This window comes from Thamnophis elegans, chromosome Z, assembly GCF_009769535.1.
Source record: "Thamnophis elegans isolate rThaEle1 chromosome Z, rThaEle1.pri, whole genome shotgun sequence".
Taxonomy (NCBI): Eukaryota; Metazoa; Chordata; class Lepidosauria; order Squamata; family Colubridae; genus Thamnophis; species Thamnophis elegans.
The window spans coordinates 94,868,175-95,012,353 of record NC_045558.1 but is presented as its reverse complement, the minus strand read 5'-3'; the positions used below and the strand labels follow the sequence as shown (position 1 = coordinate 95,012,353).

At 40.0% G+C, this 144,179-nt stretch overlaps 3 protein-coding genes across 3 annotated transcripts in view; 2 read left to right on the top strand and 1 right to left on the bottom strand.

Annotated features, from left to right (window-relative positions):
- The window catches only part of STAC2 (SH3 and cysteine rich domain 2), a 48,777-nt gene extending 4,955 nt beyond the window's left edge, over positions 1–43,822 (top strand). Inside the window, exons 2-11 of the mRNA XM_032234905.1 lie at positions 17,982–18,273; positions 19,985–20,082; positions 24,166–24,259; positions 24,970–25,082; positions 25,397–25,478; positions 26,573–26,634; positions 27,906–28,003; positions 31,181–31,232; positions 34,790–34,927; positions 39,059–43,822. Coding sequence (XP_032090796.1) covers positions 17,982–18,273; positions 19,985–20,082; positions 24,166–24,259; positions 24,970–25,082; positions 25,397–25,478; positions 26,573–26,634; positions 27,906–28,003; positions 31,181–31,232; positions 34,790–34,927; positions 39,059–39,163 — 1,134 coding nt within the window. The 3' untranslated portion in view covers positions 39,164–43,822. The remainder of the gene's footprint in view (positions 1–17,981; positions 18,274–19,984; positions 20,083–24,165; positions 24,260–24,969; positions 25,083–25,396; positions 25,479–26,572; positions 26,635–27,905; positions 28,004–31,180; positions 31,233–34,789; positions 34,928–39,058) is intronic.
- A 28,076-nt stretch (positions 43,823–71,898) lies between these two features.
- Positions 71,899–77,062, bottom strand: RPL19 (ribosomal protein L19). The gene is made up of 6 exons (XM_032235492.1): positions 76,957–77,062; positions 74,393–74,499; positions 73,666–73,788; positions 73,313–73,433; positions 72,886–72,996; positions 71,899–72,086 (listed from the first exon to the last, which is right to left on the bottom strand). Exons 1-6 carry the CDS (start codon positions 76,959–76,961, stop codon positions 71,963–71,965), a joined length of 591 nt encoding a protein of 196 aa, XP_032091383.1. The 5' UTR covers positions 76,962–77,062; the 3' UTR covers positions 71,899–71,962.
- Positions 77,063–88,151: 11,089 nt separating this feature from the next.
- CACNB1 (calcium voltage-gated channel auxiliary subunit beta 1) lies at positions 88,152–141,810 on the top strand. Its single transcript, XM_032238271.1, has 14 exons — positions 88,152–88,238; positions 92,266–92,352; positions 109,649–109,768; positions 119,754–119,876; positions 120,631–120,767; positions 124,972–125,048; positions 127,700–127,719; positions 128,300–128,380; positions 129,953–130,011; positions 130,464–130,573; positions 132,605–132,756; positions 134,047–134,142; positions 134,935–135,120; positions 137,854–141,810. Exons 1-14 carry the CDS (start codon positions 88,152–88,154, stop codon positions 138,358–138,360), a joined length of 1,842 nt encoding a protein of 613 aa, XP_032094162.1. The 3' UTR covers positions 138,361–141,810.
- The last annotated feature ends 2,369 nt before the right edge of the window (positions 141,811–144,179 follow it).

Sequence of the window (144,179 nt, the reverse complement as noted above, 5' to 3'; positions counted from 1 at the left end):
CCTTCCTGGAGTAAAATTGATTTATTTCTGACACTAGTCCAGTTTATTGGAAACCACTAAAACTGGCACTTCCCTTTGAACTGCTATTTCTCTGCAAATCTCATAGAAAATCTTTTTTCCGTTTGCCAAGAGGACCCTGACTGCAGGGTATAAACTGCCATCATGGTTAGGGTCTTATTCCTGAAGCTTTCCCCCCTGCTCATTGCCTCCCCCACCATAGAAGTGGTGAATTTTCAGCAGTAAAAACTTGGGGGATGGAATCACTCAACAGGTTCCTCCTAAGTGTTTGTTCTGAGAATGTAGATTTGATCTTGGCAGGGTATTGCCTGTTATCTTGATGCAGCACCATTAAAGATTTTAAAATGATAATCAGCATTTTGAATCGGATCTGGAAACTGACCAATAGCCAATGTAAGATGTATATAATCCTATTCTGATGGGTTGTCTTGTCAGGAGCCTAGCCACTTCACTGTGAATTAGCTATAGCAATTGAGATCTCTCCAAAAGCAGCACCACATAAAGTGCATTACAATAGTCTTAACAATGAGTCATCATTGCCAAAACATTGGTTAAAGTAGGATTGTAACAAGTGCTGCAGCCAAGGCTGAGCAAAGCATCCCCTGGCTATGGATTCCAGCTCCTATTTCAGCAGAATCCATACAGCTATTCCTTGCTTATCAACTATTGTTCAGTGGCCATTGGAAATTACAGTGGTGCTGAAAAAATAATTTTATTGCCCGTTTAGGACCTTTGAGGCATCCTTCTATCATGTGATTGCTATTGCGATCAGTCAGTGCACACAGTCCTATGCCCAGTCTGTGTTTTTCTTCCCCCTTCTTGCAGAGCAGAGAAATTGCAGAAAAAGGGATTGCAAGAAAGTAATCTGTTAACTTCAACACACCAAAAGTAATGTGATTGTACTAATACCCTCGGCTCAGAGCCATGGGACATTATGCAAACAGTTTACATCATGCTCTTGAAATCCCTTCTTCAATCTCTCTGCTGTGAGGCAGCCTGGGGTGGGAGAGAAAAAGAGCAAGTGATTATAGGCACACTCTCCTTTTTCTGCCCTCTTGTCTCTGTTCCCCTCTCCCTCCTCCAAAAGAGAGACTGGAAAGGGATTTCAAGAGAATAAGCTGTTTGTTCTGCTAGGTTTGAAAGCAATACAATCACACCAGCAATGGAAAAGGATCAAAGAAGAGATTGTTTTCAGAAATTTTTCTCCCTCCGTCCTATCCCCCAGAGAGATTGGAGAGAAAGGGATTTCAAAAAAGTAAGCTGTTCATATAGTATGCCTGTGACACCCAGCCCTGGGCTGCAGCATGATCATACTGCTTTTGATGCGTACAAGACAGCATGCAGGCACTCGGGCATTCCAAAGAGTGGTGGAACAGTTAGGAAATAAATGAAAGCCAAGAGTGTAAAGCAAAGTAGTTTGTATGTTTCCAGCCAGAAACAAGTTATGGTCAAGTGATTTTTCCTTAGTGACCACTTCACTTAGAAGTGGAATTGCATATCCCAATCCAGTCACTAAGCAAGGACCATCTGTAAAAACTCCAGTTCATGCACCAAGTCTTTGAAAAGGAGCACTACCCTGTCTCGAGAACCTACCAGTTTTTGTAAAAAATGCCATGATGATTGCTGGCAGCAAACATCTCAGTCTTGGCAGGGTTTTGTCTGAGTTTTTTTAATTCCTTTCAGATCCTGTCCAAGCACCAATTCAGGGTTTCCATATGTGCTTGTGCAATGTCAGAAAACCATTTGTCCCTAAGTCCACAACTGTCCTTGATAACTTTTCAGGTATGAATGAAAAGCCTGATTAATCCTGTTTTTATTAATCTGGAGAGACAGAGAGACAAGGTATTGTTATCTTCAGCCTAAAACCCATATCACCGAATCCTGGAAAATATTTACCTAATGCATCTCTGATTATTTATTCAGAAGATATTCTAATCATCATCTCTGATGAGATCAGATTTAATTTACGTTTGAATGTTAAAATGCTTTCATGAAAGATTTAGATCCCTTAACAACAAGATGTGAGAAGAATTTTATTGATCAAGGACTACCTTTGATCATCTTTTTCCAGCCAAGGGCTGCATTCAGACTGGAACCAAAGCCAGGAGGTAATTGTGGGAAGGGCATAAAAGTAATGGAGCTGAATCATTTGTGATAAATATATTCCTTACAAGCTTTACCCATCAGTGTTTGCTTGCAAAGGAGGATTTTTTTGTGAGTAATATGCCAAATTCTCTGGAGAACTTTGTGTGTAATTGCAGATCATGAGTTGTCCAGTTTGCTTAAAAGCAATTGGAGGTTAAATATGCAGCTTGGAAAATGAGAAAATGTGTGTTTGGTCCTCTTCTGTTCATGGTATTGGGGGGTGATGTTAACAAAAATTAGGATTGTATGGTGATATTTAAAAGAACTTGAATGGAAACAACAGGAGTATCTGCCTTAGTCTGTTGCAGTTAGTTGTGTTTCCCTCTCCAGCTTTTTCTTATTATCTTCTATGAATGGGCCATTTCATGAAGTGGAACTAGAAATTAAAACTACTGGCAGAAGAGAGAGAAGAACTAAAGTTAGAGATTTTGATCTTGTTAAGAGCAGATAGCGGAACTGTAGGAGGTGCTGCAATCAAACATATCTATTAATCTAAATTGCTTTAAAAAGGTTTGGACAAATGTGTGCAGGATCAGGCAGTTGGTTCATAATAATTATTTACAATCCCAGGACCATATCTTAATACAAGGTGACCACAGGGCTATTGAACACTTGCCCATGTTAGCTTTTTGAATGCCCCCAGTTGGCCATTACACGGCACAAAACTGAACTAGAGACCTGAATCAACAGAATCTTTTCTTATAGTTTTGTCAGCAAAAAGAAATGAGAGGGAGCTTGGAAAAGATGGCAGATCTTAAAGCAGCTCTCGGTGCCAAGGAGGCTCCTATAGAATCTTATATCTCAGGAACATTTATTATACCAAGAGACTTAAAGCCAGTAAACCGGACTGTTGATGCTCTGTGTTTAAAAGCCCAGGCTATTGCTAAAGACATTGAAATCACTTAAGTCAGTTCTCAAAGAGCTTGGGGCACAATCACAAGAAAAATGGCAGTCTGAATATTGGTAGCCTTCACTGAGTGGTTGGCACTGAACAGGACCATGGCCAAGATCCAGATTCCAAGCTGTCTTCCAGAATCTTTTTGCTTGCAGTAGGGATGAACTTATTCTTTGCCAAGGCAAAGCATCCAGGATTCAGTTCTCTTCCTTTTACATTCCAAAATGGCTCTTATTGCTCTTTTTTTCTGCAAGGGGTCATTGCTAGATATTCAGGTGGAAACTGCCTGTCTACTCCAGCTAACTAGAGCAGGCTGGTCTTCCCTTGTGAGGTTGTTTTAACCATTGTTTTTCAAAAGTACAAGTGACACTGTTCAGGCTGACAGGAGAAGAAAAGCAGGCCAGGACGCAGCATGGTGTTCCCATAAAGAAGACCAGGAAGAGCTAGCTTTGCTCTTTGTTTTCAGAGCCATCCTTTCCCAGTATATCACCTTCCTTATTGTAGAGGACGAATTGTGAATAGATACAGGAATCTGGAATTGGGGCAAAGTCAAGCTGAGGCTTCTGGACATTATGGATTGGAGCATACCACGAGCATTTAAAATTTTATGTGATGCAAGAATTAAGGTCCAAAGTCTCCTTGCCTCCATCCTCATTTGGACAAAATCAATTTGGTGGGATTTGCTTCAGTGGCATACAATCTCAATGGTCTCTGTCATGCCATCTTAAGAAAGGAACAAGCTTTTAACTTTTATTATGAGAAAGGAGAAAATTAAAAGATATACATAAAGGTTCCGGTATCTCTCTCACCTACATATTGTAGTTGTCATATGTATAAGAACTTGTGTAAATGTTTTCTTTTAATTGTTCATTCTGTTTTAGATAACATCTGCAGCTTGTTTATGAAAGCCAAGGGATTCTGTTGTTTAAAGCCCATTACTTATTTATTTGTTTGTTTATCGAATTTGCACGGCTGCCCAACTTCATAATGTCTCAGGGCTGCATCTCACATTAAGAAACTTTGGAGGGATAAAAACCAGAAAAGAGCAATGAACATCCAGGAAGAGCAAAACAAGCACATCCCTTTAGCATAAAACATCTCTACTACCCACCCCGGCCCAAGGCCTGGGGAAAATCTAGGTTTAAATGAGGTCAGAGTAGGGATTATATTGATCTCAGGGATGGGAAAGAAGTGCTGCTTCAAAGACCACATAGTGCAACAAAGAAGGGCTGTGTCTTGGATTAAGCTCATTTTATGAAAGTTCCTGGTTCCGCATAATCCAAATACCCTCAGGCACTTGATGTTCTAGTGTTGAGTCTGAGCCTGTTCTGTCCCAATCCAGACCCTAGTCAATGTCAAGACCCTGACAGCATGATTTCCTTGGGCAGCGATTCAGATACACAATCAGGTATGATCTGCATATTGATGACACCTGACCCCAAACTGGTGGATGATCTCACCCAATAAGTCTCTCATAGATATTGAAAAGGAAGGCAAGAGTGCTGAGCATATCAGAGGCTTTGCACTCAGCTATATTGTTTCACTACTTTGTCCTGTCTCTACCAAAAGGTGTCAACAGCTGTGTGACCAAGGCTTTCTCAATACCATGTCCCAGTTTGAAACTGGATAAAAATTTCCTAGATAATCCAAGGCCTGCTGAACAGGCGGGCTGGACCAAAGTGTCTAGAAATGTGATGGGGAATCTATGGCACAAATGCCAGAGGTGGCACACAGAGCCCTCTCTTTGGGCACACATGCCATCTACAGCTGTTCTTCTGTTTTTGGCCTGAAAACAGCCTCAAAAATAGCAATAAACGACCAAAAAACAGGCATGCACACACTGGCCAGCTGGTCTTTGTGTTTTTCGGTGCTCTGGGGCGCATGCGTTCCACTTTGGGCACTTGTGCCAAAAAGGTTCACCATCACTGGCCTAGTTTGTTGGCTCAGGCAATAGCTTCTTAAAAGGGAGGTGTATCATTATTTCCTTCAAGGCAGGTGGAACCATATCTCTTTCAATGTGGCTTTCAATTCTACCAAGAATTGAACCGAGGTGGCGCAGTGGTTAGAGTGCAGTACTGCAGGCTACTTCAGCTGACTGCTAGCTGCAGTTCAGCAGTTAAGATCTCACCGGCTCAAGTTGACCCAGCCTTCCATCCTTCTGAGGTGGGTAAAAGATTGTTGGGGGCAATAGGCTGACTCTGTAAACCGCTTAGAGAGGCCTGTAAAAGCACTATGAAGTGGTATATAAATCTAAGTATTGTTGCTAAGTGCTAAGAACTATAGCATGTACTGAGGTTCAATGCTTAAGAAGAGAATTTACCATTAGGAAGAGGAAAAGGGAGAAGTTGAGTGAGGGTAGCCCCAAAGAAAGGCTATTACCTCATATAGTTAGTGTGTGATGCTGTCTGTAAGGTGGAGGGAAAAAAGAAAGAGTGTTTTACTGAATTTAATCCAAGCTTGAATCAGAAAGCCCTTTAAATAGAAATGTCTTCCAAAATAAGCTAGTTCTCTGTAAAGGAGTATTTTGGCATCTTTAAGGATTGTGAAGAAAAAGAGGGGTGGATGTGAATAAGTCAGGGACAAAAGCTTATCTTCATTGAATCTTCCTTACTGCCTCATTTACAGACTTTTGGCTAATGAGCCAGGGTGTATGTTCTCTGAGCATGTATAACACATGCCTATTTCAAGCACCTTATCTTGTAGATCTCAGTGGTAGTAATGGAAGGAAACATGGCTTTATTTTCAGTGTTCTTAGCTACCAAAAATAGACCCAGCACCCTCTCTAAACTGGTCTGATGTCTTGTAAGATCAAATTAAATTGGACGTCTGAGATGCTTCATTATATCTTCCTTCTCTCTTCATTTCTTGTAAGATCAGTCAAGTGGGGAAGCAAATTTGATCAGGACCGCAGTATCAGAGAAGACTATTTTAGTTGTTCCCACTATTCCAGCTTCTTCCCACCTGATAACCTCTAAAGAAAAGGTGCCAAAGTGTCGACCCCCACCTTTTTAATGAAATACTTCAGGTAATTCAGGAAGAAGCAAAACATGGTGGTGAGTTAGGGCCTTAACCAAGTGACTTAACATCTCATGCTTGGACTATTGCACTGTACTTTACCCAACACTGCACTGGTTACCAACAGGTTTCCAGATAAAATTCAAAAGGATGATTTTGACCTATAAAGTTCTATGTTGCTTGGCTTAAGGTAGCTTCAGAATTGTGATTATGCCATAAAGAAGTGAGCGCTTCCCATCCCTCTCATCTAAAAGATGGCTGGGAAAGAATGGAGGTGGAATTTTTAAGTATGGGAATAGTCTCCTCCAGAGAATTAAATGGCCCCAAACTTGCTAGCATTCAGAGAGCAACTTAAATTGTTCTGTTCTGCAACATGTTTGCATTGCGACTGATATTTCAGTGATAAGGATTCTAACTGGTTGTTATGTAGGTGTACAGGTAACTTTTAAAGCATTTTATTTTTTATGGTATAACTGTAGAAATATTGTTTTGTGGTTTTGTTTATACAGAAAGTGCAATGTACAGTGATACAGCATGTAGAATGACAACGAGGAATGCATAACAGCAAATAATATGACTGGACTGTTTTTTTGCGGGGGGGTGGAGTGCCATTACTTACTTAAAACTGGCCAAAGATGCAGCCAGGAAAAACAATTTTGAGAGAATTCCCAATTTTGGGCATCTCAGCTGGAAAGACTCTTATCTCAAATTCTGTGTTTGCTTGCAATATTTCTAACACGATAGTCCCAAAACAAGTTTTGATAAATAGATAAGGTTCCTATTCTGGCTCACATACAGAAGATGACTCCTGGCTTATCTTGATCCCAAGGCATTTAAACTAGAGATTCACAATCTAAGAATTCGGTTATGTATCCTCCTCCCTCAAATACAGACCCTTCATGGATTGGCAATGAATTATACTTTAGAATATCACAGAAAAGAATATTTATTATGTGCAAGGAACATAATGTTTAACTTTAAATTAAATGTAGAATTTACCTAGCTCTAAAACATATTTGTTCTGGCTTCCCCCACAGCCCCTGGCATATTAATCAAAATCTTGATGAAGCTTTTAGTCATGGATTTCACCAGAAATAATCCAATTTGCACACCAGTTTTGAATAGGGAAGTGCAATCCATTCTGGGCTAAAGATGGAAAGTCTCCAGTCCAAATAATCATAACTACTTGCTTTTGATCCTGAGTCTGTCCTTCCCTTTGCACACACACCTTCAAAGTCCTCATTTATGCTTTTTCCAAAATGGTCTCCTTGGATTGAGTTTGAATTGAAGTTGGCATTCAGCACAATGATACAATCAGCTAAATATCAGGCTGGCTGAATTCGTTCTACTCAGCCCAACAGGGAGCTGTGATTGGTACCAATTTAAATTTCTCCAAGCTAGCTTCAAACCTAGTCATTGAGAATGCAATATAATAATTCAACCTGAAGATGACAACATGAATGGCCAAACCATTTCAGGTTTTTTTCCTACTGCTGCTGTATTGGAGCAAATTCTAACAGAAATAATTGTAAACTGCAAGCACCCACTTTCCAAACTCTGACTCCCCTACCTCCCCTCAACTAATGAAGTTTCCTCTCTGAATAAAACTGCGGTTCACTTACCTTCATCCAAAGCACTCATAAGATAGCAGTCCTGAACTTCCATTATTTCCATGATTTGGTTAAATGAAAATTGGAATTAATGGCTGAGCATTATCTGTGTAAAATCCATTCCATTCTTTAGCAGAAAGCAGGTGCAGATTCAAGTGTGATGTGCATTCTGAACACATTACTAGGTTGGCACATTTCACTAAACCACACTGTGATTTGCTTGCTATTATCTAAATGTACGTCAACCTTGCCACTATGATTTGCAACTGGTGGTCTGTGCCATACTGTGATATGTAATCCTACCAACACAATAGGTTGTGGCAACCATGAATATCGATGGAGAAGGAAAGAGAGTTAAAGATATCCCCAGAGTTGTGAACTTGTGAAATGGTGCTTGAAACCTCTGGAGGATATGCAGTGTTAGGGGTAGTGAGCGCGGCTGAAAGTTAAACATTGCACATCATTAATATGGGGGAAGGAGAGTTTTTGAAAAGGTTGGGAGCTGAGTCGCCAATGAGACTTATATTTGCCAAGCTGTTTTCACAGCAGCTACGTTAAAAATAGCTTGCAGGGGTTGGAGCTGCATGTCAAGAAATATTAGCCTTTTTTATATAATGTCTTGGTAGGTTCCTTGAATGTTGCAGAGGGTGAAAAACTGAGAAATGGCAGTTTGAGCAGGAACCTGGATCTGCTCTTTTGAACATCTGTTTAAAAGAGGATAATAGAGAGCCTTGGTAAAGGGAAAGACCTCAGCTTCCCTTGGCATAATCCCTCCCCCTGGGTGCTCTGCAACGTGTGGGGGCCACAATTCCTATAACACCAAATTTCCATGCTGGTTGGAAGTTATGGTCACAACAGGTTATAGTTGGAGGGCAACAAGGAGGGAAGACTCCCTTAGGGCAGTGATGGTGAACCTTTTGGGCTTACTTGTTTCTGCTGGCATATCACCCCACCCAAAGAAAACAAAACAATTATTTGCATATTCATCTATTTTTTTAAAAAAAATGAAGTCCGTGTGTGATCCACAGGATTTGCTGTGCGCCCCTTACCTTCAGGTGCTGTTATTTTGCTGTCGATAGGCTCCTGTGGCCTATCTTTGGAGCCCTCATTCTTGAAGCAGCTTCAGAGAATGCTCTTCCATAAACTGGATGAAAGCATGTCTATTCTTCCACAACTTCTGGAAGCTCTGGAGGCTTCCTAGAGCATACTTCAATCTTATGCAGCCTTCTCAGCTTCCAAAAATCATGTGGGGGAAAAGGCATACTTTTGACAATAAGTGTCAGGGGAACTCTGATGTCATTCAAAATGTGATGGTTGTCTGCTTTGACATTCAGGTTCACCATTACTACCTGATGGCGTGGGAGGGAGTCAGTTTGTCATATTATTTCCCAACAAACCTCCTGTTTTATGCAAACATTTTCCTAATAGTTCTATGATGCTTTTAGAAAGTCACAACTGTTTTCTAGTTCATCTGTCCCATATTCCAAGCCATGGTTCACACCTTGTGCTAAGCCATACGCTTTGTTTTCTTTTATTTTGTTTTAGGGTTTCTGTTATGTTGTGCTTCACAAATAGCTGAGGGCTTATCATATTTTTGCCAAGATTTTGTAGATTATTTAGCAAACTCGTGTTAATTCAAAGGAGTGATTGAGTTCAGAATATTCTTCAATCCCATTCCATTATTCCTATGCCAAATTTATTGCTTATTTATATCTCTTCTCTTGATGCCATGTTTTTAGGAAAAAAATCAATGAACATTTTTAATTAAATAATAACAATAATAATTACTGTTGTTGTTATCATCAGTATCACTAGTACTGGTGTTTTCTTTAAGCAGTATAAATTTGAGAGCTTTCTTTGCAGAATTCTCCCGATTAAAGGCAGGAAACAGGATTGAAGCCAGACTATACTCTGCAATTAATTTTCAATCTAAGCATACGATATATGTTGTGCAGCAGTTTTTCACAACAGACTGACTGGATGCTCAGTGTTAATACTAAGCTTCAAACCACAAAGTTTAGGTTTACCCATGTATTGATTTAGCATGTGGTCTGAACCTAACCACTATGGTTCATAAACCATAATTTATCATATAGTATGTTGTGAAAATTCAACCATTGTATTCATCCAAATATGATTTAAAAATCTAGTGTAACATGTGAACCCATCCATTATGATGTATCAGAAATCATAGTTAAAATAAACGAGTGTTTAGTGTAATGTGGTGAATAAGAATGTATCTCCAGTAATGTTTATTTTTAAAATGATAAATTTTCATAAAGGGCAGAAACCTTTTATGTAGCCTTAAATGTAAGATGCGTTCTAGGACAGTTGGTACAGTGCTCACGTGCTTTATGATATTTTTCTGTCTTTATAACTGCTATGTTACAAGAAAGGTGCATCTCTTCATCAGTTTTAAACTTCTAATCCTTTACATTTTAGTGGCTTTCACTTTTCCACTCTAATAAAACTTTCAGATATTGAATAGCCAAATAACACAAAAAGTGCCTTCTTGGGTTCTACAAATTACAAGGTGCCAAAATGATCAGACACATTTCATGATGTCATTCTGAAAATGACAGAGTTACTGTATTTTTCGGAGTATAAGACGTACCAAGGTTTTGAAGAGGCAAATTAAAAAAAAAAGTTTTTGCACTCTTCAAACCTCCCCAAAACAGCCTATTTTTCACAAAAACTGGCCCGTTTCCCCCCCCCCCCAAAAAAGGAATGAATAGTGCTTAGGAGGCATGTAGAGTGCTCCTGGGGGAGGGGCAAAAATGATCAAAAACAGCCCATTTTTTGCTCATTTCTGCCCTCTCTGAAAGCCTTCTAAAAGCTGTGCACAGCCATTTTGGTGAAGGGGGCGGGGTTTCAGGAGGCGAAAAGTGCTGTATTCAGTGTATAAGATGCACCCAGATTTTCAGCCTCTTTTTTGAGGGAAAAGGGTGCATTTTATACTCTGAAAAATACGGTATGTTATTTGTGGTGCATGTGCCATTTGTCCTGCATGGCTTTTTTTTTTTTTTACAGATACCAAATCTGCCTGAATAACTTTTAACTCCTTACACTCACCCATTCCAGTCACAAGAACTTCTCCCCCTCCCCCCCCAAAAAAAAATATCTTGAAAAAAGTACCCAGGAACAATTAAGGCAAAATAAAGAAACAGTTCTGGGAATGGAGAAGATGTTAGAAAAAAAATCTGCCTTGAGTTGGTTTGATATGAGTGGGTGGCAGTGTGAAGCTTTCGAGATTCTGTTGTTATATCCTACAACATTAGTAGAATTTTTTGAATCCTTGCTCTGTTTGTTTCCTTACTTAGCCTGCCTCAAAGGATTGGTATACTCAAGGTTACCTGGGATCAGCCTTCTGTTTGTTCCATTCTTTTTTTTTAATTGATCCAGTTTGTTTTGTATTATTATATGACATTGCAATGACTGAAACACATTTAATAAATGAAAGTTTCTGCATTCCATGCTTGAAAAGACTTATTTACTCCATTTCCGTATAATAGACTGTTATTGCAAATATAAGAGCAATGATGTTTATCAAAAGAGGAAAGGAAAGGAAGAAAAATTGACTACAGGTAGTCCTTGAATTACGAACACGACTAGAACCAGAATTTCCATCACAAAACGATGGTCATTAAGTGAATCACGTTTGTTATGTGAATCCAGCTCCCCCCCCCATTGACTTTCCTTGTTAAAACCCACTGAGATGGTCATGAAGGGCCATCATGTGACCTCAGGCCCTGCAACCATCCTAAATACACACTGGTTGCCAAGCACCCAAATTTTGATCACATGACCACAAGGACACTGCATCACCATACCATCTGGGGGTGTCTAGGTTCACATATGCTCATATACATGCATGAATAATTTTAAGAAGTCGTTCTGCAGTGTGATAGTTAATTAAAAAAAAAAACCTTTAGGCACAAAGTAGGCTCCGTACTTTTCAGTTTTACTATGGTTTTATCAGCTGCTTAGCAGAAATGACTTTATTTTTCAAGGTTATATATAGAATTTGATCCACAGATGGAGATAGTGATATTTTATTTTTTTTGTAATATGCCTCAAGGGAAATAAATGGATGGCTTGGAATTTGTAGTCCATCCGTAGACGGACAAACACTTGAGCCCAATTCAGGCGCCAGGTGGGTCTCAACCATCTTTTTACAAAAACGTCTTGAGCTAAAATAGATCTTGTGCTCCTGAATTGTGTGAAATGAAGCAGCCTCTATTAGCACACTAGATTTGGAAGCCCAGTGGTATTTCTTTCGCTCCAAAGGTCCCATCTCATCAGTAGTTAGTGGAGCTGAAACCTTTTAAGCTCAGTCTGCAGAGACAGCTGGGTTCCTCCCCCCCCCCAACCATACAGCAAAAAAGCCACAGCCAGTGAGGGTTTCTCCACATGCACATTTCCACTCTCTCACCTCTCTCACCTAGAGCTCTCTTCTCTATACTTCATGTTCTTTTGCTATCCCCCCCCCAATTTTCTCTAACAAAGCTGAATTAATTTCACCCCTTAGCCTATTTTAAAAGCCAGGCCTGGTTTATGCAAACTCATGGTAAATGGTAGTTCTATAAGGTTTTCTAGAATATTGTTTCTTCACGGGTGTCCCCAGAATTAGGAAACAGAATATACAGACCAGAATAATGCATTGCCCCAGGCCAATGTTTCTCAACTTTAAGAGGTGTGGACTTCTGACTCTCAGAATTCCTCACCCAGCATGCATTACTGTATTGATGATGCCTGCCCTTGTGATTTCTAAACTATAAGGCTTAGTCTCAGGTGTGAACCCAAATATTGGCAAATTTAAAATAAATAATTATTTGAGTACAAAGGGAAAGCTTTTCAGGAAAGAGGACGACAAGGCAAAATCTGGTACTGGTTGCAGAATCTAACTTACGATTTGTAATATAATAACAAGCAGATATGGTGGAAGCAACTAAGGCTAGAGCAGCTGCTGATCCTACATTCTCCAATGTTATTTTATTTTCTCTCCATTTAACTTTGCTCCAAGCTTTTTCTGCTCCATCTCTGTCAGATAGACTAGCTTTTCCAAGCTGGGATGGGTGATAAAACCGGAGGTTAACAAGTAGGGACCAGCCAACATTCACACTGCAAGCTTCATGGTTGAGTGAAAATTTTAACCCAGCCAGCTGTAGTCAGTGTGCCCAAATAGGCCTAGTTATACTTTGCAGATTTCTAGAAGCAGGTTTGGATCTAGTTACAGTATGGATCAAAAACCGCTAGGAAGTAGGTTAGACTGAGAAGTTTAACAAAAATCAAATTGGGTGCTCAATACTATCCCTGTCAGCCTTGCCTTTGTGAGACTCAGGTACATCCAAAGCACCTAAGAACACCCTGTATGCAACAATAAAAATGTACAAACGCATCAATGTATTTGGAAATAATGGTGGAGCTAGTTCTGCACAATGTAGTATATTGGGGAGCAATTGAGGGCAACATATCCTGTCCCCTAGTTTAAAGTGCAAGTATCAGAAGGTGGGCAGTCATTTGAAAATTGATGCAGAAAATCTGACAAGGATTTTTTGTCAATGACAAAAAATGCAATTAAATAAATAGCCAGTCATTTGCAATATCCTTGTAATAGGCTTGATTTGAATCCAAACTGTGTAGATTTTTCATAGTGTCATAAATGCTCTTTTCTCCTTGAAGTCATTTCTAATAAAAATGATGTGTATGTGTTAATAATGTAACTATACAGTTTTTGCTGCAGCACTGAAGCTGGTCCTTACCTGAAGACCTGAAATCTCCATCATATTTCTTAAGCAAAAATCTCTTCCAAATTTTATTCCCGTTGATCTTATTGTCACTGTTTCTGTTCACAGGGAGAAATGCAAAATGTCCTTTGTCTCCTTTTCCAGTAAAAAACAAAACTCTTCCAGTTACCAGCCAATACAACACCTTTCCTTCCTTGTTTTCAGAACCAAATATTGAGAGGAATTGTATTATACAATAGTCCTTGCACTGAATGACCATACAGACAACTATCAAGTTTATACTGATACAAGAATAATGTGATACATCAGCAAATACTTAAATCGGTGTAAATAGTTTGCCCCACCACCATCTTCCTGTAGTCCTGAGAAACTTGCTTAGAGAATATAGTTCATAGTTTGAAATCTAGGGCAAGTTAAACCCCAAACTTACTCAACAATCCTAGTTATTTTGCCAAAGTTTTACAGCAGATTCCTCTCCCATCTTCTCAATTCTTTTTCCACCACACACATTATTGACCTCAATTCAAATTCAGGTGGACTGTCCATTGCTCCTCCCACCATGATCTGCTTTCTCAACTGTTCTACCACCTTGGGCACTTCTTCGGCTCTTGGTTTCAATCCTTTCTCCCAGTGGCATATGGGTTGATTTATATTAAGAGACACAGTAGGGCCTTGCTGCCTATTCTGCTTTCCTGGAAATGAAGGTACACGCAAGGATAATAAGAAATGAGAGAGATCTATCTACCTACCTACTATCACCACCAACTCCAATAGAAACTGGCAAAAAGGATCAGAAAATTCATAAATGAATGTGTATGTGTGTGTGTGTGTGTGTGTGTGTGTGTGTGTGTGTGTGTGTGTGTCAAATATCACTCACTCATCATGAAATCTTCAGAACTGTAATGCCATAAACTTGAAATTTGGCACATCTGCTCCTCTTGGCTTCTAGATGCTTGCTAAGAAAGGATTTTTTTGAAATCACCATCAGATCATTAGTATTTTTTATACAGTAATTAACACGCTCTGATGCTAAGGAGTTAGATCTTATTCCCCCCTGCCCCACCTGAAAAGAACTCTGTTCCCACTCCCATTCAGTTACCTCAGTTCCAACTGGCAGACGTTTCACTCCTTCACTCAGAAGCGGTCTGGGGCTCCTTACAGTACTCAATGTCAGTACCTCACCAAAATGTCTATGCCTTCCACCTATGGTTCTGCTTCCACACTCAAGGCGGTGGGAGCGATATTCCCTTATGTGTTTCAAGTACCAACCACCACTGAGCCAATAGTTTGTGAACCGAATTTCTCCTGTATAGCCTGATTGCATAGGTTCATCGTGGAGCATGTGTATCCAGCTAGTAAAATATAAAACCACACAATAGTAAATACTAAAATAATCTTAAAGGCAACGCAGATGAAAACATAGCACTCCCGCCACTCCTCCCATACAGTAAAGCATTAAGCTCAGCCCTGGGACTAAACCAAAGCCAGGTTTTAAAAGCTTCCCGGAACCCAAGGGAGAGGGCATTTTTCAGGTGGAAGGGTGGCACTGTGACCGAAAAGGCCAACTTCCTTAATCCTATAACATGTTTATTAGAGTGGACCTGAAGCACAACCAGAAGCAGAAACAATTAGACACTTATCTCAGGAAAACTGGTATATCTCATCATTGTAAAACTAATTCCTTTTTTCTTTTTTCAGGTTGCTAAATTGATCTAGCCAGTTCCTTCCCTCCCTCTCCATTTCCTAGCCATTTCTTTCAGCCTTGCTCTGTTGTCAGCTCAAGCCTTGTTTGTATTGTTGAAAGAAATGTCCTTCTGGGTTCAGCTCCAAGTGGGGAAGAAGACACTGGAGCCATGGAGGCTGCTTGGAAAGATGGTTTATTGTTGGACAGGGCCACATGGCTTGAGCCCTGAACAGAAAAGGTGGTCACATGTTTCAATGTAGGTGAAGAAGAAGAGAAGGGCTGAGGAAGGGGCTTGCTAGGCTTTTTATACCCTGTTTAGTCCCACCTCTCTGTTTCCCGTTCCTATGTAAGAAATGTATTCTGATTGGTTGTCAGACTTCCATGGTGCCATGCAGGGGGCTACTCTCTAGGCTGTTTTGAATCCATAGCTGAGTTCTCAGAAGCCATGTGGAGAGTTGAGTAATATCCCTTCCCCCTACAGCTGCAGTGGAGAAGTCTTTATTATGTAAAGTGGGCTAGCCTGGCCTTCTCAATGGCCTATTGACAAAGTGTGGATGGGCAGGAAGCTAAAGGAAACTATTCTGTCTTTTAAAGCATGTTTGTTTCTTTTCACATCCAGAGAAATATTCTGCCTTTTCAATATTTCCTAGGATATTTCATTTTTCTGGGAGAGGGCTGGATGATAACTTCCCACAGTATCTAGAAGAATCCCTGTATCTGTAGGTCCCCAGCTTTCCACTCTCTGAAGTGACCTTTCCCTCGCACCAGAAAGTCACATTTCATACATTCTTGCACTTTGTCTTCCAAAATGCTCTGAATCTCATCCAATGATCCCAATACCTTATTTTCCCTTTCTTCCTCTTTCCACCCTTATTCCTCTGTTCTGCATCCACCCATCCAATTACAAAGTTATTACTTCCAGCATTTTGCTCTGTCTTCATTCATTTGTTTCACTTTATCGCAACCTCCTGAATCCTAATAATATGTGCTGTTGGCTATATTTATCTTGGGTGTTCAGATGGTATCCTTGAGCACTTCTAATTCTTAGCAGTTTAAATGATTTTGCATTTATTTGTTTAAAAATTGTTTCAAGATTAGTTTCCCCCATAGTATAACTTTAGTCATGGCTTTTCCCTAATTACAGACCCAATACTTTCACATGGTGGTTGGGGATGATGGAAAGATTATGCCGCATTGCTGGTGCTTGTTATGGGTGCCACTAATATCAGTCCTTTTACTGCAGTAACTGGCTGGAATTGTGTAGCAAAGCAAAACTGGCATTATATAAGGAGAGTGGAAAAGGTATTAGTAAACAAATTTCACAGAAAAGTTAATGTGAGCCAGATTATAATAAGCATAGTTGGAACCGAAAAGTAAGAGGCCAAATTGCTAAGTTATTATAAAACAAAGTAGGGTTGGTGTATTCAACTACTAAAATTGTTAGATATACTATAAATTATTCATGAAGCATTCTCATTCTCTTACGTTGGCCATCCTTGGTGCAAGTATAGCTGCTTCAACAGCAAAATGGATTCAGCTCTCACTCGCCAGAAAGAGATAATGAAAAGAACAATGAAATGGGGTTGTGGGCTAGCCAGCTATAAGCTAACTCATTTCCAGACATGCCTAGAGATTGGAGCATCTGTAGTAGTCCCCTAGGCCCACATGTTAGCCAATGGGTTGTTGTTACATTGAGCAGTTTTTCCTCCAAGCCTAGATGCTGTACCTTGAATGCAGTTAGTCATGGCCTCTGCTCTGTATGTCCTATTCTCACAACAGCAGGTCAGTGGAAAATTTTCCTAACAATATGTTAACTAACTTGTTCCACTGTTGACAGCCCCCTTTTCCCCAGTAAAACAGTAAAGAGAGGATGGTTTTTCTAGCACACAAATGGCCTGCAGCCTTAAACAATCTCTTCTTTGCCCTTTTTTCCTCTCTCCCTCCCTACCCCCATAGCAGCCTGTCTTCCAAATCAGATTAAAGTACTTTTTGCTTGCTTTTTAAAATAGAAACCTTTTCTTGACTCCCATGAGCCCTCCTCTAGATTATTTATTTAAGGCTTCTCTGATAAATGTGGAATGAGGCTGAAGCTTTCCTCTTCTGTGAGGTCCTTGATACACTCTGAGCTTGGTTGTTTCCTTGCAGATGTTTCATTACCAGGCTAGGTAACATCATCAGGAATGGGGAGAAGGAGAAATGGGTTAAGTTTTTGTTTTGACTATTCCTCCAAAGCATTCCCTTCAGTTCTTTTTGAGAATTCAGCAGCAATGTTGATTGAAGGGAAAAGCAAAAAATGAAGGTCTGTTTGATGTAGTAGTTAAGGCACCAGCTAGAAAACAGGAGATTGTGGTTCTAGTCCCATGTTAATCACAAAGCCAACTGGGTAATTTCATCCATCATTTTCTCTCAGCCCTAGGAAGAAGCCAAGGACAAACCATTTCCCAAAAACTTGACAAAGAAAACTGTACAGACTAATCCAAGCGATTGTTAGGAGTCAACACTAGAGGCATGGTAGTGCAGTGGTTATAATGTAGTATTGCAGGCTAACTCTGATCACATCCATGAGTTCGATCCTGACTGACTCAAGGTTGACTCAGTCCTCAATCCTTTTGAGGTTGGTAAAGTGAGGACCCAAATTGTTGCGGGGAAATATGCCAATGTTGTAAACCACTCAGAGAGTGCTATAAAGCACTATGGAGCGATATACAAGTGTTATTGCTATTTGAAAGCACAAAATCCATTAATTATATTGAATATTTTATCACTTCCAGTGGATACTGAGCAAAGTTTGTGATGCTAATACAATATCCCCTCCTCCCCATTGACTGCTGTTATTTCTTCCCTTTTTCTTTCCCCTTGTCTGCTAGTTACAAAGGTTCAAACGTTCTCTGTCACTCAAGACCATCCTGCGCAGCAAGAGCGTGGAGAACTTTTTTCTGCGCTCTGGTAATGAGTTCAAGCTGCCCTCCGATGTCCTGCTCAGCCCTCCTGATTCTGTGCCACCCCCTTCTCCACCCCCAGCTCCCTCTGAAGTAGAATCCTCCCCCAGAGTCCTTCACAAGTCCCTGGGGACCCTCAAACCCATGAAGACTCACAGCTTCCAGGAACACATCTTCAAGAAACACAATCCTTGTGAAATTTGCCATCAGCTGATTGTAGGTAAGCAACTGAACGCCTTGTCCCCCACCTTCTTGAGTATGTTTGCCGGTTGTTGCTATGAACATTCAGGAGCTGAATTCTGGTCATTCTTTTTCTGTCCATGTCTGGATTACCCTAAATTCTGAATTACTATGTTTCCCTGAAAATAAGACAGGATCTTATATTCGTTTGATCCCAGAAATAAGCACTTGGCCTTATTTTTGGGGAGGTCTTATTATTTTTGAGGTGCAAGAGGCGGAGAGTGTGGTCACTTCATGGCTGCTGCTGTGTTACAGCCCATAAAGGAGCAAGGAGATGCCCACAGACCTGATAATTCTTTTTCTTTTAAGCAGGCTAGCAACAAGAGATTGGAGGTGGGAGCCATATTTGCTAGCATGTGAGCCATCAGCTCTGGTGCGCATGCGTGCACTGGCCAGCTGATTTTTGGTCTTCCGGAGGGCCGGGGGAAGGGCGTTTTCACCCTTCCCAGGCTTCAGTAAAGCCTCCGGAGCCCGGGGAGGGTACCAAACAGGCCCAATGGGCCAACCAGAAGTTCATTTCTGAACTTTTTTTGCCCTCCCCAGTTTCAGGAAACCCTCCAGAGCCTGGTGGTGAAAAACGAGCCCAACAGGCCAACCGGAAATTCAGCAACAATCCGTTTCCGGATTCCGGAGGGCCTCCGGGGGGAGACAGTTTTCATCCTCTCCAGGCTTCAGGAAAGCTTCTGGAGCCTTGGGGGGGGTGATGTGCACAAGCACGGAGGGGTCACACGGACATGTGCAGGTGGGTGAGGTGCACTGTATTGCAGGTGTGGATACGCGCGCACACAATTTTGGTATGCCAAAAAAGGTTTGCCATCACTGCCTTATAGGCTGTGTAGTTTGCTTTCTTTTGCTGGCCAGTATTGTTTGTTTCGGTTGGAAGTTGTGATGGCTGTTAAGTGAAGCAGCCATATGTTCGTCTCATGTATGACACCCCACATCCCTCTTCTTCCTGATGCAGTCATTAAATGAATCTGTGGGTTGTTGATTGGAGCATAGGATCCCTCAGAGTTGCCAGAGAAGCCCCAACACACCCACTGAGGCACTTCAGGCTTTCCCCATGCCCCTCAAGAGTCCCTATAGGGCTTGGGTCTATTTTTCATTCCACCAGGCCCCATATCCTTCTCCTTGTCCCACATCACCCACAATGCCCATCACACACATCCTTAACCCAAGCTCTGGAGCTCTTTGAAAGGTGTGATGAGTGACGCAGGGTGAGGAGGAGGAAGAGGAGGAGGAGGAGGGTATCGAGCTGGGTGTGGGGAATGCAAAGGGAGGTGGGAGGGCACTACAGCATCCCTGTGTCTAACATAAGAATGAACAATCATAGGGGCAGTGCAGTGATTGTAACTTCAAGACCAGGTTGTAAATAGCTTTGGAGGTAGTGGTGGTGGTAAAGTGACCAGTTGTAAGCGCAAAGGGAAAAGTAACCCTGAAAATAAGGATTTGGGGAGTGGGAAATCATGGTGATTGGATCGTAATAAACCACCCAGCAGATACATTGAATAGGGAGGATGGGAATCTTATCTGCCTCACTTGAGAAAAGTATGTAGCCTGTCCCTTGCTATCAGGCATATATTTCTGATTTTCATTCTCTCTTGTTCTGCCCCTCAATATTGTTCCCACCAACACACATCTATTCTCTTAGCAAAACACCTTCTAGCTCCCTTGTGTCTTGGCTTCACTTTTAGGAAACTCCAAGCAAGGCCTACGATGCAAGACATGCAAAGCGAGTGTGCATCTGTGGTGTTCAGAAGAAGTTTCCCATCAGCAGTGCCTGGGCAAGACAGTAAGTAGCTAAGCAAAGCTGTGCATGGTTAGGATAGAAAGATCCATAGAGGGAGAGGACAGACTCTATTCTACAGTTTACACAGGGTTCATGTAATACAAATAGGCCTCACTTAACATCCAATTATTGAACAACTGTTTGACATTACAATGGTGCTGAATGAAGGAGTTCACGTGCAGCCTAGAGGTTCCAGCCGTTGATTGCAGTGCCCCCTCAGTCATGTGAATTTGGTCCCATTGGGGCCTACCTGCATTTTGTTTTGCCATCCACCAACATCAACACCCCAGCTGTTGCCACACTGCATACCATTGCTGTATTGGGCTGGATTTGTTTCACGCTGCTTTCTTTCAAGCTGCTGTAGCCAGGCCCTCGGTTTGCATGCCAGCCAAATTCTCCACTGATATGCCTGTCAGGGCCTCTTTTCTCAGGCCAGCCAGGCCTTCTTTCACAAAAGGAGACCCCCAACCAGTCTGAGGTCCTATCTGTGCTGGAACAAAAAAAAAGCCTCGGCTAGCAAAATCCATATTTCAGGCACTGGCTTTCTTTCATTGGCCTTGTTTCGGGGCGGGGGGGGGGAGGTTTCTGGCCAGTGCAGATATGGCACTCCTGGTTGGGACTCAAAACAGAAGCAAGAGACGCCCTGATTGCACTACTGTGAAAGCAGGTGTCATAAAAGAAGGCTCCAACTAGTATAGTAGTGGCATTAAAGGCTAAAGGTTCCCCTTGCACATATGTGCTAGTTGTTCCCAACTCTAGGGGGCGGTGCTCAACTCCATTTCAAAACCGAAGAGCCAGCACTGTCTGAAGACGTCTCTGTGGTCATGTGGCCGGCATGGCTAAACAACGAAGGGGCACAGAGCACTGTTACCTTCCTACCAAAGGTGGCCCATATTTTTTCTACTTCCATTTTTACATGCTTCCAAACTGCTAGGTTGGCAGAAGCTGAGTCAAGTAATGGGAGTTCACTCCGTTACGCGGTGCTAGGGATTTGAACCGCTGAACTGCTGACCTTTTTGATCAACAAGCTCAGCGTCTTAGCCACTGAGCCACTGCGTCTTCACAGTGGTTGGCATGCAGTGTAGCAATACAAAAGGCTGGGCAGTGTGTGCAGCAGATAAGCGGGCAGGCAAAGGGGCAGAGAGGGGGGAGATAGGCGGGTAGGGGAAGTTGAAGCGGAGATGGTCCCTACCTTTTTCCATGAATGGCCCTTGCAAACAATCGTGTGGGATTCGTGCAGTCGCATTGCTGGAATTGCCATTGCTAAGCAGTTATGTGATATTTCACTTGATGACTACATCACTTAACGATGGAATTGCTGTTCCCAATTAGGGCCATTAAGTGAAAATTAATTGGGTGACTTTGGGCCAGTCACTGTCAGCCCAACCCACCTCACAGGATTGCTGCTGTGGGGAAAATAGAAGGAGGAAGGTGTGTTGGATATGCTCACTGTCTTGAGTTATTTGACTAAAAATAATAAAGGCAAGCTATAAATGAATGAATGAATGAATGAATGAATGAATGAATGAATGAATGAATGAATGAATGACCAGTGCCGTAGACTAGTATACACATTCTGCAAGAGAAGGGTTGGCAGTGATATGAAGAAAAAAGAAACAGGAGGGTAGATTCTGCCTACAAAGTGTGCATTTTGGATGAAATCCTATATTAAAAGGACTAAGACTAGGATTGTTTAACACTGACTTATTCTTGCAAACAAATCATTTTTGTGTTGTTTTAAAAAGCCCTGTTGTTGTGAAATGTCTAAAAGGATCTCTCATAACTGTGTGAATGGTCATTCGAATGACAAATATTCAGTTTAAGTAAGTGTAAAGTGATGTACCTTAAGGCAACACAGAACCCTCTCCAAATTTCAGATATTGATTGATATGAATTGCTTATCAGGCAAAAGGTATTCAGGTTTTTCTGAATAGATATCTGTCATAGCAGCTTTGCAAAAGGCATATTCTATGATAGGAGTGAGAATATAGGGAATTGAAAATAAAACAGCCAGCATTATAATGTCTAGAATATCTATATCTGGTATATTCTATACAATTAGGACCTTGAAGAAGTGCAGGGCAAGGCAGATCAAGATAATCAGTTGTCTTTAACATTTTCCATACAAAGAAAGGCTGTAAAATCTAAGACACTTAGCTTAGAAAAAAATGACTCATAAGGATATTACTGAGCTTATATAAAATTAAGCATGACATGGAGAAAATAGACAATATATTTTCCCTTTCTCAAAACACTAAGAGAAAAGGTCATCCAATAAAGCAATCTTGAGGAAATTTAAAATAGGCAAATGAAAACATGTTTTCATATAGTACATAATATGTGTTATTCATTACTTCATGGCATGGTGATGGCTACTAATATGAATGGCTTTAAAGCAAGGTTATCTTCAGATTTAATGTTGCCTCTGGCTTGGGGACAATATGTCTCCAAACAGGTTATGGGAACAAGGGCAAGGGAGGATATGTCTCCTTCTGCCACTTAAAAGTACTCAGAGACACCTGGATGACCATTGTGAAAAACTATTTATTTATTTATTTATTTTTCACATTTCTGAACTACTGGTACCCAACTTCCTCAGAGAAGTACTCTTAGCAATATACAATAAAACATCAAAATATAAAAGCAGTATATACTGTAAAATTAGTTGACAAACGGCAAAGGAAGATTTCTCCAAATGCTGAATTAAGTTAAATTTTGGGCAACTCAAGAAAATTCCTATTATGTAAGATCTAGTTACCATATATAACTAGGGTTGATTTTAAAAACTGCCCCAAAATATTGTACAAAAAATAAATCAATGAACATAAAGTAGACATAAAGCAACATGCCAAAAATATATTTCACGCAACCCTTATTTTTCTCTATATTTACTGCTAGTTACAGCTGTTCAGAAGTACTATTTTATAAATTATGCAAGAAAAACAGCCCACTCATGTTTAAAAAAATATGTTCCTCAAAATAAAGTCTCTTGAAATCAATTATCTCAATTCTTTGTTACTCGATATGTCTTTCTGATTAAAAAATCACTTGATTTGTCTTACACCTTCTTCAAATTGAAAGTAAATTAACATTTTATTCCTAGACACTTGTAATTTTTTTTTTTGCTCAAGGGCATTCTAAAAAGCACTTGACCACTAATAAACATTTTAAGGTATTTATCAATCCACCTCCTCTGTCTCTGTTTTTTTGTATTAACAAATTGTAGCTTATGAAATCATGGTTAAATGAATTGTGTTTCACTGCAGGCAAATAATTGCTTGTACTGCAGTCCTTCCTCCGTGTGAACAGTAAACTAAGAAAAGGAGAGGTGATATGTATTCTTGAGAATATGGTTAAGAAAGGAAAAATGGAAATCAGCTTTACAATATAATTTGTTCTAATTTGAGAACATTATTGACATGTTAAACTTGCATTATATATTTTGTTGTGCAAAAGGCAAAATGAATAAACTGCAGTATTATAATACACATATCCTGTATTATAGTTAACTTCATTTGATTTTCTCAATGTTTTATCAATGTGAATTACATGTGTTTTCTATGGCTTACCAATTGACATTATGATACCGAAAGTGTTGTACTGCTTAGAGCCAGTTTCTGTAAGCTAGTTTCGCTTCTCTGTACATTTCAGATTTCACAACTTTTGTTTTATTAGATTATATTTTCATGTTTCCTCCAGGGATCACAGAACAGTAGATGTGGGTTCCCAACAGCTCTGTAAGATCAATGTTCGTAAATGAGTGAAGAATTTTCTTGGTTTAAGACCAGACTCAGTCTGCTATACCAGATTTCTAGAAGCAAAGAGTGAATCTAAGGATCACCATTTTTAGAAGCCAAAGTGCAGAGTTCTAGACTATTTCCTCTCCTGTTTTACTTAGCTTAAAAATTCTCTGAACGTTAAGTATATAAAGAGGAAATAAAGTATAAACTAGTTCTTTGTAACATTTCAAGAGTGAAGCAAACATGGTCCCCATATTAATTCACCCTCTCAGCAGTATGGCAGAGGGTCAAGCACATAGTACTCTATAGCAGCAAGTGAAATATTCTTCTGTACTTCATTCCTCAGCAGGCAACCTCTTTCCGCCGTAATCTTAGTTCTCCTCTGCTGCTACATGAACCACAGCCCCAACCAGTCCCAGCCAAGGAATCTCCTCCTGCAGGTAATAACGTGGCCATTTCTAAAGTCTGAAAAGTAAAATTTCTGACAGAAACTCAATCATGGGAAATTGATGTTGAGGTGCTCCCAGGCTGCTGACTCCTAGAACTGCCAGCAAGGGCTTTCCAAGGGAAGGGTTCAAGATGGCAGACATGCATGTGCAGTGCATGTAAAAAAAGGGGCGGGGTTTCATAGTTCTCATCTTCTGATACTCAGCCTCCAAATTGCCTCTGCTGCTTCCTCAATGGATATTTAGGGGTGAGAAAGAAGACAGAAGAAGCAGCGAGAAAATGCAGGAGAGCTATACATTGAAGATTATTATGATGCTGGGATCATCAAGTAAAACACCATGATTGAGGCAGAACAATTGCATGGAAGGTTGGGGTGGGGGGAGGTTCATTTTGGAATTCAAAAGCCTCCCAGATCCAATTTAGCAAATGGATTCTCTATCAGGGAGCCAAGTAGAAGAATTTGACTGGTCATTGCAACTCAGATCTGTCCTTCCAGATTGTAACTAGAAAGTATGGTGGGTTAATCTGGCTGATGAGAACAGATTTCGCTCACTGCACAAGGAATTTTACAAATCATCCAGGACAGCATATGCTTCGCAAAGTACAGAATAATAGGATAAAGTGACCCTGCTTATGACAGCTTCCTTTGCTTCTCCTTTGTGCATGACAATCCAATTCTAAAATGTATCTGGTTTACCAGCAGGCCCCAGTGGAAAGGTAGATCCCGTTTATGAGACTTTGCGCTACGGCACTTCACTGGCCTACATGAATCGCTCCAGCTTCAGCAGCACCTCAGAGTCCCCCACCAAGAGTCTGGTATAGTCCCTAAATTCAAAGATTTCATTTTGGTAACATTAACAGGTCCCTGATGAATACATTGGGGTTGAGGGAAGCCCATTTGTGAAATCTAGAGAAGATAGTGCAGAATATTTTATTGGAAATGAATATATGTGAAAAAGGATAGGAAGAAAGATGGAAACTATGAGTAAGTCAAAAAAGCAATACACGTTTCTTTCATTGGTACTCATTCTATAAAGAGTCAAGATTAATTTGAGGGTATGTATAGTCAAAGCAGGTAGCAACATTCAGCCAACCTTGGCTGATCTCAGAAAGGCATTTATTTCTTCCAGAATGAGAAGGAAGAACTAGTTCAGAACACAGAAGGCTCAACAGCCAGTGGACCAACAGCAGAGGAAAATATGACTGATAATGGTGAGTAAAATTCCCATTCCCACCTACAATGTAACATATGTAAAATAACCTATTTTGTTAACCTTGTCCAAAATTTACCTTCACCCCATCACATATATGTATATATGTGTAAATACATGAAAGGAGGGATACCTCAGCCTGTCAATGCAATCACACATCTCTCCGGCTCCCTCTCTTTCTCTCTCTGTCTCTCTTTCTCTGTCTCTCTTTCATTTCTCCCCCTCCTTCCCTCTCCCATTCTGCAAAGTGCACAGAATTAGGTGAAAAAGAATTCTGGAACAAAAGCTCAGCTTTGACTTTGGTTTTCCTCTTTGTTTGTTTTCCTTTCCCTTCCTATGTGTCATTTTTACACAGAATTATTGTGTAATTCAGAATTTCCATGGGAGCATGTATCCCCTTCTTTTGGTTTGTTCTGGGGTGGAAATAAAATTCATCCCAGAAGTCACTGGAGATATCCAAGTAGCTCTACTAAAGACAAGAAACTTTGCTCTTTCTAATTCTGTCTTATTTCACGTATTGTATATTTTGTTTTGAATGATTGCATCTTTGCTTACTGTTTGGTAAGTTGATACAGTCAATCTCAAAAAAGGAGACATTCTCTTCCAAAAATTGTTCTAATGCAAATTAAAAATTATAAGTCATAAATTATACTATGGAAGGCAAGACTGGCTCAGAGATTAAGGCTTATGACTTTGAACACCTTCAGTTCTTAGTGTTTTGCTAAAGATGAGGCTGAGGCTATTTTGGAATCCCCCCCCCCCCAAAAAAAAAACTCCCTATACAAACACTCCTCTAATTGCAGCAAAGACCATTTACCAGCAAATAAAAAAGGGGTCGCAAAAATCCAGTTTTGTTACCCCCTAGTCTGTGCAACCTGAAGAATATCATTTTGCCCTGATTTTTTGTCAGTGACTGCTTCTCTGACTTCTGGTTATTGTTTCTTAGTGAATTTTCAGAATCTTTTGTCAACTCTGATGTTGGATTGCATCCTTCTCTGGGAAAAAGAAAAGAAAGAGTACATATTTTGTTGCATACTGGAGTGATGAGCCTTCATATCCTCTGCTTTTTTTTCTTTCTTTCTTTCTTTCTTTCAGTTTTCTCAATGGCCACAGAAGGCGAGAACCCTGTATTGGAGGAAAAGAACTCAGGGCAACAGGTAGAAAATATACCCATTTCATTTCAAGATTGAGAAAAAACAGATTACCCCAAAAATGTAGGATCTAGCGCCTTCCTCAGATTTTTCTTTCTAGAGGAAGAAGAAAGCAAGGAAGGAGAGAAATTCCATGTAATAATGTTATAATTTTATTTAATTATATTTGGCTTTTATTCCTTTTTAAAATTTAAGAGCTGAAAAGATTATTTAGTACAGTAGTTCAACTTTAAATGTAGAGTTGCATGGAACAACATACTACAACTTTCCTTTTTTAAATAAGACTACTTAATTATTTTCTTTTGTGGGATAGTTATTTAGCACCCCAACCCGGAAATCTCTACCCATTTTTTGACGAAGTGTAGTTATTTATGGATGGTCCACTATAATAAACTTCCTTAGTGAGTTATGAAGGAGACAGACATTTCCTATGTGTGTAGAATTTCTTAAAGAAAATGTAGCGAGGGACAATGAGAATGATTGGCAAAATAACTCCTGCTAGACCCAATTAAGGGAATTGTGTTTTATGTTGGGAAATGAAGACTGAGAAGGTTATGACTGCATTCTTTGGAGATATTTTATCCAGAAGAAAGACATAACCTGTTCTCTGTCAGGAAAACAGCTTTTATTTGAAAGTTAAGAACATTTCTTGACGGCAATGGCTTCAGTTTCTTAGGGACATTTGCTAAACATGTTTGGACAGTGTGAGTCAGATATTTGTCATCAGTGCTTTAATCTGGGTTTTCATATTGAATGGGGGCTGAATTCAGTGGCTCAAATGCCATCTCCCATGATTCTAGAAACAATTTAAAGGTTCAGAGCTCTGCTTTTTAAAGAAACCAACTGGCATATGTTCTGATTTTTTTTCTTCAAAGAAAGTTGTGAAAAATACAGCCAAGCAAAACAATCAATTTCAGGATGGATAGAAGAAGGCTGGAAAAAGGCCCTTGTCAACTGAGTGTGTGACTCTTTCACACAGCTTTACTTTTGTGCTGGCTTCTGCCCTTTTTCTGACCCATTTCGCTCAACTGCACTCTTTCCCTTTCACAAATTCTTTCCAACAAACCTTTCCATCTCTAGCATGGAAAGTAGCAAGTTCTGGTAATCATAAGATCTTTATCTGTCTGTCCCGTTATAGCATTTTTCAAAAACTGTAAAATGTAGGAACACTTTGCATCAAATGGTATTTTTCTGTTTACTTCAGACTAGATCCCCAAAGATTACACTATGTGTCTCAAGACTGCAATGTTTCTTCTTGTTATTTCTTTTTCCAATAGCCATCTCAAGGCTCTACACGGAAAGAGGTCTCACCCATGTATTCTTACGTTGCTCTATACAAGTTTCTGCCTCAGGAGAACAATGATCTGCCACTGAAGTAAGTATGCCCTTTTTTCTCAGATATCCAATCTAGAAATCCATAGCATGAAATAGGCATAAAGCAGTCTTAGATTTAGAATACCTTTATTATCACTTTGAATGTATACTTATCAACATACATTCAAATGAAATTTCATTGCACACAGTTCTCAAAGGGTCTCCATCTCTAATATACACTACATAAATATGAATGAATGAATGAATGAACGAATGAACAAACAAATACAAAGTTATGCATATGTACACATATATGACGTGGAGAAACAACACAGTTTAGTTTGGATGTATACATGTACATGAGATGTGCATGTATATGAGAGAAACAAATATTGTGAGTTACCAGACAGATGGCATAGGGAACAAAGCTTTTACAGAATCTAGTAGTCCTTCTAGAAATACTTCAAAATCTTCTCCCAGAGTGGAGCAGCAGAAACAGGCTGCAAAGTGAGTGTGTGGGGTCTCTAACAATGCTTTGAGCTCTAAGCACATGGCACTTATAAGCAATATCCTGAATGACAAGAAGCGAGTTTCCTATAATGTTCTCAACTGTCCTTTCCACTCTCTGAATGGACTTTCTATCTGAGGCACTGCTGCCACCAAACCAAACAGTGATGCAGGTTGTTAAAACAGTCCAAATTGTGCCTCTGTAAAAAGTGGTCAGGATAGAAGGAGAAAAATGTGCTCTCCTCATCCGACGCAGGAAATGCAGACACTGGTTTGCACACTTCCTTAAGGATGACATGTGGAGAGATCAGTTCAGATTGTTACTTATCTGCACCCACAGATACTTAATATTGTTGACCACCTCTACAGCTGCATCCTTAATATTGACTGGAGTACAGTGGTGGGTTTCAAAAAATTTTAGAGCCTTTTCTGTAGGTGTGGCCTGCTTTGTGGGAGTGGCTTGCCAGCCATGTGACTGGGTGGGCATGGCCAACTTGTAAAATGTGGTGAAACTCACTTAACAACGCTCTTGCTTGGCAACCAAAATGTTGGCTCAGAAACTCTGGCATTTGAAGCATGCAAGTCTTAAAGCTGTCAAATTACAAGACCCTTGCACCCCTAACCCTTTAGAAGAAAAACTCCAGGGGTGTTCAAACCTGACAGCTTTAAGACTTGTGCAACCCAGAATTCCTCCTCTCACTCTTCATCTTGATGATGTGTGGACAGGTGGGGGGAAGGAGCTGGAACCAGTTCTAAACGGCACTATAGATTTGTGGAACCTCTTCTATAGAAGAGGTTAGAACTGGCAGGAACCCACCCCTGGTGGAGTATGACCATGCTGTCTCTTCCTAAAATCTATGATGATCTCCTTTGTTTTATTAACATTTAAAACCAGGTTACTTTTATTGCACCAGTCAACCAGACCCATAACCTCTTCTCTATATGCATCTTCATTGTCATCCCAGATAAGACTCATCACTGCTGTGTCATCCACATACTTCACAATATAATTTATAGCAGATTTGGCACAGCAGTTGTGGGTCATCAAGGTGAAAAGTATCAGACTCAAGTCATAGGAGACTTTTCTTCCAACTCACACAAACTCGGGCCTGTCAATAAGGAAATCCAGTATCCAATTACATAATAGGCCCAGTTTGTTCACCAAATACTCAGGAATGATCGTATTGCACACCAAACTAAAATTAATAAACAGCATTCGCACATGAGTATTCTCCTCCTTTAGGTTTGCCAAGCTAAGATGAAGCGCATAGAAAAGTGCATCATCTATAGAGTGGATCTTCGATAGGCAAACTGTAATGAGTCAAATGTAGGGGGAAGACATGAAGCCATATATTTCTTTACCAATCTCTCAAAACACTTCATCATAATGGAAGTGAGTGCAACAGGATGGTAATCATTAAGGCATGTGATGTTGGTTTTTTGGGGCACTGGTACAATGCTGGCAGTCTTAAAACACAATGGAACCACGACCTGATGCAACGAGAGGTTGAAGATGTCTGTGAGAACAGTGGCCAGCTGGTCGGCACACTCCTTAACTACTCACCCAGGGATATTATCAGGGCCAGCAGCTTTCCGAGTATTGACTCTTCGCAGGATCTTCCGAAGAGGAGTTGTCTCAAACCTGAGTGCCTGATCATCAGGAAGGGAAACAGCCTTCTTTGCTGGAACATTGTTTGTGGCCTCAAACCAACCAAAAAACCTATTTAGCTTGTTTAGAGAATCCATGTCCCCCTTACATGTCAGGAAAGCTGCCTCAGAGTAAGTAATGACCCAAATACCTTGCTCCATGCATCTCAGGTCTATAGGATTTTGAAAAATGTTTCTGACTATAGGCCCACTTTGCTGTTTTTATAGCACGTCGCAAATCAGCTCTTGCTATTCTAAGTGCTTCCACATCACCTGATTTGAAAGTGGTGTTTCTCACCTCCAACATCGCACGGACCTCCTGTGACATCCAAGGTTTCTCATTTGCTAGAATGTCAAAAGAACACTGACATTCTCCATACACTTTTGCTTATAAGCAGACAGACACAGTAGAAGCATATTTATTCACATCAGTATGTTGTCCATTGGTTGCAGCCTCCTTAAATAGGTTCCAATTAGTGCACTCAAAGCAATCTTATAGAGCTTCCATAGCTCCTGCTGGCCACACACTCATTTGTTTTCTAATTGGTCTCTCTCTGATTAACAAAGGCTTATATGCTGGCATAAGCATCACAGAAAGATGATCTGAGGAGCCAAAATGGGGGCGAGGGACAGCCTTAAATGCTTTCTCAATGTTAGAATAAGCTACGTCCAAGATGTTCCCATCCCGTGGCAAAGTCCACATATTGATGGAAATTAGGGAGGGCTGCTTTCAAGTTAGCATGTTTGAAATCCCCTACCACAATGAAAACCCCTCTGGGTGGATAGTTTGCAAGTCATTGATAGTGCTATAAAGAGCACTCAGGGCTTCATTCTTGTTGGCACTGGAAGGAATCCAGTGCCAAAAGTAATCAGTTCTTGTAGTGTGAGACCTTGTTGATGGAGTTTAAAGGAGCTACCACTCAAGATTAAGGCTGTGGTTGCTGGTGGGACACCTGAGAGTTATGACTCATGTACCTCTAGTAGGCTATTTATTTTGCCCAGTGATTTTTATACTGTGGCATTGCCTACATCTCACTACCCAAAAGGCAGCTGGAGATAAACTAGACTTTGTCTGTCCCTGCAGGCCAGGAGACCGAATCATGCTGATAGATGATTCTAATGAAGATTGGTGGAAGGTGAGCAGAATATATGGTAGAGAACATAGAGATCTGAACATATATGTATTTCCCATATGCAACTCAACTTCTTATATGAACAAATGCCACCACATATGCTTGACCAATTGATTGACTGAGCGATCAATTGATTTTTTAAATCTGCTATTCATTCAGAAGCCCAAGGCAGCTTATGCAGCACTCCTCCTCTCCTGTATTTTCCCCACAACAACTCATGAGGTAGGTTGAATTGAGAGAGAAGGACTGGGCCAAAGTCATCCCGTGAGCTTCGTAGCTTACCATATACTTGAACCTGTTGACTCCCTTATCTTAGACTAGCATCTTAATCATTGTACTACAATGATGATATCCTCAGCTCTTTTTGAAAAGTTATGTATTCAGAAGTTTCCTGATTGGTAGTAAGGAACAGGATCCTAAAGATACGGGCAAGTGGGAGGAAATCTGTAGCCCATTGTGATTAAAGGCTTCATCTTTGAAGAGATGGGTGATTCAGAAATGTGATAGATAGATGATAGATAGATAGATAGATAGATAGATAGATAGATAGATAGATAGATAGATAGATGGAAAGAAGATTCCAGCTGGAAGTCTGCAGGTACAGAAGACCAGGTTCTCAATACCTAGGTATTCTAAAGTGGAGATTCTATCACTATAGTTAGATAATTTAATTATAAACAAGTATAAGGGTCTTATTTCCTCAACCCAAGACAGCCCATGCTTATCTAAAATACTGAAACAAGTCTTGTATGTTTTGCAGGCCAGGAGGAATACTATAGTTCCCTGGTTTTTATATATTTATTTCAGTATATAACATACTAACAGAGTTGGAAGGGCCCTTACCAAGGCACTATAAAGAGGTATTAACCCTTCACATGATCTTTGTTCTATATCTCTCTTAATGCAGCCTAGGACTGCATTGGCTTTTTTGGCAGCTGCAGCTCATATTTAAGTGATTGTCCATTAAGACTTGAAGATCCTCTTGCAGCAAGTACCACCTGTTTTATATCTATGCATTTGGTTCTTCTTGCCTAAATGTAAAAGTTTACTTTTTTCACCATTGAATTTTATTTTGTAAGATGGGGTACCTGAGAGACTGCCTCCTGCCGATTACCTCCCATAGACCGATTAGATCTCACAGGTTAGGTCTCCTCTGGATTCCATCCACCAGCCAATGTCGGTTGGCGACCCCCCAGGGGAGAGCCTTCTCTGTTGCAGCTCCAGCCCTCTGGAATGATCTCCCCGTCGAGATCCGGACCTTTACTACCTTCCCGGCCTTCCGCAAAGCCACCAAGTCCTGGCTGCTCCAGCAGGCCGGGGGTCTTGTGAAACATCCAGTCCCACGGAAATTGTGAATGTTGCAGTTTTTGTTTTTAAAGTGTTGTCTTTGTCCAGTTTTCCCCTTCCCTTGTCTATTGTGAGCCACCCGGAGTCCTTCGGGAGTGGGCGGCATACAAGACAAATAAATACAATACAATACAAATACAATTAAAGATCCTTCTATCAAAATCCTTCTATATCTTGAACCTGTCTTCTGGAGGATTGACTATTCCTTCTAGCTTGGTGTCATCTGCAAATGTGATGAGTTCACCTTGTATGAACCATTTATGAAGATATTGAAGAGTACAGAGCCTAAGACTGAGCCTTGAGGTGCCCCATTGCATACTTCCCTCCATGTAGAAACAGTTCTCAAGGACTACACATTGTGTGTGGTTGATCAGCCAGTTACAAACCATCTGAAAATGATCTGTCTAACCTAATGGTCCCCAATGTTTCTATGTTCACAGATTGACAGCAGTGGTGGTGGCAGGAGAGAGGGACAGTTTTGCATGCGCAGCTTAGCTCCCACTCATGTACAAATAAACAGGCCACAGATTGGTACTGATCCGGGGGTTGGGACTCCTTGATCTGACCACTATTTCCTACCTTATGAAGTAATAGGTTGTGGTCTACTTTATCAAATCCTTTACTGAAGTCCAAGTAAATTATATCCAAACATTTCACTGGTTCAGTAATTTTGTCACTTTGTCAAAAAATGCAATAAGATTTGTCTGACATGATCTGTTTTTGATAAACCCATGTTGGCTTCTGATTATGACTTTGTTTGGCTCTAGGTGTTCACAGATTAGTTGCTTGATTATCTTTTCCAGAATCTTTCCAGATGTAGATGTCAGACTGATAGGTCCAGAGTTTCCTGGACCCATTTCCCCCCTTTTTTGAAGATGGGAACTATATCAGCCCTTTTCCAGTCCTCTAGTTCCCCAGTGCTCCAGAATCTTTGAAAGATATGATTCAGTGGTTCTGTGATCATATCTGCCAATTACTTCAGAACCTTGAAGTTTAATCCAGCTGGTCCTAGTGGTTTGAACTCATCTCAAGTGGATAGACATTCTCTTACCATTGTCTTAATCTGCATTTTGCAATTATATTTTTTTATAGGATAGACTGGTTTTTTTCCCCTTTTGTGTAAAGACAGATGCAAAAGCTCAGCAAATTCTGCTTTCTCCCTACTGCTTGTTATCTTCTTGCCATCTTATACCACTAATGGACCAAATGTTTCCTTTACTTTTTTCTTGTTTTTACATGAAAAAAGCTTTTTTTGTTGTTATTTTTGACTTTTGTCACAATCCTTAATTCATTCTGAGCTTAATTCATTCCTGACGTCATCTTTGCAGATTTGGCTATTTGCTGATATTCCAAAATGAATCATTGAGTAGTTCTTTGAATGGCAAAAACAAAACTAATAAATCAAGCTGGGCTCTAGTCAGATTCCTTATTCCTTGAAGTTACTCCTATCATCCTGCCCATGACCATCTGCTTAGCAATCAAAGAATTCAGAATATTGTTCTTGAAAAAGTTTGGAAGTCCCTGATATACAGCCAAGTTTTCCAACCAATCACTCTAAAAATACCATATACTGGGACCAAAATTTACAAAGGCGACACTGTTTGGATCTTCTGGGAAATGCAGTACCAACAAATTAGGAAAGTACAGGTTGGGGAGAACTGATTTTGAGAAAGAAAGTGATGAAGCTCTAAAACAGTATTTTAAAGATTCACCTTCACCAAACAGTAAAGATGGTTCCCCAACCTTTATTGTGTAAAAGCAAGTGTAATTGCAAATGTTTTACTTGATTCAGATATTTATTTCTGAATAGAGAAACTTCTACTTTGCCTTTATAAAAACCCTCCTCGCAGGTGCTTTCCAACCATAACATGCAATAAAAATTTCAAAACCAACCCATTACAAAAACTATAATTACATTGTGAAAAATCCAGTAGAAATCTGATGAACAAAAGTACTTTTCTTTATTGCCTGTTAAAAAAAACCCCAGCAAATATATGACTATGCATGTATTTATCATAAAGAAGAACAATTCTCTAGGGCCAATTTTGCTTGCTATGGCTCTTATTTAAAATCCAGAGAATTACAGGTCTCGGTTTATACTTTTTAAAAGGCCAGGTTTCTATGCCTGCTGATGAGCAAGACATAAAAGTATAACACAAATACTATCATAGACCTTTGTGCTATAGTGGTGACATTTTTGTTTTGCAATCTAGGGGAAGATGGGAGACCGCATTGGCTTTTTCCCAGCCAATTTTGTCCAGCGAGTTCGCCCAGGTGAAACTGTCTGGAGATGCTTCAGGACTTTCTGTGGCAACAAAGAACAGGGACAGCTGAGCCTTAAAGAAAACCAGGTAGGCATGTATGCCCCCAAATATAGATGTGATCAAGTAAAGCCTCTAGCCTCTTTTTCACAAAGGCCATCTGTGACCAGTCAGTTCAAGTTTGGAAAGATATGCCCTGCCTCTCAGCTGGCATTTGCCTGAGTTTGAAAAAGTAAAAATAAAAAGGGGTCTTCTGAGGAGAACTAAAATACAGCTTTGGTCCCACTCATAACTTTTCTGTAACCCTTATGGGAAAAAGGTTTCCTACCTACTCTGAAGTAAAAGGTAATTTAAAATAAAAGGAGTCAAACCTGATTCCTAGGAAATTTAGAGACAAGTCCATGTGTTTTTAAGCAGTGGGGAGGGAGCGTGGCACGACATAACCGCGGTAGACTAAAGCGCGCCGACAACACCGCGATGTCAAAAGCGCGCCCACAACAGCGCGCCGACAACAGCGTGCCCACAGAAGCGCGATTTCACTTAAGGTAAGGTTTAGGGTTAGGTTTAGGGTTAGCTTTAGGGTAGGTTTAGGGTAGGTTTAGCGTTAGGTTTAGGGTTAGGTTTAGGGTTATTTTTAGGGTTATGTTACAGCGCGCTTCTGTCAGCGCGCTGTTGTCTGCGCGCTGTTGTCGCGCGGTTTTGATGGTGCGGTTTTGTCACCGCGGTTTAGTCACACGCGCTTTAGTCTACCGCGGTTTTGTGGTGGAACCAGGAGGGAGAGCTTGGTTGGCTTGTTTTCAAATCTAACTTGTTTTCCTGGTATTGCCTGTTGAATCCAAACACCAGGTTGATCCTAAAAAGAACTGTTTTTGTAACCTAATGGACATCATTTTGCTAGGATAATCTTTTTCCTTTGTGTCTTTATATTCTTGTAAGCTCTTGCTCGTGTTATCTGTTGATAGTATCTAGTCATTTTGTCTTCTGTCAGATTCTTGGAATTATCTTTTATTATTCCAAGAATTAGAGGCTTGTATAGTGACTCACCCTTCACAACTGGTATCCAAAATATTTAAACTTTAGCATTCTAATTTGTGCTTGCACTGAATAGTCTTAATTTTACTTCATCAAGTATTGTTCTTCTTGTGGTCCAGGTTAAACTTTTCTGATGATCCAGCTTTCACAGCCATATGTCACAACTGGAAAGCCATAGTCTTAATAATATGTACCATTGTTGTCAGTGTAATTTAACATTTAAACTAGTTATCTCCTAATTACATAATAATATAGCAGAACTACAAATTCTCACAGTTCTATATTTAGGAGCAAATATCTGTGCTTCACATTATGGTGATGAATTGGACATGAAAGTTTTATACAATTTTGTTCAGTATTATTGCACACAAGCTGAACTGCAGCAAATGGGCACCTTGTTTGTGTATTGCTGAAGAACTAAAATCTTGGAACTAAGTGAGACATTGGAGATGTTTTGCTGAGTCAGAACTTTTCATTGAATCACTATATAATTCAGTAGCAATGCTTCTTTGACACTTTCAGATGGACTATAATTCAGCAAAATGAAATTATCCAGAGATTGTACAAAGGAGATATTATAGCTTTTGCCCTTCAATTGAGTCAGGACAAGAAGACTCAGATTCCTGGTAGTCATGATAGATTTTTAACAGGTTAGGAAAAGCAGCAGATGGAGAAGGATGACTTATATATTCCCATACAGAATTTAATAATATTGCAGATGTGCTATATATAAAGATTATTGGTGTATAAAGCACTTTGTCCTCAGTCTCCTCCTCTAGTGATTTTAATAGAAAGCCCTGGGATTAACTTTGCAGCCAGTGAATTTACATTTGGGCATTCCAAAGTCTTTTCCTCTTGAACATTCAGAACACTCAGCATCTCCTTGCAGCCATGTTGTTCTGCCAGCCTGAGGCTCCTGCATCCACTCCAGTGGTGGGATTCAGCCAGTTTGCACCTATTCGGGAGAATCGGTTGTTAACTTTCTAAGCAGTTCAAAGAATCGGTTGTTGGAAGAAATCTTATTTTGTTTTTTTTCCCACTTTACAGGGCTAATCCTGTAAAGAAGGCAGGAAGGAAACATTCTGGTGTTGTTTCTAGCCTAATCTGTTTTGCCCCACTTACAGAAACTGTCTCTATGGTTAACACTTATTATATTGTAACAGCTAAGGTGAAGCACCCATTGACCTGAGTGATGTTGAATTGGCCATGCCCATACAGTCACATGATAACTGAGCCATGCCTAGCCAGCTGGTCGTTAGGGCAGAGAACCGATTGTTAAATTATTTGAATCTCAACACTGATCCACTCTCAGTGTGCAGGATTTCAGCCAATCTGAATTCTTTGGCCCATTTTAATAAGTCTCAAGCAAACAAAGTTTTGCTGAGGCAGTAAGGAAGGACTGGCTGCTACAAATAATGGAAGAACGGAGCTTAAGGCAGTTTGGATGCCAAGCAAAGGATAGCCGGTAAGATTGTGGAGAGGAGGAGAGGCAACCAAGGTGAAAAATATTGGAGCACAGGACTAATTCTAATGTTAAGAAACACAAAGACAGTTGTTGTTGTTGTTGTTGTTGTTGTTGTTGTTATTATTATTATTATTATTATTATTATTATTATTATTATTAGGTGAGTCACATAGAAATATATCTAGAAATGTGTCTTGTGGTGGACTCTCAGCCATTAATGAATTTTCTTGGAGTTTTGCTCTCTAATATGTGGAAGCCTACACAAAGGGTTAGAAAACCTTATAACTAACAAGAGTGTTAACAGCATAAATCCAAACAAAAGTTAAGTTTAAACTTCATATAAGAGGCACTGTAGTGTCTCATAAAATTTAATCCAAAATTAGGGGGTCCAGTCTCTTCTCTTTATTACAGCAGTGGGACTGGTATATAAAAGAGTATCCAATACATTTCCCTTCTTTGTTTTGGAGCCAGTCTCTTATTTTTATTTTATTTTTCTATACATACATTGCTATGCTATGAGGTTTACATATGTCATGTGTGCTCTTTCTCTTTCTCTTTCTTGAACAGTCTCCCAGTTATAGGCACTGATCAGAAAAGAAAGGTTTGGTTATGTTTTTATATGTTGGATATACCACTCTTTATCTGCCACTTGAAATTTTGCATAATTGGTGAGACATGATATGGCGTGTATGATGAGTCGTACAAACAGCCAAAGTCCTCTGGATATTTTTACTATGAAGGTTGTAGCTTTATGGTTTAACTTTAAAAAGTGCAACTTCTTAGCCAGAACAAGAAGACTGTTGCTGAAAAGAACCTTTTGTTTAAAGATCTACGATCTTTAAAATGCCCATGAGAAGCATGAGTTTTGGAATACTACCATTATCAAATGCTTTGTGACAGAATTAAAAAGCTATCTGATAATAAATTAGAATCAAAAGTGACTGAATAATACTGAGCCAAAATCCAAATTTTATTTTTTAAAACACCTCTAAAACACACAAACAAGACAGTAAGTACCGTATTTTTCAGAGTATAAGATGCACCTTTTTCCCTCAAAAAAGAGGCTGAAAATGTGGGTGCGTATTATAAAATGTGGGTGCTATTGCTAAGTCTACTGCTATTATACACTGAATACAGCATTTTTGGCCTCCCGAAACCCTGCCACTTCACCAAAATGGCCGCACACAGCTTTTAGAAGGCTTTCAGAGAGCTCCTGGGGGCTGGGGAGGGCAGAAATGAGTGAAAAACGGGCCACATTTTGCTCAATTTTGGCCCCTCCAGCCCCCAGGAGCACTTTATAAGCCTTCTAAAGACTATCCATGCATTTTTTTTGACAAAAAATGGGGCAGTTTTTGTGAAAAACAGACCGTTTTTTGCTCATCCCCCCCCCCCCGAGCACTCTACAAGTCTTCTAAGAGCTATTCATATCCATTTTTGAAAAAAACAAAAACAGGTCCATTTTTACAAAAAACAGGCCATTTTTGGGAGGTTTGCAGAGTGCAAAATCATTTTTTTTTTTAATTTGCCTTTTCAAAACCTTGGTGCGTCTTATGCTCCTATGCATCTTATACTCTGAAAAATACAGTAATACTTTTTTATTTTATTACTCCAATTGCATACTTTAAATATCACATTGTGGAGTTCATAATACATGTACTTTTACCATTTCTGAATCTTTTGATAATATTTAGGATTCTCCCCACCCCTTCTTCTGATTCTCCTAGATCTGTGTTGGTGTGGGAAAGACCAAAGAGAATGAAGGTTTCATCAAGGTGACAAGTGGCAAAAAACGTGGGCTGGTGCCTGCTGATACTCTGACAGAAATTTGAAGATGAAAGATGAAGAGCAAAATGAGAGAAGTATACACTAGAAAGAGGACGCCTACAAGGGGAGCGACGCTGCCTTGTGTTCCTCTAGGCCACCCCATATCGGAGCACCTGGGTAATCACTGTTTCACAGAATCTTCCCACTGGATCTTGCGAGCAGCTTTTGTGGAAGGGATGAAAGGAGGCTTGAGGGGGAATTGGCAGGAGCACCACTTGCTGTATACCTTTATCCATGTGGGGCTGGAAATTCACTCTTGTTTGGCTTAGTTTCTCATCACATTCACTGCAGTCTCTGTAAAGGTCTTTGGTGAAGAGCTCTCTGTGTTGTGAATGTGAGGGAGATTTCCTCTGCTGTAATTCACACCCTGTTTTGTCTTTGGACCCTGACGGTAGATGCCAGTTAACAATTAATTAGCCTTAATTTATTGGGAAGGATCTATCTTATTGTAAGGCTCTTGACCCCCTCCCATTTTCAGAAATTCCCCAACAATGCTGTGTTGCATGCAAGCTACCCATGGAAATGCAAAGCCCTTCTCTGACTAAGAAGACCATGTGGTGTGATGGTTTCTGTGTTAGTTTTCTTTCTCTGTATTTGTGTGACTGTTTGCTCACAGTTAGTGTCACCTTCTGTCAAAAAGATGATGTGGCCAGGAAATTATATACAGCCTTTTATTGGTCACATATTGAGGAGTCTTACTTTGGAGCCTCTTCTGCTTAATTTTGAAGTGGTTTGCAATTCTGTTGTGTCCTTTCCTGGGTCCTGGGGAAATCATACAACTATGTTTGCTCCTCAGTGTGTAGTGGCTGACCCACCATATAACTGATAGCAGCATTGATAATTTCTCAGGGACCTTCTTTAGCCAGATGCTTTTCTGAACTAAACAGATAATATTACTGCTTTGCTCATAGGAGTTCAAAGATCCGGGTTACTCCAGATTTCCTTGTTTCCTAGCATGCTTTCAGCTATGTGATTTGCAGATATATTTTTATAAAAAAGGAAAGAAAGAAAGAAAGAAAGAAAGAAAGAAAGAAAGACTATGATTTAAAAAGAGTTGTTTAATATGATATTTGCATAATCATCCCTAGTATGACTAAACTAGCATTTTTTCACTTGATTTGCTAGTTAAAAAGAGATGCCTTGTTAAATCCTGTGGTTTCTAGGGCCCAGTTAAAATATATAACAGGCCACATATTAGATATGAGAAAGATGACTCACATGAAATACTTCTGTGTGAGATAAACTATTGATCACCATTTAACCAATAGTATGTATAACAGATCCAGTACACTACTAAATACATTCAATAATGATGTACATGCATGGCTCATTTACCTAGGTTAAGCACTTATTTTCTTATATTGCATAATCAAACCACGGAAACAGAGTTCTTTCCTAGGAGTTACGCTGTGACTCTAGCATATTAGTAACTTAGCAATAGGTATTTCTTTACTTCCCCCAAAACTCCAGAAATATATTTTCTTTATTTATACTTTAAATTGCCCAAAGATTATACAAAATATACAGTTAAGTGCTTAATTCATCAGCTATTTTCAAAATAAGTCTTGGTGATTTGGTGATGATCAATACATAGCACATTCATGATATTCAGTAAATGTTTTCTATTTTGTTTTTGGGAGTAGAAATGCATTTTCCTGGTTCCTTACATAAGGACTATTAGTGAATACTTTTATTAACCTAATGCTAAAACTCATATCATAAAAGTTATCCTCGCACTATATATGGTTTTGCCATAATCTATGATGAAAGACTGCTGTTACAATAAACAAATCCTGTTTGTTATCACAAGAGCAAAATATAGGCATATGCACAATGCAACAAAGAAACAAATGATGTATCAGGAAGATTTGGTCAAGTGTGCAAACTGTATCTGAAACTATGTTATTACTCAGCAATAGGGACCAAAGAAATATCATGCAATGTAGGAATTGTTACAAGGAAGAAACACTGATTTAGGGGTAGAATCTGGTGTTGCATTTAGAGATGACTTTTAGACTCCTCCATATTTAAGCTGTCTCTCACATTCTGATGATGATTTAGTCATGCACTAGATGGAAACCACACCACAATTTCTTTTCATCAATTAGCTTCTTAGCAATCAAATCCATCTTCTCATGAGAGAAGTCTTTAGCAAGCGACTCAATTCCGTCTCAAAAATCAATCAGTATTTCTTTTTTACTTGAGATCAGAGTATTGTTCAAAGTATTTCCATATCATAAAGATATCACTATATTGGCCTGATTCACATCTATATCATAGAATTTGTGCAACACTAAGCAATGACTTGCAAATATGATGTCCAGATTCCATAACCAGAAAGTTTATATCTTTAGAAATGCTTTCAGCAAATGAGCTTACCCATTCAGTTGCCAAAAATTAAGCATAATGAAATCAAATAATGTAAATGCATGTATGAGTCAGAGTCTAGCTTGGGAAATTTATTGCTTGCGGAGCTAATACAAAGACAATAAAGATTAGAATGTATTTAAATGTCAGTGTCACCAAGTGGAAGGTGTAGAGAAAAAAGAAGCACTTAATATTTGTTGGACATATATTAAAGTATGGCACAATAAATCTTCCACCTACACAGACTCACTTATATTGCCTTTTCTGGGTCAGGACCATGAAAGTAGATTATATAAGCAACAAGAAATTATCGGCAGTATCAATTTTCCAAAATAATGTTTTGAGAGAGACCAACAGTAGGAAAATCTATTTGGAAGATGAATCTCCCATTTTTTGTTTTATTATACATGGTTATGTTTGCACTATTTTTGAATTACTGTTGGATAGACCTTTTCCACTTTTTGTGCACTAATTTGGGGTTATCTCAAGCTAACCAAGCACTTGCTGAGTGCTTAGCCACTGTCTCAATAAACATGCAAATTTTAAAGCATCCACAGCAGCATTCGTGAGGAGTTTTGCTTGGTTGTCAGGATTAAAAAATTAGATTCATAATCTTATGATCCGCATGTGAAGAGTGCCAGGAGGAACGTACATAGGACATAATATAAGATCTTCCATCTGGAAGGTTTAGGTTTCCTACTGCACTAATTCGTGTAGCAGATGTAATTTCTTCATTGGTTTCCCTTTTATTCTCCTTTAAAAGTTTTATTCAGAATGTTGGAGTTAACTGGAACATATTGAAGCACATGATGTTTATTTCTTTTCTAGTGAAAAATGATACAATTACTCCTCAGTAAATAACGTCATTGAAAATATCGCTGGTGGGGGCTATAAAATCGATTAGAAAAATGGAAAACGGGAGGAGAAAGAACATGCGGCCAAATACTACTGACCCTACTTGATTAATAATCCTAATGAATGGGGTAATACAGAGGTGATCTGATAAGAATTCTCCAGAATAAACTGCAGCAAGAAACAAGGTGAGATACAGAAGATGTGAAGGGAAGGAAATATAATCAGAATTACATTATGAGAAAAGATGTTTTTTTCTTGATAATGCCATACTGATTTTTGGGAGTTAAAACCAAAAGAAGTGTTTACTTGCCCAGTGGATCTCCTAAGCTACCAATGTTGGGGGGGGGGGGGGAGGTGGTTAGTTTGTTTTTTTCTTCATTGGCTAATTGTCACAGCAACAACTGACTATACATCTAAAACAAACAAAGCCATGTCAATATATTTTCCTTCTTAGGCAGGCTGTGTGAGAGACTGGTCACAAAAACATACAACATATATTTGAAATCTTCATTGTACAAAAAGTGTAGCACACTTGATTCCTTGCTGGAATCCCACTCATCTAAGCAATAATGTTCAGTTACTTCTTGGCTGCACATAGACATATATGTTTATAAATGGCACCTTTGTATATGTTGAAGAATGCATTGTGGTCAAAGGGGAGAAAATGGAAGAAATGTTCTGAATTAAATACTATAATACACCAAACACTGTGATTGATAGGTTTTTCTTCTCCCAATTTGGTCAAAGTAATATTGGTTTGTTATCTTTTGGTAAGATAGTTAAAGGTATAGTGAAGAATTTTTAAAGCCAAAACCTTATACCTAGGTCAACACTTTGCCTAAGCTGTTCTTATCAAATCTTTCTATATGTCTTAGCTGGGTACTTTATTCTTTAAATAATTGTAAACTGCACTTGCTATCAATGCTATCGTCACCAAGCAAATGAAGTTTGCAGGATATTCATATGGATGTAATATTTAAAATATTTGATATGTTTTCACACAACTGGAAATTTACTATTGGCAAGCTGCTTGCAAATTCTAGAGTCCATAAATATGCTTATTTGTCCCGTATAGCAAGACATCCTGATGTGAAGAACTTGGGTGACTTGGGGTGTGGTTATGCAACTAATTGGGATAGTAATAGTAAACCTGCCTTTACACAGTGAAAGTGAATGTGTGTGGTGGGTTAGTATTCTGCTAATAATCTCTGTGCACTGTAGTGTGTAAGACAGAAAGATACAAATAAAGGGAGCAATCTTTTAAAATGTTATTCAGTATGTATATATTTGGTACCAAGTTTACAGCTACTTTCCCAAAAGTTTATTCTTATATCCCTGAATGTGTGAACTCATGCATTTCTGAGTTTTGGACTGTAACTCCTGCAGTTGGATTTTGCTTTGGCCTATAATAAGGCATTTCACTGTCATCTGTATCATTTCGTTTAAATTTCTTTGTTTAACAAAGTCAGTATAAAATAATTCTATATTGTCATGTGTTGATCTTTCCACCTTGGCCTAGGTGGGTAGTCGATGGACAAAGAAAAGTACAGAGTACTAAGGTTTCGCTGAATAAATATAATAGTTCTGAAATAAGGTGATTCTATGAAATAATTTTGAGACAGGATGTGGCTCAGAGATCTCTAACTCCTTTTCCTGTAATATTGGTAAAATCTTCCTACGTGCTCCATACTACTATTAGTGTTGATCACTTGCATTATTAGCACATATTCTTGCTGCCACAAATATTATATACTTGCAGCATATAAGAAAAAATAACACTGAAAAAGGATGAAAATATAATGGAATGCTATAGAGGGGAAGGATGTCATCACATTGATAAACATAAAGATATCCATTGCATTTGTGCTGCAAATTCAATTGCAATTATTTTTTTTCAAAGTAATCTATTTTGCAGACCCATTCTGCCTCTTGCTACATTTGTTATTTTGGGGATCATATTAATAAAGGAAAGGAGGCAAACGATAATGAAGTTATAATCAAAAATGAAAAATGCAAGTAGGTGTTTCCCCGTTTTGGTATAAAACTGGTAATATAGTGTCCAACTTTCGGTGTGATCCTCAACCAGAAAGAAATTGACAGATCTTTTAAAGTTCCCCAATCTGATATGCAGATATATACAACCAGTAAACTTGAGTTTAAAAGAGCTGAACTCAGAAATAGGTTGGGAAAGATTTAATGGATGAAAATCTTAAAGGAGAAAACAAGTCAGGAAGCTTGGGAAACTAACAACAACAACAATAAAAGCCCAGTCCAGCACAATACCACTGAAAAAGAAAAGCAAGAAATCCAAAAAGAAACTGCATGGGTCACAAAGATCTCTCTGATGAAAATTATATGTACAATAAATGGGAAGAGGGACACATAATTAAGGTAGAGTACCAACAAGTAATTCTGACTTGCAAAGATGAAGTCAAGAAATCTAAGGCTCAGAATGAAGTAGACTTGCAACAAATATAAAAGACAATAAAAAAACCATCACACAAGAAACAAGAAAAAGTCAAGGAAACAATTGAAACTAATGAGGAGATGGCAAGGAAGTAATGGGCAATAGATAGAAAGCAGAGCTGCCTACCTCATTCTTTGCATCAGTCTTCACGCAAAAAGAAAATACAGCACAACATACCAAAAACATAAGCAGAAGAGAGACTAGAAATAAAAATTAAAATAAGCAAAAAAATGATAAGAGGACACCTGTCTGATCTAGATGATTTCAAATCACTGGGATCTGATGGATTATATCCCAGGATTCTGAAGGAGTTGGCAGTTGAGATCTCAAAACCATTGACCCATATTTTTCAAAACTCCTGAGGCCTGGAAAACAGCTGATAAGGTTCTCATCTTTCAAAAAAAAGGGGGGGGGGAAACAGCCTGACATCAATGTGGGGATGATCCTGGAAAAGATGATTTAAAAACCTGATCTGCAAACACTTAGAAGCAAGTAAAGTTTGGTTATAACTTTACTTGCTTCTAGGTGTTCGCAGCCAACACAAGTCACATGCTAAAATGCCAAACATCTTATTTAATTCTTTGACAAAATGACTAAATTAGTGGATCAGCAAAAGGTTGTGGATATAATGTACTTTGATTTCAGTAAGACATTTGACAAAGTAGACCACATCCTTCGCCATGCTCACTTTATTCCCAGCCAACCACCACTGCCAAATCCAACAGGCTTATCTTTTACCCTGGCCCACTGCCAGCAATGATCCATCACCAATGGCCCCCTGACCCTTTACCTCCAGCCATGCATCCCAGCTGATTCCCCAAGGCAGTTTGACCCAGGCCTTTTGCTGCGTCAGACAAATAGCCACCATCAAATTGTATGGCAGACAGCAACAATTTGCTGTGGTGGGATGTGATGTAATGAATAGGAGGCTGGGATGAGAGAGCAAGGTCAGTATCAGCTGTGGAGGGAGAGAGTAAGATAGGTGCTGGAATATGACTTCTGGTGGTGGAAGGGAATCCTGGGAACTGCAATAAAGCACAAAGTGCAAACTCCAAAACAAAAAGGCACTACTCTCAAGCTGTCTGGAAGGGCAAGAACACAAATCTGTCTGCCAAAAGCCCGCAAAATTCATTATTTCTCAATCCTTTCCAATGCACATACATGCATAAATAAATGAAAGGTGGATAAGGCTTCCCATTTTATGGAACGGAGTGAGAGGTAAGGTGGGTGGTTAGGGTATCAGTACAGGAAGCCGCTGGTTTTTTAAGCATTCCACAAGTTTTTTTTTAAGTCACTCCACAAAATGGGAATCCCTGCACCCCGCCATAGCCAAACTGTCCATTTGGCATTTGGGCTGGAGCCAATACACAGAGGCAATGGCAGGAGGTGCCAAAATGGGAAGCTCCCACCCACATTTGGTCCAAGAGTTTGCTCTAAGCAGATAATTTGGCTTTAGCTGTGGTGGGGTGGACAGTGGGAATATAGCAGTAGGTGGGAGCTTCCCATTTATGTATGCATGGACATTGGAGAGGATTGAGAAAAAAAATGAATTGGGGGCTTTTGGCAGGAAGCTTTGGAATAGTGCCTTTTTGCTTTGGCGTTTGCACTTTATGCTTTATCCCAGTCCCCAGGATACCCCTTCACCACCAGGAGTCAGGTACCTTGCTCTTCCCCTCCACAACTTATGCCAATCTTGCTCTCCCACCCCAGCCTGTGACCCATTGCATCACACACCCCCAGCCCCTGTGATTGCTCTGGCCTCTTCCAATTGTGCACTGCCCCCACGGCAATATTGCTACTGTCTGCCACCTGATTTGATGGTGACTATTTGTCCAATGTAGAAAAATGCCTGGGTCAAATTATGCCTTGGGGAATCAGCTGGGATGCATGGCTGGAGGTGGAAGGTAGGGATCATTGGCAATGGACCATTGCTGGCAGTGGGCTAGGGAAAAGCCCGCTGTGGTTTGGCAGTGGCAGTTGGCTCTGAGCAATGTAGGCACAGCCTAGGATCATTGCCTAAATGTCCCATTCCGTACCAAGAAGTAGGTTGTGATCTACTTTATCAAATGTATTGCTGAAATCAAAGCATATTATTTTGCTGGTCCATTAATTTAGTCACTTTGTTGAAAAATGAAATAAGGTTTGGCATTTTGGCATGTGACAAACTTGTGTTGGTTTCTGATTCTAACTACTTGCTTCTAGGTGTTCACAGATTGGGGTTTTTTCATTATCTGGGTCTTCCAAGATATTGATGTCAAGCTGTCCCCCCTTCTTTTTTGAAGATGGGAACCACATCAGCTGTTTTCCAGGCCTCAGACAGTTTCCCAGTGTTTCAGGATCCTTGAAAAATATGGGTCAATGGTTCTGAGATCTCATCTGCCAGTTGCTTCAGAACCCTGGGATATAATCTGTCGGATCCCAGTGATTTGAACTCATCTATATCAGACAGGTGTCCTCTTATCATTTTCTTGCTTATTTTAATTTTTATTTCTAGCCTCTCTTCTGGTTATGTTTTTGGTAGGTTGTGCTTTATTTTCTTTTTGTGTGAAGATTGTAGTATTCCATTATATTCTTCTCCCCCCCAACGGTCACCACCAATCTTGCTCCCCTCTCTCAGCCAATCACATCATGCGCTGCCACCAGCTCCTGAGATTGTCCTTCCTATTGCCAATCATGCACTATCGCAGTGCCATCGCTGCCGCCTGCCAGCCAATTGGCTGGCAGCTCTTTATCCAGTGCAGCAAAATGCCTGTGTCACACCATGCCTTGGGGAATGAGCTGGAATGCAGGGCTGAGGATGGGGGGCTAGGGGGCCATTGGTAGAAGACAATCACTGCCAGTGGGCTAGTGGAGGAGGAAAGCCTGCTGTGGTTCAGTGGCGGTGGCTGGAAGCAAAGTGGGCATGGCCATGGGCCAACACCTAAATGTTGTAGACCCTCTTGATAAGCTAAAAAAAAGTGAAATAGAGAGCATCACACCATTTGGGTTTGCAACTGGCTGACAAACCACACTCAACAAGTTGTCCTTAATGGTACTACATCTGCATAGAGGGAAGTAAACAGTGGGGTACCACAAGTTTCTGTCTTAGGCTTAGTACTCTTCAATATCTTTATGATTTAGACAAGGGATAGAAGGGGAACTCATCTAATTTGCAGATGACACTAAGTTGGCAGGAATAGCCAATATCCCTGACGATAGATTCAGGTCCAAATGGATCCTGACAGACTTGAACACTGAGCCCTATCCAATAAAATGAAATTTAATGCAGAAAAAACCAAAAGTACAAGCACAGATTAGGTGAAACCTGACTCTTGAGTTGTTGGAGTCCTAGCAGACAATCACTTAAATATGAGCCAGCAGCAACGTTTGGCAGCAGCCAAAAAAGCTAAAGCAATCCTTGGTTGCATAAACAGAGGGATAAAGTCAAGATCATGTAAAGTATTAGTACTGCTTTATAAAACCTTAGTAAGATCACATCTGGAATACTGCATTTGTGAGGTCAACTTATTTTTCAAAGCACCAGAAAGCAAAACAACTAATCAAGGAGAGAAGCAACCTAAAACTAAGGAGAAATGTCCTAACAGAACAATTAACCAGTGGAACAACTTGCCTTCAGAAGTTGTGGATGCTTAATCACTGGAGGCTTTTAAGAAGAAACTGGACATCCACTTGTTTGAAATGGTATAAGGTCTCTTATTTGAGCGGTGGCCTGAACTAGAAGACCTCCTCCTAACTTTTATGCTGTGTTCTATACTTTATACATATACAAAGTTGTGCTTGGCTAAAATTTATGTCTGATTGGTGGAGAATGGGAAATGTGATTAGATGGTATATAAACTACATTAATTTTTGCCCTAAATATTGTTGATGGTAGTATCAATTAAGTCAATCAAGTGAAGTTAACAGTTGCATACATAAAAGGAGAGAGGTACATAGTTCAGTGAGTTGAAATAGCAAGGAAAGGGTAATTGTGTAATCATAATTTCCTAGAATTCTTTCGGTATGCAGAGTCAAATTAGCATCTCATATAACAACCTTTATTTTACCTAGCATGCTTTATGAATCTTGCCAGTTTTATGATGCTGTGTGTTATGCTACATTACCTATCATTATTTCAGTTATAGGCCAATATAAAATAATATAAATAAGAATTGCACCCACTTCAGTAATAATAATGAAACATACAGTAAATACAGTATAAACATACCTAAAATCTAGCATTATCAACATGGCATTATAACATTATAACATTATAACACTAAGATCTTTATATAAAGGTTTTTGAATTGAAACTAATACTTTACAACTAATACTTTCTTAGTTTACACTAACACTTAGTTTACACTAACACTTACACTTAGTTTACACTTAGTTTACACTAAGAAGCAAAAATATAATAGAAAAAGACTAAATGATTATAATTAAAGTTTAATAAAATGATACATAAAATATAGGAATAGTTCTCATCTAAACTATTTATTTCTTTATATCATAGCTCAGATACAAATAAAACATAAACTCTGGTTTATGATTACATAAAATTTTGCAACTGCATGGGAAACACATTTTTATCAGAGTGGAGATACAGTTGGCATATAAGATCTGTAAGATTTCCCTGGATAGGCTAAACCCCTCACTAGAAAGCAGTGTGTCATGAGAATCCAAAAAATTGGGCTGATAAACCATGGTTAAATGAATCATGGCGAAGTATGTCATGCAAATAAACCTTAGTTACATAGTTAAATGTAATGACATGATCAGGCCGACATGAGTTTCAGTCCAACTCACCAGGAAATGTTAAATGAGGGAAGTCTACTCTAGTATAATTTCATTATGTAAATAGCCTTGAGATATTGTCATGATTAGATGAGCCAGCAAGTAGAAATGAATATTTCAAAGATTTATAGAACAAATGATCGTCAATAGTTCCAGAAGGAATTTTGAGCAGGAAATTAAGACCAATAAACAAAGCCAGAAAAAGCTAGAGTAAAATAAAATCAGATGTGGGGGGGAAGCAGATATTTCTCTCTCTGTGCACTATGAGAATATATTTGCTGAACAAAACTCCACATTGGCGACAGGAAGGGCATGCGGCCAGTAAACACTTAGCTCCATTCAGTTGCCCAGAGTCCACTCTACAAGAGGTGATGGGGTCATTAAAAGATGATGATGATAAATCACATGACAAAGAATCTAGGTCCCACCATTATATAATTTTTTTTCCACTTTTTCTAAGAAGGGAATTAGGGAGAATGGGAATTGTAATAAAAAAATAGCTGGAGAGCACCGCATTCCAAACTTTGCCTCGTTCTTGGTTTTTTCCTTTGAAAATGTTTCACTTTTCATCCAAAGAGCTTTTTCAGTTTCCTAGAGACACCGAGACACTTTGATATTGTCAAATATCCCATCCTATCGCTGAGGATGCTTTGCTTACAAAGTTGAGTCTCCTCGCATGGAGAGGGAGAGGGCCTCTGACCATGCAATTTGCCCTTCCACACCCACCATAAGCAACCTGGCCAAAGAGAGCAAGCACAGTAGCAGCAGCCTCAAGAATTAGGTAAGCGCGGCTGGGTGCCCCCTCAGAGAAATGGAGCTGGACTGGGCTGGGCTGTGGGATCCTGGTGCCCCAGGAGCTTGAGGCCTGGGCTGGGAGCTTGCCTCCATTGCCCAGGACTCTGGGTAACCTGTGCCACCAACTGGGGATCCTCCGCAAGGCTCCTCTGGTGGATGAGGCTTTGGCCCTTGCTCTGGCCTTGCCTCCTCTACTAGAGACTGATCCCCACTCCCAGCTTTGCCTGTCCCCCCCCTTCCCCACAGGAGGCAGAGGATGACCCTGCTGCATGTGGAAGCATGGGGGAGAAAGTTTGCAGGAAGCAGTTTCCTCCAAGTCCAACTGCGCACACACCAGTGATGGGTTGCTTTCATTTCAGCCCGGTTCAGGTAGTAGCAATAACAATAGCAGTTAGACTTATATACCACTTCATAGGGCTTTCAGCCCTCTCTAAGCGGTTTACAGAGTCAGCATATTGCCCCCAACAACCGGGTCCTCATTTTACCCACCTCGGAAGGATGGAAGGCTGAGTCAACCCTGAGCCGGTGAGATTTGAACAGCCGAACTGCAGAACTGCAGTCAGCTGAAGTAGCCTGCAATGCTGCATTTAACCACTGCGCTACCTCGGCTCTTAAGTCTCCTCGCATGGAGAGTAGTAGCGGCAGTGGGAGATCCCACCCACCTGGACGTTCTGCTCATGCGCAGAAGTGTTATGCACGAGCACAGACAGGAACGCGCCCAAACCGATAGTAAAAATATTTGCAACCCACCACTGGTACACACACTTGGCTGCCAACAGTTTGCTTACATTTTTTCCTCTAAATCTAATTACTAAAAGGATGATGGTTCAAAGAAAAGGTTGCTGGAAAAAGTAAAGCTGATCCTCTTCTCTCCAGCAGCCACCAATTTTGACTCTCCTCACCCCTAAAAAAAAAAAGGAAAGAATTCCACAAAATTAGGTTTAGTAAGAAGCAGCTTCAGTTGGATGTATATAGAAATGTTTTGCTTAAGACTAGTTTCCACAGGAGGGAGAGTTTGATGAGTCAGGAAAAGACGAGAGAAAAGGAATATTGAAATATATTGAAGAAAGAGAGAATATGGGGTGTGTGTGTGCTTATTACTGGCTTTAACTTCACCTACTGGGTACTAGAGCTGCTGGTGTTAATAACACCTGATACTTTAAGCATGCAAATATATTCCAAACTTGACATTAAAAGGTTCTTCTCCTTTATCGTACAGTGTTAAACTTTCTTATCATTGTTATGTATATCCTAAATTTAAAATAGGACCCAGGATTTTAGCATCCTAGCTGGTAATTCCACCCTGTTATATTCCATTTTTCTTCTGAAACAACACTAATTGTTCCCAGACATCCTCCATCCTAATTATTTCAGTCCATTACCACCTATCCTGTGTTCATTCTTTTCTCTAGCACCTGCCTTTGTCCCAACCAAACTCTAGTGACAGATAAATATATTGTAAGGACACATTGTCTAATGACATAACTGGACATCTTTCCTTTCAAGACTTCAAAGTCTCTATATATGATGTAGATAGATAGAGCTGGCTCTGACATAAACCAGAAAAGAATTTTAAAAGGTTTGGCTCCATGACAATCTCTTTAGATGACCTTGAATTGCTCCTCATTTATGGGAGTATTCCATTTTATTGCTCCTGCTGATCTTTCCATGTGAGAAATGCTGTATGTTCTTTATCTTCATGATCCTGTAAGGGAGATCGCAACTTTTTTATATTACCACACAAGACCTACTTTATTTACTTTTGTTTGTGTCACTTCCATCTCAAAAATGTTCAGGGCAGGTTCTAACCATTAAAAAAAATACAGTTAAAATAACCACTTTTCAAGCAGGAAAATAACCATTAAACTATAAAGGACCTTTATATATAAGTATAAAAACTCATAAATATATGTTAATGAAACTGAATTTAAAAAGTCTACTCAAATTACAATTAAAACCAGACCTCTGGAGACTGTTTTCTAAAACTGTAGAATGAGGAGTCTGCCTCAAATTCATTGTTTCAAGTTTCAAATTCAAGTTTATTCCAGAAATCTGGTGCTACTATGGAAAGGCCCACCACTAAACTTCTTGTGCAGTGGGATAACCTGCAATCCTCTCCAGCAGATTTTAGAATGTTGGCATTGGATGGGGTGATATCTCAATAACCATTTTGAACTTCATAGGTAAGTAAGTCGCAGTACCTGAGCCTTGGATGCTATCAACAGCTTGAGCAATGCTTAAAGGGCAGCAATAATGTGAGTCTGTCTTGCAGACTCACAGAATAAGCGATCTACCCACACACAAACCCCACAAGTTTAATTACCTGCTGTGTCTATAGAAGGATACGAATATGTTTCTAATGCTGTAATTAAAGCACCATAACTTACTGGAAAAGCATACCAGAAAGAATAGCTGACTTTTCCCAGGACCAGCCATTGCAGTTAGTAATTCTCTAGATATATTGTAGAAGTAGAAGTTTATTTATATGCCGCCCTTTTCCCTGGGGGGACTCAGGGCGGCTCACAACCCAAGGGGGAGGGGGAGACAAACTTTTTAACATATAAGACAATACATAATTAAAAAACACAACATTCATACCATTCGGGCGGGTTACAGTCTTAGCCCCAGGCCTGACGGGATAGCCAGATTCTGAGGGCTGTGCGGAAGGTCTGGAGGGTGGTGAGGGTATGAATCTCCACGGGGAGATCGTTCCATAGAGTCGGAGCTGCCACCGAGAAGGCTCTCCTCCGCGTAGTTGCCAGTCAGCATTGACCGGCAGATGGAACTCGGAGGAGGCCTAATCGATGAGATCTAATAGGTCGCGTGGAGGTAATTGGCAGTAGGCGATCTCTCAAGTACCCAGATCCACTACCATGTAGGGCTTTATGGGTGACAAGTAGCACCTTGAAGCGCACCCGGAGATCGACAGGTAGCCAGTGCAGCTCGCGGAGGATAGGTGTTATGTGGGTGAAGCGAGGTGCACCCGCAATCGCTCGCGCGGCTGCATTCTGGACTAGCTGAAGTCGCCGAATACTCTTCAAGGGCAGCCCCATGTAGAGCACATTGCAGTACTCCAGCCTAGAGGTCACAAGGGCATGAGTGACTGTTGTGAGAGCCTCCCGGTTCAGGTAGGGGCGCAACTGGTGCACCAGGTGAACCTGGGCAAATGCCCCCCTGGTCACAGCTGACAAATGGTGTTCGAAAGTCAGCTGTGGGTCCAGGAGGACTCCCAAGTTGCGGACCCTGTCTGAGGGGTATAATGTTTGACCCCCCAGCCTGAGAGGTGGAATACTTGCCGGATTGGTGGGAGGGAAACACAACAGCCACTCGGTCTTATCTGGGTTGAGCACGAGTTTGTTAGCCCTCATCCAGTCCCTAACGGCTTCAAGTCCCTGGTTCATCACGTCCACCGCTTCATTGAGTTGGCACGGGGCGGACAGATACAGCTGGGTATCGTCCGCATACTGGTGGTATTTTATCCCATGCCGCCGAATGATCTCGCCCAGAGGTTTCATGTAGATGTTGAAAAGTAGGGGGGACAAGACCGAACCCTGCGGCACCCCATATGTTAGGGGCCTAGGGGTCGATCTCTACCCTCCAACTAACACCAACTGCGACCTGTCCGAGAGGTAAGAGGAGAACCACTGCAAAATAGTGCCTCCCACCCCACCCATATTGGAGTGCTTTCTATCACCCTCAAGCGGTAAGATCAACGACAAGGGATTATGAAAACTGTCATCCAAAATACCTGAAAGCTTACATGTTGAATCTACTGACTTTTCTATGTTGTTTCATTTTCTATTTAAAAAAGGTAATTTTGTAACGTTCTGATTGGTATCAGTTGCCTATCCTGAGGTTAGATTCCCCCCCCCCCAATGAACTAACACATTTTCTATGATCTACCTAGAATAAACTAGGTTTTTTTCCCAAGGTACACCCTTCCTTTATAGTATCTAGAGCAGTGTTGGTGAACCTGTCCGGGACTTAATTTTAGACGAGAGGGCAGACCTGGCATGTATTACTGAAACCTGGCTGGGCCCGGAGGGAGGAGACCCCCTCGTAGAGATGTGCCCAGACGGATTTCAGGTGCTTCATCAGCCGAGAGCCCAGGGAAGGGGTGGAGGTGTGGCTGTTGTTATCCGGGAGTCTTTAGCACCTCGTAGGATCCCTGCTCCGGAGCTTGTCGGGTGTGAGTCCCTGCTGGTAAAGTTGGACCTCAAGGGTCAAGTGGGTTTGCTGTTAACGTACCTGCCTCCCAACAGCGTTGCAGCAGCCCTCCCCTCGCTCCTCGAGTCGGTAGCCGAGCTGGCAATTGAGTTCCCCAGGCTTATGATCCTGGGGGACTTCAATTTGCCTTCGCTCGGTGAACACTCTGATGGGGCGCAGGAGTTCATGGCTTCCATGACGGCCATGGGCTTGACCCAGGTAATTCGGGGCCCAACCCATTCAGCGGGTCACATGCTCGACCTCGTATTCCTCTCGGAGCAGTGGACTTGTGATCTTGGTCTGAGGGGTAATGAGATCATACCCCTGTCGTGGTCAGACCACTGCCTACTGAGGCTTGACTTTCGGAGGCCAAACCCCCACTGTAGGGAGGAGGAACTGGCCAGGTGGTTCCGCCCCAGGCGACTTATGGACCCTTTGAGGTTCCAGACGGAGCTTGGGGTTATTCCTGATACCCTTGCCCACAGTCCGGCGGAGACTCTGGTTGCTGCCTGGCACTCGGCAGCATCAGAGACCCTTGACCGGATTGCTCCACTGCGGCCCCTCCGAGGCGGCGGATCCCGGAGGCCCCCTTGGTTTACCGAGGAGCTCCGGGAGAGGAAGCGCCGGAGGAGACGCCTAGAGCACCTGTGGAGGTCCGATAAATCTGAATCGAACCGAGCACTCTTAACAACTTGCACCAAGGATTACATCAGGGCACTTAGGGCAGCAAAAAGATCATATATTGCCACCTTGGTTGCGTCCGCTGAGTCCTGCCCAGCCGCCCTGTTTAGGATAACCCGTTCCCTCCTAAATAGGAGGGATACGGGGGACCCCTTGCAGGGTAGGGCTGAGGATTATGTCCAATTCTTAGCGGACAAAGTTGCTCGGTTTCGGTCGGATTTGGACTCCACCTTTGCAGATTCAGCCGAGGCACAAGAGGATGAATTGGTAGATCACCCCTGGTTTGAGTTTCAGGATGTTGACCCCGGGGATGTGGACAAGGCCATGAGGGCTGTGAGTGCCTCCACCTGTGTACTGGACCCGTGTCCCTCCTGGCTGGTTACTAACAGCAGTGAGGTGACATGAGGCTGGATCCAGGCGGTTGTTGCCGCCTCCCTTTGGGAGGGGCACTTCCCCGCCGCGCTTAAAGCGGCGATGGTGGGACCTCTCCTGAAGAAACCATCCTTGGATCCAGCTGTACTCAACAACTATCATCCAGTCTCCAACCTCCCCTTCGTAGGGAAGGTTGTTGAGAAGGTGGTGGCCTTCCAGCTTCAATGGTCCTTGGAGGAAGCTAGTTACCTTGACCCCTTCCAGTCCGGCTTCAGACCTGGTTACAGCACAGAAACCGCTTTGGTCGCATTGACCGATGATCTCTGGAGAGCCAGGGATGGAGGCCATGCCTCCATCCTGGTTCTCCTTGATCTCTCAGTGGCTTTCGATACCATCGACCATGGTATCCTTCTGCGACGACTGCGGGAGGTGGGGGTGGGAGGCACTGTCTTACAGTGGTTCTCCTCCTACCTCTCGGACAGGTCGCAGTCGGTGTTAGTGGGGGGGCAGAGATCGACCCCTAGGCCCCTAACATATGGGGTGCCGCAGGGTTCGGTCTTATCCCCCCTACTATTCAACATCTACATGAAACTGCTGGGCGAGATCATTCGGAGGCACGGGATAAGATACCACCAATATGCGGACGATACGCAGCTGTATCTGTCCGCCCCGTGCCAACTCAATGAAGCGGTGGACATGATGAACCGGGGTCTTGAAGCCGTTAGGGACTGGATGAGGGCTAACAAGCTTGTACTCAACCCGGAGAAGACCGAGTGGTTGTTGTGTTTCCCTCCCAATAATTTGGTTAGTGCTCCATCACTCAGGCTGGGGGGTCAAATTTTATACCCCTCAGATAGGGTTCGCAACTTGGGAGTCCTCCTGGACCCACAGCTGACCTTCGACCACCATCTGACGGCTGTGACCAGGGGGGCATTTGCCCAGGTTCGCCTGGTGCGCCAGTTGCGACCCTACCTGAACCGGGAGGCTCTCACAACAGTCACTCGGGCCCTTGTGACCTCTAGGCTGGAATACTGCAACGTGCTCTACATGGGGCTGCCCTTGAAGAGCATCCGGCGACTTCAGCTAGTACAGAATGCGGCCGCGCGAGTGATCGTGGGCGCACCTCGGTTCGCCCACATAACACCCATCCTCCGCGAGCTGCGCTGGCTACTTGTTGATCTCCGGGTGCGCTTCAAGGTCCTACTTACCACCCATAAAGCCCTTCATGGCAGTGGATCTGCGTACTTGAGAGACCGCCTCCTGCCAATTACCTCCCTGCGACCTATTCGATCGCACAGATTAGGCCTCCTCCGAGTTCCATCTGCCAGTCAGTGCCGACTGGCAACTACGCGGAGGAGAGCCTTTTCAGTAGTAGCTCCGACCCTCTGGAATGATCTCCCCGTGGAGATTCGTACCCTCACCACCCTCCAGACCTTCCGCACAGCCCTCAAGGCCTGGCTATCCCGTGAGGCCTGGGGATAAAGATCGTAACCTGCCCCCACCCGAATGATGAATGTTGTGTTTTATTTTTACTTGCACTGTTTTCATGGTTATTGCTTTATTGTCTTGTTCCCCCCGCTTCCCTATAAATTGTAAGCCGCCCTGAGTCCCCTCAGGGAAAAGGGCGGCCTATAAATAATAAACTCATAAACTCATAAACCTTTTTGGCATTCTGTGCCAAAACGGGAGCATACACGTGGGAGAGCACCAGAAAACAAGAGAGCATCTCCCCGTTGCACATGTGCATGCTGGGAAGCTAACCTTCTGGATTTCGGCATACGCATGTGCGCTGGCACCTGGTGTTCTGGCTTCTGCGTGCATGCGTGCTCTAAGACCAGTTGGCCAAAACCAGTAGCTCAGCTTCTTGGTGTGCATGAGTTGCTCTTCCAGTTTCCAGCACTCCCACACGTGCTAAGATCAGCTGGCCAGCACGCATGCGCGCATCAGAACCTAGAAGAATAACAGGCGATGGCTGGCATGCCCGGAATGATAAATCTGTCACTTCTGGCACGCATGCCATAGGTTCGCCATCACGGATCTAAGGCATGTTCATATGACAAGGCCACCCTAAACATGATTTAGCCAGAATAACTGTTATCTTTGGCTTTTACCTTTGTTTTTAGATTTCTTTATTTTATTCTTACTTGAAAATAAACTATGAGTGGCTGGTTTGAAGGTATATTGTGTAAATAAACATTGATGGCAGCTGCATTCATGCAAACATGTCCAAGATTTTACACTCACAATGAACATCATTTAAAATAGAATCGCATAGGTTAAAATAATTAACTAAGAAAAGCACACACAGATGGAATAATAGCATAACTTAACAGCATAACTTCCAACAACAATGAACTGCAAAATTGTTCATTAAAATCTTGTAACTTGGAACATAAATGGTAAGAAGAAAAGAATCAGTTTGGTCTAGTGGTTAAGGCTCTAGGTAGGGAGAAGGAGAATGTGAGTTCAAGTCCTGCCTTAATCATGAAAACTGCTAGGGGATTTTGAGCCAGTCACTCTCTCTCAGCCCAATGTACCTCACAGTGTTTCTGGAGAGAGGATTATATAACTAGGATGCTGAGATATTATGGCAAAAACATTTTGGTAGTGGTATCTGCTAAAGGGTATAAAAATATAAAAATGACCATTTCATGTATACTGGTGGAATGGTGAGGTCATCTCTTTGGTCAGTCTTCATGGCTGGGGATGTGTGGGGTTGGAGGGGTTACCCTTATATTATTAAAGGACCTGTATTAGACAGGGTACACAGTTCCCAGATAATTTTTAATTCCAGCATTTGCTCCTAAAACTTAAACATTGCCATTAGTATAGAGATGGGTTTCCAATGTTTTTCATTCCCTCTTCGGGCGCATGCATGGAATCATCTGGGCGGGTGGGCGGAGCCTCCCACGGGTGCTACTACCGGTTCGACCAACCCAGGCTGAACCGGCAGCAAAAACGGGCCCATTTTTTGTCAAAAAAAATTGCATGCATAGCCTTATGGAGGCTTATAGAGTGTTGCTGGGGGCTGGGGGGGGCAAAAACAGCCAATTTCTGCCCTCCCCAGCCCATAGGAGCTCTTTGAAAACTTCCATAAGGGTATGCAGAGCCATTTTGGTGAAGGGGTGGGGATTCAGGAGCAAAAAAAATGCTGTATTCAATGTATAAGATGCACCCAGATTTTCAGCCTCCTTTTTGAGGAAAAAAGGTGTGTCTTATACTCTGAAAAATACGGTAGATACTCAGGCACACATTAAAACCATTCAGTAAAGTAAAGTAATACTTGATCCACGCTGCTTAAACTCTACTAAGAAGGGAAAGTTTGGTTAGATTATTCTGAATTACTGTTTGAAAATGAGGTTAAGAAAGATTATTTACGCTGTTTAAATTTTATTAGAAGGGAAAGTTTGATTATATGTGTAAAATGAATGTGGATGATTTATGCTGTTCAAATTCTATTAGAAGGGATCACTTTAAAACAGAAGGTTAACTGACTTTTGTTGAAAGTTTTATTTGAATATGTGGAATGATCCATGCTATTTAATTCTTATTAGAAGGGAAAGTTGGCTGAAATTACTTTGAGCTAGATCTTAAACTAATGTCTGTATAAATTTGATAGTGGTAAATATCAGACAAGCAAGGGATGAGGGTAAAATGCATGCGGAATGATTTACGTTGTTTAAATCCTATTAGAAGAGAAAGCCGGTTGGGATTATTTTAAAATAGATTGTAAACTGATTTTTGTGTAAAGTAATACTTGATCCACGCTGCTTAAACTTTACTAAGAAGGGAAAGTTTGGTTAGATTATTTTGAATTACTGTTTGAAAATGAGGTTAAGAAAGATTATCTACGCTGTTTAAATTCTATTAGAAGGGAAAGTTTGATTATTCCTCTGTAAAGTAATATTTGAATATGTGGCATGATCCACGTTGCTTAAACTTTACCGGAAGGGACTATTTTTGGTTAGACTGTATATTGATGCCTACACAAATCTGTATAAATGTTTATCTGAATACAAGGCTAAGGAAGAGGAACGGGAGAGTCTACAGGAGGTTGGGGTAAATAACAAAGAAGTAAGAGACGAGAATAAAATATAGATAGAATGACTTATACTATTTAGGCATAGATAAAGATGGGGGGCTGAGTTCAACACAAAGAGTTCTTTTTCCTTTTTTTTCTTTTTTCTTTTTTCTCTTTTCTCTTTTTTTTCCTTTCTTTTTTCTTGTTTCTCTTTCCTTTAATATATTACTTTTATTTTTAATCCATACGTATACAAGATACTTTAGACAGAAGGCAGTGCCAGGTGTGGGCCCTGGGAAGTCGGGGGGATTAGGGATGGGGATTCATGGGGGGTGGGTGGGTGGGTGTTAACATAGTCTCAATAAGAACAAGAATGTACTTATATACGGTTGTTTTTTTTTCCCTTTTTTTTTTCTTTCTCTTTTCTTTCTTTATATTTTTTTTTCCTTGGTTTATTTTACTTTTTATCAGATTAAACAACACTTGAATAAAGGCATACACCAAGGAGGGAGGTAGAGGGAAAGAAGAGGGAGGAGTAAGGAAGGAGTAAGGGGAATGTAAGGAGGGCGTGTTGGGAGTAAGGGGAGAAGGAAGGTTTGAGGGGAAAGGGAAGTAGGAGGGGAGCGTTAGAGGGAGGAAAGGAAAGTTGGAGGGGGTAGATGGGGTGTATGGAGGATGGAAGTGTCAGGTGGGGTTGTGAATGATGAGTTGTGTTTTCCTTTTTTATCTTTTTCTTTTCTTATAGCAAATACCCTGTATATAAGTGATTGCAAAATGGAATGTGAAAATGAATAAAATATATTTAAAAAAAAAAAAAACCATTCAGTAAAGACAACAAACTATGGTATATACATATTCTACTTGACCAAGTACAACTAGAAGCTCCCATTAAAGTTTTGCACTATACAGTAGTTCTGATAATCCCTTTCCACAGGCTGTGCATTCATCGTTGAAGACCAAACCAAACTGAGTAGGTCTAAATCTTATTCTAAATTATATACCATTCTGGATTTCGAAAACCACATTCGTTTGTGGTATGCAATCCTCTGTGTACAGTCATACATTTAACCAGACATTTTAAGGCTAATAATAAATGCTCTGAAAGAAATCAAGGTGACAGTATTCTTCTCTTTGCCGTTTGTTATGCAAATTATTCTGATTCATGTCAGCCCCTCACTGCTTCCTTGGGGGAATAAAGGAGATCTTGTGGAAAACAAGTAATCACATCAAATTGTCAGTGGCAAGTCAGTTTTTGATTCCACAGGAATGAGATTTAAGGAGCAAAGAGGAGTGAAGGGGAGAAAAGCAGTTTTTTCTGCTGGCAGAAAAGCATATTTTTGTTTGTTTTATTTCTCCCACTTGGCCTTTTTTAAATAGGATGGAAAACAAGGATGGGATATGTCTGAACTCACCTGTATGCTTCAGTAGGATAAATTACCCCCCCCCCTTTTTTTTTCTACAGATTGTCCTGCTTCATATAGCAGGTCAGAGAGTTAGATAACAGCAGTCCAAATTTGTGCTAAGATCATTTTCTGTGGGGCCTTATGCCAAAAAGCCTTGGACAACTCTGCTAGTTATTCAAAAAGAGAGAAATATAGTAAAAATGATAATATAGAATCAAATTAAGCAAGGACCTGAACAGACATCAAATCTTAATTTTAGATTTTAAATATTTAGTCTCAAAAAAATTATAGCCCAACGTATGTATTAGCCATGAAGTAAGCAAAGCAAGTGAAGATCTTTAAATCTGTAAAAGTGCAAATTACTTTCACTCAGATTTTTTACCCTCTGCACTTCTGTTGGCAATAATCCTCAAATATAAATTCAAATATCTTTCTGTCTAGAGATTAATGGAGTTGTAGATTAACCATTCTGATAGGCATCATTTTCAGGGCTCCCATAAATCCTTTCTGGAATGGATTTTACCTACTGTACCTGTCCATCTGTTCGATATAAACAAGACAGTAGTTGGATTAACAGTTGAAAATTCAGCTATAAAAATTAGCCATTAGCCAATAGCCAAATATATGATATAGTTTAAAAAGCTTACGTATGGGCTTCTACTGCCCTCTGCTGTTTTCAAGAAGAAGAACAATGACAAAAAATACCTTCTAGAACTCAATTTATGTTGCTACATTTATTTTCTCTAGGACCAAGAAATTGAGATAAGTATGTTCTAGCAATAATATAGCAATAACAGTAGACTTATATACCGCTTCATAGGGCTTTCAGCCCTCTCTAAGCGGTTTACAGAGTCAGCATATTGCCCCCAACAACAATCCGGGTCCTCATGTTCTAGAGGTGGACACGATTGGAGAGGGAAACCTTTGCCTTTTAATTTATTTTCTGCCTTTAGATATATATTTCCAGTGTAAACTGCTTTATATTAAATGAGTCATTTTTTAAATAAGTAATGCAGGATGGCACTAAATATTAGTAATCTCTTTTCTACCGTATGTTTTTTTTCCCTTTCATTTTGGTTGCTTGAATATACTAGTTGATGTAGTTCAGACAAGAAATCAATCTGGGCTGAAGCCCAATACTGGGCCACATACCATTTGGAAGCAGCCGCAGAAGTGATGGGTGAGTGTACAACAGCATGCAGTTCTACTTGTGCGAGTGGCAGGTGAGCAAGCATGCCCACCTACTGCTTGTGTGAAACCATCCCCTCCTCCTCCCCACCACCACTGGCTCACAAAGCCAGAAAAGTTGGGGACTGCTATGTCAGACCATCTAAAGAAGTGATGGCAAACCTTTTAAGAGACCGAGTGCCCAAACTGCAACCCAAAACCCACTTATTTATAGTAAAGTGCCAACACAGCAATTTAATACTGAGGTTTTACTACCTAAAATAATGAAAAACAAGGCAGAGTTCAGCTAATTGCTCTAAAAAAACCTGTGATAAATGCACTTTTATGCCCCTTCAGTTTTCCCCCTGCTTTTGAAATATTACGTTTAGCAACAATAAAAAATAAAAACTTTTGTAATATAATTTCTTGGTTTTTCTCTTTATATTCTTATCCCAATTTTCTCTGTACATTTTTATTTTTTTTCTTGTTAGAATAAAAGTTTTAATTTCTATTATTGAAACAGAAATTACCTTCCTCATAACTGAATACCCATCAATTATTTATCTGGAAGAAAACTGTAATACCGTAAAATGTCCTATCCAGGACAGAAGTAGGGATATCTGAATCTAGATACCTTTGGTTACAAGCCAAAAACTCTAATTACCTTTGGACAGGATATTCAAAACAAGAAAGGGGGGAGGGCAAAGAGGGCACATGGCTTGTATCTTGCAGGAAAAGACAAGGTTAGGAATGCTTTGAATCCACTATATGGAAACCGGATAGCTTTTTTTGTTCTGCTCCTTTATCTGATGAGTGGTTCCAATAAAGAAATATGCTTATTTCCCCGTGACCCGTCAAAACCGCGGAGGACGAAAGTGCGCTCGACGAAAGCGCGCATTTGATGTCATCACAGCGCGACGAAAAAAATTAAAAATTGAAATAAAATTAAAATTAAAGCAAGCCGATTCACATAAAAGTAAGGGTTAGGTTTAGGTTTAGGTTTAGGGTTAGGTTAAGGGTTAGGGTTAGGTTTAGAGCATTAGGGTTACGTTTAGTGTTAGGTTAAGGGTTACGTTTAGGGTTAGATTTAGGGTTAGGTTAAGGGTTAGGTTTAGGGTTAGGTTTGGGGGGGTTAGGGTAAGGTTTTTGCTTTATTTTTACATTTTTCGATCACAGCACGATGTTTTCGTCGTGCTGTGATGACGTCAAATGCGCGCTTTCGTCGAGCGCGATTTTGTCCTCCACGGTTTTGTGGTGGAACCTATTTCCCGCCTCCCTCAATACATTTCTCCCAAGGACTCTGCAAATTCTATGATTGTCTAGAGCTGAAAAGTACAACATGGGTAGTTACCAATTTATACTCTTCGCTTCTCCGCCCTAAGCTCCTCTACCGTCAACACCACGGCTGCTGCTTGTTTAGCAGGGGTGGCCTTCACTATAGTGGGCAGCTTCGTTGTTTTTTTGTCCACTGTGATCCATGAGGAAAAGAAAGGGGGAGGAAAGAACATGCACCGCTAGGCGCGCTTGGCGACAGGATGAGGCATGGCACGACAGGGATGTTTTGTTCGCTGCTGACGGAGCCACTGACAGACTGACCAACCCAATCAAAGCTGAGCCCAATGTAGGGAAGACGGCAGGGCTAGTTTGGCCAGGCTAATTATCCCACACACACACACTATCAAAGGGCACTGCACTGCAATGTAGAAACAGGAAATAGAGCATCCGGCACGAGGAGGAGGAGCAGAGAAGAGAGGGAAAGCGGCCTCCTCTGGCTGCTTTGTTGCCCATTTTGCTATTGCAATGCCACCCCATGGAGCTTTTCCCTCCCACCACCGCCCAGGCCTTCACTTCCCCCAATCATTTTTTTGTTTACCTGATTTCCAGTTTTGTCACGTTTCTTGCCATTGTGTGCAGGGAAACAAAAGTTTGAGTTCACTCAATCAATTCCAACTTCGCAAGATGTTTTGCGAAAAGTTGGAGAAGTGAACTTTTTTTTTTAGTTCCACAAACGTTTGTTTCCCTGCAAACGATGGAAAGAAACATCATGGAGCTGGGCTGAGGTGATGGTGTTGTGATGAAGAAAAACGCACAGGCAGGAAGAAGGTTAATGGGAAGGCATCCCGAACAGCTCATGGGAGCTCCCTTTTATTGTCATACACAGTCTCCGTGGCAGAAGCTGATTCATTGATCAAAGTACACTTGTTACTGATTAGCTCAGTGTTTTTCAACCTTTTTTGTGCAAAGGCACACTTTTTTCATGAAAAAAATCACGAGGCACACCACCATTAGAAAATGTTAAAAAAATTTAACTCTGTGCCTATATTCAATATAGGCGGGTGTTTTTCCCACGGCACACCTTACACTATGTCACGGCACACTAGTGTGCCGCGGCACAGTGGTTGAAAAACACTGGATTAGCTAGACAAAGCCCATGCTATGTTATCCATGTGAGAAGGTTAATGAACAGCTCATGGTTTCCTGCTGCAAGCGATGTGATGTGCCTACATGCCAAATCTCATGTCTCACACTTATTAAGGAAGGATCAGGTTAATGATCATTGTGCTGACGTTGCATTCCTCAGTGTGGTTTGCCAGCTACTGAGAAAGCAAACATCCCCACATGATGGCACACGTGCCTCCATAGAGGGCTCTGCGTGCCACTGTCACACACGCCATAGGTTCGCCGCCACTGATCTGAAGGCCCCAAATTGAATTTGGTTGCTGCCATCTAGTGGCTGTTCAGAAGTCCAAATATGATAAGCCTATTTATGTTGTGGCAGGATAACAGGCCATGTGTCCCTAGCCCATGGGTTCCTGCCAATTCTAACCTCTTCTATAGAAGAGGTTCCACAAATCTACAGTGCCGTTTAGAACCGGTACCAGCTCCCTCCCCCCGCCCGTCCACACATGATCGAGAGGAGGAATTCTGGGAGTTGAAGTGCACAAGTCTTAAAGCTGTCAAGTTTGGACACCCCTGGGTTTTTTTCCCCTAAAAGGTTAGGGGTGTAAGGGTCTTGTAACGTGACTTGCGTGCTTCAAATGCCAGAGTTTCTGAGCCAACATTTTGATTGCTAAGCAGGAGCGTTATTAAGTGAGTTTCACCACATTTTACAAGTTGGCCATGCCCACCCAGTCACATGACTGCCAAGCCATTCCCACCCAGTCACATGGCTGGCAAGCTACTCCCACTGTTGCATGGCTGGCAAGCCACCCCCACAAAGCAGGCCACACCTACAGAAGTGGTTCTAAAATTTTTTGAAACCCACCACTAGCCCATGCAGTGGCAATCAAAATGCAGCCATTTTGTCCAACCCTTTTATGGGTAGGGATAAAATGGCTGCCACCAAAGATTATGCTTCATTTTGCTGCCTTTGCAGGTCAGGCACAGTACCATAGAACTTCTGAACACTGCAGAAAGCTTCTGCAGCACTGTGTACTTTGTTAAGCAAAAAAAAAATGAAGCAGTTTGTCCCCAGACCACGACCACCTCAATGCAGCTGCCATTTTGTGGATGCGACAAAATGGCAGCCACTTTCAGGATTGTGCCATATGGTCACTGAAAGATGGGCCTGGACCTGTGCTAAGTCTTCAGTGATCTTCCCTACCCAGAAGTAGCCCCACTCTACCTAATGACCTGCATAGTTATTTAATGTTTTATTGGAGAGAGCAGGGATGTGGGGAGATTTGTTAGGTGAGACATTTCATTTAAAGACTGCTTTGTTATGGAGCCCATTATGGTTATATCTCAAGGACCACCTGTAAAGGAGAGAAATTACTCATTTATTATGAGATATAACTATTCTGTGGAGCTAATTAATAATTCAGTTATTCATTGGGGTTCTTCTTGAAAGAGAACAACAAAGAGGAGACCTCACTACAGAACATGTGGAACACAGCCAAGCATATATTAGAGGATTAGCTCTAAAGAGAAGAAAGAAAGAAAAACAGTATCAAAAGATCTTGGAAGAATATAAAGGATTAGAAAGTGTTACAAAAAGAACCACATAAGATGTGCTTAAAAAATCAAATGGAGATGCTTAAACATAAGTTAAACATATGCAAAAAGACGGACTGGTGCAACAAATAAAAGGAGCAAAAGATTTTTATTTTTATTTTGAAAATGCTAATAAACCAAGATGGTTAGCCAATAAACTGAAAAAGGAAAAAGGGAAGAAATAGATAAGTAAATTACAGGATAAGAAAGGCACAGTACAATACCAAATGGAAAAGAAAAAATATAATACAGGAGTTCTACAAGAGGCTGTATGACAAAAAAAAAATACCAGAGGAAAAAATAATACAATACTTGGAAAAAGCTAAGTTATCAAAAGCTTCAGAAGTGCTGAGGAATATGTTGAACGGAAGAATAACAATGGCAGAAGTAGCAGAAGCAATCAAAAAACAATAATAATAATAAAATACCAAGTCTAGATGGTCCACTAGCAGAAATCAATAAAGATTTGCAAGATGCATTGAGTTTGTCAATGTTAAGAGTTGTATGATGAGATCCTACTAGAAGCCGATATCAGATACGTGGACAGAAGCTTACATCACTCTGATCCCAAAAGACTCCGACGCAACACAAATAAAGAACTAGAGGCCAGTATCTCTATTAAATACAGATTATAAAATATTTGCCTCAATAATTGCTGAAAGCTTAAAAAGATTTCTGACGAAGTTCATACAAGGATTTGACTTTGATTTGGAGTAAGGAAAACACGGGGACCTCAGATTTGCGTTTTGCCCAGATGTGCCAATATGACATCTCTTAATAAATTCGTACTTTGAGGAAAATGTTTGTAGTTTTGATTCGATTGGCTGTGTTACTTGAGACCTTGACAGGTTTGTTGTTTGGGCAAACTGTGGGAAAACCTCATGAAAAATGTCATTTGTTTATGCTTTTTGAAAACACAGTAGAGAAGCTTCAGAATTCTGTAGTTTAAAAACTTCTGGAGAAAGGCGTCAAATAAACATTGATTTTTTCCCCCTTAAAGTTGTATGTGGTTTGCTGTATTATTGGCTGGCTTTGTAAAAACTTGGTTTTGACATTGTAATGTGGATCACTACAAGTCTTGTCATTTCTTATGTTTAGATTTTTTTATCTATGTGTTTATAATTTGAACATGGTGCAATACACAGAAATGTAATCTGCATAATAATGAATGACTAATTTAGCAGTAACGAAGCCTTCTTTCCTCATCACAAAGGTTAGCGAAAATACATCCTTATTCTCCTGTTCATATTAAAGGCCAAATGTTTTGAGTTTCTGCCTACATTGGGATTAATTAGGTAATTAAAAAGCAGGCATCTGGGAGCACATCAGTTCATTATTTGCCTGCACATGACTTTAAGTAATGCATGTAATTGAGGGGAGGAAGGTCAGCAGACTGAATGTCAATTAAGATGTGTACATAAATAACAATCCTGGAGTTTGACTCCCAATGAAACCCAATATTATTTTTGAGACTCATAAAATTAGCTTAAAAACTAACATTGTAAGAGTACAAACTATAGAACTAAATCTAAACTTTGAATGCATCTTTGAAATCCCTATGTAAGAATATGTAACCCCTACCTTGCAATATGTAATCCAGCTGATTAAATTGATTAACTTGTTAGGTTTTTTTGGTCCTGGTTACGTATCTGAAGATTTCTATGCATTCCCTCTTAGAAAATCAACATGTCTAAAAATACCTGTTCAGTTTCTGGAAATGAAGATGCATTTTTTTACCAGTTTACCTTTCATTCATTATTACTATAATTAGCTAAGAACACTATAGTGATATTCACAGCTAATGAGTTTTATGCCTGGCCAAGTTTAAATTATTACATTTAGCTCTTACTATACTCTTTCAGAAGATCCAATTTAAACAAGGCTGTTACATACACATTCCATTTTGTCCCTGTTCTAGTTCACTTCCTGTGATATACCACATTTTTCAGACTATAAGACACACTCCCCCCTTCCAAAAGTGGGTGGAAATATCTGTCTTAGAGTGAATGTTGCCAAAGCCCTGTCCACCCTCCAGCCCCCACCCTTTGACCTCTGCCTCAGCAATTTGCCTCCTTGCAGCAAATAGCAAGATCACCTTCAGCACAACCTGATTTAGCACAAGCAGCTGATTGGTGGTTGGATCTACCTCCTGAAATACCGATTAGCTGTTCGAAGTAGCGCAGATCACTGCCACCCATCGGCGCCAGCACCACCCATTCCTTGTTGCCACCTATTGTTGCCTCTACGTGTCCCATTTTTCCCTTCGTGTACACCATTTTCGGCCTCTACATGTCCCATTTTTTGCCAGTTCAAGGCTGGGGGGGATAGGAGATGGTGATCCCCGCCACCTGGAATGAGCCAAAAACAGCATGTGGAGACAGAGAATGGGGTGCATGGAGGCAATAGGTGACAGCGCCGATGGGGGAAGCCGGCGGGCAGCAGCAATCCCCGCACTCCTTATAAAAGGGTTAACATATACAAAAAAAATGACCCAAGGAGACCCTATAGTGAGCATGTATTTATTTATTAAATTTATTCATTTATTTATTAAATGTATTTGCCATCCTTCTCATTTTGAAGCAAATTTGGGCAGCTTACAGCTTAAAAAACATTAAAATCATGAAGTATGAATATTCACCCAATAAAATGACAATACAAAAACAACACAATTAGCACAAGATGAAGGAGTAGCTGGATACATGGTGGGGGGGAGCTGGGATTAGCACTTAATCAACCAATTTCAATGTGAAGCTCCCCATTGGGGCCCAAAGCCATCTTGTAGAAACAGATCTTAAGGCTAATAGTGAAAGTCAAAAGAGTAGAAGCTGATCTCACCTCAAGTGGAAAGATATTCAAAAGGGGAGGAGCCATAGAGAGAAGGGTCTTCTTGGACCACCTTTCCCCACAACTGAAATTACTTAACTGACAGGAACTACAATATGCCCGCTCTGTCAATGTAGGTGGGACAGGTCAATCCCATTGGGGTGAGAGGATAGCCTGGACTCATGCCATGCAGGGCTTTGAAAGACCAACACCTTGACTGCACCTGGAAGCAAACCAGCAACCAGTGCAGTTTGCAGAGCAATGGTATTAACCTGGACCACTTTGGGGACCAGAAGAATTGCCCACACCACTGTCCTCTATGCCAGCTTCCAAAAGCTCTATAAGGATAGCCCCATATAATATGCACTGTAGTAGTCCAAATGGGAAGATGATCAGGACTTGAGTGAGCACAGGTACTCATGCTCCAGAAAAAACTACAACTGACACACAAGACAAAATTGAACAAGGCTCTCCTAGCCACAACCTACCACCTATACAGCAGAATTTGCAAATCCAGAGGAACTGCCAAATTGCCAACCAAATCTGTCTGGGATGGTGCTACCTCATCCAGATCCGAGGATGTTAAAGATTCCGAAATTCCATGCATCCAAAGCCACCTGGTCTTCCCACGATTCAGCCAAAGTCTGTTGTCCCCCATCCAAACCTCCACTACCTCCAAGCACAAGAGGCAACTGCAGCATCATTTGGATCACCAGGGTTGAAGATATAAAGTTAAGTATCATTAGGCTGATGATATCTCAACACATGGTGACAAACTCACAATCTCACCCAGGTTTCCCATAGATGTTGAAAAACAATGGAGAGCACCAAGCCTTGTGGCATAACGCAAAGGAGTGGATGAGGGATCTGTCAACATCGATTGGGACTAGGGACCTGGAGAAAGGAGCTGAACCAGTGCAAGATTGTGCTGCTCAGCTCTAAATCCTATAACCACCCAAAAAGATATCACAGCCAGTGGTATTGAGCGATTCTGAGATCAAGAGAAGATGGATACATTAGCTCATCTCGCTCTTGCCAGAGATCATCCACAAGTGTGACCAATGCCATCTCTGTCCCATAACATGCCTCTATATGGTCCTGGAGATGATCACCCAAGCCTCATTCTTCCAACATCACTAGGAACAATGGGTTAAGAGGTTGCCATGTGCTTGATCATCTCAATTCCTGGCTGCCCTTTGGTTACATGCCATTACTAAGGTTTCGGCAGGGCCATGGACAAAGTCCCTAAGATGTCCCCCAACTCCCTCTGGAACTCATTTGAGGCCATTAGTCATCAAGGATGGACCACTCGTGGTCCAGCCTCCCTGCAGAGGTGGCGGCACAAGAGTATCTCAAGGACACCAGGGCATGATGTCTGCATGACAGTAGAGATGTTAGGGTCTCTACCAAGTCACCTTACCATTATTCTGACAAGAAAAAGTATGTTGTGTGACCACTGTTCTGAGTTGACTTGAGGCGATTTGGGATAGGCCTGTGGCTGTCATGGTAACCATAAATTCCTTGGCCGCTCCCAATGCCAAAGCAGGCAGGAGGTTGTTATGCAGCAGGAAGGCTTATACAATAGCAACACTCCCAACTGATCTTTTCAGTCCAGCTTCAGAAACACAACCAGGAACTGGGGTGGGGGAAACCACTGAATAGCAAATGACTCTTGATCACTGCCACATCATCTCCACTTAGTTGGGGCTTTGGCAACCCTAAACTGGACTTGGCAGATTCCAAGAGGGAAATCTCCACTTCTGCAATCAGCCAAATCTTGCCAATGAATGCCAGGTTGGCTGGTTCTTCAGTAAGATTTTAGATAAGGGGAGCCTGGCATTAACCAGTAGCAACTGAACCCAAAGGCCTCTGAAGGGATGTTGTTCGGGTACTGGGAATGAGCCCAGGGGGCTGGATCATGCCAGTTTGACATTGGAGTCATCTTCCCTGTAACAGCCTATTTCTGGCTCCCATCCAACATGCCATGCCTGTCACCACTCAAATGTATTGTTCCATCCTTCGTTCCCCAAGGTGATTTCCCTACCTCCCTCTTTCTAGAGCCAAAGATTCCGCCATCCGCTCTATTCACTCCTGCAGACATGGGGTGGGTGGGTGGGTGAAGGTGAGGGAGGGAACCCCCCCTCCCAATGCTATAGCTTAAGCTCTCAGCACCAACAGGGCTACCACCATTCCATTTCCCACCACCACACACAACCTCCTATCTCAGCTAGTCCCTCTCACTGGCTAGCCGGGGGAGGATACTCATTCCAGATCCTCCACCTGATTCTTAGTTGGGGCTGCATCTGCCCTAAACTAAACTAGCCACCCCTGGCTGCCCTAGTGGATCCCAAGTCCTCTTCTCATGTAGCTTCTGCTGTCATTATCGGAATATATAAAACTTAAGTGGTATCTAAACAATGTGTACTAATTCTTCAAGTTAAAAAAGTATTTTAAATATTAATGATTTGCAGACTGAAAACAGAATGGGGGTTTACTTTCGATATCACAGAATGAAATCCTTCTATTCAAATGTATTCCTTCCTCACACTTTTTTTTTACTAGCACATAATATTCTGGCTAGCTTCCATGCAATCTAAGTAGTTTTTGATTAAAAGCTTAAATCTTCATACATATATTAACTAAGAAAGTAGAAATTAAATACAGAAAGTATTTAAAATCAAGTAAGTAGTTATATTATACAGGCTTGAACCAAAGCATTAAAAGACAAACATTTAGCTAAAACATGTTATTCCAGAAAGTAAAACCTACTTTATTCTCAATTGACCCCCTCCTACATAGAAAAAGGTACTGGTCACTGCTATTGTTGAAGAAGTTTATTAGATACCCTTTGAGCACTATGTACACAAAAAGGCAGAAGTTATTTCTTAGTTTCTTCTTCCTTAGACAAGGTTTTGATAATTTCCTCCTTTTTTGCTTGGAGACGTTCTTCCCGACGCTTACGGGCCTCTTTGGTCTTAGACCTGCGGGCTTCAGCCTGGTCACTGAAGAATAAAGGAGCGCTCAGATAGTTTAGCAATGAAATATTACCTTTGAGACATCCAGTGATTATCTGTTTCAGCTGCGTCAAGTGTTTCCCCAACATTATTAGTTTAACAAACATACTTCTCTTCCCAGATTAAATTCTAATCTTTTCCCACAGAAATATTCTTACCGTTTACAAGAGGTCGGAATGGTTTTTCTTTTTCTTCAACTAAAATATAGCCATCTTGCTATTTATGAAGAGTACCCTAAAGATTTATTCATCTCTCTAATACAAACTAAAGTTAACTAACTCCCTCCCAATGTTTACTTAAGCATTGATTCCTTGCAGAAAATATTTTCCTAGGGTTCTAAAACCCTCATTACTAATTTTCACTTTCTGCTGCAAATTAACAGATACACTTTAATTTGATCAATTCCCACACTGGAGGTATGTAAATAACCAAGTAATCATATTAAGAATTCTTGCTAATCATTATACTTACTTGAGTTTTTCATGTCAAAAAATATTCAGAATTTGCAGGTTTTTTGATGAATTTATATGACATATTGTCTATTTACTGCATTCTAATAAAATTCTTTCAATAAATGCTGTAACCAGATTCTTTTGAATCACTTCCAAAGCAGAAAATCTACACATTGAACCTTATTTTCCACTTTTCAGTTCTTAATGTGTAACACCTTTTCAGTAGTGTTATATTCAAAACTGTTAATACTATCATATGTAGTTCTTCATATGAAAAGAAAAAAGGAGCATTATTGAGTAAATAAATCTGTCTAATGACTTAGTAAGATACTTACGCCAGAAGCTTCTTGCGAGCCTTGTCTGCCTTTAGCTTATGGATGTGCTCCATCAGAATCCGCTTGTTCTTGAACACATTACCTTTCACCTTCAAATACAAGCTATGGTACCTGTAAAGCAGAGAAAAAGAATTGAATATACATCTTACAATACTGAGTAAACACGCTACCTTAATAGGAGTATTTGTCTAGATGTTCTGCCATGGCACTTGAAATGTGGTCCTTGTTCTTTTTATATGCTTTCTCCAATTTGCTGTGCAGCAGAAGTTGTGAACTCTTATTTAAGAAATTGACTGTGAATCAACATTGCTAAGGAGATTTATCTAGAATGTTCCGTTGTGGGGGAAAAAGGTCCCATAAGTAAACAAAAATAAAGTGACATCTTTTAAATGGCAGGACCTGTAAGTGCACTCTCTTCTAGACTTACATATGCCTGTCAATCTTCTTGGACTCCCTGTATCTGCGTAAAAGACGCCTCAAAATCCTCATCCTCCTCATCCATGTGACTTTTTCTGGCATACGAGCATTAGCTGTACCCTTTCTCTTCCCTGGAGAGCAAAAGGAGGTCGGTGTTAATCAATTTTTGATATTTAATATTTGTACTTTGAATATTTGCATTTCTCTATAACCTTAAAGCTTTTCTGTGCCTTATCATTACAGTAGTCTACATAAAACTAGTTTTCTATCATTTCAGAATTGTAAGCTGAATATATTATCATACAAGTATCTATAAATGAATAAATTACAATTTGATATATAGCAGGGGCAACCAATACTTACCAATGCCCATGTGCCTGCCCTTTCGACGAGCCAAGGTGTTTTTCCTGCATCGAGCTCTTGAGTGAACAGTCACAGGCTTACGGATAATCAGGCCATCTTTTATTAGTTTTCTGATCTGCTGACCTAGAGTGGCAGAAAATCAATTACTAACAGATGGTACTAAGGTAGACATCACATGAAGTACTTTATAACTTTACCTAAATATATGCAAGTATGCTTACTTCCTGCTCTAAATTTTCAGTTTCCAAATCAAGTTAAAACATTAGTTAGTTGGTTTTTGATATCATTTTTCTCATGAACTCATCTATTTTTAGTCTAAAAGAAATTAGTTGAAAAATGAGATTGTGCTACTGTTCAAACACACTGCTTATAAAAGTGAAATCTGGGTAGATACTTATTTTTGAACCATAACCTTTAAGTATGTAAATCTATTTCACATTACAATCAGAAATGCTGTTAAACATAAGCAGGCATTATTTGAGGTATATAAAATAATCCAATCAGCTATTTTGAGGTCAGAACAAATCTCTGCAGCCTTATCAAACATGTTCCAATACTGGAAAACCTATTTTGATCTTGCTAGTAGGTATTCAACTTCAAAACAGAACACTGACTTCAAAATAGTATAAGCAATCCATTCTGAAGCTGGAAAGGAATGGTTATATTTGAAAATGCTTTACATGCCTCTAAATGCTACAACGTAGGCTTCCTATTCATTGATACTTACGAGAGTTGGCATTAGCAATTTCATTGGTCTCGTTGGGATCCAACCATACTTTTTTCTTTCCACATCGCAAAACGCTGGAAGCCAGCCTCTTCTGCAGCCTTAACATACTAAGGAAAAGAAACATTACATGTAAGTTGGAAGTCATCCAGGGAAAAACCTGATTTCTGAAGATGACATGGAAAATTATTCTGTCTTTAAATATAACTAATTTGAGTAGACAAAATAATATACAGGTAGTCCTCCACTTATATCCACAATTGAGCCCAAAATTTATTTTGTTAGGTGAGATATTTGTTAAGTGAGTTTTGTCAAAATTTTATCACCTTTCTTGCCAGTTGTTAAGTGAATCACTTATAGTTGATAAGTTAGTAATCGTTTGTTAAGTGAATCTGGATTTCCCATTGACTGTCGATTGCAAAAGATGTGATAGTGGGACATGGCTACAGTCATAAATATGAACCAGTTGCCAAGCATCTAAATTTTGATAATCATGGGGAATGCTGAAAAGATCGTAATTGCGAGAAACAGTCATAAATCACATTTCTTCAGTGACTTTGTAACTTTTGACTGGCCACCAATCGAACTGTTGTAAGTCAAGGATTACCTGTATTTATGTGGGAATTCTAGGCAACAGCCTGTATGCTGATTAAATAATCAGGACCTGTGAAAATCACTACATACCCATTAAACTTTTAAATGTAAACACTAAGGATTTAACATATTTTGTCTGATAAATCTTGCTTACAGGGCAACTTTTATTAAACAGAGATCATGAAATTCCACTATCTAAATCTGATTTGTAATTCGAGAATGTCAAGGTAAAAAACATTAACAAAAAAACCCCAAACATGTTATTTAACTGGTCTTTTCTACAAAACAACTGTTGCTCCTTTGTTTTCTTTACAGGAATCATAATGTACTGGGCTACAATTCCCATTATCAAAACCAAAATGAAGGGTATCAAATTAGCAAAGATACCTTACATTTGGATAATTTTGTTCAGATGACTTGTAGGAACAAGAATGTAGGTATTTGGGAAGAAATGGCTATAAGTTTAGGAAGAAATATTATTCTAAATTTACCAACTTAATACATCTATTTCAGTAGTCTGTGTTCAACTAAAAACTATGCCTTATATAATGATGGAGGACTTCTGTCATAAGAATCTGTATAATATGCATTTTGCTCTATGCAAGGGTTTTTCTTCAAACCAGGAACTCATTTTCAGATCTCTCTGAATTGCAAGAATAGATTTATAGTCCAAAAATCTTCAAGAGACAGAAAAGCATTTGTGCAACATTACATTACGGGGAGATTGTAATTCTAATTCTTTAAAAAATTCTAATTTTGTTTTTAGAAAAATTTATCTTTATGGTTTTATTATTTAATGTTGCAAGCTACCCAGAGCCACTTTGAAGAGAGATGGGCAACAAACAAATTCAATAAGTAAAAAACCCAGGCCTGGTATTAAAAATTATTCTGAAGATATACAGTAATTCAGAGATGAGTATACCCCCTTATATTTTGTAAATATTTAAACATTTACTCATTAATATTTAAGACATTCATGGTTGTGTGTTGCATTATTTTGAGGGGACAGCACATTTACACTGTTATACAATGTATACTAACTTTACATTGTAGTCAAGTGTCATTTCTTTAGTTTTGTCACATGAAAAAATATACTTAAATATTTACAAAATGTGAGGGGGTGTAGTCATTTCTGTAGTATACTGTATGTAACATGACCAAGACAAGACAAAATTATTTGAACCACTAAATATTGTATCTAGTTAATTTAATATAATCGCATGAGGCATATTTAAACAATAACTATCATTAAAAAGATCCTCTCGGGCGAGGGGACGACTTTTTTTGGAATAAACATTAGGCCTCCTATTTTTACTCTGCAATGGTACAGCAAGATTCAGCTGAAAATAGTAAGGTGGGACTAAATGGTTTGAATTATAAAATACAGCAACCCGCAAAGTGTCCGTGCGCTTGAGAACCACATGTTCGGTAAACTCCACAAGGCCTCCAGTCTCCTTCTTGCATCTCAGTTAAAGAATGGAAGTTAGTCGTGAAGAAAAGGGACACGCGAAAAGACCGCAGTGGAAACCGAATGATGTGGAAGGAAGTCTTTGGAAACAGGCGGCGCCAAACACCGCCAGGCCGCCTCCATCGACGGTGTCTGCTACCAATGCCCCCCCCCCCACGCCGCCGTTTTCCTCCCGCAAAGCTACCATGGCGCCTCGCAGTCTCTCCCCGTCGGCTGTTCCGACAAAAAGGGCCTCCCTTATCCCCCCAAAAGGGGATACTTGGTAGGAAATCCCGAGGCTTCCCCAATTCTCGATTGCCACGAGTCACGTTTCCGCCGCCAGGCTTCTCCATGCTTCGTAGGCCTCTAGGCCGCCCTCCTCGTTCTCCTAAACCCCTCGCCCCTCCATTCCCCACGGAAGGCTTTCCAGCTGCCTTTCGGACCCATTTCGCCAACCGTAACTCTTGAGTTTCCCTACTTAAGGCTCACCCCAGGTCCTTAAGTCCCATCATAGCGAACATCTTACCTCATGGCGGCAAGGCCGACGGCACTGAAAAGAAAGAAAGGTGACGAAGGAGGGGCCAATCCATCCACGTAATGGGCTGTACCACTCGCTTTCACCCCGATCCTGTCTCGCGTTGTCTTCCCCACGCCTTCTTAAAATGCTGTTTATTTGCTATTACACCCTTAAGTCTGACCTTAAAGGATATATCGAGGAAGACAGGTGATATTACGTGTAAATAAAAATATTTTCTCCCCTCAAAAGAGGGGCAAATGGTATCCTCCAAAATATTACTACGCTTGCGCACATCTCTTGGTATGTTAGCACGGGGCGGAGTTGGGAAAGATTTTGGGTTCGTACGACGAACGTGCGTGAAGCGATTTGCGCATGCTCACATTTAGTAATTGATGCTGTATCGGCGCATGTGTAAAAGCAAAGTGATTTTTTTCGTAGCCTTCATTAGCCGCCAAGGACCTCATTTCCAGAAGTCTTCTTAATAAAGGAGAAAGATTTTGTGTTTTTTCTAAATTAGAGTTTTTTTAAATGTCTAAATTGATTGAAAGCTTGGGTTTACAAAAGCGACAGGTTTCCCCACATCTTAATGGGGGCAGCGGGTACTGCGACTGAGAAAACAGAGACAGACCTACAATAGGGCATTCTGATTCTCTGATCAGAAGATGGGCTGAAGAATTGGGTTGAATTCTTCCTCAAACATTCTCTATTTCCTTGACTTATGATCACAATCAAGCCCAGAATGTATGCTGCTAAATGAGAAATTTGTTAAGTGAGTTTTGCCCATTTTATCACTTTCCTTGCCAAGTTTGTTAAGTGAATCGCTGCTGTGGTTAAATTAGCAATATGTTAAGTGAATCTTGCTTCCCCTTTGACTTTGCTTGTCAGAAAAGGGCATCACATGACTGAGACTCTCTAATTGTCATAAGGTGTCAGGCATGGAATCTAGTTTTCTTAATATTTACTGCAAATTAGGGATGTGTCTTACTTGGTTTAGCTGTTACATGAACCTAGCAATTGGCTTTTATTTATTAAATAAATTTCAATTTAATGCAATGACCCAGTGGGTGGTTTTAGATTTAAAGTTCCTGGTTAAGTTCATCCTGAAAGTGAAAATGCAATTTGCTTATCCATTAGCATGTTATGATTTATACAGGTTAATACAATGAAATTTGGCAAAACAATTAAGCGTGAGTGCGGTTTGAAATACACTATAACTAATATAAGGGCCATGTTTGGAAAACAGCTAAATTGGTTCAATAGGTCATGTGAATACAACCAACACACGTAGATTCAAAACTTTATTACAGTCTTTAAAAGGAAAAAGGAAAGGTGTAACATTACATAATGACTCAGAATCACTTCGCTCATACTGCCCTACTTTGAGAAAAAATTTCAGCCCACACACTATAATTTTATTCACATTAAATGCTCACCTTCCTTTCTAATGGTCAACAAAAATAATCCCAGTGAAATACGGTAGTTAATTATTTCACTGGGCATGTTACAACATGTAACTTATTGCAGGGCTCATTATTTAAAGGCGAGTCCAGGCAAGCTTTGTGTAATCACAGATTCAGCACATTATATGCAAATTTACTAAGAAAATTACTAAGAACTTCAGGAGATCTATTTTTCACTTCCTCTCCCAAGTGCTATCAATATTAGAAAACTAACTTCCAAATCAGGTTAAGCATCCAGCTGTCTCGAGATATCATTCTCATCAATTCCCCTCATACTAGCATACAATTGGCTGTGCTTGTTGAGGATGATGCGCTTTATAGGCCAACGGAAAAGATCGGGAATTGAATATAAAATAACAAGCCCGAAGTTTGAAGTAAGTGTAATACGCCATTTTAATTTTTACTTTTAATAATAGATAACACAGAAAAGATAGATTGTCTACAATTTTGAATGTAAATTTCCTTTGGGCAAGGAGATACTTTTAGAAAAGTTTGATTTTGACACGTCTGAAATTGGATATTCACCAATAATACACCAAGGAGTTTGTGCCTGGGCTACATACACAGAATGATACTACAGGTATTTTTTTACTTACAACACTTCATTTGGTGACCAAAGTTACAACCAGAGGTGGGTTCCTACCGGTTTAGACTGGTTCAGCTGGTCTTAACTCGGCCGGTCACACCCCGAACTCATTCTATCAGCAGTGCCTTAAGAGCCACCATCTTGTTTTTTACCTCTGCGCATGCGCAGAAGCAATTTTTTCACTACTGCATATGCATGCATAGCACGGATAGCATGCGCGTGCCTGAAGTGCATCCCTGAGCGAACCAGCAGTAACAGAAGCTGGAACCCACCCCTGGTTACAACAGCACTGAAAAAAGTGACTTATGGTGATTTTTCACACTAATGACCATTGCAGCGTTTCCCTGGTCATATGATTTACATTCAGATGCTTGATAACATTTTCATTTTCAAAATGAAAGGGGAAAACCCTGTGCCTTAAGATGAGTTCCTAGGAGGATATACAAAATAATGTGAATTACAACTAGAATTAAATACTTATATAGATATTTTGATTGGTTCAATACAAATTTAAAAACCCGTTGCTGGTTAATGTATGCAGATACAGACACTAATCCCAAAACTAATAATTTTGTCTGGGTTTTATAGCACACTGAGCCACAAATTAGCCAACTATATTTTAGCTTGTCATGTCCACAATCACTCTAAATATGTTTTTTAAATCATGGTTCCTGAAATATTGCACATGATGCAACTTGTTAAATCAAATAAAAATTTAAGCTATGTGAACAAGCCATATTAATGGTACATAGCCTGATTCTTATTTAACCTTTTTTCAGAATATTGATATTGTTTTGTTGAGTACATTGGTATTAATTTGTGGCATTTATATAAACTGAACATGCCATCATAAAAGGAAATCATTGTGCTTAATGTTTTTCACTTTTACGTAGACAACTAATATTTATATTTAAACATTTGCTTATTTGTTGCCTAGGAAAATATATATTTTTGATATGTAAAAATATACTGGTATACTGATTCCATCATCCCTTTGGGAATATGAAGCAGATTGCAAATAGTATTTAAAGTAGCATAGTTCACAGTGTTTAAATTTGATTCACAAATGTTCTGTTAAGTATTGGAGTTGTTCCATGTCCATTTTATATCATTGGCTAACAACAGTTTAAATCAAATATTCTCAAACTTTACAGGCTATAACCTATAAAAATGTTTAATTTGTATGATAGCTTCCGGATTAAAATTAATTATTGTATGGGAATTGGGATTGATCAAGAAATAAATATGGCATTTACCTTTAATAATTCAAAATTTAATTAAATACTAGACACCCTGTGACCCACTGGGTCATCATTTTATAGATATTTCCTTATCAGATTCCTTAATGCCTTCAACAGTGGCAGAACGTCTAATGCAGGGGTCCTCAAACCTTTAAACTGGGGGCCAATTCACAGTCCCTCAGACTTTTGGAGAGACGGACTGGTTGAGTGGGCATGGCTAGGTGGTCATGTGACTGAGTGGGTGTGGTCAATTTAGCATTAAATTTAGTCCATTAAACAATACACACAAATTATGTAGGAGTGTAATGATCCACTTCAGGAAACTCAGTTTTGCAGCAATTCTTCTCAGCCCCAAGAAACTTACAATAAACAAGTATCTCCCGCCCCTCTCCCCTTTCTCTGTGTCTCTTGTCTCTCTCTTTCTCTTTCCCCCTCTCTCTTTCTCTCTCTCTTCCCTCTCCCCTCTCTCTCTGCCCCGGGGGGGGGGGAGGAACCCCTGAACTGATGCTAGGTGGTGGGAATCTGATTTCCAGAGGCCAAAAAGCGGCACACCAAAGACCAGCTGGCCAGCGGGGAGGCAAGGCAATCCTGTGGTCTCCCCAAAAGTAACACATTTCTTGTCACTTGAAACATGAAGACTAGTCCAGCCAACAGGTGGGTGAGTGGGCAGCCTTTCTCCTCCAATCCACTCCACCTGCAGCACTCTGCTGACCACATGTACAGCCTGTTTTTGCCTCCCTGTGGCCTGTTTTTGGCCTCCCCAGCCTCCGGAAGCACTCTGCCGGCCAACGTTGGCCTTACCTTCCAGTTCCAGCATGTGGGGCTCACAAGGGTAAGTCCTGTGCTTGGCCAAAGGGTGGGAACCAGTGAGTGGCTGGGGCAACGTGGCTGGGGCAGCCTCCTGGTTCTGCACGAGCTGGATTAATGACTTCGGTGGGCCGCGAGCCACAGTTTGAGGACCCATGTTCTAATTTAATGAATGTCAATGGAGATTCTCAGTCACAGTTGTCTCAAAGTTGTCTCTGCTTTTTCAAAAGGCAACTGGACTATGTTTTTTCCTTGAGAAAGAAGATATTTTGCTTCTCATCCAAGAAGCCTCATCAGTTCTGACTGGATGGTGGTGGGGATAGAAGAATTAATTCTGATGCTTCTAATATGCTGCCTTCACTGGAAAAGCTCTTAAAAATTAAAGGAAATGTTCAAATATATGTTCCTTGAAAATAACCCATACTGAACTGTATAGCACCATCAAACATCAGGAACTGACCACAGGAAATATTTAATGACATTCTGTGTTATATCATAAAAGGTATTGTGATATTTTTATGTAAGAATGCTTTGGGACGCCCATTTGGGGTACTTTGTTACATACAATGTTGTTCTATAATGCATTGTTTTGCCCAGTTTAAGGTTACAGATATGAGTTTTAGTAGTACATAATCATAACTGTCATTGTGCCAAGTGAATAAATTGAAGAAAGAGATACATAGAAGAATTACAGAGCGAAGTACAATACCGGTATTATGGCGCAGCAAGGAGTTAATTTTTAGCATGGTCTCCGTCTTTTTCCCCTTAAAAGATTTTAATGTTATAGTTAAAATAAATCAGTGGCAGATTAAATTTATCTTAATAGCTTTCCCTCATTTTCATTTTCCCTCAAAAATCATCAAGAAATAGCAGCATCATTACTATAACAGTTTGCTATATTACTTCAGTAGTGTAGGCTTAGAAGGCTCCAGAGGATTTAAAATAAAAGGGAAATATTGGAGTCACATGTAGAGCAAAAGGTATAGTTGTGGCCCACCAGCAGCCAGCAGATCTAGCAGCAGATTCAGACAATGGCAAGGTTGGGGAGGAACATGGCCCAGTCCTGGAGTCTGGAGAAGGCTCTGATGAGGGCCTGTATCGGAGGCAGAGATGGGCCAGAGCCGTATGGCAGTTATCAGCTGTCTTCAGAGTCTGACATCAGTGAGTCAGACGAACAGCTGGAGCCTTTTCCCAGTGTGTGCATGTGCAGACAAAGGGAACAGTTAAATAACAGGGGTCGACTTGGGAGTGAGGCCACAAGTGGACGATGAATGGCCCCTCCCAGAGGAAATAAAAGAGGAGCAAAAGGGGAATGGAGTTTTCAGGAGACAATTAGTTCGCTTAATTGGTTTGTGACTCTCTGAGACTCCTTGCCAAGTTTTGCAGATATCGGCCTGGCAGCTTTGCAAGCCAGATAATGTCTGTGACTGTAAATCCTCCCTCAAAAGACTTTGCTGGATGTGAATGAGCAGAGTTCACAGCAAATTAATAAAAGGGGTTTTTGTCGGAACAAAGAGTTTGATTCATGATCTTGGGAAGCCTAGGTCAGAACAGGTATGGCCAATTTATCAATTTCTACTAGCAAAAGATGACTTTCAGATATACTGTTCCATGGTGTATTCTAAGAGTTAGCAGGAACAATTAAAAGAATAACAATGCTAAATAAATTGCAGCATTTTCAAAAGCACAGGACAATATACATGAATTCTGGGTTAAATGTGTCCTTTATATTTCTCCTCAGATCTTTCAAAGCCTTATTCTTCTTTCTAACTAGAAAATGCTCTCACCTTTATTTGCTCTATTAGTCTTCACAAATGCTGCAGGCTGAATTTCTTCTCTGTGAACAACTTCTGCACATAATTCCAGAGTCAAAGCCGGCCCACATATATTCAGCAAGGGTGAGCTACCTTCCTGATGGAGTGATTGAAACCTCAGATAAAACTGGGAATTAAATATTTATTAGAGAAAGTCTCACACTTATTCATTCTCTGTCATTGCCAACAGCAGTTATGAAAAGGATTACAAAACCCCAAACAACTTCCCAATGAATTCCAATAAAACATTTACCTTTATTATCAGTGGCTAAGACGCTGAGCTTGTCGATCAGAAGGTTAGCAGTTTGTCGGTTCGAATCTCTGGTGTTGCGTAACAGAGTGAGCTCCCGGTTACTTGTTCCAGCTTCTACCAACCTAGCAGTTCGAAAGCATGTAAAAAATGCAAGAAGAAAAATAAGGGACCAACTGGTGGGAAGGTAACAGCATTCTGTGCACCTTCGGCATTTAGTCATGCCAGCCACATGACCATGGAGACATCTTTGGACAGTGCTGGCTCTTCGGCTTTGAAATGCAGATGAGCACCGCCCCCTAAAGTCGGGAACGACTAGTACATATGTGCAAGGGGAACCTTTACCTTTATCTTGTTGGCAAGAGAGCTATTTTCTACCACCATCACACTTTTTTGTGTAAGTGAATCTTGGAATTTTAGGAGATTGAGTTTCAAAGTTTCTCCTAAAATTATTTAAAAGTCATGCCAAATGTATTTGTATTTGAACTAATTGCTTGCCATAACATCCAGAAAACTGGTTGATTCCATAAACTACAATGAAACAAAACATGTTATTATAATGTGGAAAATATATTAGTAAGTATGTTGGCAATTGGAAATAACTGTTGATATATCTGTAATATAAATCAGAAGTGAACAAAGCTGTATTTGCTATTGTACTATTGTACTCCATACCCAAAAATTAGAAGATAAAATGGATTAAGGAACATGTCCAGCTGGCTTAATGCATTTTCTTCTAGTCTGTGAGGTGATACAAAAGTGTTTCTCCCTGATACTGGAATTTATTCTGCCCCAGTTACAAGGCTAGTGAGTGCTGCCTTGGGGTTTTTGATGTGGGACACATTAAGAAAAAAGATTGGTGGATTTCCTGCAATTACTCTTCCTAACATGAAGAGTCGAGAGAATAGAGAATTGGGCTGGAAACCAATTTTAATAGATTAACAGATTTGGAAGGGACTTTGCATGTCATCTAGTCCGGCTCCCTGCCCAAGCAGGAGACCCTACATCTGTCTCTACTTAGGATTGAACTCATAACCTCCTGATTTAGCCATTTGCCAGAATTCTGATCTGCAGGGTGCAAGGGACTTTCTGTGGATCAGGTGTTGCAGCTCCGGTCCACTTTGTTGGTGATCCAAAGATTATTCCTCAACACTCAGGCTGCCTCACTTTCTCTTGCCTGTTAGTCATTCATACTGTCTTCTTCATTCATCTTTCTCATTCATCACTCCATCACTCACTGTGCTGCCATCATCACTTCATCACTTGCTTTTGCTCCATCGCCTTCAGTACTCCAGTCCTCTCACTCTGTTACTCATCTCATGGCTCTCATTCATTCCATCATCCTCTCTTGCTCCATCAACTCCATTCAATTGGTTTTCTGGATCTTTCTTTTGCTCACTTAACTTTCTCTTCATCCTTCTCTTAGTTTTTCTTTTTGCTATTGCTCACTGTGCTATTCTCTCACATTTTCTGTGCCTCTTGCTGCCTACAACAGGTATGTAGGGATTGGGATTTAAGAACTCTGGTGGATGGACTCTCCTGCTTCAGCCAATGTACAAGCTGCCTATTCATTTAGCCAAACAGATAAAGAACCCACATAATGTCTAAGTGGTGCTTCACATCAGATGACCACAGCAGGCCAAAGCAACTATAGGAACTGAACTGATCTTAGCCTCTGTTCTATCATCTCCCCCAACAAATTCTTAAGCAAAACTAATTGTTCATAAAGCAAACCATATTGGTAAAAGATGGAAAACATTGGATAACTAGGGATAAGATAAGCATAAAGTTACATGGCTGAGTTCTGAGATGCCCTTAAAGAATGGTTAAGAAGGCAGCTTCAAGATGCAGTTAGCGGGGTTTCTAAATGAAACAAGGAATATTTCTTGGCAAAAGAAATAAGTAATTGCAGCAATAGTGGAAACAGGCTAATGGGATTTTAAAAAGATAGAAAATGTTGCACTTACTAATATTATGAGCAAATTTGCAAAGCCAAAATGTGGTATGCTTATTCAATGGCCTCAGTTAAGCAAACTGTGGCTTAGTACAGAGGTGTCCAAACTTGGGAGCTTTAAGATTTGTGGACCTCAACTCCTATGTTGGCTAGGGAATTCTGGGAGCTGAAGTCCACAAGTCTTAAAGTTCCCAAGTTTGGACACCCCTGACTTAGTATATTGGTGGATCAGCCTGTATCTTGTAGTTTCAGTGATTTGAGGATGTTTCTTAAACCAAGCACTACAAAGCTTCTCAAGGGAGAAGAATAAAGTGAGATAGTGGAGAGGTACAGTGACATCTTGTTCAGTGGTGGGATTCAGTTCTTTTTACTACTGGTTCTGGGCGTGGCTTGGTGAGCATGGCTTGGTGGGTGTGGCAGGGATACTGTAAAATCTCCATTGCCTCCCCACTCCAGGGGAAGGTTACTGCAAAATTCCCATTTCCTCCTGATCAGCTGGGACTAGGGAGGCAGAGAAAAGATGGGGGCAGGGCCAGTCAGAGGTGGCATTTACTGGTTCTCCGAACTACTCAAATTTCTGCTACCGGTTCTCCAGAACTGGTCATAACCTGCTGAATACCACCTCTGCTCTTGATGTATATAGGATAATGTTGCTAACCTGTTGCTGACTATCCAGACAATAAGACACAACACTTCTGGAAGGCATTAGTGTGGGAAAAAAATATAGGAGCAACTAGACTGCATCTATATGAATATTCACCTGGAACAAACCTTAAACATGTAACACTACTGATTGTGTTTGAACAACATGATCACTTATAGCTATTTTAACCAAATGGATTTTGTGGATTTGTACAATACCATAAACTAACTATACAGTCTGGGTTCACTCAATAATTTAGACAAAACTGTGGTTCATTAATTTGTGGTTCTGTGTTATTAATGCAACCCTGAATTGGCCCTAACTTTCCACTTTCCAGCCTGTAAAGTTTGCTATTCTATGCTTATAGCTAAGGGGTGTGTGTGTGTGTGTGAGAGAGAAATTATCAGTGTTTAATGATGCATTTGAACAAAATTTAATTCCTAGTCATTTTCTTGGCAACTGTATGGAAGTGCTTTGCCGTGGCCTTTTGCCAGGTAGTAGGTTGACTTCCCAGTATTCCCATTCAGTATTTACCCTGCTTGATTTCAGAGTCTAGTGTTGGAAGAAATGTCCTTCTGGGTTCAGTTCCAAGTGGGGAAAAAGACTGGAAACATGGAGGCTGCTTGGAAAGATAGTTTAATGGTGGACAGGATAACATGGTTTGAGTTCCTGAACAGGATCACATGGCTTGAGCTCTTGAGCAGAACCACACGGCAGGTATTCCTGAGCAAAAAAGGGCAGAGATGCTGAGAGTCCCTGGGTTTTATGCCCTCTCTGGGGCCTCACCTCTCAGTTTCCTGTTCCTGTGTAAGAAATGTATTCTGATTGGTTGTCAGACTCCCAGGCTCGGGGGTCTTAGCTAACTTTGTAGGTTGTGTGCTAGGTTTGGTTGAAACTTGGTGGGTGGTGCAATGAAGGGCAATGAGATGGGGTAGATCTTGGTTATGTAAAATAGGCTGGCTCCGGCCTTAATGGCCCATTAATAAAGGGGGGGGGAGCTATTAAGTTTCCTGCCTAAAAACATGTTTCTTTAGCTCAGGCCTTAAGGGCCCATTGACAAAGATGGGGGTCAGAGTTTCTGCCTCTCTGAGTTTCTACTTCTCTTTTTAGGAGAAATATTCTGCCTTTTTATATTTCTAAAAATATTTTATTTTCTAGGAGAGGGGTGGGTTTTAACTTCCTATACCAGAAAGGACTGGTAATCAGATTTGGCTCTCAGCTACAACCTGAAATCTTCCTGCATGACCCAAATTCTGCAGGATTTTCATCAGAAGATAGAGAGAGTGGGGGGGGGAACTGAGTTGGAAGCAAAATGGTCGTGTCCAGCCTAATGCTAAATCACTGAGGGAGATATTAAAGGTGAATTGACAAAACAAACAGGAGAAAGGTAGCTAGCTATAAACTGGATGGGAAACTGGACAAATTTCTTTCTATCGTGGCTTCCAGGATGGGACAGCAGCAGGTGGACTCTAGAGGATCTTTGTCAGTGTAGGAAGTTATCATCCAGCCCTCTCCCAGAAAAATGAAATATCCTAGGAAATATTGAAAAGGCAGAATATTTCTCTGGATGTGAAAAGAAACATGTTTTAAAAGACAATAGTTGCCTATAGCTTTCTGCCCATCCCCAGCTAATGGGCCATTAAGATGGCCAGGCTAGCCCACTTTACATAATAAAGACTTCTCCTCACTGCAGCTGTAGGGGGAAGGGATATTACTCAACTGACCACAAGGCAACTGAGAACTCATCACAGCCTAGAGAGTAGCCCCCTGCATGGCACCATGGGAGTCTGATAACTAATCAGAATACATTTCTTACACAGGAACAGGAAACAGAGAGGTGGGACTGAACAGGGTATAAAAGCCTAGCAAGCCCCTTCCTCAGCCCTTCTCTCTTCTTCTCCATCAACATTGAAACATGTGATCACCTTTTCTGGTCAGGGCTCAAGCCATGTGGCCCTGTCCAACAATAAACCATCTTTCCAAGCAGCCTCCATGTCTCCAGTGTCTTCTTCCCCACTTGGAGCTGAACTCAGAAGGACATTTCTTTCAACATCAGGAAGCTAAGCTAGATGTGAGACCATTGACAGGAGCTTCCATCTTCCCCTCCCCTCCCCGCCATCTGCTCGGCCCCACTTTGGCTAAAACCACACCCACCCCTTCTTCCCCTGGGGAGCTGAAGGCAGCAGTCAGCCCTTGCCAGTTGCCAGGAAGCGCTCGTAGGCGATGCCCTATGATTGGAACGCTGGGCTCATCCATCACGGCGGCGGCGGCGGCGGCGCGCGCGTAGGGGGGCCTGCTTGCTCATCTTAGCCGTCAGGAGGGCCATGCCGAGGCTACGGGTTTGAGGAGGCTGGTGGTCAGCTCCTTGGGCAGGCGAAAGGCGACCTCAATCTTCCCTGGCTTTCACCATGAGTCCGGCGTGAGCTCAGCCGATAGCACAGGCGTCTCCATGGTGCAGGACAGCGGCATGTCACGCACACCTTACAGCTCCAGCCAAGACATCCAAATGGAGGTCTTAGACAACCCTGGCCTCCAGGTGCGTAACCGCCAGCCCGCTCTTCAGTCGGCTGCACCGGTCGGACGCCTTGCAGTCCATTAGGCGGAGGACAGCTTGGTTGTGATGTGGGAAACTTTGGACGTGGAGATCGTGTCCGAAGGAAAGGAGGGGCGGGGAGAAAATCAGAAGAACCGCGGCGGCGGCGGCGGGAGAAACAGGGAATAGAAAGATCCAATGGATGCGACCGGGGGGTGGGGGGTCTTGCAAGACTCAACGTGGGTTGATGCACCCACATTCTGAGCTGAATTATTTCCTCTAAACCCACCCACCCCCAAAAAATCTAGCACGTAACTGAGAGAAATGTTTTGCTGGAAGAGGATGGGGTGGAAGGACACATTGTCGGTTTCTATTGATCGTCTCTACTGCCTCTGATCTTGAATTGCCGGCCACCCAGGAATGTCAGGCTCTTTGAGATTGGTGCTAAGGTGCAATCCACTGAGTAGGACAAAAGGGGGTGCAGGGACGGCTGGTATGGGGGGCTTGGGCTAGCTAGCCAGTCGGTCCGGTGAGAAGTGTCGCTCAGCTTCAGGCCCTTTTCTTCTCCCTTGCGATCCTGTCCAAAGCCAACTGCGGGCGGCGGCACTTTCCGACCAGACTGAAAGTGGGGAATCGCCCTGTCTGAGTCCTTGAGTTTCACAAGGAGGGGAAGATATACAAGATCTTGTGTTTGTTCCTTTTCATGTTTTCTTAGCACTTCCTCTCCCTTCCATCCCCAATACTCAATCTCCATACAAATTTGTTAAGAGTAAGGTGGTAATAGAAGAAGCTCCTCAGGCTGATTCCAAGAAGGGCTTTTTGAAGTGCATCAGCCTTTGATTACTAGTGCATCTTTCCAGATGTGTCAGAATTTCCAGCCAGTTGTGATCAGGAAAGTACCTGAGAATTAAATGACCACCATTGTTTGCTACTGAAGTTCAGATGTTTCCTCTGGCTCAAATAGAAACTCGAATAGAAATCAAGACTAATGGATTCAGGATTGGTAATGATCTCCCCAGTTGATGTGGGAAAATATTTATAGGGGTCTCAAAAAAGATAATTAATTATATATCTAGCTATGGAGAAAACCCTGGAACTTTGTAATAAAGGTTTTCTCCCCTCCTACGCTTCTTCAGCTACTTTAGCCAGGAAATTGATGAATCTAAGAACAAGTTTCAGATAGATAAGAATTGACAGAATGATGGAAATATCTTTGATCTTTCAGGATAGAACAAGATGCATGGATGAAATATTCTAATTTGTGGGGAAATGATCTTTGATCTTTCAGGATAGAACAAGATGCATGGATGAAATATCCTAATTTGTGGGGAAATGATTTGATTGCACTGTTCATCCTTTTCGATGTTAGACTGTTCCCATAATCTTATACTCCTGTGTTTTAACTTTTCCAAGCAAGGAGTTCCTAATAGTTACAGCATAATGACACCATATTGACTTTGCTTAATGTTTGTTTAGCTGCTAATTTTAGCTATAAGAGCTCCCCAAACAATATTTACTGGATGGATTATTGGAAAATGGGTGGTGTTTTTATTTGCCAGCACTTTTTAAAGGGATAAATTATTGGCCCGGACTAGAAATAAGGGATTCTCAGAAACTGCTGTGCCTTATGGTTTTGATGAGCAAAAGAGAGAAGAGAAATTTTGAATATTAATAAATCTAGACAAGCAGTGGGAACTGGCAGATGCCAATGTACTCCTTATTATGATGTATGTGGATAATGAGAGAATAGAACTCAGTGGCAGAATGTTTTAAAAGACGAGGTTGAGCTTCATGTGTCCTTTGATATGATCCCAATGATAGAAAATATCAGGTTTTTTTGTGCTCACTTATGAACATCAGGAGTTTTAAAACATTTCAAGATAAAGGTAGATCTTAGCAGAAGGAGAAGGAAGAGAGACAGAGAGAGATCAAGTTGATAAGGAAGTAGCAGCTCCAATGCTCTCACTTAAAGAAAGAATCAAATGGAATGTAAGATGCTATTTTAGATTTTTCTGTGATGGATGAATATGTGGTCCTTTGCAAGATGAACCTCATGCACCTCATGAACCTACTAAGCCATGCTAGATTGAGTATATGTGAGGTGGTAGTGGGCTCTTTGGAGCTAAAACATCTTCTGGCAATTCTTTTGTCCTGCTCTTCATGGTCCTCCATGTGTTGGATCCTGACTGCGTCTTGCAGCTATGAGTGACGCACGTGCCTGATTTAGAACAGGGAGAGGAAAAGCCTAAAAATACCAGCCTCATCTCTGCCTTCTTTTCCTGCCCTGCTTGGCCTTAGAACTACGAGAACCATGTCTGTGGGGGGTCTAATAACAATGGGTTTCTCCTCAACCAGCTGTCCTATCTCTCTCTCTAGAGACATGCTTGTGAAGTGTCTGGCTCATTCCTGGTCTACTCCCCCTCCCCCCTTCTCAGGATCAGTGCAAAGGGTTGGTTCATGGGGGAGGGAACATTCTCCCTCGGGATATGGACGGAGGCATGATTCTTAGAAGCAGGTGAAGGAAAGAAGCTTAAATTGATATCCTCTCTCCTAAAAAAGGAACTTGGTGTTGCTAGCTTGCTATGAAAAGAAAAAGCCACAGGTTATAACTGTAGCGAGAGTAAGAATTCACTAACCAGCAAATATATTGAATTAAGCAAGGTGTCTTCCTGCTTATGGTTACATGGGTGGAGGGAGAGGAGCCCACTTTTTCTTTTTACTTTTAGTAGAACTTCTTAATTTTCTTAAATGAAAATTGCACTAAATCCCCCTGCTCAATAATCTTCTGATTGGATTATGTCATCTAAAATGTAATATTGATCTTCAAATGCTCAGAAAATTATTCACGATCCTCTCAGTAGGCTTTCCCACAGCCTTGATAAATCAGCTTTGATTTGGATGATCCAGACTGAATTTTAAAAAAGGCTCATGGTTAAGGAGCATGGACACTTGACAATTCACAGCTCTTAAACTGGATTAGGTATCTGGTTGATATAATTTGAAAAACAATAAACTATCAATGTTTCTCTCTCAGCTTGGAAAAAAAGTGAGGAATGTTGGTTATGATAATTGGGCCAATTCTTCCTAATTTTTCCTAAAGAAGGCACCATGGTGGAATTTTTCCTAAACTACTCTATTGACCAACAAGAACAAAAGTAAATATGGCAATTGCAACCCTTACAACAAAGTCCCACCCTTTGTATGTGTTGCATATGTGACAGAATTTTATAGTCCAATCAAGCCAATAAAGGATTCTCCCGTTGTAGAATTCCTGCTATAATGCATCTAAAAAAGCATGTGTTTTTCTACAATAGTTCTTTTTCAAATTACAATCTATTGCAAAGCCTTGGCATGTGGAACAACACTGTTAGGCTCAAAATTTTGTGCCTTGTTGAAGTGCTTACTTGTGTGAATTTAGGGACCTGACTTGTGTGTATCAAAACAAAAGCAATGAAATGGTGGCACGCATCATTAAGGTATTTACACTTCAAAAAATTTGATTTTTTTTTTAATGCGCTTCTGATTTGCATTTTTGCTTTACATGCAAGAGAGGTAGTAGCATTGTAACAGACCTTTGTGACAGCATTTACATAGCACAGTTTGTTTAGTGAGGAGATTGCCATGCTATTGGGGTTTGTGAATCATGACATGATTTAGTGTTATTTGTGAATCAGGTCACTGTGTCTTGTTCAAAAACAAGTAAATTTGGGTGAAACAACATGTTTTCTGCAGCATGTAATGGCACCTGCAGCATGCATTCTCTGAAGAACTCTAGCATTCTCGCTGAGGAATTCTTGGAGTTGAAATCCACACAACTTAGTTACCACAGTTGAGAAACATTGAGTTAAAGAATATGGAACACATTTTTCAACTATCTGAAGATGGGGTCTATATTATCCCTCTGCTGGATTAGAGTATAGCTTTACTGCAGCATTATTTGTATCCACACTTTTGGTAACCTACTTTACCTATTTGTGTATGTTTTTCTGAATTCATGCTACTATTGACCTTTGTATGTTTTTCCAACTAGGGGAAGTATAGCAAAAGGAAGAACCGCTTCAAACGCTCTGATGGCAGCACCTCTTCTGACACAACGTCAAACAGCTTCGTTAGGCAGGTAAGAGCAACCAAAAAAGAGAGCATGAATTATGCTTGAAAGGAAGATGGGCAGGGGACAACTACTAAATTCATGACTTAGAAATTAAAAACTTGGGTTGATGTCATACTAAACTGCAGTTTGCTGTCTTTCTGACTTGCCTTCCACCCAGTTTTGAATCCTGTCAACTGCATGGACTAGTTCCTTGCATTGGTGAAATAATTTGCCATGGCTTATATTAGAACTCCTTGGTGCTTTTACTATTACACTAAAGAGTTCTCTTGTTTAAATATATATTCTTAAATTATGAACTTCATGCTTGGCCATAAGGTATTTCTAAATTCAGTCGGGGGAGCTTTTCCTCACTTGCACCTAGCCATGGCACAAACAAATCTTAGCAATGTTTTTCTGCTATGTCCCCATGAGATTGCTCCACCTCCAGGGCCGTCTGCAGGATGTGGTCAAAAAAGTCAAGATGGCAGTCACAACACTGATTAAAGATCCACCTGCTTTTTATGTACAACACAACATGGCCACCACCTTGACTTTTTTGATCACACTCCCTGAAAATCTATCAGCCCAGCCCAACTTGAGCAAGCAAGTTTAGACTATTTTCAGCTATAATAGTTTTTAATCCCCACCACCCTTTTCAAGCATTCTCCAAAGACACCTCAAGGAAAGTGAAGTAAGTTTATCTAATGGATCATCTCTTGCCAGTCACATCTACCCGACCCATCAGAATGGGGAGATAGGGAATGTTGTGGGCCTCATCCCTGAGGGAGATATACCTGGTGGGACCCAGAAGAAGGATCTTTTCCGTGGTGGCTCCCTCTCTCTGAAACACCGTCTCCCAAGAAATTAGACTCTAACACTCTTCCGGAAGGCACTGAAGACCTAGTTCTGCTAGTGGGCCTGGGGAACCCAGAGTGGGTTGGAACCTGTTAAATGGCTCGTGTGATCTGCTGTCACCTGGGCAGTGGATGGGTGGAAGGTGGGGGATGCTTTTGTTGTACTATATTAATTTATTTGATTCTTTTTGTTAGTTTTTATTGTTTTAAATGTGGTTTTGTATTTTGTAAGCTGCCTTAAGTTGCTCTGGGTGAATAGGCGGCAATATAAATTCAATAAATAAACAAACAAACACAAACCCAGTGGCTGAAACAGAGGCAATGATGACCAAATTAAAGGATCAACCATCGGGACAGCAAATTTTACGCTGATTGAAAATGTTAGCCTAGATTAGTTTTCTGTTGACTCGAAGACAGGTAAACAGCCCTTCAACTCAAAAATGTGGAAAGCCCATGGCTTAATATATTTTCAAAGCATTTCCCAACAACAATGAGTTCTAGGTGGATAGTCTTCACTCCCAGAATTCCACAGCCATAACCATAACCATTGCTGAGAATGTATGGATATCCAGTCTCCCAGAACTTCCCACTGGTGGAAACAATACTCTTCTTAATAATGTACTTTAATTTCAGAATTCACATATTTCTGAGATTTCTTTTCCACCTATCAACAACTTTTTTATTACCAGGTTGCCATTTTCTTCACTTGTACATGTGCAGCTCAAAGAAGAAGAAATAAAAGGGGAATTTCAGTGTGGGGAAGAAATTGGGTTTCAGTAATTTCTTCCTTGGTGTAGAGGTTTTATGCTCCTCCATCTGTTTGCTGAACTTTTTATTTGTTTCCTTTCTATTTCTCACCTGTTTTTAAAATATTGCCAAAAAGTCAAAGTCTCTAAAGTTCGGGGGAAAATAAAATGATGAGACATTTATTGTATCCTTTCTTTTTCATTTCCAAGATGTAAATCTACAATTTATTTTCCTACTCTTGTTTCCACTTCTTCTAAAGAGGAATCAGTTTTTTCCCCATACACTACATTTCTTTTTGCAACTATAAGTCCATACTTTTTCCGATGTGAAGTAATAATGTGCTTGAGAAAAATCCCTACTGAAAATCAAAAGTTGGTTTTTGTATTTGGGAACACTATCTAAAGCAAGGGTGTCAAACTCACATTGTCAAGGTGGCATCATTTGATGTATTGGGACTTCCCCTCCTTCGCTAAACTGGGTGTAGGGCGTGGCCAGCATGTGGCCCATCTGGCCCACAGGCCAGGAATTTGACAGCCCTGGCCTAAAACATACTCCTAGGTCTCTTTTCATAAAGTGGTCTGAAAATAAAGCTGCAGCAGATGGTAGTTGGGAATATGGACTGTAATCCTCTATTTATGGACATGGGAGAAAGTCGCTCTGACTGAACAGCAATAATTCTTAAATAACTATAAAATTTGGATCTATGAAATGAAACCCTTCAAATGAAACAAACAAAAAGAAAGTTATTATATTTATGTAGTTACTTACCAAGCACATCTAAATTATATTAAAGTAATCAAAAAATATTTATAATCACCAAGACATGTTACAACCTTTGACCCCCTAATGCCTGGAAATTGAAAGGTGAAAGATTTGACACACCCTCAACTGTCCCTTCAGTATATGAAGGTTCTAAATGACTGAAGCAACAGAGGCAGAGGAAAAAGTATTCTATGTTGAAATGATGAACAAAGAGTTGGGTCATTCATGATGATAAGCCAAATACAGTTATCTGCTGAGTTCCTAAACTATGCTGGAGAGGAGACACGTTTCAAGGTTTTCAGGATGAAACTTTGTTAAGCTTGCTATAGGACATGCTGTAATTCTAATGTGTTTTCTACCTTAGAAAGGTGAAAAATATCACAATTTTGAAGCAGTAGCAGCATTCTGTGGCTTGAAGAAGCTTCAGTGAGTTGATTATAAATTTGCCACTCATGTATTATGACAAGTTTCCATTGGTTTATCCAAATAGGATGCTCGCATTTCCAGATGTCACATCAATACTTAGAATGAAACCTTGCTCTAAAAGATGTTTGTGAGGATTGGGTTCCTGTTATTCTTGAAAGTGTGAGGATTCTGTGTTTCAGATGATAAAACTTAAGGCCAGTGATGTCATTTATATAACACAAGTTACTACAGAATTTTGTCTAATGCAGAGGAACTCCATTCAGTTGAGCTCTGGAACATCTAGATTTCCAGGTCACGTTATTGTCATCGATTAGGTGAATGCTTTGGCAGTATCCCACAAAATGACATAACCCAGTTCCTGTATTTATTTAATATATATCATTCTGTGAAGCTGTATTTAAGGACCACTTAAAATATTTTTTAAAAAATTTCATCAAACTTTGTTATAAACATCACAAGGGCATGATCTAAAAGAGTGATAGCATTTTTATTACATGTATCAGCTTAAGAAAACAACATATGAGATATAGGGAATTAACCTACATGGAAATAGTAAATTCATATCTAAAGAAAATGTATGTAGCATATTTCCTGCACTGTATATACATTTTTTAATATATACATATACATATACATATACATATATATATACACACACACACACATATGCATACACACACACACACACACACGAAAATATGAGGAAGCTCACACTATGTGGCAGAGATTCTTCAGCTATAAGGAAAGAAAAACTTCTATCTAGCTCTTTGGGCAAAGCTAATACTTCATATTTTAGAGCTCTACAAAGAAGAACTAGTTGTTTTTTCTTTGCTTGCTCAGAATCCCAATAACAAACACATTGGACTGATGGGAATGTGCTTCCAGAAACAATAATTTATTCTGAAGTAACTTATTAGCCTTCAATGAACTAGTTATAGATTTACCTTTTTTTTTTTTCCAGCTGAGATAACTTTATTCTCGGTCATGTCCAAACTGGAGTGTAAAATATTTACAGTGTTATAATAGCTTTTATCTCCTCACCCATCTAAAATAATGTTGCCATTGTAAAATTCACCAACATCATTGTTGTCTTATGGGGAAGATGAGATTGATATTTTCTTGAGCACTTGCTAAACAAGCAACAAATATATCCTATATGATAATCAGAGCAGAACAAAATTATCTATTTCTGATTTTGGAGAATGCCCGCTTGTCAAAATATACTAACATCTTGGTTTAATGTTACTTGTTGTTAGAAGATATGAATGTGCACAGAAAGTTGGTTCACCTAATTCACTAAGCAAACCATTAAGCAAGCCTGTGGTTTTGTTTGTGTGTAACACAAAACTGTAAATCAGGATTTGCAATCCATAGTGATGCTCAGTCAAACCCAGTTAAATTGCATTATAGTACTGCTTTGTATGATTCAGACACTTATTTTTTTTTGATAAGTGATGATGGTTGTATACACCCTCACCCTCTGAGATCAAAGAAACAGCATTTGCACTTCTCCACTACAATATTTTTGTTGTTCATGTTTGTCTGTTTCAGCTGCTTTGTCAGTTTCTTGCCTTAGCAAATAAAAAATAAACAGAAAACATTCCTTCTATTGCACAGGGAAGCAATGAGGTTGCTATAGCAATTCTCCATCTGCTGAGTGTCTGGAAGGACAGAAGTGAAGCATCTATCAAAGCATTTATAAAGCAAATAGGAGAAACATATTTCAATTTACATTTAGCCCTGGCTCTGGAATAGAAATTGCCTGGTTCACCCTAAGAAGGTCTTTGTTTATGAAGGCAGAGACAAGGGATAAAAGAATGCAACGTTGTGGATAGGACTAAAATCAAATAAATAGAATAATAACAAATTGTAACCTGACCTATTCTAAACATTTTGAACAGAGAGCAATGTTAAAATCAGGAAATATGGACAAGTACTGAAAAAATCAATTAATCACTTGACCCTCAAAAGTTAATTTAAATCCTGCCTATGGTTATTTTAAAAGATTACAAGTAAAAGAATAAGAAATCTAATTTATTGGAAAAATATCAAATGAGCTCTGCTGCTGATGGCAACTAATTCAGCAATTTTAATGGAATTTTGTCTCATTGGTTCATGAGAGGGGAGCAGCTGTAGTCCTCCAGACTTCACCTCCCATCAGCCTATATTCCTGGCTATGTTGGTTGGGACTGGTAAGGATTGGAGACCAACAGCCTTCTTTTAAGGGGCCACCAATTCTTTAATCTTTAAAGGGCCACAAATTCTCCAATCTTGCTCCATTCATCTGTTTGATGAATGAAAGCAGGAATATGCTGAGTTTCAGATAAGCCCAACATAGCTGTTTTAAAATGAGGTCAAGTGAGAAAAATAGAGGGAAGTAGATTTTTGAGCATCCTGTTCCTTCAGTTTGTTTTTTACTGGGTTAGGTATTCTATAAGTCAACGTTGTACATTTGATATTATAAGCCTCTGTACTCCACATAGACATACATCATGCACATGAACTTTGTTTTGAATGTGTGAATGAAAAAAAACAAAGAAATGGAAGAAGAGGGAGAGGGAGAGCATCAGTGACCTAGACTTGCATTGCCATAGTGATGACGAAGGAGGCAGTTGCTATGGAGGAGATCCCTAAGCGATCCTTCAGCACAGCACCAGCACATGTTTAAAAGCTATCATGCTATGCAAGCCCTTTATTTACAGCAGAGGTACTTTGTGGTACAGAGTATCACAATAAGTCCAGGCTTAGAGAACTGGGCACAAATCATGGCAAAAAGTTATTTTAGAATCTTAGCAAGGGGCTGTTAGTCTTAGAGTGAGCAGTTTGAATAAGTGGAAACAGTGAAGGTCAAGCTTGTTTGGAGAAGAATTACAAATTTCTTGTCTGAAAAACGTGCAGCAGGAGAAACCAAATGTCCTCTCTTAGTCAGAGGAGTGGGGGGGGGGGAAGACTGTGTAAACCTGGATCCCAAATTAGCAATTCAGAGCTCACCAGTACATTCTGCAAAAGGGAAGGCTTCTTCTTCCCCCATCCCAACCCTACCTTCCATATCTTGTTGATTGTAGACTATGGGGAAGTAATTGGGAGAACAATGTGTGGAGTCCAATGAGGGATGCTTGATATTAAGGAGATTTGGGTTTAGACACATCATTATTTTTTCTTCTTCATGATATCCTCAGGCTAGTAGATTGATTGAATGAACCAAACCAGTGTGGTTTATTTATGAGTTATGGTTAGTATGCTGTTTAAACTTTAGCCAAGCATGGGTTGTTCAATAAGTAAATCACAACTTAATGCAGAGATATACATCTGTGGATTCCATTTCAGTTTTTCAAATCTTCGTATCCTCAGAGCCCTAAAAAACCAGACTGATGGTTTCTGCCTATTTCTGGTAGGAAATAGAAAAAGATTATAATAAATTGTACATATACACACAGAGAGAAATATGCACACAAAAACACATGCGTGCACATACACTATTACTCATGAAAAATATTTTAAATAAAACAATGTAAATCCTGAAATAAACATAGCAATATAATTGTAAAAAAACATTAAAAAGTATCCACACTATCTTATCTGCTTACATGATACCTCTTCATCTATTCTGAAGCTTACAGCCACATCCTGTACCCATGAGCTACCCAGAATAATTTAATGTGTGAATATATTCACTGTGTGTATATTGCATTTGGATTTATTTTTCAGCAAAATTCCCTATAGCACCACTAATTATAGCTACAGTAAGAATGTGTGCTGCCCTTAGCTCCTTGTCAGAAAATTTGGATGCCACATAATTATATGGATAAAAATCTGAAATAGAGATTCAGTCATTTACAGGAAAAGGGTCAAGGAAGCAGTGTTTGTAAGATGCAGAATTACCTGTATCAACAAAATCTTAGGGGAGTGTATGACATTAAGAAATATCATACAAAGGTTAAATCATTTTAAAATGTTTGTAAGGAGCAATGATGACAAGAAGAGCTTGTACTCATAAAGAAAAGCATAATACTCTGTTGGATTGTATATGTGGGTCCTTAATATGCACACATTTTCTATATTGATGTGCAACCAACTCATTTTTTCCACAGATGAGGTACAGAAGATTTCTAATTCTTCATTCAAATGCATTTGTTTTTAACGGTGTTTTCAATACAACTGTTAAAGCAGTTGCGTCATATTGTAGATTTGAAGTTGCATCATATTTTAGGCCTGCAAGAAGACATGTGTAAATTAATGAATAACAGACGTGCTGTTCTTGTATTTGTGCATAATCCAGAGAACTAATTCTGAATTACTTTCACTGAGTGCATAGCTAATTGATTAGATTAAGGAAAGCCCAAATGCTCCCACCACATCCTGCCTGAGTAATTGTAACATTTGGTCCCACTATTTCAGAAAACAGAAATTCTTAAATTTCAGGACTCATTGTAATACTAAATTCTAATTCTCCCCAAATGTAAAGTTGTTGTAACACTGCATGAGCACTGGATAAGTATATTATGTGGACCCAGCCATTTTGATTTGTAAAACATGATTTATAATATAGAAATTGTGGAATCTAATGACTTGTAGTTTATCCAATAAACTAAAGTTAAGGAAACAAAATGATTTGTAATATAATGGCTCGATGTGGAAGCAAATTAGACAATCAGCTATAATACATTGTAAGCAAATATACTGGAAGATATATTTGGATATACTTCATCACTTGTAAGAAAAAAAAAAGAATGAGGGGTTGTTTCTGCCACTGTTTTAGAGGAGAAGTGGAGTGTAGAAGTTCATTTCTTGGCTACATCAAGAGTCTTTAGCTCTCCATCAAGGGGGCAGGCATAGCCGCAAAGAAAGAAGCAGTGAGAACTGAAAATAAATATCCCATTGCTTCTACTGTTTGATTAGTTTCTTATTAATTTCCCAGTATTTCCTACAGTGGGGGTTGGTGTGGTGTAAAATATATTCTTATCTCAGAGCTTCACCTACTCTGCCTCCCCCCACCCCAAAGCTGCTCTTTTCTTAGAGTATTTTATTACTACCTGCTAGCTTTTCTTTGCCTCTTTCAAGTACAGCCAATAGTGCATTCAGAAAGCTTAGAGGTTAAAATGACTTCATTCACTAGTAGAAGAATGAGGATGGATCACATTGACTTGAACTGTTATGTTGGTGTAGTTTGAATCATTCTTTTTAGGCTAATAAAAAACCTCCAGGTATGAGCATGATAGATAAATTACAACTTTATATAAAGTGAGCTATCTGAGAAAGATCTTAAATACATGGAATTGAGATTGGAATACTGGATTTAAAAGCAATTAAGGAGTCCTCCATACAGGAATTTGAAATGATACAGTAGTATCATGAATGAAGTCCATTTTCTTCCACTTTGGCTGAAGCTGAAGCTCCATGGAACATTGAGGTTACCTCCATAAATGGTAATTTCCATTAGCATTTTCTCCTAATTTCCAACCTACCTGTAGCTGGAAAATCTCTGGAACACTATGTGAATCTTTTTTTTTTTTTTTGCAGACCGACTTGTTTTCTTCTTCTTTTGTTACAAAACCAAACTTGCTGGAGTACTGGCAGCCTATGAGTGTTCTCTGTTGATCCGTTGGAGGAATCCTAGTCTACTCAGAAAGAATTCTCAATAACTGAGCAAATATTCACATTATAGCATAATCTGTTTTTTGGGTGGCTGGAACAGTAGCAAAGGAAACTTTATGGATTTATAAAAGTCCTCTATCTAGAACTGGCTTCAAATGACCTGTTCAAATTCTTCACTACATTTCTCTATATATTAATCAAATTTGTATGGCTGCCCATTTCACAGAAAATGCTGAGGAAAAAAATAATGCATAGAGGAATGTTAATAATAAAGGAGTGACCTCATGAGATCACCATCTCTTGGAGGTTTGAGGGCTGCTGGAATAACCAGATTTTTAGGGACCTTAGGGAGGGATGCGATGTCTCAGTGTCTAAGCCATTGAGCTTGTCGATCAGAAAGGTCGGCAATTCAGCGGTTCGAATCCCTAGTGCTGCATAATGGAGTGAGCTCCAGTTACTTGTCCCAGCTTCTGCCAACCTAGCAGTTCGAAAGCATGTAAAAAATGCAAGTAGAAAAATAGGGACCACCTTTGTTGGGAAGATAACAGCACTCAATGCGCCTTCGGTGTTTAGTCATGCCGGCCACATGACAACGGAGACGTCTTCAGACAGTGCTGGCTCTTGGGCTTTGAAATGGAGATGAGCACTGCCCTCTAGAGTCGGGAATGAATAGCATGTATGTGCGAGGGGAACCTTTACCTTTAGGTAGGTGAGGAGTGATGAGACCTACTTTACCTCAGGGGAGAGAAGATTTTATAATACAGACACCATAGCAAAAAAGGGCCATCACATTGCATCCACCAAACGTAGCATTCTCAATGTTGAAATTGGTAACATATCCATTCTCCATCCATGTCCCTCAAATAACCCGGTCCCATACCATGTAAGGTTTTAAAGGTCAATACCTTGAATTGCATCTGGAAACAAACTGGCAGCAAATGCAGCTTGTGTAGCAGAGGTATAACAGGTGGTCTACCAGAAACACACATAACTTCTTGCACTGTTGCATTTTACATCAGCTTAACTTTCTGCATACATTTCCAGGGAAGCCTCATGTTTTATGGGCAAAACATTGGTGGAAGATTGTACAAGGAAGAAGAACTTCTTCAATGATTTCTTAATGACAAGCCTCCTCCTTTGTGATCATAGTAGCATCATTGCTGAAAACCCCCCAAAAGATAATGCTGTGGTCACAACTGCAGACAAAAACAGGGATATTCTTAATTAACTTAAATGCAAATGCAATTGTACTTCAGTCCTGAAAATATGTCTCAAATTGTCCTATTCCTTGGAATAATTATAATATATATAATTGTGTGTGTGAGAGTGTGTATACATATATACATCATACATGTAGTCTAATCCTGTAATATATACCACTTGATTGCCATATTCTCCACAAGATGATGCTCTTTCCTGCTTTTTAAATTACCCCTCATTTTAGCCTGGCCATCAGCTAGAATGACTTTGGCCTAGCCTCACACGCCCACCCACTTGCTGGGATGTCCAGTCCCTGGTCTAAATATACCACAGCTGTTTGCTAATGTAGCAGAATGTTTGTAACCTGAGATCCCAGGAATCAGGCAGAGGCACCTTTGTCCACATATCACCAGGCCTAGGCAGCATGGAGACGCCCAGCAGCAAAGACCCCAGACCCGTTTTGGTGAGCACTTCTGTCTCTTAGCCTTACCTGGCCTCATGGGAAAACACCCCTTTTCCATAGCCTTCCACCCACCCACCCCGTCATTAATGTGGCTCCCAACCTAATTTTGGGTTTTTAAGCTCAGAATAGACCCACTAGTATCCTCCTAGCCTTTTTAATGCCACAATACTAGAAAACTTGTTCATTCCAAATTCTTTCCTTCCTTCCCCATCTTTTCATTTCTCTTTTACCCCCAGAAAAACTAACCCATCACCAGCCTTTTATTTTATTTTATTTTATTTTCCTCCTCCTACTTACCAGCCTTTCAAAATATAATTTGCAATATTACAGTTGTACCTATTCGGTCAGCTAGCCCCTAAATCTTGATTGTTTAGGAACTAGAAGTAAATTTCTGCTAATTTTTTACATCTTGGAAATGATTCTGCTTGGTTGTGGAAGGGGTGTGAAATGCTTTATAAAAAATAGTGGTTTGAAGTAAATAAATGAACTCTGAAGTTTTCAGGTTAATAGGATTCCCCCCCCTCCCAAAAAAAATCTTTTGTGATATGTTATATAGGATTGTGTCCTAATCTGGAAAGTTGCTTGTTGTTCTGTCCCATATTGTAAGATAAAATAGTAATCTTATAAATTCTTATGAAATCTTACAAAATCCATGGTTCACTACATGTAAGTCAGTGCTTTTAACTCTAGCATATGCAGTCATCATGCCAAAAGGGATTCATTCTTTCACTGTTTATTAGATTGATTGGAATCATTTTTATTTGAGTGTTATGATGATATAGTGATGATTGTAAACTCATATAGCTATAAATAGAGTGCCAGGTGGTAGCTTCATATTAATTGAATTTAGAATAAAAGAGTGAGATGGTATTCAAGTGTCATCTGCCTTTTATATTCAATTCATTGTTTTTCCAATGACACCACCACTTTTTTCCTGACAATTTTGGCTAGATCAACTTTTTCTAACTTGATTCTCCAGATATGGCTACACTAGTTGGAAATGCCGATAGTCTCAACTGATGAGAAGGAGGGATAAGTTGGTGTGTATGTGTGTGTGGTGTTGTCATCTGCTTCTGCCTTCTGATTAGGAAGTGAATCTGTTGGATTGTACTATAATACTAATATTTTCTAATCTACTGTTAGAGGTCCCTTTAATTCTGGACAGGTCCAGTCAGTCCTCGATACTCTTTTCTCGAAGAGCAAGTCTTAAACTTGCACATTAATAATTAGAAACTACTTTCTTTCTTTCTGTTGATCTTAGATTGCCAGGACCAGTACATCAGAACTGATTTTTAAGGTGAAGGTGGACTTAGGTAGAGGGGAAATGGATGTTTTCTATAGATAGGATAAAATACATGTAGGGAGATATATAGCAATCTCTCAGTAATGTCCATCTCAGGATTAGAGGATATTCTTGACATCAATATGTGAAGTCACCAGCTTTAATTCTTGGTATTATAGGCCATGTGGAAAAAACTTGCTAACTGAAACCCTACTGAGACATGACCAATTAAGTAAAACCAATACTAGGCTTAATGAGGCAAATAGCCTGATGTAACATAAAGCAGCTTTCTAAACGGAAGTTTTTTTATGCAGTTTAACATATCCCTACTCAAACGTATAGCAGGACTGATTTCCAGAAAAATGGGAATAGAATTGCATGTAACCAGGCTGTGATAGGAAAATGTCAACATTCATGTTCATTTTTATTTTGCAAGAATATCATCCATAAAGAGAGAAAAAACCCTCTAAAGAAAGTATTGTGAAATTTGTCTGATTAATCAATTCCACTTCTATCTTTAAATCAAAATTACCATACTATTTATTTCTCTCCAAAGATTAGTTGGATAATAAGACTTTGGAGAGGGATCAGTAATTTGGACTGGATTTAGAATTAAAAAACAATTAGAAAATTAGAATTTAGGATTCAGTTCAAAAATAAAACCACAAATTCATTTCGGAGAAGTTTTCAACTTTTAGATATGGCTATGGGAAATAAATAAAATGAAATGTACTATAACCTTCTTTGAGACTTTAGATTAGATGGGAAACAAATCTTAAATATACAGAGCTTGGTTTTTACACATATAAAGGAAATTTTCAGAATGTACTACCAGTTTGATGTAACAGAAGAATCATATGGGTGAATATCGGTACAAAGATCTGGTTCATGCAGCATATACTAAAGAAAATGTGGCTTGTTTGATTCTGGCATTATGTATGACGTGCAGTTTTAAACTATGATCTATGGGTTGGTATGCTATGTAAATCCCAATTCTTGTGGTTTATTCAGCAAAACTGTGATTAAACAAATACATTGATGAGGGTATTCAACCAGTATTGGGAATTCTTGTTGAGCAATCAAATTACCATATTTTTTCGGAGTATAAGACGCACCAAGTTTTGAAGAGGCAAATTTTTAAAAAAGTAGGTAGGTAGATAGAGGGTTAGAGAGGGGGAGAGAGAGGAATACAGTAGGTAGGTAGGTAGATAGAGGGAGGGAGGGAGGGAGGGAGAGAGAGAGAGAGAGAGAGAGAGAGAGAGAGAGAGAGAGAGAGATACAATAGGTAGATAGGGGGAGAGACAGTAGGTAGGTAGGTGGGTAGGTAGGTAGGTAGGTAGGTAGGTAGGTAGGTAGGTAGACAGAGGGATATATATATAGAGAGAAATACAGTAGGTAGGGAGGGAGAGAGTAGGTAGGTAAGTAGGTAGGGAGATGTTTCCAGGTGTATTTATCCATGTGCTGCAAAAGGAAATCGCTGACAACCTGTAGCATCTAAGTCTTGTTTCTGCTGGCACAGCACTTGAACAATGTAATTCTCATCAATCACTTTAAGTAAAGAGCTTTCTGAAAGGGGGGGGGGAGTTTTTGCACTCTACAAACCTCCCCAAAAGGCCCATTTTTTGCAAAAACGGGCCCATTTTTTTTCAAATAAAAGGCATGGATAGCCTTGGGGGGGGGGCTTGCAGAGTGCTCCATGGGGAGGCAAAAACAAGCAAAAAACATCCCGTTTTTCGCAAACACGGGCCCATTTTTTGTCAAAAAAATTGCATGCATAGCCTTATGGAGGCTTATAGAGTGCTGCTGGGGGCTGGGGGAGACAAAAAACGTTTGTCCCCCCCCCCAGCCCCCATTTTTTGCTCATTTCTACCCTCTCCAGCCCCCAGGAGCTCTCTGAAAGCCTCTATAAGGGTATGCACGACCATTTTTGTGAAGGGGGAGGGGCTTTGGGAGGCAAAAATGCTGTATTCGATGTATAAGACGCACCCAGATTTTCAGCCTCTTTTTTGAGGAAAAAAGGTGTGTCATACTCCAAAAAATACAGACTGTATTTGCTTAATCATGATTTTGCTGAATAAACCACAAGGATTGGGATTCACATTTTTGCTTGCTTTAAAAATACAAAGTGATGGTTTATGTGAACAAATTCTTTTGCCACATTTTTGCTACTTTTGCCATTGGCCAATTTTATGCTCCAAAACATCTTCATTACAGGTTATTCATTTTTACACTGATTTTAAACAATGAGACTCTTACGCATAGATATTACAGATAAACTAAACCACACACCAGCTTTGCTAATGAACAACACATAAATGAATAAGTGATTTGCATCTCAGAAAAACGTCATCAGCACTTGGCTCTTTTGAACATCAGTCTGTAGATCTCATGCATTGGAAGCTAAGAAGCTGTTGAGCCAGCAAGACTCTCGCCCAGATTTCTCTTTTTTATCTCTCTTCCAAGTGGGAGAAGGACAGCCAGTGACACTGGCTGGATTTGCCGTTCTTGCCTATTTGCAGTTTTGTGCTTCTGGAAGTATTGGGCTGTGGCTTCAGCTTCCAAACCAGTGCCTCTGTGCATGCTTTTGAGCACAGGGAGGAGCATTTGTGCTGTACCCTATATGCCTGAGCTGCCACCTGCCAGGATGTACCTGTATGAATGGGATGATGATTCAGAGGCGGTGAGTAATTGCATATGCCAGTTTCGGTACCTTGCATTGCCTATGTCTGCCTTTGCCAAATTATTGTGGCGCATCTGAAAGCATCAGAGCTCAGATTTTATCATTTTTGCTCCCCACTGTTCTGTCAAGGTTCTAATCTGCATCTCTTTCTTTTCTGATCTTTTTCTTTCAACCTTCCTTGTCCAGGAAAATTGTCCATTTTTAAACAGGTTAAAAAGTTGCTAAAAGAAACATAATTTGAAAACCCATTCTCAAATCAGATCAGGTTATTGAGTTGGGACAAATCTTGACAGGACCCCTGGGGAAATCAATCAATACTACTTGACATTCATTTCCAGCTCAGGAATATTCAGGTTTTTTTTTTCCTTTTTGTAGTGGTAGGGGTTGGTGATAGCTCCATCTTCCCCCAAATGTCATTTTCACAAAGAGAAAATTTCACATATCACAAGCTTGGTATTTTTTAAATGGATTTTTTTGGTTTCTATGTTGCCAGTCTTTATAGAATATTTATTATTTAAAACATGATTTTGTGTTTGTTTATTTCTGCCTAAATCTGCCCAACTCTATCTTCTATTATATACTAGATGTTGGTACATCAGGCTGAGATGCTGCCTTAATACCCATATGGAATGTAGGCCAATTGCAACTGTATCGTTTGTGCATTTTGTTGCATAGAAACTACTAGGTATCTCTGGGATTAAAAAAGCCGCTACCGTGTGAATTTTCAGTCCTGAAATTAAAGCAGAAATCAAGTTTTACTGTGTGCACCTGGGAAGAGTCAAAATGAAGCACAAGGGGTTTTTTGCTCAGTTTTTCCTATTCTGAACTCCTCTGACCATTTCCCCTATGTCTCTCTTTTTGTGAATTCTACCATATGTGTCCACTTTGCAGGACATCAGCTTTTTACTTCCAGCTTTTTGGAGTTTTTGGCAAATTTAGCTGTATAGTCTCCTGTTATAGGAAATGGCTGCACTCCTTTAGCTTGCAGGATGGCCTGCTTTTTTCAATTGCACAATCAGCTAGAGAAGCCCTTTGGTCTCCATGTAGCTTCTGTTTTCTTAGCACTGCATTTGGTGGGAACCTCCCTTATGTTTGCAAACAGTGACAATAATGGGCAATCTGTAGGAAACCTTGGGCTTAAATAGTGGAAATATATACTGTTGGAGTTGGAAACATTTTCCCAAAAGCAATCAAATTCCCACAGAGCTACCTTAATAGGCGAACTAAAAAAAATATCTGTATACAATTGGGTTTAAATAAGCACCCCCATTCCTTCCCTCTTACTACTTGATTGGCAACTGCCTGGAGAGTTCTCACTCCTTTGAGAGCTTTTCCTTACCTCAGCTTTTGCAGAAATTCTGCCTTCTCAACTAAGCTTGGGGGGGGGGGCTGCTAATTAACGGTGGTATTTCAGCCCCTCAGACTCTCTCCAGTCAAGTGACCGCTATTCAAGAATTGTCAGGAACATTAATTATCTGTTCATCAGGAGAAAAACATTATTTCTTCCAAAAAGCCCTGAAAAAAGATAGGATAATTACTACTTGTGTGTTCAGAAAAGACTTTAGCAGCAAGATAATTTGTTTGCCTGTGACAATCAACATGGGAATATGGACATACTTAAGTGCATCATATCTGGGATATAGCAGTCTTCAACTTACAGCAGTTCATTTAGTAACTGTGCAAAGCTACAATAGCAGTGAACAAAGTGACTTATGACCATTTTTCACACTTATGACTGCTGCATCCTCCTCCTCATGGACACTTGGCAACTGACTCATATTTAAGACGTTTGTAGTATTGTCGGGTCATGTGATTACCTTTTGCAACCATCAGTCAATGTCACTTAACAATCATGTTATTAACTTAACAATTGTAGCAAGAAAGGTCATAAAATAGGGCAACGTAAATTTTGGATCAACTGTAATCATAAGTAGAGGACTACCATTTTCTGCAGAAAATGATCAGATACGCAAATAAAATTAACTTTAAAAAGGCGATAACTAAACTGAATGGTCTTCTTTTAAAGGAAACATCCTTTAAAAGGATCAAAGGATCAAATCATAAGAAAAGGAGGAATCCAATCAGGTATTTTCAGGACAAGATGGTACATTTTCTCACTTTTTTGAATTTAAATCAATAGTAATCAAAGAAATCCTTTACTGAACATAGTCCGCTGACCTTTACAAGTTGCAGGAAAACAATAAAATCTAAATATGACATATAAATATGACCAGTCTATAAAATAACAAGTATCAATTCTGACAGAGTAATACTGTAAAAAGAAATTGCTCAGAATAAACAATTGTTAAAATTGAGTACTGTAAGGTACTTAGTTATTCTAAGAGAGGCAAATTTATTAGGCCCTTCAGAATAAATTGGTATGTAACAATTGAGTGGTCTCTTCAAAAAATCTTTAAATAAGAGGTAGGTTAAACTGTCCCTAGAGCAAAACTGAATGTAAAACTAAATACAAGATTTGTTTTAATATATTCACTCTATCATATTCAATCTATCCATAATTAATCCATCTCCCTTGTCTTCTCCAATGGTGATTCCAAACATGTTTATTTTGATACAGGAACCTCCCTCCAGATGTAGCGGCTCAATTTCTGGATGACTTGGGAGTTACAGGTTGTTTCCAGTGTTGTAAAGAAGTGGTCTCATCCTTGCACAGCTGGCTAATCTACATTTTCCCCACTTTCTCCTTTTTTGAGAAGGGAAAATTATATGGGAAAAAGGAGGGGATGGGTGCCCAGAAACTAGACCTTTTTTTTTCATTTTGAATTATACCAACATCCGTCTGCTATTGTCAACAAATAATTTCCTGGAGACCAGAGGCATGATTGCTCTGTGGTAGAACTTCATGCTTTGTTTTTCATACAGCATACTTAATCCAGTCAGCCAGGAGCTCAATCAGGGCTCTTTACCAATGTTCTGGAAATATGCAATCACATTAATTGGGTTATGGGCCATTATTTGGGTATTATATAGTAGACAGTCACCTCTTTCAGGCGACATCTGGTGTCCTTTTGTGCTAGACTAGTATTGAAAATAGCTCTATTACATCACTAGTGCCTTCTCCTTGCTCAGGCAAGCATCAGGGGCTTGACTCAGTGGTGGGATTCACTCAACGTTCCCTTCCTGTTTGCAAATGTGAGTGCACGTGCCATGTCTGCACATCGCCTTCTGTGCACTGCTCATGTATTACATCAGGGCAAGTGAGTGGAGCCTCCCACACCTGAACCGGGGAGAACCGGATGAATTCCACCTCTGGCTTGACTTCATCTTTTTTTCACTTCCTCACCCATTTTTAGGGTTCTGCTGAGTCCTATACCAGTCGCCCATCTGATTCTGATGTGTCCCTGGAGGAAGACCGTGAAGCCCTGCGCAAAGAAGCAGAGCGTCAAGCATTGGCACAGCTGGAGAAAGCCAAGGTAGGTATCTTCCTTCTGTAGAGTTAGAGAGTTAGGATTCAGAAGATGTCATGTTGCAAAGTCACCTGCTTATCTGGCTTTAGACTGGGAGGCAAATATACCATCTTTTCATTCCAAAGGACTGCAGTGCAGTATGTGAACAACAGGAAAGCAGAAATTTCCATGAAGATCAAACTTCCTTCACTTTATGAATGAGAAAAACAAAAGTTATGCCTAGTCCTAATGAACGAAGATTTTTTCCCCTTTGCATCAGATGGACAAACCAAGACAGCTTCTATTACATCTACTGAGTCTTGTTATAAAAGATAGCTTATATTCATGTCAAAAGTGTCATCACAAATGAACAGCTCCTGCTATTTGAGAAGATATGTCAGAACAGAAATGTTTCTCTAGAAAGTAATGTTTTTCTTTCCACTTTTCTTTATGGAAGGAGAGTCTGCTTTTCCTGAATTCTTAATATTCCTTTTCTAGGATTGATATACTGTATATCTGATAGGAAATTGTTTTTGCAAACAGAGCAGAACAGAATTTGGGATGTAATATTACATAACTTTCTCAGAGAAAAACTTTACAGCAAAGGAGACCAATTTTGCCCTGAATGTAAAAGCGAAGCAGTTCAGAATGGCAGCTTTGATCCAGGGCCAGAAATATTGTGAATCAAACTTCTTGTATTAAAGCTTTACTAACTAAAACAGTCTTGTTGCCCGATTACTAGATGAAAATTGTATTTCTTTACTTTGTTAAAGACCAATGTTTCTTCTGACTCAAAATAATTTTCAGCAAGAATTCCTTTTTTTATATATTATTAATTTTTGCAGAGACTCTGCATTGTAAATTAATTTTTTGTTGCACTTGAAATTTCAGTCTGTAGGAGGAGGTTTTAGTGATCTACATGATATCTTGGATTGGCTAAACAGCTTTCTTGTGTAGTTTGGAATATGATAAAAGTAACCTATCTGTGCTTTTACCCTCTTTTAACAAGAAGAATGTAAAGAGGATCTGATTAAATAGTTAGCTTTAAGTGCTATCCAACTGGAAGGATCCTTGGTCACATACATTATATAAGGAAGAGTTTCCCAAGTGGCATTCTTCAGATGTTTAGGATTATAACTTCCATTTCCTTTGACTTTTTGTCTTCCTGGATGAAGGTGATGGAAATTGTAATCCAAAACATCTGGAGGACTTCAAACAGCTGTAGTGTTTTTGGTTTATTAAAAGCTCTTGTCTCATTTGTCAAGATACAAGGTAATTCAGATCACCAATATAAATGTGGTAATCACTTTGTGCATCAATAATAAAATCGTGCTATATCTGTCACTGCATTAGAGGTGATGATTTGATTTGAGTATTATATTGAAGGGCATATCAGATTTAAGTAGCTATATGTTGTAGCAGCTATATCCTTTCACAAATTAAATCTCCATTCTTATCCCTTTAGTTCTGCTTTTCTAAAGCATATGCATTACCTTGGGAGTATTTTAGATTAATTCAACTTTCAGATGCTCAAGGTATCTCCTCAGATTAGTTTACAGATGTCTGCAGAGAACTGGAATGATAGGTAGCCATGCACATTGTCCCATTGTAAGCCACATTAACTTATTATATTTTAACTTATTTCACTCACTTGATCCTTATGGTAGAAGAGCACTAATATGCTTTGAAAAATTAGTTTCAAAGAACCTTCTGTGTTCATGCAACATACTCAATCTAGTCAGTTACACACTGTTGATTATTTTGTCTTGTTTTTAGCATGTTTTATAAATGCAGACCATTTGGTCAATGGATGGTTCAATGTATTGTGCAAATCCAAAAATTAGATTAATTCATAAACCACATTCCATGTTATTTGAACACAGTTTAGTTATCCCTATCTAATTAAATCAGGGTGGTAGCTAACAGGCAAATAGTTTTTCAGCAATAGCTTCTAAGTTATGGAACTTACTCCCGCAAAGCCTTTCTTTTTGTGCATCCATTACACCCACTCCAGGATCAAGAGGCCCCACGTATGATCATTTATGCCTCGATCATTCATGCTTCAACTATTGCAACATGTTCTATGTAGGGACTACCTGTGAATACCATTCAGAAACTACAATTGTTCCAGAGTGCAGCAGCACAAATAGTTATGGATGACCCACTTGTTGCATCACTATTTTGCAAGCCACACTGGCTTTATGTAAGCCTCCAGGTGCAATTCAAGATGCTGGTTATCATTTATTTATCATTTATTGTACTTTAGGGAACAAGGGAGATTATTGTCAGCTGAATTGAACTCTGACAGATTCTGATTATGTTTGTCCTTTTCACAAAATCCAGGAGACTAGTCATGCTTCTAGTCCTCTTCATCAAACAATTCATCTACTGGGACCTAGTTTTTGTTGTGGCATTTGCCTTTTGGAACAACACATCTCCCTCTACAACAATGAATGGATGGATAGATAATTGATAAAGCAAGATAAAAAGCATCTAAAACATTTTTAGATGTCTTCTTTATTGTGAGAAAGCATATATGGTTGTTACAATTTTTAATAGCTTGGTGCATTCTGGTTCTTTTTACTCACCTTTGGCTTACTTATTTTTCAAATGTTTTTAACAGTTGACCATTTGTGACTTTAAATTGTTCCTCTTGGGTTTTTTAAATTTCTTTTAAAGAAAATTATTATCTTTTAAAGGGGAAAAAAGATGACACAAGCTGTCAGGTTGTAAATACCCGAAGCACCTTGCTTTTCTATTTACACTGAACAATACTTTCCTCAATCTCTGCACTACTGTAGCAGTTCTCAGAAGAATTGTTTGTTTTTCATTAACAGTTAACTCATGTCTCTGCTATGGGACGATCAAATAACCCTCTCCAAGGTGAGAAATATGAAACAGGGATTTGAGGACATGCCATATGAGGACAGGCTGAAGGAACTTGGGAGGTTCAGTCTGAAGAGAAGAAGGGAAGGGAGATGCCAAGTGCAAATATATGAAAGGGAGACATGGAGCCCCATTACTGCAGAAATTATGGTCATAAATAATGTGTACAAATTGCAGTTACCTAGATTTTACTTAACTACTATGGGAAACTTCCTGATGGTAATATCTATACAGCAGTGGCATAATATGCCTATAGAGATTGTGGAATCTCCTACTCTGGAAGTTTTTAAGAAAAGTCTGGACAACGAGAATAGTTTGGACAGCTCCTTCTTAATGATGTCTTAATAGAGTTTCCTACAAATTACAGTAGGTTGGATTAAATTATCTCCATTGTCCCTTCCAGCTCCATAATTCTGTCATTCTGTGATTTACTCTATCAGGGCTTTGGGTACTTTTTCTGCTTTTGTATGGAGTACCCAACTTTCTGAATAATGCAAGGTAGTTATATACTTCACTTTATCAAATATTATCCATCCAAAGAATGGCCAAAATGTCAGGATTGTTTTTCTAACTTGTTCTTGATCCCCAGGTATGGGGACTATATAAAGGTATAAAGGGGAAAAAAAGACACAAAGTTTATGTGATGTGCTTTTTTGGAATGGTCCCCCATACAATTATGCAGTTTTCTCTCCTTCCCTGATTTTATGCAATTGGAATCATACCTTTTACCCCTGGAATGTATTATGCAGATGACCTGAAAGAATAGTTACTTTCTGGACTCTGAGGCATGTGCAAATCACTACAAAGTTCCACTTGGTTGGAGGATCAGTTCCTTGTTTAGACTTCAGAAAAGTTCCAAACCAATTGAGGCAGGCACAAAAATGCCTCAAGGCTGGATTGGCTCAGTTCACTAAATTCAATTAAAATAGTTGGAGGCATTCATGGTTCAGTGCATGGATCCAGCCATTGTTTTAGGATATGATCTCACAATTATTGTCCATTACACCATGTTAAAGCATAGTAATTCTTGTAAAACCAAACCATTCATATAACTACTCCAAAAGGGCTCTGTAGCAATATCTATCTATCTATCTATCTATCTATCTATCTATCTATCTATCTATCTATCTATCTATCTATCTATCTATCATCTATCTATATAGATATAGATATAGATATAGATATAGATATAGATATAGATATAGATATAGATATAGATATAGATATAGATATCAAGTAAACAAGATCTAGCCTGTCTTATAAAGAACCTATTACCTGATTTTTAGTAGGACATCAGGATCTGGATTTATTACTCAGGGCTTATTCATTTTTTCCCCCAGAATTATAGTGACACTTTATCTTATGACATCATGACTTGCACTAAATCATCCAAATGATTCATCCAGATGAAAGATTCCATGCAACTCAAGGATCTGATATATTATTACCTAGAATTTAGAAAAGCTTGTAGGTCTTCCTCATGAAGCCCTGTAAGCCCGTTATTTTCCAAAACATATGGTGTGATTTTCCTTGAAATCTAATAAGAAGTTAGCTTTCTCATATACCTTGTGACTTATTGCAAGCATTTCTGGTGGGCACCATCTTGCTGATCTGAAATAAGCAAACTTTCTTGCATTAAAATGTATGTTCCTAAAAGAGTAAATTAGGAGGGCTGCATCACAGAACTGCAGGAAGTGGTAGATGGGCCAATTTTTTTTAATGTCTCTCCTAGCACTTGTTTACTTTTATCAGTCATTCTCTTCCTTTTTCACATGCTTAGCCATTCGGTTTTATTTTTTTGTTGTTGCAAACAGCATTTGAAAGCAAGCTCAGAATATATTACAATAGGTAACAAAATGAAGGTACCACCTACATTTTGTATCTAACTGATTGAAGGATCATGAAGATTATCTTTAGTGTGATACTATTTGGATATCTTGCCTTCAGTTGATTTACTTTTTAACTCCCGTGTTTATCCCAGCCTTACATTTCTGCAGATTGTTTATTATCTCATTTGTATTTTGTATTTTGTATTTTATTGGTCTTGTATGCCGCCCACTCCCGAAGGACTCCGGGCGGCTTACAATAAACAAAGGAAGGGGATAAATAGACAAATAGACAAACAACAATTTAAAATACACAACATTCATAGTTACAGTGGGGCTGTTTCAACAGCCCCCCCAGCCTGCCGGAGCAGCCAGATCTTAGTGGCTTTGCGGAAGGCCGGGAGAGTAGTAAGGGTCCGGATCTCCACGGGGAGCTCGTTCCAGAGGGCTGGAGCTGCAACAGAGAAGGCTCTCCCCCGGGGAGTCGCCAGCCGACATTGGCTGGCAGATGGAATCCGGAGGAGGCCTAGTCTGTGCAATCTGATCGGTCTATGGGAGGTAATTGGCAGGAGGCGGTCTCTCGGGTACCCAGGTCCGATGCCATGTAGGGCTTTATAAGTAACGACTAGCACCTTGAAGCGAGTCCGGAGACTAATGGGTAGCCAGTGCAGCTTGCGGAGGATAGGTGTAACGTGGGTGTACCTGGGTGCACCCACGATCGCTCGCGCGGCTGCATTCTGGACTAGCTGAAGTCTTCGAACACTCTTCAAGGGCAGCCCCATGTAGAGCGCGTTACAGTATTCCAGTCTTGAGGTCACAAGGGTGTGAGTGACTGTCTGAAGGGCCTCCCGATCCAGGTAGGGTCGCAATTGGTGCACCAGGCGAACCTGGGCAAAGGTCCCCCTGGTCACAGCCGACAAATGGTGTTCTAAAGTCAGCTGGGGATCCAGGAGGACTCCCAAATTGCAAACCCTCTCTGAGGGGTGTATAATTTCACCCCCCAGCCTGAGAGATGGAATACTTGGCCAATCTTTGGGAGGGAACATCAGTAGCCACTCGGTCTTGTCTGGATTGACTGCCAACTTGTTTACTCCCATCCAGCCCTAACAGCCTCCAGGCACTGGCACATCAGTTCTACTGCTTCGCTGAGTTGGCACGGGGCGGACAGATACAACTGCGTATCATCCGCATATTGGTGGTACTTAATCCCGTGCCGGCGTATGATCTCACCCAGCGGCTTAATGTAGATGTTAAATAGGAGGGGGGACAGGACCGAACCCTGCGGCACCCCATAATTGAGGGGCCTGGGGTCGACCTCTGCCCTCCGACCAACACCGACTGCGACCTGTCCGAGAGATAGGAGGAGAACCACCGAAGGACGGTGCCTCCCACTCCCACCTCTCGCAACCGTCGCAGAATGATACCATGGTCGATGGTATCAAAGGCCGCTGAGAGGTCAAGGAGCACAAGGATAGAGGGATGACCCCTATCCCTGGCTCGCCAGAGATCATTGATCAGCGTGACCATAGCAGTTTCTGTGCTGTAACCAGGCCTGAAACCTGACTGAAAGGGATCCATATAATTGGTTTCATCCAAGGACCGTCGGAGTTGAGAGGCCACCACTTTCTCAACAACCTTCCCAACAAAGGGCAGGTTGGAGACTGGACGATAGTTGCTCAAAATGGCTGGGTCCACAGATAGTTCTTCAGGAGGGGTCTCACCACCGCATCCTTTAGGAGGAGTGGGAAAATTCCCTCCTGGAGAGAGGTGTTAACTATCGTCCGGATCCAGCCGCGTGTCACCTCCCTGCTGGTCGAGACCAGCCAGGAGGGGCACGGGTCCAGTATACAGGTGGAGGCACTCACCGCTCCCATGGCCTTGTCCACTTCCTCAGGAGAGACAAGTTGAAACTCAATCCATGAAATATGCTCAAGACCTTCTCCCGGTACCTCGGCTGGTACCGTGCAATTGGAGTCCAGCTCTGTCCGAATCTGAGCGACTTTATCCATTAAATACTGAACAAATTCCTCAGCTCTACCTTGTAAAGGGTCATCCACATCCCTCCCTTTCAAGAGGGAGCAGGTTATTCTAAACAAGGCGGCTGGGCGTGATTCAGCGGATGCAATAAGATGTTACTGATTTTGAAACCAATCATTCTCTCTCAGCCCAACTTATCAGGGCTATGAAAATAAAGTGAAGGGATATGCCACTTTGAATTTCCAAAAGATCTGTTCAGTCACAGATTTTCATTGTAATCTTGTTTAGATATGATGCCTGGATCTTCTACCTCCAAAGAGATTGACCCAAATCTAGGCAGATTCCATATTTTTTTGCAACTAGTGTCATCCCATTTATCACTACAAATTCCTGGCTGGCTATACATCTGAAAATTAATTTGGCTAATGGCGTGTGATGCTTTAGCAATTTAGGAGGTAGATGAATAGCTTTAGTAATATTTCTTATTAATTGAACTGGCTAAAGCAATGCTACAAAAACATGAACCTTTGCTGCAGATTGGCACAGTCCCAAGTCTTGCCTCAGCACCTGTTCACTACAGGTATTTCCCAGCTGCTATTTTCCAAGCACCAGCCACGAATAGCATATCCTGCTCACAATAACTACAAAAAGTAGCCTGAGAAATATTTAAAAAAAACCATTAAGATGATCTATCAGTAGCATTCCTTAAAACAGGGATTGGAAGTCTGTACTTATAGTACTTATTTTTGAAAAAAAGAACCCTCAAACAATGAGTAAGAGCTGACATGCATCTTTTTTCCTTCCTGCTATTCTCTAGTATTTGTTACTGTACTGTTATTTTTAAACCAAACAAATTGTGAAATAATATTAAGAAAGAAAGAAGCAACCAGATTAATTGGATCAAAGGAAAATACAATTTACAACAATGTTTTTCAAGGTGGCAACTTTTAACATGTGTGGACGTCAACTCCCAGAATTCCCAAGCCAACATGCTTGTTGGAGTTGAAGTCCACATATCTTAAAGTTTCCAAGTTTGAAAAACACTAATCTAAAAAAAATGGTTTCTCAGATTTCTTATTGGGTTTGAGATAGTGACGAATAACTTTCATGAGCATGACCTTACAATTTTTTTGATGTGATATTGAAGCAGTGCCATTATTTGGTGGGGGAAGGTGGAGGGACCATCTGGCCAACTTTACCTGGACTCAGAAACTAGGCAGGGTTGGGACCTGCTGTTCCATGCAAGAATGGGAGCTCTCCAAGGAATGTCAAGCCTATAAAGTCGCCTGGGAATTCAAACAAATATCCTGGAAGTAGGTGAAGTTCCAGACAGTTGCCAAGAAATCTACATAGCATTGGTTATTAAGTCAAGTTAATTAAAAGAATTGTGCTTTTATCATTTGGAGGAGATGTGGGAAGATTAAAGATTCAGATTTCTGATTTGTTTTTTCTAGAAATTTATTGTTTTAATGGAATTTATCTTAAAATTTGAATGATTCATTTTTAAAGAGTTGTTTATAGATATAAGACACAAAAAGAAGAGTTTTTAAAGAAAATGACAAGTTATTGGGTAAAGCGCAGAAAAGAATTATAACATTGATTTACTAAGGCATATGTATGTATTGAAAGATGAGGTTTTATTATTTGCCAATAGATAAAAGATGAAATGTGGGTTGAAGAAAGTTTTGGTTGAAATATTAGAGAAGTGTTAAGTTATTGAAAATGTTTATACTTTTTTTTGTTGAAAGGGAAAGTTATTTTTTCCTGTTTTTCTTTCCTTTTTACATGTATTTCCCCCTTTTTCTTTATTTCTTGTTTATATTTCCCTTGGTTTGCATTGAATTTTTTATCTTTGTATTTTAAACCAGTTAAAATTATTATATACCATTTTGGAGAAGTGGTTATTGGAATCCAGTCATTTGAAATGTTAAAGAAACTAGAGATGGCCAAATAGTATCAATGCAAAATGTACCAGTACTTGCCTATATAGCTTCCCCAATCTGATGCCAGTCTTTCCAGCAGACTTCTGCTAGGGTCCTGCTCATGACAGCAGGTACTTGTATCCTTATTGTAAACCATGACATTTCTGAAAAGGAGGCTCCTTTTGGCTGAAGCCTTGTGATTTTGACAAATGCAATTAGCTAATGAAACCTCTCAGTCTCCCTCTGTTTCAGCTCTTGGCGGATCCTGTTGCTTCCTTCTTGCAATTAGGATGTCTAGAAGCATTTAGGCATCTGGGATCTGGTCCAGACTTCTTGCTGCCAGGATGAACCAAGAGGCAGAACTGAGTAGGAGTGGTTGGCACCCAGAACATTCCTAGCTTTCAAGCCAAAAGTTTCATCCTTTGCTTCTCTCAGCAGGTTTTGTAGCTCTTTGTTGACTACAGTTTCAGATTAACCCTGGGGCCCCCACAGGGGTCTGAAAACTCTTGGTATCAGGTGTGCTTTGTGCTAGTAATGATGGCATATATTTTTACCTGATTCTTTTGCTAGTTGGCCTCCGGAATGAGGAGAGCTGAAGAGTTGTTTTTCATTTTTATGTAGCATCAAACTAATTAACAATATGAAAAAGCAGGTGCAAAACAATTACGTTTTAAAATGTGTAACAATATGTATAAACCCCACCCACCCCACTTCCAAAGGATTATTAGCAGTCCTGTTAACACTTTGCCAAAGTTCACCAAATAACAAAACAAAAAGTGAGGAAAAATGTCTGAAAATGTATCTCATAATCAAAACAACTGCAAGAAAGTTGGGAAGGTTCTAAAATGTTCTGTCCCATGGGTATTCTATACCAATATAGCTTATTATGCATTAGCTATTATGACAGCCAGCCAGATGTTTAGACTGGATTTGGCATTTTTATCTATCATCAAGTTCTTCCCAAGGGCCTGGGATAGGCAGACATTGTTTCATGATGTTAGAGGTATCCTTGTGGGATGTAAGCTATTACAAGTAAAGCTGTATTTTGCAATTTAAATCACTAAGTGATTTGATCAATGCCAATGGTGTATTTTCTGACTTTTCTCCAGTTCTTTCTCTTCTACAGGTAGTCCTTGGTTTGCAACCATACTTGGGCTTGGAATTTCTATTGTTAAATTGGTACAGTCATTAATTGAGTCATCGTGTAACCAAGCCCAACTTTACAACCATTTTTATAGTGGTAAATCACTACTGTTATTAAACAAATCATATGGTTGTTGTGCAAATCTAACTTTTCCAATTTGCCTTTTTTGGGCCAGAAACTGGCTGTGAAGATTGTGAGTTGGATGCTGTAAATAAATAGGCTTCTCCATCAAAGTGTTTTTGCTTGTTGTTTTGTAGACCAAGCCGGTAGCATTTGCTGTGAGGACAAATGTGGGCTATAATCCTTCTCCCAATGATGATGTGCCAGTCCAAGGCATGTCTATTTGTTTTGAACCCAAAGACTTCCTTCATATCAAAGAGGTAAGACATCCAGATGAGGCCGTGGAAACAATCTGACGGGAAAATGTAAGAGCTCACCCTAGTCCCCCAAGGGTTATAAAATGTTTCTTAACCAAGGGAACTGTTACTACTGGTCCTATCTAAGGTAGTAATAATCTGGGTGGGGCATGACTCCCATCCTTAAATCAGAAAATAGAAAAAGAGAGTGAAGTGAAGCAGAGACATCAGTCTCCCATATAGCATGCTAAGGCAAAGAGAAGGGATTATTTGGCAGAGCTTCTTGTACATGGGACTAAAAAAATTACAAGGAGTTTGACATATTAAACATAACCAATGTATCTTTTCCACTTCCTCCCTCCTTTTCACTATTTGAAAATATTTTTCATCTGGGCTTATATAAAATTGCTCCCACAATGAGAAATGCTGCTTTAACCCCATTAGCTCTCATTTTATAGTTGCCAGTATAATTAATAGTATTAATGTATCTTTTATGTTCTTAAAACTTATGGTACTTGATCAATACAGAAAGAGACTTCTGTAAACACACACACACACACACACACACACACACAAACCTTGTTGAATAAAGTAAGCATTTGGTTTTTAGCTAAGGGGAGACCCAGAGTGATTAGTGAGATTTATGATATGAAAACTTGAAAACCATTAGTATTTATCAATAGGTAACAAACAGCAACTCAGAATGGCTCTCCTCTCTCTTTTCCACCTTATAAATTTTATGTGTTTTATATATTTGTTTTTGTCTTCTCTGCTTCAGAAATATAACAATGATTGGTGGATCGGACGTCTGGTCAAAGAGGGTTGTGAAGTGGGCTTCATCCCAAGCCCAGTCAAACTAGAGAACATGAGGGTACAACAGGAATTTAAGATGAGACAACATCGGCTCAGTTCTAGGTGAGATAGAATGAGGAAAAGGAGGAATTACCCTGCAACTCAGTGCTCTGATAGTTGATTTTAAAAGTTTTGTTTTTAGAAAAGCTGAATGCTTGGTGTTTTATCAGACCAACCAAGAGTAACTGAGTCCAACGGGCACACATAAAATCCAGGAAAGCCATTCATGAGTTGAATGCTCAAGTCCTCAGGACAGAATTAAGTAGGCAACACTGTTGCAGCCCCTCATGAGAGGCAAGGTTGTCTCTTAGTGCATAGTCTAGATGACCAGCATTCTGCCTGTACCCTCTCTGCTATATGTGTCCTTGGATCAGGAGGAGGCGTGTACTCCACCCCAGAGGTGGGTTCCTGCCGGTTTGGACCAGTTTGGTTGAATAGGCAATAACTCGGCCTGCCACGCCCCCGAACTGGTTCTTGCGGTGGCGGCACTATCTTTATTTTTGGTTCTGCGCATGCACAGAACAATCTAAATTGCAAAAATTTAATTTGTTTCCCCTTTTATAACGTGCGCATGCGTAAAGCTTTTTAGGTGCAAATGTGCACCGTGGCACAACAAAACCGCGCTCGACTAAAGCGCGCTCGACAAAACCGCGTCGCTGACGTCATCAACAGGGCGACAACAGCGAGCGCGGAGAAAGAAGGGCGCTTTAAATAGCCCTTTGAAAGCAAGCCGATTCAAGTTAAGGTAAGGGTTAGGTTTAGGGTTAGGTTTAGGGTTAGGGTTAGGTTTAGGGTTAGGTTAAGGGTTAGGGTTAGGTTTAGGGTTAGGTTAAGGGTTAGGGTTAGGTTTAGGGTTAGGTTAAGGGTTAGGATTAGATTTAGCGTTAGGTTAAGGGTTAGGTTTAGGGTTAGGTTTAGGGTTAGGTTAAGGGTTAGGTTTAGGGTTAGGTTTAGGATTAGGTTTAGGGGGGTTAGGTTTAGGTTTAGGGGTTAATTTTAGGTTTAGCGTTTACAGCGTGCTTTTTTCTCCGTGCTGTTGTCGTGCTGTGATGACGTCAGCTGCGCGGTTTCGTCGAGCGCCCTTTAGTCGAACGCGGTTTTGTGGTGGAACCAATGTGCACACCTGCCGAACCGGCAGTGATTGCACGCTGAACCAGCAGTAATTCTGGCAGTAACCCACCCCTGCTTCCAGTCCTCACCTGGAGCTTCCCGACCAACTTGCTGCAACTGTGGCTTGGCTTGCTCAGCTAGCCTGTCACATATCTGATTGACATAGCTGAGGCTGCTCCATTAGGCTAGCATTCTCCGAGCCCCAATCCTGACACTCAGCTAACACTCAGCTCTGGGCTTTCCTCTGCCGACTCAAACTCACTCTCCTCCTCTAAACTCACATCAAGAGAGAACTCCGGGGTTGGATCCAGACATTCAGAATTCTAAAATGGAATAATTTTTTCAAGGTATTAAGGTCGGGAATTTTACTAGCGTTTTTCTACCTGTTCTATTACCTGCTTCTAATCGTGTGGGAAAGCACGAGATTGGAAGGGTACTTGGTTTAGCTTAATACAGAGGTGATTTTTATCATTATAACTGCAGATTATATACACACGGATGTGAATTCAGAATTGGGGTTAAAAAATAGCAATGAGATAAGGCCGAGACAATCTTAGTTGATTTATCATATTATTTACTCTTGCAGGTGAGTATGAGCTACTTGAACTTTTAGATTTTTCCATCTGTAGACAAGACTAATTTCAAATTGCCTGACAAAGGTTTTGGAGAACAAAGTATTACAGATGCCACAGTCAGACACATGTCATGTATCAGTGTTTTTCAAACTTGACAATTTTAAGATGTGTGCACTTGAACTTCCAGAATTCCTTAGGCACATCCATACATTTTGTCGGATCCAACCTGGTTCGGTCACGGGGACCAGAGATTTAGTCTTCCAAGCTTTCAGGCTTGTGCTGGAACTCATCCTCAGGGGGCTCCTCTCTCACCGCATTGTGTGTGACACCTTCTGTGTGAGAGACGTTGCTTGAGGATGGGCTCCAGTATGGGTCTGAAAGCTCAGAAGACTAAACCTCTGGTCCTGCTGACTGACCCATATTGGATCCTGCAACATTAACCTGGGACACCTATATTTGCTTCCGCACATGTTAAAGTTGTTAGATTTGTAAAACTGCAATAGAGAGATTTGTTTGAGGATTAGTTGAGCAGATACATAGAAACAAATGTGAAAGGTGACCTTACAATAGTTGACCTTTGAAGAATTTAGTTATTTTATTGTTCCTGAAAATCAGGATACTATAAAAAGTTTTAATGAAGTAAAAAGAGGGGAAAATATACATTATTCATGAATGTGGTAGTAATTTATTTAGCAAATTTCTATATTGCCCACCTCACCAAGTGACTATGGGCAAGTTATATATGCACTGAAATCATAGCACAAGACCTATTACTCCAACAACACCAACCCATCATATAAACATTAAATTATTCATATGATGTCATTTGTGTCAATTTATATAATTTGGATAACTGCATAATTGAACAAATGATGTAAATATTTTTGAACAATCAATTTTAACAAAACAGAAATGAAGAATACAGTGGAAAAGAAAACTACTGAGGGCAAGAAAGAGGCCACACTACCTTTGTTTTGGCCATAAGAAAGTCCCATTTAGCTATCTACTAAGGTGGACAAGCAAATATTCTGCATCAATGAGACATCTAGATTTCCCTTTAAATGGCCTCCCATGTCCTAGTGGCAGGTTGACCCAGGATGTTGGAGAGTAACTGAGGAAAATTTCTCTGAAATAAATTTCTTTAAATCATATTTAAAAATCTACATTGACACATACAGTTTAAAGAAAAAGATAATTTATATAATCTTAGAACAGGGTAAAAAAAAGGAATTGGATCGTCTCTGAGTAAGCAGCTGCAAAACTCCCCCAAAAAAGGAAATGCTTTTTTAAATTTTTTTTCAATAATGGCATTTTTAGGGAGGGATCAAAAGAGGCAAGAGAGCAATCAAGACAGTGGAGTCAAATTCACCTTTTTTTTAGAAGCATGCAAGATCAATGTATGCATGCAAGATCAATGTATGTATGCTCGTCTAACTGCCTTGTTGCCCCCCCCCCCTTGTTAAATCTCTTCTCTTCTGGGCATCACTGATAACCAATATCATCTGAGGGGTAAATCTCATTAAATATAGTATTCTTATGAGATTTACTCATTCTCAAATGAAATTAAACAAGATCTTGCAGCTGAGTCTGCTAAAATCTCATGTGTGGGGCCATCTTTGAAAAATTGTTTCATTACCCATGTCATTATGCAAAACTGTATAGTTGCACCTGGTGCCTGCAAATGTTGTCAATCACTATTTTAGAGTACAAGGTTGGTGTCAATTTCATCTTTCCTTCTACCATCAAGTATTTCAGGAAACTGCATCTAAATGAATCTGAAATAAAATTGTCATGCACCTCGCACCTCATTAATCTTTAGCCTCATTAACCTTCATTGTACATTGTGGATCTTAAAATCCCTTGGACATTCATTCAACCATTCTTTGGCTGCCCGTCATATGTGCTGTAATTCTGCATGGCTCACAACCAAAGTTAAAACAGTAAAAATATCCAGCAACCATAACACAACTTGAGAGACACTGCAGAATCTTTCACGTGATCTAACCCCTTTCTTAAATATATACAAAAGATAATATCTCCTTACAATGTGTATAAAAGCAGCTTACATTAATTTCAAATTGATTTAATTCTCATGACTCCTAATAGTTTAATTAGTGGGTTCATTTTCCTGCAAGTCCTTTTTGTAATGAAGAATTTTTAGCAATCTGCAAACTTTAATGATTAGGGCAGCAACTTTCTTGGAAGCTTAATATGGTTACCAAATGTTTTATATCTATACTCAAAATATGCCTTAAATTTCGTAAAAATATTATCATTTATTAGATTTAGAGAGCCACTTAACTTCAGAATATACTTAAAAGACAGAAACCCGATGAACTTGTGTTGCAAGTAGTAGTTTTCTAAGGGAAACTTATCAGGTGATATAAATAGCCAATTAAGTAATGTTATCCTGCAGCAATGTATTTCCAAAAATTTAACTGAATGAAGAAGTTAATTTTCTACTGAGAAAAGTTGCCAAGCTTGGATCTTATGGTGATTCTCCTATGCCACAGCTGATTTTTCCAAAATCTTGTCTTTCCATATCTTATTTTAATAGTTTGTTTTTGTTTTTGCTCTTGTAGTAAATCAGGAGACAACTCCACTTCCAGCCTGGGAGATGTGGTGACAGGTCCCCGGAGACCCACCCCACCTGCTAGTGGTAAGGCCTCTCCTTCCCAGACACAATGGCTCTCACTGTTTTTCTACTTTTATCCTAGCTGAAGAATCCTGCATCTCTTCTTACTGAGAATGAGAAAAGTCTGAAGCATCAGGATGACCCGACTCTTTATGGGTGAATTCAGGCATTCAGCAAAATGAGATTCCATGGGTATTCTATATTCGAATATTCCCCACATTTATCTCTCTCCTTCTGCCCAAAAGCTTTTATGCTAGTCAATAACATACATTTCAAATATATTCTAGCCCATCCTACTTTCTAGGATCCTAGGTATTCTTTTTCTCTCTATTAACAATAAAAAAATTGCATTTGCAAGTAACAAAAAATTGCAATTGCCCTTGCCTTGTCTGAAATAGTATAGGTCGCCCTGCCTCTTCAGGACTTCCTCCCTATAAGTCATTGCTTATGAACAGAGCCTGTCTGTGTTTAAGCCACTGTCAAGGGGCAACATATTATGGAAGCTGGAATTTCTACCCCATTTTCTCTTCCTTGCATTCTCTAGATTATTTTATTTTACTTTATTTTGTCTTTCCTTTTCATTTATTTTACCTTCTACTATTTTTCAGTTTTTCTCAGTTTTGTTACTGTTCTTTGGTGCCTTTTTTCTTTCTCTCTTCCCCTGCCCCTCCCAACCTCTCATACCTTTTCACCTCATCCTTGTCCCAGGTACCTTGGAACTGACTAATTTAGCTTATGACCCAGATGCCCTTGATTTAGAGGAGGAGGAAGAGGCAGGAGTCGACGAGAGCCAGCGCACCCCTAAAACTAGCGTTAGCAGTGTCACCACACCTCCCTCTACCACCAAGCGCATCCCCTTCTTTAAGAAGGTAATGGTGCCTCTCTTTACTTGCACCTGCTTGCTATGTCCTGATAAGATGCCTGCCTGTGTGTATAGGCTGTTTTTGTCAAGGTCAAGTCCTTGTGCGACTAGGATAGAGGTGACCAAAGCATGTCGGGGAGCTTATCTTGTCACTGATTATCCACTGGCAATACTGAGCAAAAGTTAAAGGAATGAATATGGTGATGGCTTTCAAACAGTAAGTCAAACATATTAAATGCACAATCTCTTGGACAGCAAAAAAGCAGAGGTTCTGTTCATAACATTTGAAACATGTGAATATATGTCTTGTAAGAATGATATGTTCCTATTTTTCATGTGTATGAGCTAAAAGATGCATTGGCAGCTAGTTCATACTCATGCGTGGACCATATTGCAAGATGGATCTAACAGATTATGTGTCCTTTAACCTGTCCCCCACCCCTGCTTTATATATCATGAGAATAAAATAATCGAAGGATGAGAAAGGAATATTTCAGTCATCCAATTATTTTCTCAGTCATTCCCCCCCCCCGTATAAATCCTTGAAAATGGAAAACTCAAAATTCCAACCATTTTCTCACTATGCAAATGACATGTCCCATTCACTCTTCCCTAAGATGATGGGCTTTCCCTGTGCTGATTATAGGAATAGAACATATTCTCCATTTGCTCACCCAAGGAAAATTCCATCAATAGAACATTCTAATAGCAAATGGGTGAAATAATTCTGCAGTTCCCTGTAACATAGATATGGGATTAAGGCATCATGTTGGTCATAACCATTCCATAATAAGCATGAATATGGAATTTCTAATACTTTTTCCTCTCCAGATAAAGAGAAACATTGTAGCACAGAATGTGGTGATGGTCTTGAGCACATTCAGCACTATGAATGTTCTTTTTCTGTGGAGAGGAAAAGCTATTGGAGTATTCCATATTCATGAATATTCTGTTCTATACATTCTGTTCTATACACTGAATATTCTGTACAGTTCTACACAAATATTCTCTTCTTTTGATACCTCTGAATATGAAATGTGCCTATTCAGAGCCTTCCTTAGAAAGAGGGGAAGAAAATAACCTGGAGCCTAATTGTTAAACCAATTCAAGATACAGGTTGGCAAGTATTGGAAGACTAAATTGCATGTCACATTAATAGCCAAATGATAGTTTGCTATGAAGAAGAGTAAAGGGGGTGCTTAGCTGTCTCTACTAGCTGCCTTTCTCCAGAAATAGCTTTCAAAGTTTTTCAGATGGAAGTATAAATAGTTTGAGAAAGCACCTCCTTGGCAATTTTGGAAGATTGAGTTGCATGTATGACAAAGCTTATCCTGCATCTTTGCCCCTATATCAGCTATCTCGCCTTACAGATGATGATGATAATCTTATCGCATTGTCGGACTTGAAGTTTAACTTCTAGTTTGTGTGGGTTCTGGAACTGGAGGGAGAGGGATAAAGTTTTTCTTTGCCTTAAGGAGCAAAAGGACTCCTCCGTTGCTCTTTAGTAGTATGGACTGCCATGAGCAGGAAGAGTAAGGAGAAGAGAGATCAAACTGGATGCTTGATGGAAGGTTTTTCCTCACACCACTAGTGGGTACAAGGATAAATTTACTGATACTGAAAAACAGCCAGTATCCTGTTTTTCTTGGCCCTAGTTTTTTTCTCCCTTTCCTTCCTGTGCCTACCTTTGCTTCTGCAAGTGTGAGCTGTCAGTAACACGCATGCCCTGTTTGTTTTTTCTCTTGCCTGTCCCTTCTCCCATTCCCATATTCCTATCCCCACCCCAACCATTAATGGCGATCACTGGACATAGCCAAGCAGAAGCAAAAATCGGTAAGTAAGCTTATAAAATATCACATCAGGTGAAGGTTTCCCAGAAATTTAATTACTTCGATTCTGGGCTCAGTTGTTGTCATAAATCAAGGACCACTTGTAATGCACAACATCAAGTGGTCCAAAGACCTTCTGTTATGTCCACCACCTATTTTTTGAATAGGAGCTGCCTGTCCACAGGGTTCCCAAATTGCACACTGTTTCTGTTCTGCTTTCATCCAGGACAAGCAATGGAAAGTCCTCAGGACTTGGTGACCATTGAACCCAGAACTACTTGCTAGGGTTCAGTTGAAGCCCATTTTTCCTCATCCAGATTTCAAGAGCCTCCAGATACCAAGAACCTCCATATCATTATTGAGTTGGCCAAGGGTAGAGATATAAAGCTATGGGCATACTGATAATACATTATGCCACGCCACCAGATTACTTCATTCAGCAGCTTCATGTAGATGTTAAACTGAATGGAGAGAGTGCCAAGCTCTGGGGATCCCCACAAAGGAGAGATTGATATTGTGAGACTCTGAAAGCATGAGTTAATAATCAAGAGCAAACCTAATATTTTATTCTTCTTTGTCCTCAGACAGAGCATGTGCCACCATATGATGTAGTTCCTTCCATGCGGCCAATCATTCTTGTAGGCCCGTCTTTGAAAGGATATGAGGTGAGGCATAGAGCATGTGAGGTGCAGAGTGGGATTAATGGTGATGTGGGGAAAATAATATGGAGGAGTTGGGTTACTTTACCGGGAAGCTGGAAACATTTCCAAAGGGCCAACATACATCTTTTTCATCTGCCAATTCATTGTTCAAATTTTAGATACATCTCCTGAAACCATTGAATAGTATGTAGCTTTTACAAGTTTTGGTGCAGTCTGTAGAGCAGCGCCAAAAGTTTAATTTTAATGTTTAATTTATAACAGAACTGGGAAATCATTAGATATAATCTTTAAACGAAGTTTAATCAAATGTGCTCCCAATCCAATTTTTGCTCATTTTTTGACTTATGGTTTCATGTGGAACATCAAATGCTGAATACAATCTTAACTCCTAAAAAAGTCACTCTAACCCAACTTCCTTCCATGCATTTGAGTGAGAGCTGATGCCTCATCTTAATGTAGCTCATCTCAACTTTGCTCCCCTTTTGACCCACGATTCTATAAATGATTTTCCCATTCTTCCCACTGGCTCGCTACACTATTTTCCAGGATAAATGGTTGGGAAGTAGAACACTATTGAACCTTGAAATCTTCATTTAAAATAGAAAGATAAAAGATCTTTCAAAGTTGTCAATCAGATGTTAAGAATAGATTGTGAATGTTTCTATCAATTGTTTGCCCACACACACTCATTTCCTTTCAGATATAATTGATTTTTCTGATCTTTAAATTATCAATCTAAACTCACTTTTAGTGTTTTACACTTTCCTTTCCCCACAAAAATGTTAAGGAGAATTCTTATAACAATTAAAAAGCAGAAAACTAAATTGTAATACTTTTATTTAGATTAATAATTCTCTCTTTCTGTTTCTTGGGCAGAATCAATCAAAATAAAAAGTCAAATTATTACAGAGGAATGTTGGATTTTATTTTGTAATAATATTTTGCATTAATCCAATTACAGTCTGTGTGTGTGTGTGCGTGTGTGTCTGTCTGTCTGTCAGTCATATATCATCCATCACATTTATAAATTGCCATTCCAAATACTTCTGGGAAGCATTATGGCTCAGCTCTATATGAATGCAGTTGTACATGGTTATGCAAATCACACTTTGCTATATGACCCTAGTTACAGAATAATAGAATAATAGAGTTGGAAGGGACCTTGGAGGTCCTCTAGTCCATCCCCCTGCTCAGGCATGAAATCCCATACCATTTCAGATAAAGGTAGGTAAAGATTGTCCAATCTCTTCTTTAAATCTCCCAGGGTTGGAGCACCCACAACTTATGGAGGCAAGTTGTTCCAGTGATTAATAGTTTTAACTGTCAAGAAATTTATCCTTAATTTTAGGCCTAGTTTTTGAATCCATAAGGATATCCATTAATGCAGAGAACATAGACTGTATCAGTTGGCAATTAAACTGCAACATATCCAAGAGTTTTACATTCAAAGTCTACTGGACAATTTTTTATCAACTGCTGGCATAAAACTTTGCACCCATCTTACTTTGCAAATATACAAACTTTTGGATACTAACTTCTGTGTACCTCTCCTCCCCTTCCCTTTTATCTTCCTAGGTGACAGACATGATGCAGAAAGCCTTGTTTGATTTCTTGAAACGCCGATTTGATGGCAGGTATGAACAGAGCCTGGGGGGGGGGGGGGAGAGAGGTATTGGGGGAAACCTGGAAATCTTATGGCCACATCTATGTGATTTCAGGAAAAAATCCAGGTAGAGGTCATAAGATATGGGAGGGTTGGTACAGAGTTTCTGCCTTCCAGAATTTCTACAAGTTTTCCTGCATTTTACTGACTACAAAACATTTTCCCTTCTTTCTTCCAGGAGCTGAAGGTTAGACATTTCTTTTTGAAATAAAAACTTGTAGTTTGTTAAAAACTCCTTTTCTAATTAATGAAGAGAAACCAGTTTCAGTTTGGTTGGGCTGAAATTGTTAAACTTCCATTGGCAGACATTTAGATTTATTTTTCTGGTTCTAATGCCAGAAATACCATCCTAGTGATCTGATGGGAATACCTGGCGAATGAAGTTGGCTTCCTCAGCTATTCATCCCTCTGTGTCTTCTACAGAATATCCATCACACGTGTGACTGCTGATATCTCTCTGGCTAAGCGCTCAGTCCTCAACAATCCTAGCAAACACACCATCATTGAGCGCTCCAGTACCCGTTCAAGTCTGGGTAAGGCTAAGTTGAGATCCTGAAAGAAAATTTCAAATCTTTTTTCTTCTAAAAAAAATTCTCAGGATTGTTTTTTTTGTTTTGTTGTTGTTGTTGTTGAAATCGTGGGAGGGAAGAGAAGGCAGTCAGTCACATTACACTAACATTTGCATGGTACCTAAGCCTTGTCTAACTCTAATCTGTATCAGTTGAGAATACCTTTTCCTGGATGCTACTTGATTTTTTAATTTTTTTTTTGTAGTGTTGTTTCTTTCTCCCCCTCTCCCTAACAGAACCCCTTTGACCCAATCCTTGAGCAGGGCATTGGGATGGTCTCTACAACAACATGAATTTATCTATATTCAGGAATGGAAGTGGGGCAACCTAAAATATGCAGAGCATGGACAATGGGGTGCATTTTAAATCACACACACTTCTGTGCATGAGGAAGAATGTTCCTTCTCAAACAACAATTGAAAAAGGAGAAAGCAGTTGGGTTTGTCAGCAGCCTTCTCTATTTTTAATCCCTCCCCGTGTTGTGACCTCATCAGACTTGTAGGCATCTTCTGCTGCTTCCCAATGACTTCGACTCACTCTTCTCTTTTCCCCCCCTCCTTCCCACAATTTTCCTTCCCTTGTTTCTGCGCATCCTCTTCCTTTCTGTGCTCCTGATACAGATGTCTTGGGTATGTAACCTTTAACTTCACAAGCTCTCCAGTGTTCCTTCCAAGTGCCAATTTAACTTGCTTAAGTTCAGCATGGGAGATATATTTAAGATAATGGGGCAGAGGGTGTTCAAAACCAGAACAATAAATATGTTTCACTCTTGCTAAAATGTTTAAAACATTTTTTTGGATTTTTAATTGTGTTTGGGAAGTGAAAAATGCAGAGTCATATCAGTCTCATTTTTCACTTTCATTCATTTCCTAAGATCTTAATAAACCAAATCCAAAAAAGAATGTGTCCCCCCACCCCACGTTCATGGCCATCATAAGGACAGCAACAATGCTTAATATTTTGGTTGCAGCTCTATGCATATTTACTTGGGAGAAGACCAGTTAAATTCAGTGGGACATATCTGTGAGTAGTCTTAATGCTCTAACACTGTTAGAGAAATCACTTGGTTGTAAAAGGTTACAGATTCTATATTTAAATTTATTTATTTATCTATTTATTTATTTCCTGTCTTTGCCATTTCCAATTTTGGTACCCTGCAGGTTTGTAGACTTTGACTCCCAGAATTCTCACTAATGGTCATGCTGCCTGGAAAATTCTGGGAGTTCCATACAATTGGACTTAAATTGAAAACTTAAAAGAAAAAAATAAACAAAAACAGAAACATTTAAAACAAGATCACAATGGACTACAGGTAGCATTTCCACATGGTATTATTTCCCACATTACTGTCCTAACGTGGCATGAACTCCACTAAAAATTACCCTAGAAGCGATGAGGAAGGACTAGATTCTTCCTATTAATGCCATGGGGAATATCTTCCTGGATCAGACTTTTTGAATCAAAACTTAGCTTTCTTATTTATGCTTCAAACTTGCTTCTTGTGGCTAGGAGCTACTTTACTTTTCCTCATTTGAGAAATGGCTTTAAATCAAACTGTCAGTGGATCAGACACTGTTGATCACTCAGAAGTGAAAATGATTAATGTTTGTCCTATAAAATAGGCAGATTTAATAAATGTATCCTTTTTTCAAAGGCAGCATCTTCCACAATCTCACAATAATGCGTGCTATAGCTGTGGTGCCTAAATATAATGGTGAAAATAGTGAGGTAATTATAACTGATTACATTTCATGCATTGAACAGATGCTACAAAAGGGAACAGTAAAGATATTCCCAAATCTGTTGCTTTCCTTTTGTTTGATATCATTTCTCAGAATTCCATAATTGGAATGTTCAGTTCTTCAGAAGCAAACAAGGTTGAGAAAAATTGTTTTAGAACTATCACAGGGCAGTTGAATCTTGCTGCTATTTTTTTCCCATGGCAGTGCTGACCTTGTCTTCTCCTTCTTTGCTGCTTGCTCTCTGCCTTGGCAGCTGAAGTGCAGAGTGAGATAGAGCGCATCTTTGAATTGGCTCGAACATTACAACTGGTTGCCTTGGATGCAGACACCATTAATCATCCAGCTCAACTCTCCAAGACCTCATTAGCACCTATTATTGTCTACATCAAGATATCTTCCCCAAAGGTGAACAAATTTCCTTTTTCGTCAGCCTGATTCTACTAACAAATTACCTTCCACATGGTTTGGGAAAGAAAGGTGGGTGATCATAGAGGGACTTGGTGCCAAAAGAAATTAGAAAATTCTTATGTACTTCATGGGGCATGTGCAGGTGAGAATAGCGTATAGAAATATTTAATCTCAGAAGGAGTGCATAAGTGATATATAAATACTTTTTACACAAACTTTTAATATCTTTTGGAAACTGGTTAGTGCTAAATTATAGAGGAGAATGTGCAAGTTACATAGAAGCCAGAAATTGTGGAACTGAAATAGTAGTGCACTTACCTTGCAGTATTTTTCATTGACTGCCAGTGTTCTCCATGATTTCAGGAAGGAATCTTTTCCAGTCCTTTTGGTATCAGGGATTGAATTTATGAAAATTTGCATGAAAATCCTGTGTTGTCTCTAATGAATTACAGTACTTCTTTTGTTGATTTATTCCTGCAGAAGTTCTGTTCTTAAAGGGGAAGGCATTAAACAGCTTAGAAAATAAAAATATAATATTCCTCAGATGATCAGAAATGTGTAACCTTTTGCATGTTTCATAACCTTATTTTCTTACTTTTCATTAGTTATATTTTTTCCTTGTTGTTTGTTGACCAAAGAGTTTTCCAGTTTTCACCCCAGGCTATTTCTGTTTCATGTTTTCTCTTTTCAAAACTTGATCTTATTTTGAGCATAGCTTGCTTAAAATTGAGGGTGATCATGCATAAGTGGAATTACGCTCTGTTAAATGTAAAGACATCACATGGTTCATACAAATTCATGTGTAGCTTCTTTTGTTTGCTTCTTTTCAAAGCAACTGCACATAAGAAAATAACTTGTGACAAATTAGATCACTGGCCCAACTAATTCAGAAACTCTTCAGGCTCAAATGAGTTATTTAAGATGTCAAGAAGAGACACAATCATTTTTACATGAAATGCTAGGAAATGAAGACAGGATGCAGAAGGCAAAACATTGCTCTATTATCACTCCAATCTATCCACTCTAAATTGCTACTTCATCTCTACAATGTGAAATGTAATCTTCTTTCTGGGACTATTTACTCTGATGAATAAAGGCTCTGTGCTGAGGAGAATATCTCTTCTCTATAAATAAATATTCATACAATTGCAAGGGTTCTTTCAGGAGAAGGATGACAGCAAAAGTTCCTTGGAAATATCTTCCTCTCTTTTAATAATTGGTTTGTTCTTATTCTGTCTCCATTCTTTTGGGCCCTGATTTATCTTTCTCCCATTCTTTCTCCAACAGGTGCTGCAAAGGTTGGTGAAATCTAGAGGTAAATCCCAGGCCAAGCACTTGAATGTGCAAATGGTGGCATCAGACAAGTTGGCACAATGTCCCCCAGTAAGTTCTCACATTGGATGCAGCAGCCTAATGGGCAGGACTCCTTCAACTATTCTCTCCCTTCCTTTTATGTTTTCAATCCCAGTTACACCATGCAAATGAAGCATTTGGCTTTCTTCTTACCACCATCACTTTGCCCTGCCCTTATCTTTGTAGTACCAAACTTCACATTTCAGCCTCTGTTGTGATATTCCATTCCTTAGATAAGTTATTGATCTGTATCTGTGCCCATGCTTACAAAATAAGCCAAATAGGGAAGTTATTATGACTCTTCTGTGCTTAGTATCATGTGTAGCCTAGTCTTTTTTATTGGTGATTTCCAGTGATGATGGATTACAATTCCTAATATGCTTGGCCAGCATGTTCATACAGAGGAAGGGCTGACCAAAAACTATTTTACCACTAGTAAAAAACACCAATATATAGTTCCCCATTTCTCTGTTACAATGGTCATGGCACTAGAATAATTTTTCAATACAGTAATGGGATAGTATCCTTTATTGTATCTGAAGGATTTAAGTAAACTTAGGTGGTACATAAAGATCATGTTGTAGGTCTCCTCTTCAACTCTTTCCTGTCATCTCCCAAGGTTTACTCTCTGGAAATTGAAGAATATTGTGTTTTTAAACACCTACTACTGCAGCCCACTGACTTCTATTCATAAAATCTGTCTACTTCCTCCTTTGCTTACTGCTGCTCCTGATATTCCTTCCCATTTCCCACACCTACACCATCTCTCTATTTCTCTCATTGGACCAATTTACTGCTACTCTTCATCCTATTTTTCTGCAGGAAATGTTTGACATCATTCTGGATGAAAACCAATTGGAAGATGCTTGTGAACACCTGTCTGAGTACCTAGAAGCCTACTGGAAGGCCACCCATCCTCCTAGCAGTAATCCACCCAATCCATTGCTAACCCGCACCATGGCAACTGCTGCCTTGGCTGCGAGCCCTGCCCCTGTCTCCAACCTCCAGGTACAAGTGCTGACCTCCCTCAAGCGCAACCTGGGGTTCTGGGGTGGGAGGGGCAGCCTAGACGAGGGGCTGAGTGGAGCTATCCGGGTTGAAGAACATGAATTATAGCTTTCTGGAAAAACTGGGATGTTGCTCCAGAAAGAAGAATTAAGGGAGACCCATCAACAAGGCTCCCACTTGCCCTCAAAGGACTGTTAGTGATTGTTCTATGTTTCTTCTTCTGCTCTCTGCCTTACACTTCTCTGATGAATCTCTCTGCTAAGGATCCTTCCACCTTTTCAAAATTTACACTAATTTTGTTGAAAGGATGGCCTTGTGTGGTTTCCTATGTGTCTACATCTTCCCCTGCCTTTGTCTTAACAAGGATTACTTGCTAGGACACTGAGCTAAGAATTTTGGGTCTGATATTGCAGTTTATCTTAATCATGGTAAAATGGAGGGAAGATATTGCAGGTTATCTTTATCATGGTAAAATGGTATCATAGAAGCCATAAAGGCATTCATTTTCCTTCACTTTCTTGTCAAGCCATGCAGGAATTGACCAAGCTTTTTGCAAATGTATGTACATGAATGCAGAAGCTGGGTTACTATGCCACAAAGGTGCCCATAGTTGCCATTTTTTTCTGGATCAATTTGCACTACCATTCACCTCCTCTGCCATGCTTTGTTCCTATTGTATTCCTAAACAGAATATGAGAATGTAGAAAGGGCTGTACTCAAAAGGTTATTATTCTCCAATTTGGTACTCCTCAGATGTATTGGTATCAACTCAACTGAGTGAATTTTCAGTGCGCTGAAAATTCTCTGTGTTGAGCTTCAGCACATCTAGAATACACCAAGGTTGGGGAAGCTTCAGTGGAGTGAGATTATCTAAGAAAACCCACTACTACTGCCTCTCCAAATAATATACTGTCTAAAAACTTAATCATTGTTGCAACTTATCAAAACAATGTCCCTTCTAGCTTCCTAAGCAATTAGTAGACAAGGTGGCAACACTAATCTATCAGAATCAGCACCCCATTTTGTCAAAATCAGCACCTTCCACATCACATTATGCAATGTCTTATCTTTTTACTTTTACTAGGACCCTCATCTTTGCACCTAGTAAACTGGTATGAGGCTCATCTAATATATTTCTTTCTTTAGTTAAAAATATGAATTTGCACCATGACTATAATATTTTTTCAGGAATGAAGGTAATCTGTTCCTATCATTCAGAAACTTGAGCTTTCCTTGTTTCAAATAGATGTTTGAGTATATGATGAAAGTGGTAAAAATATTTATGAAGCTCATCCTTAAGTTGTTCCTTTCCCCAATTGGCCTCCCTTGCTTTTTTATGGGTCTGCATGATGAGACTCAATAGATTAATGATCTACTAATTATCTATATAAATGGCATTATGTCAGAACTTGACCGAAATCTAGATACAAGTAGTCCTCGACTTACATCAATTCATTTAGTGACCATTTGAAGTTACAACAGCATTGAAAAAAGTGACCTTTGACCATTTTTCACACTTACACCTGTTGCAGCCTCCCCATGGGTATGTGATCAAAATTCAGACACTTGGCAACTGCCTCATATTTATGATGGTTGCAGTGTCCAAGAGTCCCTTTTTTGACATTCTGATGAGCAAAATCAATGGGGAAGTAGATTCATGAAACAACTGTGCTACTAACTGAACAACTGCAGCGAGTCATTTAGCAACTGTGGCAAGAAAGGCCTAAAAATTGGGGAAAACTTACTTAACAATTGCCTCACTTAACAGAAATGTTGGGCTCAGTTGTGGTTGTAAGTTGAGGACTACCTGCAGAGCAATTTTGCTGTCAGTTTGATCTTGAGCTATATCTGCTGAAATCTTGCAGGTTATCAAACTGGATGGTAAGTCTTTCTAACATAGAAACAATAAAAAAGTCTCATTTTTCCCTAAATAACTATATGTGTGCGTGTGTGTGTGTATGTACGTACGTACGTACGTATGTATGTATGCATGCATGCATGCATGTATGTATGTTTGTCACAAGGAGTGAAACATAGCAAAATCTGGAAGGAGTGGTGGTGAGAAAAATCCAATTGGAGGGCCAGAAAATTCTCATTCCTGTTCTAGTTCACATTGATTCTGCAAAACCTGTCCAAAACTACATCCAAACAGCAATTTCTGACAACATGCCAGAACTAACATTCTTCTCTGAAGCTATTTCCCTTTTTCCTGGTGATGCCATTCAGGGAAGAATTTGGGGACAAAATTCTAGATCCTAGCTTGGAGAGCCAAAATACAGCATGGCATGTTTTCTGTTGAAGTAAGTGAAGTAATATACATTATTGCCTAAAAGTACACTTTACGCCATTAAGTCTGGACTTTATAATTAACCAGCAGCACTACTGTTCCAAATCTCTTTTCTGACACCCCTAATTTCTCAGTCCCTCAATTGTCCATCTTTATTTCTTTGCAAGTTTCTTTGGCATTAAGATGCATGAGGATTTTCTTGTTCAACTGCTTGGGGAGAAAGAAGAGGAAATGCTGCCAAAGGAAATGGTCTGTCTTGGCCTGGGGAGATAAAATGCTGACTGCTTTCTTAAATCTAGGGTGATTCACAAGACTAGAGTTCAAGAATGTCTCATTCTAACCAGTTGGAGGATATTACCGCTGCTATGTGGTGGCTGCACTAACATTGTTTTATCTTTTTCTTCTGTTCGTTTGCATGGTGTGCGATATCTGCTTCTTTCAATCAGGGACCCTATTTGGTGCATGGGGAGGAGCCTCATGACCCTGAGCATCCTGGCCTCCACAGCTACACAGGGCAGCCAGTGGGGCATGGCCAGATCCGTTCAATGGTGCCTCCTTCTCACTTGGCTGCCCGAGGCCTTTCCCGACAAGACACCTTTGATTCAGAGATGCCGGGCAGTCGTGATTCTGCTTACACCGATCCAACGGATTCCTGCATGGACATTGAAACTGACCCTTATGAGGAGCCGGAGCTTCCTTGCCTGAGTCACCGCCAAGGCGCCTGGGAGGCTGAAGAACCTGAGCCTCATCACTTCCAGGGCCGCGGTCATCGTCCCCTCCAGTGCCAAGGCTCCCTGGAAGCCAAGGAGCCTGACCGACAAAACCATAATCGGTCTCTGCGTGGGCGGGGCAAAGGGAGGGAACGCTACTGCCAGGAAGAGGAAGAGGTGGAGGTTCTAGGTCATAACCAAAACAATATGGAAGACTGGGGGCGTGATGCTTATATCCGTTAAGGCCTCAAGGGTGGGTTTTTATCCACCTAGAAAGAAGCTTGTTTCCACTCAGACCTTTGGGGGTGGCAGCTGAGAGCCACTGAGGGCAGAGGCTGTTCCTAAAAGATTGGCCTTCAGCCCTACAGGAAGAGCTTGATGGCTGTAGTGTTTGCACCCCCAAAGCCACACCATTATTGACCAGGCCTGTAACTCAACATCCTTCCTTGTCTGGGGACTCCCTCCATCCCCCCTCTGCCATTTGTGCCAACAACTTCTTTAACATCCTCTCCCTGCCAGCAGCACTGCCTGGGCTTTCCCACAAGATCATGAAGAATCACACTGTCCTTAAATGCTTCTTTATACTTCAGGGCTGGAAGGGTGGGGACAGAGTCTCTGAGGACAGGGAGAAGATTGGTCTCCGCTGGTGCCTCAAATTACCCCAAATGCTGGGGGAATGGCTGGAGTGGACAGTGACTATAGACTGGATCTTCTAAAGTCCTTTGTTCCTGTCTCCAGCCAAAGCCAAACAGCTTCTTGAGGAAGATGGCTTCCTTTCCTCTTTCAATTCAAACTGTCATAGATCTCTTCCTGCTATCTTATGGTGCTGCAACCAGCCCACCACTGTGGGGGAAAGGGAGAAAAAGATAACTTTCAATTTTTCTCCCAAGATTTGTTCATTGCCAGATCTTTTCCAGTGCCTAGAAAAGAATTACAACACAAATCACCTTAAATCAGCCTTCTCCATTTTGGCAACCTCCAGGCCTGTTGCGATAACTGCATAATTCCCAGCCAGCACATCTGGAAGTTATCATGTTGGAGAAGGCTGCCTTAAATGCTTCAGCCCTCCAGTGCCTCTGCTCAGGGCCCTTCTGTTCGTATTTTGCATGCTGAACAGATTCTGATCATACAGAATGCATGCATGTACGTGTGGTATGTGCCATGTGCCTGGCAGAGAGAAAGTCTTTGACATCCCTGTAAATTGTTGTCTGGCTCTTAGTACTGATTTTGGAAAACTCTTTCTAGCATGTGTGATAGCCCGGCCTGAGGTATTAGGCAGATAAAAGGCAGGCCAGCTCTCTCACTCCCTAGAGCCCACAAGGAGGCAATGCTAGCTTTCTCCTTTGCCTTTGTTGCAGGAAATGCCTTCTTTTGTGGAAAGCCTGCCTGTTGACCCATCCTGCTATTGCTTCTTTCTTCCTGAGGATTTTTTTTCCTTGTAGAACTTGGGAAACTAGCTTGTCTTCCTCTTCTGATAATGTGCTAGATAAGTTTCAACAAACATAGGCCTCCATGAGAGAAAACAGAAATAAGAGGAATTGGGATAGGTCAAGTTGGAGTCCTAATCTGTTACTATTAATTACTCATGTGCAGGTCCAGAAACATACTGGATCTAGGGGAAGTCCAGCGATGATCATCAAGGCAAAACATGTTAACTATATCCATAGTGGGAAATTTGTAGCTGCTTGCTCATACCATTATCAGTTACGCTGTGATAGACTCTCTCTTACCCAGACCAATGTTTAAAGAATGTAAATTTTTGGGTCCAAACTACTTCCTGCCTCTAGTCCCCAGGATCTTCCTTTAAAAGGATTTTAACAGGTAAGAATTGTGACTTCATGGACAGATCCATGTGGTTTACTTGGCAACAATATAGAGGTAATTTATTATTGTTGCCCTCTAAGTAGTTTTAATCAACTTTGCTTAACTTTTCTTGAAATCAGCTAGATTCTGTACTTACTTACACTTAAAAGGATTGATCTTTACTAAGATTTATTATCGTGGCATGGAACTGTAAGTAACCATTGTTATTTCTAAATAACACAGGGATCTCAGGAGTTTCCCTTCCCTCCCCTATAGATATTTCAGGCTTCTATGTGAGCTTAGAAAAAAAAAGGCTCCACTGCTTTAAGTGTCATGTTAATTTTGAATGAATAGATTCATTAAGACTTGGATGGAAGCCTGAAAAAAGGGAGACTGATGTATAGTGGAGAAGTGCTGTGCTTACTCTCTTGTGAGTACTGAAGCATTTGCATATCATTTCTGAAGACTACTCTGCCTTTGATTATAAATTATATGCCCCAGGCTCTGTTAGAATAGTGTTTGTAGAAATATTAAAGAAAGGAAGATACCGGAAACTTGGTTGTATTTGGAGGAAAAAATAATAAAAAATGGGCTGACATCAGATCCTTGGATTTGGGCAACCTTCTTCAATATGGTGCCAAAGGCTAAGGATTCAGGGAGTCATAGCTCAAGATAGCTGAAAGTCTCCAAGTCAAAAAGGACTGGCATCTTTCTTTGCTAAAGCTGGTAAGATTTTGGCATATTCAACTAGTAGGAAAAAGGGAGGACATTGTGGCATATAAATCCAGCCTACCTTACTCTACCAAGAAAGTATAAGGAATTGAAATGAAACATAAGAATAACTGTTAACCAGAAACAAAGGTTGGCAAAATGAGGCACATTTTTTTTAATTTATGACATCTTGCAATGATTGGGGGTGGCTGATCCTGATAGGATTTGACCTCATGGTTAGTGGCAGAATGATTGATTTTTGGTCCTTTTTGCTGTAGGGAAAAGGAAAGAAAAGAAAACAGATAATCTCCCCAGAATTTTGCTATTGGTTTGATCCAGTTATGTAATTCTTCCCTACCTACGCTTAAAACTGAAGTTCTCTTTGGTTTATTGGTATCTGATTCCTTATTTTAAGCTGCTCCCTCTTATTCCAGAGCTTTGCACACCCACAGCACTTTAATGGATAATCTTTCTATTAGACACCACCATATATTGCTTTAATTTTTCTGCTCTGAGAACTTCAACTTCAGCAGTCCCAGACTTCTTGTGTCGAATTGATTAAATGACATTAGAGATAGGAATAGGCTATTTTGATTCCTGTTAAATCCAAATTAGTTTTAGGTTTTCCCTTCTTGCCATGCCTACAAAATTCTGAATATGAAAGACAATAGAAGATCTATTACTCTATCTATATGTTCAAGTTTGTTCTGGGATGGATTTAAATTTTTTCTGCTGCTTCAGTGGAGATAAAAAGTTGCAGATTCATAAACTCTCTACCAACAAGTTAACTGTTTAGCTGAGTTTGTTTCTTTGCAATAGACAAAAGGATTACAAATGGGATTTGAACAAGAAGAATATATCAAATTATTAGATTATTTTAAGAGAGTGTATTTTATATTATTTATTGTACCTTGAGATAAAATTATTTGGCCAAATTTTTAATGAATGATTTTACCAAAAGATTTACAAACAGGAGTTTCTGGGGTGAAAAGGGGGTAGCTGTGGAGATATTTTTAAGAATATGATATTGAACTTTCAAATAATTAAGATTGATCATCTTCATCCCCAACCTATTTGTACCTCTTGGTTTTAGACTCCTCTTTGGGTTGTTTTGTTGCTTAATTTGAGTGGGGAGCAAAAGAGAAAGGTTATTATCAATAGAATAGAAATTTTATTTCATTTTTGCCTCATCATTATACAACTGGTTCTTCAATGCTTCAATAATCCAAACCCATCATTATCATGGGAATAAAACTATTTTCTAAAATGCTATCTCTGAAGTGTTTATTGTGTTCAGTGAAGAACAATGAAAAATACCATATCCCCAAATCATAAATATTAAAAGGAGAAATACTGAGATGCTGTTGCGTGCAATTGCATAAAAAGTAACCCTTGCAAAAAACTTGCATCTAAAAATGTGGAAACTTGGATATAACTAGAAACCCAAAGCTTCTATAAGCCAGATAGATTCATTTGTAATAAGAATCTGTCCTCTGAATTCTAGTCTTTGGGAACCTTGCGAACAAGGTGGGTACACACATTCTACCCAAAACATGAGAGGCAAAGCAGTGCTGTGAAAAGAGACCATTTAAAACAATGGCTTCTTCCAGGGAGCTACTTTAACCTGCTTTCTTCTACTAAAACAAAAGTAGGTCAATATACAATAATCTACTCTGTCTTGGCAGCTGATTTCTGTTATCATTCAGTAAAGAGGTCAGAAGATGATACCTTTACTGTGCAGCATATTAGTGCATTGCAGGGGTCCCACTTCCACATGCTAATTGGGAAAAGCATCCACTTAATGGCTTTCTTAATGTGGTAGAATGAAGTTGGGAGATGGGAGCCTGGGAATCCAGGACCTGGCACCTTTCCTCCCACAGAAGTTCTCAGAGTTACATTGACAGTTTAACAAGCATACTGAAAATAAATGTCTTGCAGCGCTGTCACTTCAGCTAATTTTGAGCTCATACCTAGAGCTATTCTGGGGCAGTGTTAGACACATCTCCCAAAACAAAAAGGTTGATAGGTAAGTTGGTACAGTATGGAGGTGGGGCACAAGGAAATTGCCTAAGATAAAAACGCTTATAGATAAGTTGGCACAGTACAGGGTGGGGCATAAGGAAATTTCCAGCTGAGTTTCATTTCACCTGTTTCACCCACTACACAGAAGCCCTTTTTTGACAGATTGCCACATAGATACATAGAAAAATCACTATAATCAGTATTGCTGCACCTAATTAGAATGATGGTAGATCTTATTGTCCATCTTCATATTGATTTTGCTGCTGCTTTTCCATTCCTCTTTTTAAAGAGTTTTTTTTTTAAAAAAAAAAAAAGAAAGCACTTTAGCACTGTCTCCAGAAATAAAGGACATGCATTTTGGAAGTGGTCCAAAAGCTGAGGAAGTTTATAAAATCCAACTTGGGCTTCAGCAGGCAGGAATTGTGCAAGCTGTGGAAACAGAGTGGCATGCCACTTGAACAGCACAAACCAAAATGTTCAGGATGGACAGCAAGGAGATGATCTATACAGGTGATCACATCATCCAACTACGTGTTTTTCACCATGATTTTTGAATAAGCTACAATGGGGTTCATATAACATGATATGCAATACACTACAATTGACACATTATGGTTGGCCTCAATAAATCAAAACTAAATAAAGTTCATATTTTAACCAAATAAATGAATTTCCCACAGAGATTTTTCTGGGTTGTCCAATTTATTAGGATTACAACATTAAGAACAACAACACTACCACTATCAAGTGCCAAAGAGAATTTGAAGTCATGGATCTCTCTCTTCAATTCTTCAATTCTCCTAGTAATGGAGAGGTGGCAAGGAGGATTCCAACCTCCCCCCCCCCACCGCCTTTCTGTGCTTTCATAGCCATTTTCTTCTACACTGAATAAATATGGATATGGAAATATGGATAAATGGTGGCAGATTGGATATAATTGGTTTGGAAACTGCTCAGGGTTGATTGGAAGATTGGCGACTATGTAAAGATTTTAAAAAAATAAATGTAAGTAAGTAAGTAAGTAAATAAATAAATAAATAAATAAATAAATAAATAAATAAGCAAGCTGTTTAATAATAGAACAGAGAGCCTCATGGAATCTCCTCCAGTGAAAGACTTCAAAATGATGCTCGATTTCTTGTGACTGCTGGAAGTTGGATTAGTGTGGATCCATGATGGTGAACCTATGGCATATCTCTGTGAGCATGTTAGCCATTGCCTTAGTTCAGCTCCAGCTGGTTGTCAGGTCTCTGTCGCACATGCACGGGGCAAAGCTCATGCATGCATGGGGGGGAGGCACATGCATGCATGAGGGCACGCATGCATGTGCAGGGGACGCATGTGCTGGGGGCACACATTCATTGCATTTTGGGGGGTTGGGGGCGCATGCTTTGGGCACTCAGCCCGGAAAAGGTTAGTCATCATTGATTTAGATGATCTCTTATCATCTCTTCTACCCCTTGCAATGATTCTATAGATGTGGTCAAATTATCTTTTTTAGGAGGTGGAAGTCAAATTATTAATGG

Coding starts and splice junctions, on each gene's coding strand:
- RPL19 (XM_032235492.1), bottom strand. Junction 72,997..73,312: donor AAGAAGATTGACAGGCATAT/GTAAGTCTAGAA, acceptor TCTGCTTTACAG/GTACCATAGCTTGTATTTGA. Junction 72,087..72,885: donor GCTCGCAAGAAGCTTCTGGC/GTAAGTATCTTA, acceptor TTTATTCTTCAG/TGACCAGGCTGAAGCCCGCA.
- CACNB1 (XM_032238271.1), top strand. CDS start 88,152: ATGGTGCAGGACAGCGGCATGTCACGCACACCTTACAGCTCCAGCCAA. Junction 119,877..120,630: donor ACTTCCTTCATATCAAAGAG/GTAAGACATCCA, acceptor TCTCTGCTTCAG/AAATATAACAATGATTGGTG. Junction 135,121..137,853: donor CCCCTGTCTCCAACCTCCAG/GTACAAGTGCTG, acceptor TCTTTCAATCAG/GGACCCTATTTGGTGCATGG.